The sequence below is a fragment of the Ranitomeya imitator genome, chromosome 7 (assembly GCF_032444005.1).
Source record: "Ranitomeya imitator isolate aRanImi1 chromosome 7, aRanImi1.pri, whole genome shotgun sequence".
NCBI classification, from domain to species: domain Eukaryota; kingdom Metazoa; phylum Chordata; class Amphibia; order Anura; family Dendrobatidae; genus Ranitomeya; species Ranitomeya imitator.
In genome coordinates, this window is record NC_091288.1 from 24,330,773 (window position 1) to 24,474,951 (window position 144,179).

A 144,179-nucleotide genomic window follows, 5' to 3' on the forward strand; every position below is an offset into this window, starting at 1 on the left:
CTAGCCCGACACTTACAGCCACAGAGCCCCCAGGTAAATATTATTAAGGAATGGCTTGAAGAACATGATAAATAGTTCAATGCCTTGACTTGGTCTTCATATTCCTTTGTTCTCAATATGATCAAGCATCTGTAGGAGGTACTGGAAAAAATCTAATTCATAGAATTCACAACTTTTAGGAATTAAAGCATCTGTTGCTAAAGTCTTACGGCAGATACCAAAGAGCACCTACGGAGGTCTTATAAAGTCCATATCTCAGGGCTCAAAATTGTTTGAGGGCCTAAGGACAAGGAAGACCTAAGTAAAGTAGGCAGGTGTTTTTAATATTATGATTGATTGAGTCAGTGAGGAAAGCTACTCTCAAAGATAACTCTCCATTAGGTTGACCCTGTTTGTACATGTTTTGTAAGGTTTTCCATCTATTTGAGTTTCTGTTTCAAAGGGAATGTATAACCAGCCTTAAACTTTTGTATGCAATTATGTTTCATTCATTGCAAAGTTAAGAATCTTTGTAACATAGCATATAATCCTATTTTGCTTTCTTGGTTCCCAAACTCTGTAGCATTTCAATGCCCAGTTCATTCTCCTTTATAAGCTCCTTCTAGCTGCTATTTTGGCAAACTCCTTAAAGGGAACCTGTCCTGTAAAATAACACTATTAACCTGCAGAAACGGTTTTAATCTGCAGGTTAATAGAGTTCTTTCACCATGCGGTGTCCACACTGAGGGCCCTGAGGAAATTAACTTTACTCCTCCGGGCAGGCTCGCTCTTATAGTCACAGTCATTAGGTGTGTTTAATTGCATTTTTTGAGCCAATAAATATTGATTATTTATAGGTGATCCCTATCTTTGGCATACTTCTTTTCTATGTTGCTCTTTAGATTATTTATGGTATGTTTGGAGACACGAGGCTCAGTGTGTGCTGTTGTCTGCTGTCTGTAGAAAGACCACATGGACCAGGACTCATCTAAGTGAACTCCTGCCCTCCTGCCCCATGTGGGCATAATACTACTCAGGCAATACAAGGTGAGAGTAAAACAGTTCAATATTTTATTGAACCCCGAACAGACAGTAACAAATAGTACAGTCTCAACAAGTACACAATATGATGCAAATGCCAGCCCGGAATTAGAACATCTGTGACTTCAGGGTTTCCAGGGCGAACTATCCAAACCAGTGTCACCCCACTCTGTGCAGACATCCACAGAGAGGGGGTTGCAGCAAGCTTAGGAACATGACAGTCCTTTGAAGTACGTAGCTAGGTGACCTAATTGCCCCAAACTAGCTGCTCTAAATGTTTCCATGGGGCCAGGTGGCCTGATTGTCCCAACCTGGATTCCCTGAATGTCTCCATGGGATCAGGTGATCGTGTTGTCCCAACATGGGTTTTCCAAATGTCTCCATGGGGCTAAGTGACCTGATTGCCCCAACCTGGCTTCTCCAAATGTCTCCATGGGTTCAGTGATGGTCAATGGATCAGATCTGTATTCCTCCAGCTGGGGCCTTGGTCCCTTAAGCTGAAATCCTGTAGAGTCAAATCTGTATTCCTCTAGTCATGGTGTCTTGGCTGCTGTCATGTGGAGTCTTAAATCTGCATTCCTTTGGTCGGAGCCATGGATCCCTCACTACTGATCTGTAGAGTCTCTCTGAAGAGGGATAGAGGTCCTTTTTATACCTACATCTGTTATTCAGGCCATCATCCACAGGTCAGGGGGAAGATGGGATGAGGTCAACTCTTACAGTTCGAGTAATCAATCAATTTGCATAGTTTGTCCTCATTGTTTGCAGGTCAATAAGTTGCATGGGCTGATACAATGGGTAATCAACATATTAGCCAATATTGATTGTTCAATGACCATTGGTCCTTGTCTTCCAGGGATAGCACCACACTAAGCCATAACAAACATAAATTCAAGAATCAATATTCAGGCTCATATGAACAATGACCTATGTCTCTTGACCTGCTGTAAAATACGTCTGGCATAATTAAGAATAAATGTTGCGTTGTCACAGTATGCTCTAGATTGATCCCTTTGATAGGGTGCTGCCCTCCTGTCTTTTTTTGGTCTCTTCCGGTCATACTGGAACGGTTTCGGTAACCACTCAGTGTACAGTGAACAGTGCCTGTCACCGCTCCTGTGGCATTGACTGACAGCAGGTTCAGCATTAGAGTTGACTATCAGTCAATGCCAGGCATGGAGCACCCACTGCATGGAGCCGCCACACAGAATGTTAACTGAAATTGTGAGGATGCCACCCCAGTGACTGAAAAAGCGAACCTGCTGGGGGGTAATAAAATTAATTTCCTTCTGGCAGCAGGGCTCTCAGTGCAGGCACTGCAAGGTGTCAGAATGCTATTAACCCGCAGGTTAACCCCATATCTTCAAGTTAATAATGTAGCTTTTACATGACAGATTCCCTTTAAACTATTTTTAAGCAATCAAAGCGCAGGAATTCCTCCTGTCTTAGTATGTGTAAGAATTCAGAGAAGCTAAGTCAGGGAAGGTCCACTACAAAGCTTCTTTTAATATAGTGTATGGATCTGGCTGAGCAGCAGATAAAAGGAATTTATAAAGGAACATAAACTGGGAATTGAAACAGCACTGCAGCTCATTGTTTGGAACAGAAGGAAGAAAAGTAAGGAAATGAAGAATATTAGAAGCACATAGCTTGTCAATGTTTGGAAGAAAATGAAATAAAATAAAGTTGAGTCACTCATCAACAGCTCACCCTACCTCCTCATCATAGATAATTGCCATTAGTTAGAAAAACAGGATCTACACTGATCAGTTGGTCGTTGGTCTTTCTATTGAAAAAAGGGACTGTCTTTACAATTTTTATCATATCAAGCCTAAAGATTGTTGGGCAATTATTCTATTCTATATAAAATGTTAATTAAATAAAAAAATAAAATAAAATACAACATTTAAAGGACTTTCTCTGTCCTAATATGACTCCTAAAGCATAAAAAATAATCATGCAACTCTCTTGAAATCTGGTGAAGGTCTGTTGTGTAGCTAAGGCAGAAAATAATTAAAAATAAAAACAGATATTCAACTATTTGGGATGAACTGAAAATCTGAAGAAATTGATATTTTCCGCCATGGCTGTATCACTCACTTTATGGGTCTGAAGACCGTTTTGCTTTTTAGCTAACTGTTCTCTTATCTTTTTAATTTACCCTATTCCCTTGTTCACTTTTGTACTTATTTTGGACTGATCTGATAACATATAATGGAAAACATGCTCGTGTCGGTCCACCCGGCCTTGTTGCATATTTCAAATGCTTAGAACAACAATTTTCAGTCACTTTCATTAAAGCTAATTTAAGAAAAAAAAAACCTACATTAAACACAAACAGTTTTCCCGCAAATAAAATGCAGTATGTACTTAGCAGAGTCCTGTATGTTATTTTTGATAAACTACCTCATATAAATGCAAATTTTGACTTTCTGCCAGAACCAGGTGGGACATGGAAAATATTTCTATTAAACAAATAACTGTGGGAATGAAAACTTCAAGCTGCAATATTACGTTACGAGAGTGTTTCTGGCCGGCTTTGATGTATGTTTTTTGCTTCGACCTTCAGTTTAACAAATTGAAAGTCAACAGTTGACATAAAAATCTAAAATATAAAATACTATCTGAGATTCTTCCATCTGTGGGATCAGCTTTGTTGTATGACTTTATATTGTAAAGTTACGTAACAAAGAAAAAAATACTGTGCTTTTTCTCCCAAAATGTTTTGTCTTTGAAAAATCTCCAAATCTCCAATTTGTACCTCTCAAGTTGCACCTCCTCAAATTTCCCTAATACCTCATGATAACTGCTATCATGCCTTGACTGCTGGGAAGATGGCTGCCGTAGATGAAACTGTTTAGGTTCCCAAGTCTACTCTGTATAATTGTGAGAGGATCAGGAAAAATTTTTCTTGGGAAATTAAATTTGCAAAAATGTTACTCTCTGCAAATTTAATGTTCCTTCTTATACCCTGGGGTCTGTCAAAACCCCAATGCATAATAAACATAATATGTAAAAAATAAAAAACCTCAGACTTAAGTCACCGCTTAACTTCCGGTCCCTCTGCTCCCCACTGTCGCCCGTCTGGTCATCGTTGCATCTTCTGACCCCATCCGCTCGTACTAAAATCTCCAAGACTTTTGGACCCGATGAGGCCCAGGAGGGTTCAAGTGCATGTAAGGTTAAAGTATCATAATGTCCTCATGTGCCTCATCAGAGCCAGAAGTCTCAGCTCAGTGTGAGAGACACGAAGATTTCAGAGCTCGCAGCGTGGATCAGAAGTTGCAGTGAGGACAAGAAGTTTGATGGTGAGGAGCAAAGGGGCTGGACACGTGAGCAGTGAGGTGAGTATCAGGATTTAGTTTTAATTTTTTTAACCTTCAGATGGCGCATTATTTCAGAAAAATGGCAGCCAGTGGATGTTATTTTGCGGAAACGAATTACAAAAAAATTCAAATTTTTGTAAAATTCAAGTAGGATTAATTTTAGCTTGATTCTATTTACTCCTCTCTAGAGAGAAGGAACTTCTCTTGTTTGATAATTCAATCTAAAATGATTTATCACAACCTCCTCCTCTGTGCCATCCTACACTGCGCAAAAAGGTAACAAAGCTTTTAACTTTTGACTTTCAGGCTTCGTATCTCACTATCCATTACTATTTCCAATGTGAGACTACTATCAATTTATAGACAATGCTCTTGCTTATCTCATACATACATTTGACTTGTAACTATTTAGCATATGATTAGTTATGCAGATTCTTGTCATGTCCCTGCATTGATTCTGTTTTGCTCCCTGTAGTGGAAAAAACATTTTTCTTCCTGTATACTACAAAATACAACCTGTTCTCACATTCCCTAATACAGTAGCTCAGTGTAGTGTTCGGTTGTTTCCCACCTGAAAGGTCACTGGTTCAAGTGGAGGAGCAGCCATGAAGGCGATTTCCCAAGAAAAGAGAAATAGCATCATAAAGCTTATCAATAGTGGTGTCTCGGCCAAGCAAATTGCCAAACTGCATCATATGAGTGCCATGACAGTTGCAAGAATATGAAATTAAGTCTTTCCATCCACTCAAAAGCCAAGAGGTGGACATCCAGGTAAAATATTGGGGTCAGCAATTCAGCTCATCGCAAGTTCTATCAGTTCTGGTGCGACAAACATGGCACTGTAAGTGGCTCATATGCTTAGATCACAGATGTCGATGCAAGCATCGTGCAAAGCACTTTACACACGTCTGGATTGGTGGCCTGAAAAAGGGGAAGAAGACTCAACTTTAATATCATCATAAGAAGCGTCAGCTTGAGTTTGCAAAAAAGTGGAAAGTAGAAGATTGGAAACAGGTGATTTGGAGCATTGAGATGAAAGTCAATAGACTAGATGGGTGCAACTGGATCTGGAAAAACAAGGGAAAAAGGGCTAACGATACTGAGAAATTGAAGTAACTGTGAAGTTCGGTGAAGGAAGCCTGATGATATGGGGTTGTTTCACAGCAAAAAGCATTAGATACTTGACCAGGATCTATGGTGGTCTCAATGTTGAGCTATATGTGAGTATCCTACAAGATGAGTTACTTTGTACACTCGAGTACTGTGGGTATGAAAAGGACAACATTGTGTTCCACAAGGACAGCGACCAAAGCTTCGATATTGGCAAAGAAATGGGTCCATGACAATGAAGTAGAGGTGCTGGATTGGCCCCCACAATCACCAGACCTCAACCGAATAAATCACTTGTGGGCAGAGTTGAAGAAAAAGCTTTATACTTACCCAAGTCAAGCGACCAGTATGCACCAACATGAGGAACGTGTAGAAGAGAACTGCGATCAGATTTCGGTCGAGACAAGCTTGAATCTGATCGAGAGCATGCCCTGAAGGATTCAGGCAGCGGTGAAAGCCAAGGTAGGATTTTCAAAATACAAAATAATACAAATTTAGATTTTAAGGAGCAAAACAGTAACAATGCAGTGACATGACGAGAATCTGAATAACTAATCATATGCTAAATAGTTGCAAGCCAAAGTTATGTGTGAAATAGCCAAGTGGATTGTCTATAAAATGAATGTAGTCACACGTTTGTAGCAGTAGTGGATGGCGAGATATAAAGCCTGAAAGTTGTTATCATTTTCCTCGTCAGTGTATTTTCTCCTCCAATACACCCCCAACTTCTCTGCCTAACCTCTCTATTAATCCCTTCACTGGCTACCCCAACTAACTAATTTCTTCCCCACCTTCTAAAATCCACTTCTTCGGAAAAAAATGTACACCCTGCAAGAACCCAGCTGCCACTGCAATGCCATATGAACATCTTGTGCCCTCATCTACTGCCTGATTCTGTCTTCTCTTCCTAACCACTTTGTCACTCCCTACATTATTTTTACGGAATGTATGTTTTGTAACATGTATTGATTATTATGTTGTGCACTGAAACCCACTTTTCATCTTTCTGATACATACCTCACTTACAGGAATTAAAGGGTTAAATAATAATACTAATGATAGCAAGAAGAAGAAGATAGATCAGTTACACAATGGGAATTCCAGTTTTGCTACATCTGTACGAACTCAATATACATCTTCCAAGTTGTTTGAAAGCAGAATGACTTCCCTGCTTAATACAATGCGTCTTCTTAGACATTACAGCATACTCATTCATCATGCATTCAATGTGTCAGGTAGGAGAATATTCTGGGGGAAAAAAAAGACAACCCATAAATATCTGCAGAGAAATAACTAGAGTTGAGCGACCTTGACCTTTTTAGAGTCGAGCCGGGTTTTGCGAAACCCGACTATGTCCAAAGTCGGGTCGAGTGAAATCGGCCGATTATGACGTAAAGTCGGGATCGACCGAAACACGAAACCCAATGCAAGTCAATGGGGCAGCATAGTCGGCAGTGAGTGGGGGCCAGGAAAACACCTAGAGTGGCCATTTTAATGTCAAAACCATCCATTCTTCTTAATGAAGCTTGTCAAGCGTAATTTACCTTATAATAATTGGAAGGCATTTGAAATTGGGGGTCATTTGGCTAAAGTTGTGGGGGGTAGGGCTGGTTCAAGTAATTAGTGGGCCCAGGAAATCTGGACCACGTCACGGCAGTGGAGCAGGGAGAGGTAAGTATTTCAACTTTGCAAGTGCTGTGAACCTGAGCAAGCAGGGGGGGCCCACTCGTTGGCATTGGCACTGGCACAGGGCCCCTCAAAGTACAGCGGTGTGTTTGCACGGCGGGGGCGCCTCCCACCGGCAGCAACACTTTTGCGTACTATGAGAGGCCCTGTGCCAGTGACGTCGCCAACTAGTATTCCTCCCCCCACCTGATGAAGGAACCTGCACTTTCATCTGCACCTTCCTCTTTGTCCCCGTGTAAGGTGGTATGGTATGCGGGAAGAGCAACCTGACTTTCAGCAGGGTCACAATGTTGTTGTGTAGCGTGCACGGGGAATGTTGCGTTATGGGTCAATGTACCAGCAGACTCATCTATCACTGGCTGGGCAATGGGCACGATGAAGTGGAAACACAGATATAGGCCCAAAGAAGAAAGTGGGCTAAATGCAGTTCAAAATTGGTAACACAGGAATAACCAGGGGGCATTGCAGTGGAGGACAACTGGAATGAGAGGCTGACACAGAGAGTAGGGCCAAATCAGTAAGTAGTCGAAATGCAGTTCAAAATTGGCAACCGTAGTAAACAGGCGGCACAGCTTTGTTCAGTGGAGGAGAACAGCAAGGAGTGGCAGACACCGATAGTAGGCCCCAAACCAACTAGTACGCCAAATGCAGTTGTTCCATTTAACCACAATTTAATGAGAGCCTGAAGATAGAAGCTCAGGAAAGGCAACCTGGGGAACACCTTGGAGTGTAACACACCATCTCTCTCCACCCCATACCCATTTTGTATGGCCTAATGCAGTGTACTTTTCTACAACTACTAAACGAGAGTCGGAAGACCGAAGCAATGGCAAGGAAACCTGGGGAACACCTTAGAGTGTAACACACCCTCTCTCTACACCCCATACCCAATTTGAAGGCCTAATGCAGTGTAGTTTCCAAGAACTACTAAACGAGAGCCGGAAGATCGAAGCTCAGGAAAGGCAACCTGGGGAACACCTTGGAGTGTAACACACCCTCTCGCTACACCCCATACCCAATTTGAAGGCCTAATGCAGCGTAGTTTCCAACAACTACTAAACGAGAGCCGGAAGATCGAAGCTCAGGAAAGGCAACCTGGGGAACACCTTGGAGTGTAACACACCCTCTCTCTACACCCCATACCCAATTTGAAGGCCTAATGCAGTGTAGTTTCCAAGAACTACTAAACGAGAGCCGGAAGATCGAAGCTCAGGAAAGGCAACCTGGGGAACACCTTGGAGTGTAACACACCCTCTCGCTACACCCCATACCCAATTTGAAGGCCTAATGCAGCGTAGTTTCCAACAACTACTAAACGAGAGCCGGAAGATCGAAGCTCAGGAAAGGCAACCTGGGGAACACCTTGGAGTGGAACACACCATCTCTCTACACCCCATACCCAATTTGAAGGCCTAATGCAGAGTAGTTTCCAAGAACTACTAAACGAGAGCCGGAAGATCGAAGCTCAGGAAAGGCAACCTGGGGAACACCTTGGAGTGTAACACAACGTCTCTCTACACGACGGAAGGGCTGATTCTTAGGAAGGAAGGCTGTTGGAAATAAGCATTGCGCGTCCGAGGGTGATTATATTCTTATTAGGTATATACTCACCCTCGGACGCGCCCTGCTTCTTTATTTGGAATGAATGTTTATTTGCAATGTGGTGTTGACTTTCTCTATTATTTTGGTAATTAATGATTTTATTATTTTCATTATTTTGCATCTTCTCGGCAATAATATAAAGAAGACGCGACAGGACAACACTCGGTGGATGCCATATGTGTGTTTTCAATTTAAAAAAACTTTCAGTTAACTACTTGCAGGAGAAAGTAATTGTAGCTGGTGGCCATTTTTAGTACTGTACCAGATTAGAGTTGTGTGTTTGTTTTTAATGTTAAAATGTCTGCATTTGATATCTCACCAGTATTTTCTTTTTTATAAGCAAAATACTTATTTTTATATTTTCTGATGTTGGTTCCAGGGGTACACGGCCAGCAGTGCCCTGGTCAGTGTAGTAGTAGTTGAAAGAATGGACCGCAGACAGGCATCGAAGGCCTAAAATAATAACACATGGCTGTAGGCAATTTTAAATTGGTTCCAGGGGTACACGGACAGCAGTGGTGTGGTCAGTGGAGGCCTAGTGGAAGGAGTGACCGCAGACAGGCATCGAAGGCCTAAAATAATAACACATGGCTGTAGGCAATTTTAAATTGGTTCCAGGGGTACACGGACAGCAGTGGTGTGGTCAGTGGAGGCCTAGTGGAAGGAGTGACCGCAGACAGGCATCGAAGGCCTAAAATAATAACACATGGCTGTAGGCAATTTTAAATTGGTTCCAGGGGTACACGGGCAGCAGTGACCTGGTCAGTGTAGTAGTAGTTGAAAGAATGGACCGCAGACAGGCATCGAAGGCCTAAAATAAAAAAATTGGGCTGGCTGTAGGCAATTTTAAATTGGTTCCAGGGGTACACGGGCAGCAGTGACCTGGTCAGTGTAGTAGTAGTTGAAAGAATGGACCGCAGACAGGCATCGAAGGCCTAAAATAAAAAAATTGGGCTGGCTGTAGGCAATTTTAAATTGGTTCCAGGGGTACACGGGCAGCAGTGGTGTGGTCAGTGGAGGCCTAGTGGAAGGAGTGACCGCAGACAGGCATCGAAGGCCTAAAATAATAACACATGGCTGTAGGCACTTTTAAATTGGTTCCAGGGGTACACGGGCAGCAGTGGTCTGGTCAGTGGAAGTCTAGTGGAAGGAGTGACCGCAGACAGGCATCGAAGGCCTAAAATAATAACACATGGCTGTAGGCAATTTTAAATTGGTTCCAGGGGTACACGGACAGCAGTGGTGTGGTCAGTGGAGGCCTAGTGGAAGGAGTGACCGCAGACAGGCATCGAAGGCCTAAAATAATAACACATGGCTGTAGGCAATTTTAAATTGGTTCCAGGGGTACACGGACAGCAGTGGTGTGGTCAGTGGAGGCCTAGTGGAAGGAGTGACCGCAGACAGGCATCGAAGGCCTAAAATAATAACACATGGCTGTAGGCAATTTTAAATTGGTTCCAGGGGTACACGGGCAGCAGTGACCTGGTCAGTGTAGTAGTAGTTGAAAGAATGGACCGCAGACAGGCATCGAAGGCCTAAAATAAAAAAATTGGGCTGGCTGTAGGCAATTTTAAATTGGTTCCAGGGGTACACGGGCAGCAGTGACCTGGTCAGTGTAGTAGTAGTTGAAAGAATGGACCGCAGACAGGCATCGAAGGCCTAAAATAAAAAAATTGGGCTGGCTGTAGGCAATTTTAAATTGGTTCCAGGGGTACACGGGCAGCAGTGGTGTGGTCAGTGGAGGCCTAGTGGAAGGAGTGACCGCAGACAGGCATCGAAGGCCTAACATAACAAACTTGGGCTGGCTGTAGGCACTTTTAAATTGGTTCCAGGGGTACACGGGCAGCAGTGGTCTGGTCAGTGGAAGTCTAGTGGAAGGAGTGACCGCAGACAGGCATCGAAGGCCTAAAATAATAACACATGGCTGTAGGCAATTTTAAATTGGTTCCAGGGGTACACGGACAGCAGTGGTGTGGTCAGTGGAGGCCTAGTGGAAGGAGTGACCGCAGACAGGCATCGAAGGCCTAAAATAATAACACATGGCTGTAGGCAATTTTAAATTGGTTCCAGGGGTACACGGACAGCAGTGGTGTGGTCAGTGGAGGCCTAGTGGAAGGAGTGACCGCAGACAGGCATCGAAGGCCTAAAATAATAACACATGGCTGTAGGCAATTTTAAATTGGTTCCAGGGGTACACGGGCAGCAGTGACCTGGTCAGTGTAGTAGTAGTTGAAAGAATGGACCGCAGACAGGCATCGAAGGCCTAAAATAAAAAAATTGGGCTGGCTGTAGGCAATTTTAAATTGGTTCCAGGGGTACACGGGCAGCAGTGACCTGGTCAGTGTAGTAGTAGTTGAAAGAATGGACCGCAGACAGGCATCGAAGGCCTAAAATAAAAAAATTGGGCTGGCTGTAGGCAATTTTAAATTGGTTCCAGGGGTACACGGGCAGCAGTGACCTGGTCAGTGTAGTAGTAGTTGAAAGAATGGACCGCAGACAGGCATCGAAGGCCTAAAATAAAAAAATTGGGCTGGCTGTAGGCAATTTTAAATTGGTTCCAGGGGTACACGGGCAGCAGTGACCTGGTCAGTGTAGTAGTAGTTGAAAGAATGGACCGCAGACAGGCATCGAAGGCCTAAAATAAAAAAATTGGGCTGGCTGTAGGCAATTTTAAATTGGTTCCAGGGGTACACGGGCAGCAGTGGTGTGATCAGTGGAGGCCTAGTGGAAGGAGTGACCGCAGACAGGCATCGAAGGCCTAACATAACAAACTTGGGCTGGCTGTAGGCACTTTTAAATTGGTTCCAGGGGTACACGGGCAGCAGTGGTCTGGTCAGTGGAAGTCTAGTGGAAGGAGTGACCGCAGACAGGCATCGAAGGCCTAAAATAATAACACATGGCTGTAGGCAATTTTAAATTGGTTCCAGGGGTACACGGACAGCAGTGGTGTGGTCAGTGGAGGCCTAGTGGAAGGAGTGACCGCAGACAGGCATCGAAGGCCTAAAATAATAACACATGGCTGTAGGCAATTTTAAATTGGTTCCAGGGGTACACGGACAGCAGTGGTGTGGTCAGTGGAGGCCTAGTGGAAGGAGTGACCGCAGACAGGCATCGAAGGCCTAAAATAATAACACATGGCTGTAGGCAATTTTAAATTGGTTCCAGGGGTACACGGGCAGCAGTGACCTGGTCAGTGTAGTAGTAGTTGAAAGAATGGACCGCAGACAGGCATCGAAGGCCTAAAATAAAAAAATTGGGCTGGCTGTAGGCAATTTTAAATTGGTTCCAGGGGTACACGGGCAGCAGTGACCTGGTCAGTGTAGTAGTAGTTGAAAGAATGGACCGCAGACAGGCATCGAAGGCCTAAAATAAAAAAATTGGGCTGGCTGTAGGCAATTTTAAATTGGTTCCAGGGGTACACGGGCAGCAGTGGTGTGGTCAGTGGAGGCCTAGTGGAAGGAGTGACCGCAGACAGGCATCGAAGGCCTAAAATAATAACACATGGCTGTAGGCACTTTTAAATTGGTTCCAGGGGTACACGGGCAGCAGTGGTCTGGTCAGTGGAAGTCTAGTGGAAGGAGTGACCGCAGACAGGCTTCGAAGGCCTAACATAACAAAATTGGGCTGGCTGTAGGCACTTTAAATTGGTTCCAGGGGTACATGGGCAGCAGTGTATGGTCAGTGGAAGTCTAGTGGAAGGAGTGACGGCAGACAGTCTTCGAAGGCCTAACATAACAAAATTGGGCTGACTGTAGGCACTTTTAAATTGGTTCCAGGGTAACACGGCCAGCAGTGGCCTGGTCAGTGTAGTAGTTGTAGAAAGAAGGGACCGCAGACAGGCTTCGAAGGCCTAACATAACAAAAATGTCAAAACAATGGTATTGTCAGTGCCAGGCATTGAAGGATGTCAGCGGCTAGACTACACATTGGTGAAGCTGTGAGAGATAATTTTGCTAGTGGTACAGCACTGTTTGAGCTGGGGGGGGGAACTGTCTTGTGGCCGGCGGTACAGGCACAGGGCCCCTCATATTACAACGGTGTGTCTGACGTTGGGTGCGCACCACCACCGCCAGAGACACTTTATTGTACTATGAGGGACCCAGTGGCAGTGCCGTCGACCAAAAGCGGCCACACCCACCTCTTCAGACAAACAGCACTCTCAAGGGTCCAAGCGCAAAGTGGCGATAGCACGGCCCCGTGTGGGGAGTTTGGCCATTTCGTGAGGTGGAAACATGTCGTATGCTGGACAATCAGGTGAAGAAAATTACGAGATTGGAAAAGTCATTCAGAATAGTCCACAGGCAAGACCTTTTCATAGGAAAGCTAGGTGTCAGCCGGGCAGGGTGGGGCAAAAGATTTTGAAATCCAGTTGTGGTTCATTTTAATGAAGGTTAGATCATCTACATTTTGGGTAGCCAGACGAGTCCTTTTTTCTGTTAGTATTGAACCTGCAGCACTGAATACTCTTTCTGATAGGACACTAGCTGCCGGGCAAGCAAGCTCCTGCAATGCATATTCTGCCAATTCTGGCCAGGTGTCTAATTTGGATGCCCAGTAATCAAATGGGAATGACGGTTGAGGGAGAACGTCGATAAGGGATGAAAAATAGTTTGTAACCATACTGGACAAATGTTGTCTCCTGTCACTTTGAATTGATGCTGCAGTACCTGTCCTGTCTGCGGTCATAGAAAAATCACTCCACAACCTGGTCAGAAAACCCCTCTGTCCAACGCCACTTCTGATTTCTGCCCCTCTAACACCTCTGGTCTGCTGGCCCCTGGAGCTCGTGTGAGAACGATCACGGGCGCTGTGTGCAGGGAATGCCAGAAGCAAACGGTCAACAAGAGTTGATTGTTTTGTTGCTAATATTAGTTCCAAGTTCTCATGTGGCATAATATTTTGCAATTTGCCTTTATAGCGAGGATCAAGGAGGCAGGCCAACCAGTAATCGTCATCGTTCATCATTTTTGTAATGCGTGTGTCCCTTTTGAGGATACGCAAGGCATAATCCGCCATGTGGGCCAAAGTTCCCGTTGTCAAATCTGCGGTTGTGCTTGGTTGAGGGGCAGTTGCAGGCAAATCTACGTCACTTGTGTCCCTCAAAAAACCAGAACCCGGCCTTGCCACGCCACCAATTTCCCGTGCCCCCGGGAAAGCTTCCTCATTAAAAATATACTCATCCCCATCATCCTCCTCATCCTCCACCTCCTCTTCGCCCGGTACCTCGTCATGTACACTGCCCTGACCAGACAATCGCTGACTGTCATCAAGGCTTTCCTCTTCCTCTGGTGCAGACGCCTGATCCTTTATGTGCGTCAAACTTTGCATCAGCAGACGCATTAGGGGGATGCTCATGCTTATTATGGCGTTGTCTGCACTAACCAGCCGTGTGCATTCCTCAAAACACTGAAGGACTTGACACATGTCTTGAATCTTCGACCACTGCACACCTGACAACTCCATGTCTGCCATCCTACTGCCTGCCCGTGTATGTGTATCCTCCCACAAAAACATAACAGCCCGCCTCTGTTCGCACAGTCTCTGAAGCATGTGCAGTGTTGAGTTCCACCTTGTTGCAACGTCTATGATTAGGCGATGCTGGGGAAGGTTCAAAGAACGCTGATAGGTCTGCATACGGCTGGAGTGTACAGGCGAACGGCGGATATGTGCGCAAAGTCCACGCACTTTGAGGAGCAGGTCGGATAACCCCGGATAACTTTTCAGGAAGCACTGCACCACCAGGTTTAAGGTGTGAGCCAGGCAAGGAATGTGTTTCAGTTGGGAAAGGGAGATGGCAGCCATGAAATTCCTTCCGTTATCACTCACTACCTTGCCTGCCTCAAGATCTACAGTGCCCAGCCACGACTGCGTTTCTTGCTGCAAGAACTCGGACAGAACTTCCGCGGTGTGTCTATTGTCGCCCAAACACTTCATAGCCAATACAGCCTGCTGACGTATGCCAGTAGCTGCCCCATAATGGGAGACCTGGTGTGCAACAGTGGCAGGTGCGGATGGAGTGTTTGTGCGACTGCGGTCTGTGGACGAGCTCTTGCTTCTGCAGGAGGACGAGGAGGAGGAGGAGGAGGGGGTGCGAACGGCTACAGACAACTGTTTACTAGACCGTGGGCTAGGCAGAACTGTCCCAAACTTGCTGTCCCCTGTGGACCCTGAATCCACCACATTTACCCAGTGTGCCGTGATGGACACGTAACGTCCCTGGCCATGCCTACTGGTCCATGCATCTGTTGTCAGGTGCACCTTTGTGCTCACAGATTGCCTGAGTGCATGGACGATGCGCTCTTTAACATGCTGGTGGAGGGCTGGGATGGCTTTTCTGGAAAAAAAGTGTCGACTGGGTAGCTCGTAGCGTGGTACAGCGTAGTCCATCAGGTCTTTGAAAGCTTCGCTTTCAACTAACCGGTAGGGCATCATCTCTAACGAGATTAGTCTAGCTATGTGGGCGTTCAAACCCTGTGTACGCGGATGCGAGGCTAAGTATTTCCTTTTTCTAACCATAGTCTCATGTAGGGTGAGCTGGACTGGAGAGCTGGAGATCGTGGAACTAGCGGGGGTGCCGGTGGACATGGCAGACTGAGAGACGGTGGGAGATGGTATTGTTGCCGCCGGTGCCCTAGATGCAGTGTTTCCTACTACGAAACTGGTGATTCCCTGACCCTGACTGCTTTGGCCTGGCAAAGATACCTGCACAGATACAGCAGGTGGTGCGCTAAATGGTGGTCCTACACTGCCGGAAGGGATGTTGCGTTGATGACTAGCTTCATTGGCCGAGGGTGCAACAACCTTAAGGGACGTTTGGTAGTTAGTCCAAGCTTTCAAATGCATGGTGGTTAAATGTCTATGCATGCAACTAGTATTGAGACTTTTCAGATTCTGACCTCTGCTTAAGGAAGTAGAACATTTTTGACAGATGACTTTGCGCTGATCAATTGGATGTTGTTTAAAAAAATGCCAGACTGCACTCTTTCTAGCATCGGATACCTTTTCAGGCATTGCAGACTGAGCTTTAACCGGATGGCCACGCTGTCCTCCACCAGGTTTTGGCTTTGCCACGCGTTTTGGGCAAGATACGGGCCCGGCAGATGGAACCTGTGGCGATGTTGATGCCTGCTGCGGCCCCTCCTCCTCCTCTGCTTCAGAACTGCTGCCGCCTGCACCCTGTTCCCCCAATGGCTGCCAATCGGGGTCAAGAACTGGGTCATCTAATAACTCTTCTTGTACCTCCTGCGCAACTTCGTCTGTGTCACCGTGTCGTTCGGTGGTATAGCGTTCGTGATGGGGCAACATAGTCTCATCAGGGTCTGATTCTTGATCAGCACCCTGCGAGGGCAATGTTGTGGTCTGAGTCAAAGGACCAGCATAGTAGTCTGGCTGTGGCTGTGCGTCAGTGCACTCCATGTCAGATTCAATTTGTAATGGGCATGGACTGTTAACTGCTTCACTTTCTAAGCCAGGGACGGTATGTGTAAAGAGCTCCATGGAGTAACCCGTTGTGTCGCCTGCTGCATTCTTCTCTGTTGTTGTTTTTGCTGAAGAGGACAAGGAAGTGACTTGTCCCTGACCGTGAACATCCACTAACGACGCGCTGCTTTTACTTTTACCAGTTTCACGAGATGAGGCAAAAGAGCTAGAGGCTGAGTCAGCAAGATAAGCCAAAACTTGCTCTTGCTGCTCCGGCTTTAAAAGCGGTTTTCCTAATCCCAGAAAAGGGAGCGTTCGAGGCCTTGTGTAGCCGGACGACGAACCTGGCTCCACAGCTCCAGACTTAGGTGCAATATTTTTTCCCCCACGACCACCTGATGCTCCACCACTACCACTACCCTCATTACCAGCTGACAATGAACGCCCCCGGCCACGACCTCTTCCACTAGACTTCCTCATTGTTTTAAAAACGTAACCAAACTAACGTTATTTGTTGCAGTCACACAACTTACACGGTGAGCTATAACTTCTGTATGATTTAGCTACCCCTTTACAGGTTGGTGAGACCACAGCGAAAATCAGGCCCAATGTTACACACTCTTTTTTTGGTGGCTGCAAATTAGAGAGATGCCCCACACGCAGGACTGTCACTGAAGCACAAATGTTAATATTAATGTCACACTATTATTTTTTTTTTATTTTTATTTTTTTCAGGAACACTTTAGAAACCCCCCAAAAAAAAAAAAATAGATTTTTGCAGGGAGAATTTAGAAAACAAATGTAACAAACTATATGCTTTCTATGGGCCACTGAGTGAGAGATGACGCACACAGGAATCAGGAGTGGCACACAAGCCCAGAGGCCAATATTTTTCTACCAATGATTGATGGAGTTATTTTCTCTGGTAGATTTTGGAACCCAAATCAAGGAAAAAAAATGTAGGCTTTCTATGGACCACAATTGGAGAGAGAGAGAGAGAGAGATGGCACACCCAGGAGTCAAGACTGGCACACAAGCAGAAAGGCCAATATTAATCTCCCACTGTTTTTTTTGGTTGTTTTTTTTTTTTTTTTTTTCAGGGAGACTTTAGAAAAAAAAATAATAAAAAAAATATGATTTTATCAGGAAGAATTTAGAAACCAAATAAAATAAAATGATTTTTTCAGGGAGAATTTATAAAACAAATAAAACCAAAAATAGGCGTTCTATGGCCCACTGACTGAGAGATGACGCACCCAGGAGTCAAGACTGGCACACAAGCAGAAAGGCCAATATTAATCTCCCACTGTTTTTTTTGGTTGTTTTTTTTTTTTTTTTTTTCAGGGAGACTTTAGAAAAAAAAATAATAAAAAAAATATGATTTTATCAGGAAGAATTTAGAAACCAAATAAAATAAAATGATTTTTTCAGGGAGAATTTAGAAAACAAATAAAACCAAAAATAGGCGTTCTATGGCCCACTGACTGAGAGATGACGCACCCAGGAGTCAAGACTGGCACACAAGCAGAAAGGCCAATATTAATCTCCCACTGTTTTTTTTGGTTGTTTTTTTTTTTTTTTTTTCAGGGAGACTTTAGAAAAAAAAATAATAAAAAAAATATGATTTTATCAGGAAGAATTTAGAAACCAAATAAAATAAAATGATTTTTTCAGGGAGAATTTATAAAACAAATAAAACCAAAAATAGGCGTTCTATGGCCCACTGACTGAGAGATGACGCACCCAGGAGTCAAGACTGGCACACAAGCAGAAAGGCCAATATTAATCTCCCACTGTTTTTTTTGGTTGTTTTTTTTTTTTTTTTTTTCAGGGAGACTTTAGAAAAAAAAATAATAAAAAAAATATGATTTTATCAGGAAGAATTTAGAAACCAAATAAAATAAAATGATTTTTTCAGGGAGAATTTAGAAAACAAATAAAACCAAAAATAGGCGTTCTATGGCCCACTGACTGAGAGATGACGCACCCAGGAGTCAAGACTGGCACACAAGCAGAAAGGCCAATATTAATCTCCCACTGTTTTTTTTGGTTGTTTTTTTTTTTTTTTTTTCAGGGAGACTTTAGAAAAAAAAATAATAAAAAAAATATGATTTTATCAGGAAGAATTTAGAAACCAAATAAAATAAAATGATTTTTTCAGGGAGAATTTAGAAAACAAATAAAACCAAAAATAGGCGTTCTATGGCCCACTGACTGAGAGATGACGCACCCAGGAGTCAAGACTGGCACACAAGCAGAAAGGCCAATATTAATCTCCCACTGTTTTTTTTTTTTTTTTTCAGGGAGACTTTAGAAAAAAAAATAATAAAAAAAATATGATTTTATCAGGAAGAATTTAGAAACCAAATAAAATAAAATAATTTTTTCAGGGAGAATTTAGAAAACAAATAAAACCAAAAATAGGCGTTCTATGGCCCACTGACTGAGAGATGACGCACACAGGAGTCAGGAGTGGCACACAAACCCAGAGGCCAATATTTTTCTACCAATGATTGATGTAGTTATTTTCTCTGGTAGATTTTAGAACCCAAATCAAGGAAAAAAAATATAGGCTTTCTATGGACCACAATTGGAGAGAGAGAGAGAGAGAGAGAGAGAGAGAGAGAGAGAGAGAGAGATGGCACACCCAGGAGTCAAGACTGGCACACAAGCAGAAAGGCCAATATTAATCTCCCACTGTTTTTTTGGTTGTTTTTTTTTTTTTTTTTTTTCAGGGAGACTTTAGAAATAAAAATAATAAAAAAAATATGATTTTATCAGGAAGAATTTAGAAACCAAATAAAATAAAATGATTTTTTCAGGGAGAATTTAGAAAACAAATAAAACCAAAAATATGCGTTCTATGGCCCACTGACTGAGAGAGAGAGAGAGATGGAACGCTTAGTACTGGCACACAAGCCCAAAGGGCAATATTAATCTCCCTTTTTTTTTCCAGGGAGAATTTCTGAAACCCAAAAAAAAAATAAAATAGGCTTTCTATGGCCCACTATTTGTGAGAGAGATGGGACGCTCAGGACTGGCACAGATGGCACGCTCACAACTGGCACACAAGCCCAGAGGCCAATATTAATCTCCCTTTTTTCAGGGAAAATTTATAAAACCAAAAAAAAAATTAAATAGGCTTTCTATGGCCCACTATTTGTGAGAGAGATGGGACGCTCAGGACTGGCACAGATGGCACGCTCAGGACTGGCACAGAAGCCCAGAGGCCAATATTAATCTCCCTTTTTTTCAGGGAGAATTTATAAAACCCAAAAAAAAATAAAATAGGCTTTCTATGGCCCACTATTTGTGAGAGAGATGGCACACTCAGGACTGGCACACAAGCCCAAAGGCCAATATTAATCTCCCACTGTATTTTTATCAGGGAGAATTTATACACCCCACAAAAAAAAATACAGAAAAATGAAAAGGCTTTCTATGGCCCACTATGTGAGAGAGATGGCACACACAGGGATGGCACTCTAGCAGAAATGCCAAATTGCCAATCTTAATCTCCCACCAAAAAAAAAAAAAAAAAAAAAACAGGGAATGTCCTACAATTACTATCTCCCTGCCTGCAGTAATCTCAGCCAGGTATGGCAGGCAGCTACTATCTCCCTGCCTGCAGTAATCTCAGCCAGGTATGGCAGGCAGCAATAAGGAGTGGACTGATGCACAAATGAAATAAAAAGTGTGGACAAACAAAAAAGATAGCTGTGCAGAAAGGAAGGAACAAGAGGATTTGTGCTTTGAAAAAAGCAGTTGGTTTGCACAGCGGCGTACACACAGCAATGCAGCTATCAGGGAGCCTTCTAGGGCAGCCCAATGAGCTACAGCGCTGAGGGGAAAAAAAAAAAAAAAAAAAATTCCACTGTCCCTGCACACCGAGGGTGGTGTTGGACAGTGCAAATCGCTGCAGCACAAGCGGTTTTGTGGTTAATGGACCCTGCCTAACGCTATCCCTGCTTCTGACAAAGCGGCAGCAACCTCTCCCTAAGCTCAGATCAGCAGCAGTAAGATGGCGGTCGGCGGGAACGCCTCTTTATAGCCCCTGTGACGTCGCAGACAGCAAGCCAATCACTGCAATGCCCTTCTCTAAGATGGTGGGGACCAGGACCTATGTCATCACGCTGCCCACACTCTGCGTTTACCTTCATTGGCTGAGAAATGGCGCTTTTCGCGTCATTGAAACGCGACTTTGGCGCGAAAGTCGCGTACCGCATGGCCGACCCCGCACAGGGGTCGGATCGGGTTTCATGAAACCCCGACTTAGCCAAAAGTCGGCGACTTTTGAAAATGTTCGACCCGTTTCGCTCAACCCTAGAAATAACAATTAAAGTAAAGTTATGCAGCCTGTTTGTGTTGGCTATATTTTGATCATGTAAGTGCTGCTATTTAAATGTAAATGACTTGTCTGCGTTCTGTAATGACACCCAATTCTAAGCAATTTCACTTACATGTATACAAACGCAATCTCCGCGCTTTACATGCTCGGCGGACTCAGAGGCGGAATTATATCTCTACTAAACAGTGACAGCAGAGAGAGAACCATATGGAAAACACATGACAACAACAATTTTACAATCAAAGGGTAATTCCCAATGTTAAAATTTTTTTTGTGGATTTGAGGGGTTTCAACAACTGGGACCCCGTCATTGTGAGAAAAGCCCCTTTGGAGTGTAGTGGTGGCCATACTTGTGCACCGCTGCTCAATTCATTCTCTATGGGGCTATCAGAAGGGATTGATTGGAGCCCCTGTTGGTCGGACTATCACCAATTCATGAGTTATCACTAGTGTTGAGCGATACCGTCCGATACTTGAAAGTATCGGTATCGGATAGTATCGGCCGATACCCGAAGAGTATCGGATATCGCCGATACCGATATCCGATACCAATACAAGTCAATGGGACACCAAGTATCGGAAGGTATCCTGATGGATCCCAGGGTCTGAAGGAGAGGAAACTCTCCTTCAGGCCCTGGGATCCATATTAATGTGTAAAATAAAGAATTAAAATAAAAAATATTGTTATATTCACCTCTCCGGCAGCCCCTGGAACATCACCGCGAGGAACCGGCGTCCGGCAGGCTTCTTTGTTCATAATGAGCGCCTTTAGGACCTGCGGAATGACGTCGCGGCTTCTGATTGGTCGCGTGCCGCCCATGTGACCGCCACGCGACCAATCAGAAGCCGCGACGTCATTCCACAGGTCCTAAAGGCGCTCATTCTAGGAATTTATCTGAGGAATGACGTCGCGGCTTCTGATTGGTCGCTTGGCGGTCACATGGGCGGCACGCAACCAATCAAAAGCCGCGACGTCATTCCTCAGGTCCTAAAGGCGCTCATTTTAAGCAAAGAAGCCTGCCGGACACCGGTGACTCGCGGTGATGTTCCAGGGGCCGCCGGAGAGGTGAATATAACAATATTTTTTATTTTAATTCTTTATTTTACACCTCCGATACCGATACCCGATACCACAAAAATATCGGATCTCGGTATCGGAATTCCGATACCGCAAGTATCGGCCGATACCCGATACTTGCGGTATCGGAATGCTCAACACTAGTTATCACCTATTCTTTGAATTAATGATAATGTTTAATGTAAAGATCCAACTGCTGAACCAACCTGCTGCATGACACGTTTACCCCGAAACTTCAAAATTTGTCATTACTATTATTACCCCCTCCAAAAAAATCCTACACAGATAGCGCCCCTGCTATAACGCCCCCAAACAGTATTAGTGTTCCTTTTTTACTCATACACAATAATAGTGCCCCATTTTGTATCCTGTAGACAGTAATTGTGACATCTGTGTCATATACAATTACAATAGTCCACTGTGGTCACAAGAAAGTAATAAAAGACCATGTGTACAGCCTAGAAGGTAAAAGTGCCCTCTTTTTGTCTCCGGACAGTAATAATTGCTCCTGTGAATTCTCTTAGTAATAATATCCCATGATGCACCCATAAAAAGTAATGATGCCCCATTAGTGCCAGTTTTAAATGTGATAATGCTAATTGGCCCTCAAAAAAAAAGTTCATACCTCATTTTAATGCCCCAATGATGACAGTGACCTAATCATCTTCTATCCTGCACAAATATGAGAGTTGGACAGTTGGTACATTCCCGTGACGTTGTAGCACTGTAGCCGCGGGCGAGACACTCATCTCCTTTTACGCCCCGTCAAGTGTGGGTCTTGGCTTTGTCTGTAGACTTGTTCTGTGAGAGCACCACATCCATACAGGCTGCAGATAACTGATGGTGTGGGCTGGCCAGGACTATAGGTTCCACATTTCAATGAAGAAGACAACCGTTCAAAAATAAAGTCTTTACTGAACGGTAACTCGTTCGGCAAAGGTTATATACGAGGGATAGTGTGCACAAAGTGTTATGGTCATTTCCGCTACAGTATGGAGCATTCTCCTTGACGTTCCTCTCTACTCTACTCCAGGGCTAGCGAGGCACACTGTTTGGCCCTACTTCTCCCCAACCCAGCTTCAACGCCACAGTCCTGATCAGTAAGTCTGCCTACTTGCTCAGCAATTCCGCTTCCTACTTCTTCTACTACTGGCACCCTGGATGTACCGCTTTGGATGCCCACTAGTACCACATACTCAGTCCTGCTTAAACCCGTTACCTTGAGTGTTACAAGTTCGGGAGTTTCGTAACTCAGCTTCCCCTTCACTGACTCTTCTCTAAAGGGCCTCTATGTCTCATCAGTCACTTCGCTTCTGGATCTTGCTATCCGTCACCTTTGGTCTTCTTTTTCTGTGGATCACCCTTTTAGCAGTACTGCTCACTTAGCACTCCAAATTCGTACTTCCTAACTAACAGGAAGCAGTCACTTGCTCTAACACTAGCCCCACTCCTGTGGGCTAGTCCCAAACATTAACTATATCTTACCCTAATGTCATTACCGATATTACAGTTAACTACCTCCCTAGTCTACCTATCTTATACAATATGTCTTACATTATCACATCCTACAGCATACATTACTTATACTACTACACACTGTATATTACAACACAATCCACATGGCACGATATATGCAAAGATGCATGACATAATACACATTACAATACAACACAAAGAGATTGGTGTCTTCAGAGGCAGGAATGCGACAACACAGTCCACCATCCTTACAACGTCAAATCGGTGACTGCGCCTGTACCAGAACACCGACATCTTGCAGACCATACATACACAGTAACCAGTAGCCTACAAGACGGAGGATGGTAGAGCATTGAAGAAATAACTTTCTCTTCTATCACAATGATCATATAGCATCAGTGTCATATGTCTGGTGGTACAGTTCAAAGTGTACAGATGTTCTGTACTTGCAACCCTACTGTCCTCAATTATATGACTGGTGAGCAGTGACGTAACTTGAAGCTTGTTGGCACCAATCTAAAATCTCCACTGGGACCCTCAACCAACACAGGTATTTAATAGTAAAAGTCATTTCATATGGGGCAAATGTACTTTTGGGGCGACCCTAGACTCCAGGGCCCTGGTGCAATTACAACTCCTGCACCGTTTATACTTACGCTCCTGCAGGTGAGTAAAGTTGTAAATTTAAGTATAAATCTGGGAATATCAGTGGTAAGAATGTGTTTCTTTGGCATCGATATCAGAATAGTGGAGGTCCTATCATTGGCACCTCCACTGGTCAATTGTTGCCAAGTTGCTTCAACGTTGGCCATTTACTTCCAAACAGCCACTACACAGTTTATGGATCTGTGTTGGTAGCTGGACTCAATAGCGGGGTGTAGTAACTCCACCGATTAATGTTGGTGACGTATCTAAAGGGTAGAGTTAGAATATTATATAGGGTTGTGTTCCGCAAAGAACAGGAAAGTACAGTACACAATGGTGCATATGGGAAGGTATGCACAATAGTAGAGAAGCGCAGGATGGCAAAGCAGAGTGTAATATGGTAAAGAAGGACATGACATGACATAGGTTACAATAGCAGATAAAAAAGAAGGGATTGGAGAATAAAAAAAGTACAAAAATATAAAACACATTATAGTAGTTAGTATGGGGTAAATTAAAGTCTAGCACACCTCTGTATATAGACTGTAGCACAGAGATTCCCCGAATTAATGTACCTACTGCAGTTTCTGGGATTTGCTAAACATGCCAGCGTTGTTGATGAATTAATGTCTCGATTAGTTCCACCGGGAACATTGGCACCTACATGCCAGAGCAGACGAGTTCCTCTTATTTTGAGCTTATCAATAAATTTGTTTTTAAAGTAATTATTCCAGACGGTGAAGAAGAAACAGTGGCTCCATTGCTTTGCGTTTCATTAGTATTTACAATCCCTCAGTTTTCCTACACACCAGCAGCTCCTGCGCTCGTATCACTCAAGTATGTCTTGTTATTTTGTAAGAGGACCCCTTGGCTTAGGAAGAAGACAAGGCTTAGCATAATTAAAGGTATAGCTATTCTTCCATAACTTCAAAGGGCATCAGATAAAGCACATACTTCCCATGCTAATTCTTGTGTTCCTCTCATTAACCCTTGCTACAATGTACGTGCGTCCGCACTGCTTACTATATGGGGATCTATGGGTGAGGCTATAATCTCCATATAAATGTATCTTATTCCTAAGTAGCTTTATAATTCTAGTTATTGTCATGTAGATACTTTAATATACTAAGGCAGATTCTAGCAATATTTACTATTCACTTATTTTAGTAAGTATATGAGAGCACTTTACAAATATAGACGACATATATGACCAAATTCCTAAATATGGAAATATTGCCATTCTCTGAGCACTACCAACAGGTGAACGTTTTCTGTACCTTAGTTTGAGCTGTGTTCACACGGAGCAAGGTCGGCAGTAATATTGTCTTGGTAGGCAGGAATACAAAGAAAAATAAAACTTTGTTTATGATGTTGGAGGCAGGCATGAATAGCTTACGCCAGAGGTATACTTTGGATATCCTGAGTTCTGTTGCGAAATCTATAACGGGACCTCTACTCTCGAAATGACGTTTATAAAACTGCTCTCCGCTTACAGGGCAGAGGGAAGCTGTGGGCCCCTTCAGGCAATAGGGCCCAGTGCTCCATACATCTAGAGCTTAGCTCAGCCCCATTACATTTCTCACCAAGCTTACATGGTGCACACTAAACCATGGTGCAATGTCTGAGGATTGGATCTTACTTGTTGGCTTCCCAGGTTGCAGTCCCCAGAATATCATTTAGAAGTAGAAGCCCTGAAGGAACTGTTGTATACGAATAAATATTTGGTTGCAGGGATCATCAAAAGGGAAGTGGTCAAGAAGTGACAGGATAGAAGGTGATTTTCAGTGGTGGAGAGGAGAATCAGCATACAGCCTTGGTCAGATCATATGACTGTTTCGTATACCGTATCATATGACTATGTTGGAAACTTATCAGATGTCTTTTCTTGGAGACTTGGGATTGCACCAAAAAAATTTATTTGGATAACTAGGCCATTCTTCCGACATGCCTCTTCCATGTCTGATCTTGCTCCTTTAATGTATTTCTGGACACCAGAATTGAATGGAGCAGCAGGGAACGTACAAGAGCTGCCTCTCCATTCGACCCTCCGGCCCACTATCTTGCAGCCAGAGGAGAACAAAAAAGAGCAAAATAAATACCCTATTCTGGTGATTTGTGTGGGTCCCAATAGTCAGACTCACAATAATCAATCAGTTGATACTAAAGATGAGCAAAAAGTTTTGCACTGCCCTAGTCCACTTACCAGGTACTCTGTGGCAGCTGGACCAGGGCAGTGGAAATTTTCACCATATTCCAATACCCTGGGTGCCTCTTGCAGCGACTGGGCTTTTCATCATGTCCTGATGTTACTAAGGCCTAGTAATCACAAGAAGAACCTGGATGCCTCTGTGACATCTCTATAGTTGCCTTATCCCTCTTTTTAAGCTGATGTTGCTCGGCCGCGTCACACCTCTGTCATAGGTGACACAGAGAGACAATGCAGTGATCTGGTGTAATTCTGGGATTTTTGTACCATCTTGAACAGGATCATGAGGGTTATTTTTTCTCTTGGATTCATGCTGTTAACACTGCTTTCTGAGTCTGTACCTGACTTGACCTTTTGATATCGACTCCATGTGATGATCCTTTTTTGTCTTCAACTTGCTCCAGCAGTCTACTTTGTGGCCTTAACCTTGGGCGCTCTATGTAATTTTAGATTCCAGTAGAGGGTTTAATGGGTGAAAACCAGGCAAACCCCCTTGAATCTGGCAGATGTAGTGGTTAGCGTTGAGCTAGTATGAGTAAGCCCTATTAAAAGCTTCTTGGCTCTCACAAACAGTGATTCCATGATGGCCAACATTCGAGAGGAGGAAGTTCCCACTCCCTTGGTCCAGCTACCATGGAGTACCAAAGTGGATACTTAACCAGAGTAGTGTGAATTTTTTCTCTAATCTCTGGTAGCCACTTATTCAGTGAGTAGGTGGAATACCTTTTAAAGAGTATAGCTCTTCCCGCCTTTCTTTGGGTTCTTTCAAGAAGTGATGTCATATCCTAACTTTAAGCCATCTTATCATCAGAATGCCACTTTAAAAAGCAACTGGAAGTTGCCCAATCTCATAAATTTACATTAATCCCAATTGCAATATTATGATTGAAATTGTACACGAGTGAAAAAAAAAAAACTCCCGTAAAAAAAACACGATGTTTAAATTCATGCCTGGCAACTGTTTTTTTTCTAAATTCCTCTCCAATAATGGCACCACACCCACGGCATCATAAAATGTTTAATACTCTTTTGTTTCTTGCTCTCTCCTTGCTTTGCTATTTTCTCTCCAGGGTTTTTATGGTAGAGGATACATAGCAAACCTCCTCCAGATGTTATGTGTATAGAGCAGGGATGTGTTTGTGGACAGAACAATGTTTATTTTAATGTGCTATTGCGCAAACCTTCACCGTCCGGACCCTCGTCGTCTCTGCTCTGGATGATGGCCGCGCATTGTTTTTAGATGATTATGCTTAAAGTGGATACTTACTAGTCACCGAGGGAGCTGAAAAAAATGCCGCACCTGGGCTTGGAGCGGGACACGAGATCTTCAGCCAACGTCCACGTGCTGTATCACAGAGCCCCGGCCAATCTCCGTACAAAAAGAAGTACGGTAACTCCTGGACCTCTTAGCAACCGTTGCAGCTTGCTGATACAAAGTGACGTTATAACAGTAAACAATCTCAGGGTGTTGGTAAAAATATTCCAGCTGCCTCACAAAATACATTGTAAAAGTTGCAGCGAAAGAATTAAAGTTTTAGATGGTTACCACAGCAAGCGCATTAGTTTTTGTTATGACTCCACTCAATAGAACATCATTTATTTCACATTAAAGACTTTATTTATTTACTTATTATTTTATATGGCGCCTGGTGGGTCAGTAAAATTTACAAATATTGAGGGTCCCTTGGGTAGGAGCATACTGAGTTTTTTCAAGGCAGTGAAAAATGTTGAGTTTTCTTAGTGTTTTGTTTTTGGGGACGTTTGTTCAATTCCTGAAGTGGTTTTGAAGAGTTTTTGAAGTCTTCAAGTGTTCTTTCCAGCCTTTTGATTGTACAACGCCTAATTTGGAGCTTTTTCCATCAGGAGATGCTTCAAAAAAGTATCAAAGACTGACCGTCAATTTAAAACAGAGAACAGGTGTGAACAGGTGCATACTAAATAAACACAAAACATAGCAACCTAAATTTACCATTACCATAAAGTATAATGTGTCCCGAAAAAACAATCTCAAAATCACTGGGATTTTTTGAAGCATTCCAGATCTATTACTACTTAAAGTGACACTGGTCAGATTTCATAAATTTGGCTCCGTCACTCCTTTCTCATGTGTCTTACGTCCCTGACAAGTGCTGGTTCATGTTATCTATCTATCTATCTATATCTATATATATATATCTATATACAGTATATATACAGTGGGGCAAAAAAGTATTTAGTCAGTCAGCAATAGTGCAAGTTCCACCATTTAAAAAGATGAGAGGCGTCTGTAATTTACATCATAGGTAGACCTCAACTATGGGAGACAAACTGAGAAAAAAAAATCCAGAAAATCACATTGTCTGTTTTTTTAACATTTTATTTGCATATTATGGTGGAAAATAAGTATTTGGTCAGAAACAAACAATCAAGATTTCTGGCTCTCACAGACCTGTAACTTCTTCTTTAAGAGTCTCCTCTTTCCTCCACTCATTACTTGTAGTAATGGCACCTGTTTAAACTTGTTATCAGTATAAAAAGACACCTGTGCACACCCTCAAGCAGTCTGACTCCAAACTCCATTATGGTGAAGACCAAAGAGCTGTCAAAGGACACCAGAAACAAAATTGTAGCCCTGCACCAGGCTGGGAAGACTGAATCTGCAATAGCCAACCAGCTTGGAGTGAAGAAATCAACAGTGGGAGCAATAATTAGAAAATGGAAGACATACAAGACCACTGATAATCTCCCTCGATCTGGGGCTCCACGCAAAATCCCACCCCGTGGGGTCAGAATGATCACAAGAATGGTGAGCAAAAATCCCAGAACCACACGGGGGGACCTAGTGAATGAACTGCAGAGAGCTGGGACCAATGTAACAAGGCCTACCATAAGTAACACACTACGCCACCATGGACTCAGATCCTGCAGTGCCAGACGTGTCCCACTGCTTAAGCCAGTACATGTCCGGGCCCGTCTGAAGTTTTCCAGAGAGCATTTGGATGATCCAGAGGAGTTTTGGGAGAATGTCCTATGGTCTGATGAAACCAAACTGGAACTGTTTGGTAGAAACAAAACTTGTCGTGTTTGGAGGAAAAAGAATACTGAGTTGCATCCATCAAACACCATACCTACTGTAAAGCATGGTGGTGAAAACATCATGCTTTGGGGCTGTTTCTCTGCAAAGGGGCCAGGATGACTGATCCGGGTACATGAAAGAATGAATGGGGCCATGTATCGTGAGATTTTGAGTGCAAACCTCCTTCCATCAGCAAGGGCATTGAAGATGAAACGTGGCTGGGTCTTTCAACGTGACAATGATCCAAAGCACACCGCCAGGGCAACGAAGGAGTGGCTTCGTAAGTAGCATTTCAAGGTCCTGGAGTGGCCTAGCCAGTCTCCAGATCTCAACCCTATAGAAAACCTTTGGAGGGAGTTGAAAGTCCGTGTTGCCAAGCGAAAAGCCAAAAACATCACTGCTCTAGAGGAGATCTGCATGGAGGAATGGGCCAACATATCAACAACAGTGTGTGGCAACCTTGTGAAGACTTACAGAAAACGTTTGACCTCTGTCATTGCCAACAAAGGATATATTACAAAGTATTGAGATGAAATTTTGTTTCTGACCAAATACTTATTTTCCATCATAATATGCAAATAAAATGTTAAAAAAACAGACAATGTGATTTTCTGGATTTTTTTTTCTCAGTTTGTCTCCCATAGTTGAGGTCTACCTATGATGTAAATTACAGACGCCTCTCATCTTTTTAAGTGGTGGAACTTGCACTATTGCTGACTGACTAAATACTTTTTTTCCCCACTGTATATATACATATATATATATATATATATATATATATATATATATATATGTATATATATATTTATTGAGTATGCTTTCTATTGTACAGATAGGGAAAGCATAGTATGTAGGTTAGCCACTAGAGGGGGGCATGTTAGAATACTATAGAGATAGGAATATAGAGTTAGGTACTAGTTAACATAGGAGGGGCCAACTGGGGTAAGCCAAGAGGATTTCCTGATTATAGTTAGTCAGTCCAGGGAGCCCAGGCAGGTCAGCTGGGCCTTGGAGCCCAGGCTGTACAGTGGGCCACGCAACGTTAAAGTGATAGCCCAGTCGTCCAGGGCCTATAGTGGCCAGAAGTGACAGCAGAAGTCACAGCAGAAGTCAAAGCAGCACAGGAATGCAGGTGGCTCTATCATGTGGCAGATTATGTCTGGTGCAAAGCGGACAGGGGAATCCTAAGAGTAGTGAAGCTGGACAGGAAGGATGCTGTAGTACCGGAGAAGACGGTACGATCCAGGAACGTGTTGAAGGACATGAAGGAGAGTACAGGGAATGTGAAGGATGGATACTGTGTGGAATCCTATGTTGATACACTAATGGATTTTGGATGTACTGAGAAAAGAAACCAGTAAAGCTACCTGTTTAAAGTTGGAACTGGACTCTGTTTCTATTTGTGTGCAATCCTTGGGAGTAAGCCTTCAACAGACCAGAGGTGACCCTGATGGTTCAGAGAATGGAGAGACAGGTACGCTGACTAAAAGACATTGCTTCATGTGTCGAGTGGCCAGGGTATGCTCCAGCAGCTGTCATTGCGGGTCACGACTCAGCCCTCGCATCCCTCACACATAAATCCAGGAAGAATCTTAATAACCTCTTCCCGACCTGTGACGCCACGTAGGCGTCATGAAAGTCGGTGCCAATCCAACCTGTGACGCCTATGTGGCGTCAAGGTGGGCTCACGTTCCTTCAGGTAGGGTGAAAGGGTTAACTGAAATTTCACCCGACCTACAGGTACAGGGGGACTTGTACTTGAGCCCGGGGGGTGGCTTTGCCCTCCTTGGCTACAATCGCTCTGGTGACCATTTTGTAACCACCCCCCAGATCTGATTGGAGCTAGAATCCATGTGACGCTAGCTCTCCATTCAGATGTGGAGGGGCGGAGTTGAGTTGCCTCGCTGTCCAGTTCCATGCAGTCTGTGGAAGCTGAACAACGAGGTGCCTGCTTGTTGCCCTGTCACATACTCAACGTGATCACCACTGCTGCTGCCATCAAGTAATCCGCTCTGCTTCCCTCCGCTCCCCGTCATCCGAATCCACGCCCCTGACCTTTGCTCCCTCCCCCAAAGATTACCCCCTCCCCCTGCCCCTGTGATCACCCCCTGATCACCCCTTCTGCTGCTGCTGCCGGCTTCATCTCCTCCATCTGCTGCTGCATCTCCTCAGCCCCCCTGCACCTGACAGCCCCCTCCTGCCCCTGGTGACCACCCCCCACCCTCCTGCCCCGGTGAGTTAAGATTAGGGCTAGTGTTAGGGTTGGGATTAGAGTTAGGGGTGTGTTGGGGTTAGGGATGGAGTTAGAATTGGGGGTTTCCACTGTTAGGCACATCAGGGGCTCTGCAAACATAACATGATGCCCGCAGACTATTCCATCAAAGTCTGCATTCCAAAACATCACTACTTCCCTTCCGAGCCCCGACGTGTGCCCAAACAATGGTTCCCCCCCACATATGGGATACCATCATACTCAAGACAAACTGGACTGCAACTTTTGGGGTCCAATTTCTCTTGTTACCCCTGTGAAAATAAAAAATTGCGGGTTAAAAAATCATTTATGAGGAAAAATAGATTTTTTTATTTTCACGGCTCTGCATTATAAACTTCTGTGAAGCACTTGGGCGTTTAAAGTGCTCACCACACATCTAGATTAGTTCCTTGGGAGTTCTAGATTCCAAAATGGGGTCACTTGTGGGGGAGCTCCAATGTTTAGGCACACAGGGGCTCCCAAACGCGACATGGTGTCCGCTAACGATTGGAGCTAATTTTCCATTTAAAAAGTCATATGGCGCTCCTTCCCTTTCAAGCCCTGCCGTGCGCTAAAACAGTGGTTTACCCCCCACATATGAGGTATCAGTGTACTCAGGAGAAATTGCCCAACAAATTTTAGGATCCATTTTATCCTGTTGCCCATGTGAAAATGAAAACATTGAGGCTAAAAAAATGTTTTTGCAAAATAAAGTACTTTTTCTTTATAATGGATAAATTTGTGAAGCACCTGGGGGTTCAAGGTGCTCACTATGCATCTGGATAAGTTCCTTGGGGGGTCTAGTTTCCAAAATGGGGTCATTTGTGGGGGAGCCGCAATGTTTAGGTGCACAGGGGCTCTCCAAACGCGACATGGTGTCCGCTAACGATTGGAGCTAATTTTCCATTCAAAAAGTCAAATGGCGCTCCTTCCCTTCCAAGCCCTGCCATGCACACAAACAGTGGTTTACCCCCACATATAAAGTTTCAGCGTACTCAGGACAAATTGGACAACAACTTTTGAGGTCCACTTTCTCCTTTTACCCTTGGGAAAATAAGAAAATTGTTGCTAAAAGATCATTTTTGTGACTAAAAACTTAAATGTTCAATTTTTCCTTCCATGTTGCTTTTGCTGCTGTGAAACACCTGAAGGGTTAATAAACTTCTTGAATGTGGTTTTGAGCACCCTAAGGGGTGCAGTTTTTAGAATGGTGTCACTTTTGGTTATTTTCAGCCATTAAGACTCCTCAAACTGACTTCAAATGTGAGGTGGTCCCTAAAAGAATGGTTTTGTAAATTTGTTGTAAAAATGATACATACATGCTAGCCACCTTAGGGAGAGACCCAAGTTGGGCTAAATGTAGCGGGACGAAAGAGACCGAAATGAGAAATCGCTGGTCAAATTTTAACCCTTATAACTTCCTAACAAAAAAAAATTGTTTCCAAAATTGTGCTGATACAAAGTAGACATGTAGTAAATGAAACTTGTTAACTATTTTGTGTCACATAACTCTCTGGTTTAACAGAATAAAAATTAAAATTGCGAAATTTTCAAAATGTTCGTCAAATTTCCAATTTTTTCACAAATAAACACAAAAATTATCGCCCTAAATTTACCACTAACATGAAGACCAATTTGTCTTGAAAAAACATTCCCAGAAATGCTAGGATCCATTGAAGCGTTCCTGAGTTATTATTATTATTATTATTATTTATTTATATAGCACCATTCATTCCATGGTGCTGTACATGTGAAAAGGGGTTACATACAGGGTTGTAGATATTGTTAACAGTAAACAAATTTACAGTGACAGACTGGTACAGAGGGGAGAGGACCCTGTCCTTGCGGACTTACATTCTTCTGTGTCATAAAGGGACACTGGTCAGAATTGAAAAAAATTGCCAGGTCACTAAGGTCAAAATAGGCTGCGTCATGAAGGGGTGAATGTTGATTTTGAGGTTCACAAGGTGATGCTGATGTGTAACATCACAGGACATAAAAGAGGAAAGTTTGCCAATGAAAGGAAAGATGGTGGATGGTTCTCATGTGTTGGTCAGTTAGAAAATTAGGAATGAGTCTCTCTCCATCTTCTAGAATTGCACTGCATTGGAAGCCATCAGTGATGAGTGAATGTGCTCGTTACTTGAGTTTTCCGAGCATGCTCGGGAGATCTCCGAGTATCTTTGGCGTGCTTGTATATTATGTTTGTGTCCCCGTAGCTGCATGATTTGCGGCTGTTAGACAACCTGAACACATGCAGGAATTGCCTGTTTGTTAGGGAATTCCCACATGTATTCAGGCTGTCTTGCAGCTGAAAATCATGCAGCTGCGGAGACTCAAACATAATCTACGAGCATGCCAAAAAAACTCGGAGAACACCCGAGCATGCTCGGAAAACTCGAGTAATGAGCACACTCACTCATCACTAGAAGCCATTACTGGTGAATTGTATACTGTGAGTAGCTTGCCCATTGGAGACATTGATAAAGGACAGGAAGCAGTGAGATGTGCAGCAGGAAGAGAGGTGCATGAGGGTTGAGGGTTGAACCAATGGAATTGGAATAATTGAGAAAATCCTTGCAAGGAGCAGGTTCTGTTGTTTTGCTGACAACTGACTTCATTCAAAGAAAAGTCCAGCAATACCTTTACATTATTGATATGAAAATAAGGTTGAAAACCTATGGTAGATCTGAAGCCTCTGTCACTTCAGCTCTATTCCCTGCCCAGCACTGCCTACTCCTGCTTGATTGACAGCCTCTATGCTGTGTGACTTCACGCAAAGAAGCCTTCAGTCATGCAGACTAAGTCAGTGCTGGGTGGAGAATAGAGCTGGAGTGGCAGAGGCTTCAGATCTACCATAGTCATTCAGGCTCATTTGCAAATTAATTCCATCGCAAATTTCTGGGTAAGGGAGGAACTTACTGGACATATAAAGGTATCACTGTACTTGTCTTTGAAACAGCTACATGTGCATATAAATAGTTTTGGGGGTGAAATCCTGCTGACAGATTCTCTTTGACTCCTAAATATATTATTCTTTGGCAGGAGATTGTAGCATTACATAATGTCCATTCTCAGAATGATATCTGGCCTTCTCCCCTTTATATAGCATTTCAAATTAATTGCTCAGATAGGAAACTTCATCAAAATATTCGAAATAGAACCTGAATTGTTCAAGCGATGTACCCATAAATACAACTGTTTTCATTACCACGTACCAAGGGCGACTTTGCTCAGTATTACATACAGTGTTTTCTTTCCATATCAGAAATAACTAAGATAATTGAAAAGAATTGAGGTGAGGACCAAGGCGGACCTGGTGAACAGATATAATTAAATGTCACATGATTTATGGGCTGGTGTCACTCAAGTCGTCAAGTCGCCTTAGTCCTTATAATATTTTAGTTTCATTTTTCTGAATTTTTGTACACTTGCTAAAAAGTAAATGTACAGTCCACAAATTCATAAACCCACTTTATGGATTTATGGAGACTTCTCCTGAGGAATCAGTTCACCAAATCATTACAAATACATTTCTCTCACTAAAAAAAAGTGTATTATTTATATCTGATTCATAGTTGGGAATGGTGAATTTATGCTGATAAGGCTGACGTTACATCACCCAAACTTTCAGAAAAACTTTCTCCAACTACCGTATTATCTGGGCTGAAAGACGCACTTTTTCCCAAAAAATTTTGGGAGAAAATGTGGGTGCATCTTATAGTCAGAATATACTTATAAAATACTGTGGCGGCGGTCCCGGTCCGATGCTAAAGGGCAATGCAGCCTCCCTTCCCAGGTTGGTGCGGCGGTTGTGCTCTGTGGTGCTCTGTGGTGCGGGGAGGCTCCGCTGGCACTTTATGAAAGCCCAGAGATCCATTGATGCGATGTGGTGGCCTCCGGGAAAATGGCAGCCGGGGGCGGAGTATGCTCAGATTCAGTTCTTGGCACCAAGATCTTGTCCCGAGGTCATTGCCGAGATCTGAATCTGAGCATGTGCCACCTCCAGCGGCCTTTTTCCCGGAGGCCACCGCATCACGGCAGATTGAGATCTTGGCAACGAGATCTCATCCTGAGATCTCGGAAATGATCTCGTCCTGAGATCTCGGGACGAGATCTCGCTGCCAAGATCTCAATCTGAGCATGCAGCGCCCCTTGCGGCCATTTTCCTGGAGGCCACCGCATCACAGCAATGGATCTGCAGGGCCTCCAGGCTTTTCAAAATGCCAGCGGAGCCCCGCTACACCACAAAGCACCACCACTGCACCTGTTGCAAAATACCGGCAGAACCACAGGCACCAGCCTGGGATGGGATTTACCGGAGGCCACCGCACCAGCCCGGACCACCAAACATTCCCTGTGACCACACTCCCATGTGACCACTCCTCTACCTGTGCCGATCCCCCGAGGAAGATGAATTTGGACTGTAAGGCGGACCCCCATTTGACACATTATTTTTTTTGCCCTACTTTCCTTCAGAAAATTTGGGGTGCGTTTTATGGTCCGGTGCATCTTATAGTCTAAAAAATGCGGTGCTCCTCTAATTTTGCCTATTAAAGAGATGGTCCGCTACAATCTTTATAGTGCACATCGATTTAAATAATTGAAATAATTGTTTTTCAAATATATTTTTTAATTTTTTATAACTGAACATTTATTGATTTTTCAATAGAAATTTACAGAATGGAATCACACCAAGATATAATACATGTAAACATTCAATGCAAATCAGTTAACAAATATAACAGAATCAAATAGGTTTGACAAGACAGTGAAACACAAGGAAAATATATTCTTTTCTCATATTTGTTTGTGAGCGAAGCTATTTCTACTCGCTTGGTGCCGATAGCGAGACCCCTAGCTGCAGACACCACTGATATTCGGTAATGTCATGTCAACTTCCGGACTCTGGTTGCATCACCGAGGCGTGACCAAGTCTCATGCAGACTGTGGCCACTTCCCCTGATTGACTGGGTGGTGGGCGATGTTTCAGCAAACGTCACATCCCAGTTTCGAGCGCGCGCTGTAGATTTTCCTCTCTTCTTCTATGCTTTCATTGCTTGTGGGGCTCTGCCAATGGGAGACCTCCAGATTTGGCAAATCTCCAAAGTTCGACAAAAGCTTACTTTGCCTTTCTCATTGCTGTGATACTGAGCCCCGGGGACCAGATCCACCTTCTAATGATAGTATTGGGGTGTTAACTAGGTGTGGCTTGCTTTGAAGGGGGGCATGGCTATGCAAAAAAATAAAACTTCCACCTCCTGGGAAATACTTTAGAAATTATGGCAAGTATGAATATGGCAAAAAGAGCAAAACCCAAAGGCCCAATTGACTATGACACAAATGTTTTAAAACATTCACTCACCTCTACTTTGTATATTTTTTGTAATAATATACGATTCATAAGAGTATAAAAAGTAGTCAGACTTCTATAATCCTGTAATATAGGAAATATTTACAATTGTTTCATTTTGCGAAATTCAGGAGACTGTCTGTAAGACAAACCAATCTACGGATCCTGATTATTGATCGCTATTTGAAATGGATATTGATCTCCTAGGTCCTGGCACATTTTAAAGTTCCAGTTCAATTAAGAGTGCAGTTAAATATTTTAAGGCAAGAAATCAGCCCCAGATGAGCACAAGTCCTGGTTCTGAGTCCAACATTCCCATTACTTGTGTCCCACGTGGATTCATGAAGCATTTATCAATGTGAAGTCATCTCATAGGTTCTACATGCGATTTACTGTGATATAAATATTTGCTGTATGCATGGGTTGTATTAAATATATTGTTCTAATGATTGGATCAATTATCATTTAGAGTTATATAATAAAAGTAATTAAAACTTTTAAAATGTTCCATTTTTTTTTTTAAAGAATTTAGGGCTTAAATTGAAAAAATCAAGAATCTTTCCTTGGAGATTTGATACGCCAAAGAGCTATGTTATTCTTGTTTATTTATTTTCACGTGCAAAACGAAGCAACTTATCATTAATCCTTATTAAAATCGTTTTACTATTTCACTGTTGTAGACTCTGTACAGTTGCTTTGCATAGCTGGCTGTGCAGCAATTTCTGACCTAGATCCCATAGCATTAGGCTACAACTGCTCTCGCTCTTAGTTGTGCCGCACTCTCAGAATAGCACAATGTTCAGATACAACCATGAAGGGGAAGAGATTATTCATAGCAAAGGAAGGGGCATTGAAGAAGGACGACCCCACAGTGGAGGATTTATCAAAAAGAGAAAAACAGCAGAGATGATAGAACGTTTCGAAACTCAAATTCGCCAGCTTCGTCGAATTATTAAAAAAAAAATTGATTTGCAGTGGATCGTTTTGCAGCATACAGGTCCTTCTCAAAAAATTAGCATATAGTGTTAAATTTCATTATTTACCATAATGTAATGATTACAATTAAACTTTCATATATTATAGATTCATTATCCACCAACTGAAATTTGTCAGGTCTTTTATTGTTTTAATACTGATGATTTTGGCATACAACTCCTGATAACCCAAAAAACCTGTCTCAATAAATTAGCATATCAAGAAAAGGTTCTCTAAACGACCTATTACCCTAATCTTCTGAATCAACTAATTAACTCTAAACACATGCAAAAGATACCTGAGGCTTTTATAAACTCCCTGCCTGGTTCATTACTCAAAACCCCCATCATGGGTAAGACTAGCGACCTGACAGATGTCAAGAAGGCCATCATTGACAGCCTCAAGCAAGAGGGTAAGACCCAGAAAGAAATTTCTCAACAAATAGGCTGTTCCCAGAGTGCTGTATCAAGGCACCTCAATGGTAAGTCTGTTGGAAGTAAACAATGTGGCAGAAAACGCTGTACAATGAGAAGAGGAGACCGGACCCTGAGGAAGATTGTGGAGAAGGACCGATTCCAGACCTTGGGGAACCTGAGGAAGCAGTGGACTGAGTCTGGTGTGGAAACATCCAGAGCCACCGTGCACAGGCGTGTGCAGGAAATGGGCTACAGGTGCTGCATTCCCCAGGTAAAGCCACTTTTGAACCATAAACAGCGGCAGAGGCGCCTGACCTGGGCTACAGAGAAGCAGCACTGGACTGTTGCTAAGTGGTCCCAAGTACTTTTTTCTGATGAAAGCAAATTTTGCATGTCATTCGGAAATCAAGGTGCCAGAGTCTGGAGGAAGACTGGGGAGAAGGAAATGCCAAAATGCCTGAAGTCCAGTGTCAAGTACCCACAGTCAGTGATGGTGTGGGGTGCCATGTCAGCTGCTGGTGTTGGTCCACTGTGTTTCATCAAGGGCAGGGTCAATGCAGCTAGCTATCAGGAGATTTTGGAGCACTTCATGCTTCCATCGGCTGAAATGCTTTATGGAGATGAAGATTTCATTTTTCAGCACGACCTGGCACCTGCTCACAGTGCCAAAACCACTGGTAAATGGTTTACTGACCATGGTATTACTGTGCTCAATTGGCCTGCCAACTCTCCTGACCTGAACCCCATAGAGAATCTGTGGGATATTGTGAAGAGAAAGTTGAGAGACGCAAGACCCAACACTCTGGATGAGCTTAAGGCCGCTATTGAAGCATCCTGGGCCTCCATAACATCTCAGCAGTGTCACAGGCTGATTGCCTCCATGCCACGCCGCATTGAAGCAGTCATTTCTGCCAAAGGATTACCGACCAAGTATTGAGTGCATAACTGAACATTCTTATTTGATGTTTTTTTTGTTTGTTATTAAAAAACACTTTTATTTGATTGGATGGGTGAAATATGCTAATTTATTGAGACAGGTTTTTTGGGTTATCAGGAGTTGTATGCCAAAATCATCAGTATTAAAACAATAAAAGACCTGACAAATTTCAGTTGGTGGATAATGAATCTATAATATATGAAAGTTTAATTGTAATCATTACATTATGGTAAATAATGAAATTTAACACTATATGCTAATTTTTTGAGAAGGACCTGTATTGTAGGTATTTCAAAGTCTGCAACTGCCCTAAAACAGCTGTGTAACACTCTGAGGTCTCCTATTCTCCATTTTTAAAGCTCTTTAATGCAAACACAGTCTTAGAAATGTCAAAGTGAACTCGGCATACATGACTTTGATTAAAGGGATGGTAAACATTCTTCACCTGTAAGCTTTCACACAGTGTCTGTAATGTTTATTCAGTGTTTTCTGGCTTTCTCTTCTTATCTCTCAAATTGATGCCCTATCTGTTCACCCATCCATTGATAGAGGGATATGCTTATTTTACTTTCTTTTTCTTATGATTAAACGGATAGTAACAATTCTTCACCTCTATGCTATCATACAGTGTCTGTAATGTTTATTCAGTGTTTTATGCCATTCTCTCCCTATCTCTATTGGTAAGGTGTGTCCTCACACGATTCATATTCATTACAAAATGGCTTCTGCATTCCCTGCCTCATCTTTTATACAGGCTTTGATAGTTCCTCCTGATTAGCTGTGTTATATCATGTGATGTAATAGCTGCAAGGCATTATGAGGAACACAGCTTGGCCATGCCTGAAGTCAGGAGAACCTTCTGTTGCTGTTGCAAATTACTGCAATTTGTGAAAGGGTGAATTTCTTTGCAGTTTCACGTGAATTGAATCGCAAAGTGTTTGAATTCTAAGAAAAGCTAATTTTACACGAACTCAATTTTTATCAAATCCATTCGCTCACCTCTGGAAATTATTCTAAGAATTAAGCTGTGTACATGAGAGCTGGTGAAGGTGTAGGATGATAGCAGGTGCCTAGGATTCAGTGACACACAGGAGGCAGAGCAAGGGTTAACAGGGATTTTTATGTAACACAACAATAGATCAAGCAGGGGGAATTATGATAAAGGTAACAACAGTTCAACTTACAGTCATGGCCAAAATTATTGACACCCCTGCAATTCTGTCAGATAATACTCATTTTCTTCCTGAAAATGATTGCAAACACAAATTATTTGGTATTATTATCTTCATTTAATTTGTCTTAAATGAAAAAAAACACAAAAAGAATTGTCCTAAAGCCAAATTGGATATAATTCCACACCAAACATAAAAAAGGGGGTGGACAAAAGTATTGGCACTGTTCAAAAAATCATGTGATTCTTCTCTAATTTGTGCAATTAACAGCACCTGTAACTTACCTGTGGCACCTAACAGGTGTTGGCAATAACTAAATCACACTTGCAGCCAGTTGATGTGGATTAAAGTTGACTCAACCGCTGTCCTGTGTTCTTGTGTGCACCACATTGAGCATGGAGAAAAGAAAGAAGACCAAAGAACTGTCTGAGGACTTGAGAAACCAGATTGTGAGGAAGCATGAGCAATCTCAAGGCTACAAGTCCATCTCCAAAGACCTGAATGTTCCTGTGTCTACCGTGCGCAGTGTTATCAAGAAGTGTTAAGCCCATGGCACTGTGGCTAACCTCCCTAGATGTGGACGGAAAAGAAAAATTGACAAGAGATTTCAACGCAAGATTGTGCGGATGTTGGATAAAGAACCTCGACTAACATCCAAACAAGTTCAAGCTGCCCTGCAGTCCGAGGGTACAACAGTGTCAACCCGTACTATCCGTCGGCATCTGAATGAAAAGGGACTGTATGGTAGGAGACCCAGGAAGACCCCACTTCTTACCCCGAGACATAAAAAAGCCAGGCTGGAGTTTGCCAAAACTTACCTGAAAAAGCCTAAAACGTTTTGGAAGAATGTTCTCTGGTCAGATGAGACAAAAGTAGAGCTTTTTGGGCAAAGGCATCAACATAGAGTTTACAGGAGAAAAAAAAGAGGCATTCAAAGAAAAGAACACGGTTCCTACAGTCAAACATGGCGGAGGTTCCCTGATGTTTTGGGGTTGCTTTGCTGCCTCTGGCACTGGACTGCTGGAACGTGTGCATGGCGTTATGAAGTCTGAAGACGACCAACAAATTTTGCAGCATAATGTAGGGCCCAGTGTGAGAAAGCTGGGTCTCCGTCAGAGGTCCTGGGTCTTCCAGCAGGACAATGACCCAAAACACACTTCAAAAAGCACTAGAAAATGGTTTGAGAGAAAGCACTGGAGACTTCTAAGGTGGCCAGCAATGAGTCCAGACCTGAATCCCATAGACACCTGTGGAGAGATCTAAAAATGGCAGTTTGGAGAAGGCACTCATCAAATATCAGGGACCTGGAGCAGTTTGCCAAAGAAGAATGGTCTAAAATTCCAGCAGAGCATTGTAAGAAACTCATTGATGGTTACCGGAAGCGGTTGGTCGCAGTTATTTTGGCTAAAGGTTGTGCAACCAAGTATTAGGCTTAGGCTGCCAATACTTTTGTCTGGCCCATTTTTGAAGTTTTGTGTGAAATGATCAATGTTTTGCTCTTTGCTTCATTCTCTTTTGTGTTTTTTCATTTAAGACAAATTAAATGAAGATAATAATACCAAAGAATTTGTGTTTGCAATCCTTTTCAGGAAGAAAATGAGTATTATCTGACAGAATTTCAGGGGTGTCAATACTTTTTGCCATGACTGTATCAGTCTCTGGGCCTTGGTAGGAGGTGGCTGGAAGATCCCTTGGTGGCACCGCAGGTGGCACGAGAAGTCTCCAATCCAGTCCCGCAGAAAGGCGATGCACTGTCTCCTTGCGGTGGTGATTGTTATGTTTGCTAATGACAGGTGTTATGAAGGCAATCCAGAAACACAGTGTGCTTAGCGATCAGAGCGCACACAGTGATCTGACAAATACCCAAAAATACAAGAACGAGCTCTGAGACGTGGAAACTCTGTAGACTGCACACCTGATCCTATCCTAAACACAACTAAAAGCGGCTGTGGATTGCGCCTAACAACTACCTAGGCAACTCGGCACAGCCTAAGAAACTAGCTAGCCTGAAGATAGAAAAATAGGCCTGACTTGCCCCAGAGAAATTCCCCAAAGGAAAAGGCAGCCCCCCACATATAATGACTGTGAGTAAGATGAAAAGACAAAACGTAGGGATGAAATAGATTCAGCAAAGTGGGGCCCGATATTCTAGGACAGAGCGAGGACAGTAAAGCGAACTTTGCAGTCTACAAAAAACCCTAAAGCAAAACCACGCAAAGGGGGCAAAAAAAAACCACCGTGCCGAACTAACGGCACGGCGGTACACCCTTTGCGTCTCAGAGCTTCCAGCAAAACAAAAGACAAGCTGGACAGAAAAAAAGAAACAAAAAAGCAAAAAGCACTTAGTTATACAGAGCAGCAGGTCACAGGAACAATCAGGAGAAGCTCAGATCCAACACTGAAACATTGACAAGGAGCAAGGATAGCAGCATCAGGCGGAGTTAAGTAATGAAGCAGTTAACGAGCTCACCAGAACACCTGAGGGAGGAAGCTCAGAAGCTGCAGTACCACTTGTGACCACAGGAGTGAATTCAGCCACAGAATTCACAACAGTACCCCCCCCTTGAGGAGGGGTCACCGAACCCTCACCAGAGCCCCCAGGCCGACCAGGATGAGCCGCATGAAAGGCACGAACAAGATCGGAAGCATGAACATCAGAGGCAAAAACCCAGGAATTATCTTCCTGAGCATAACCCTTCCATTTAACCAGATACTGGAGTTTCCGTCTAGAAACATGAGAATCCAAAATCTTCTCCACAATATACTCCAATTCCCCCTCCACCAAAACCGGGGCAGGAGGCTCAACAGATGGAACCATAGGTGCCACGTATCTCCGCAACAACGACCTATGGAATACATTATGTATGGAAAAGGAGTCTGGGAGGGTCAAACGAAAAGACACAGGATTGAGAACCTCAGAAATCCTATACGGACCAATAAAACGAGGTTTAAATTTAGGAGAGGAAACCTTCATAGGAATATGACGAGAAGATAACCAAACCAGATCCCCAACACGAAGTCGGGGACCCACACGGCGTCTGCGATTAGCGAAAAGTTGAGCTTTCTCCTGGGACAAGATCAAATTGTCCACTACCTGAGTCCAGATCTGCTGCAACCTATCCACCACAGAATCCACACCAGGACAGTCCGAAGACTCAACCTGTCCTGAAGAGAAACGAGGATGGAACCCAGAATTGCAAAAAAATGGAGAAACCAAGGTAGCCGAGCTGGCCCGATTATTAAGGGCGAACTCAGCCAACGGCAAAAAGGACACCCAATCATCCTGGTGTGCAGAAACAAAACATCTCAGATATGTTTCCAAGGTCTGATTGGTTCGTTCGGTCTGGCCATTAGTCTGAGGATGGAAAGCCGAGGAAAAGGATAGGTCAATGCCCATCCTACCACAAAAGGCTCGCCAAAACCTTGAAACAAACTGGGAACCTCTGTCAGAAACAATATTCTCAGGAATGCCATGCAACCGAACCACATGCTGAAAGAACAAAGGTACCAAATCAGAGGAGGAAGGCAATTTAGCCAAGGGCACCAGATGGACCATTTTAGAAAAGCGATCACAGACCACCCAAATGACTGACATCTTTTGAGAAACGGGAAGGTCAGAAATGAAATCCATCGAAATATGTGTCCAAGGCCTCTTTGGGACCGGCAAGGGCAAAAGCAACCCACTGGCACGAGAACAGCAGGGCTTAGCCCTAGCACAAATCCCACAGGACTGCACAAAAGTACGTACATCCCGTGACAGAGATGGCCACCAGAAGGATCTAGCCACTAACTCTCTGGTACCAAAGATTCCAGGATGACCAGCCAACACCGAACAATGAAGTTCAGAGATAAGTTTATTAGTCCACCTATCAGGGACGAACAGTTTCTCTGCTGGACAACGATCAGGTTTATTCGCCTGAAATTTTTGCAGCACCCGCCGCAAATCAGGGGAGATGGCAGACACAATGACTCCTTCCTTGAGGATACCCGCTGGCTCAGATAAACCCGGAGAGTCGGGCACAAAACTCCTAGACAGAGCATCCGCCTTCACATTTTTAGAGCCCGGAAGGTACGAAATCACAAAGTCGAAGCGGGCAAAAAATAACGACCAACGGGCCTGTCTAGGATTCAAGCGCTTGGCAGACTCGAGATAAGTCAAGTTCTTATGATCAGTCAATACCACCACGCGATGCTTAGCTCCTTCAAGCCAATGACGCCACTCCTCGAATGCCCACTTCATGGCCAGCAACTCTCGATTGCCCACATCATAATTACGCTCAGCAGGCGAAAACTTCCTGGAAAAGAAAGCACATGGTTTCATCACTGAGCAATCAGAACCTCTCTGTGACAAAACCGCCCCTGCTCCAATCTCAGAAGCATCAACCTCGACCTGGAACGGAAGAGAAACATCTGGCTGACACAACACAGGGGCAGAACAAAAACGACGCTTCAACTCCTGAAAAGCTTCCACAGCAGCAGAAGACCAATTAACCAAATCAGCACCTTTCTTGGTCAAATCGGTCAATGGTTTGGCAATGCTAGAAAAATTACAGATGAAGCGACGATAAAAATTAGCAAAGCCCAGGAACTTTTGCAGACTTTTCAGAGATGTCGGCTGAATCCAATCCTGGATGGCTTGGACCTTAACTGGATCCATCTCGATAGTAGAAGGGGTAAAGATGAACCCCAAAAATGAAACTTTCTGCACACCGAAGAGACACTTTGATCCCTTCACAAACAAAGAGTTAGCACGCAGGACCTGAAAAACCATTCTGACCTGCTTCACATGAGACTCCCAATCATCTGAGAAGATCAAAATGTCATCCAAGTAAACAATCAGGAATTTATCCAGATACTCACGGAAGATGTCATGCATAAAAGACTGAAACATAGATGGAGCATTGGCAAGTCCGAACGGCATCACTAGATACTCAAAATGACCATCGGGCGTATTGAATGCAGTTTTCCATTCATCTCCTTGCCTGATTCTCACCAGATTATACGCACCACGAAGATCTATCTTAGTGAACCAACTAGCCCCCTTAATCCGAGCAAACAAGTCAGATAACAATGGCAAGGGATACTGAAATTTAACAGTGATCTTATTAAGAAGGCGGTAATCAATACACGGTCTCAGCGAACCATCCTTCTTGGCTACAAAGAAGAACCCTGCTCCCAGTGGTGATGACGATGGGCGAATATGTCCCTTCTCCAGGGATTCCTTCACATAACTGCGCATAGCGGCGTGTTCGGGCACGGATAAATTAAATAATCGACCTTTAGGGAATTTACTACCAGGAATCAAATTGATAGCACAATCACAATCCCTATGCGGAGGTAGAGCATCGGACTTGGGCTCTTCAAATACATCCTGATAATCAGACAAGAACTCTGGGACCTCAGAAGGGGTGGATGACGAAATCGACAAAAATGGAACATCACCATGTACCCCCTGACAACTCCAGCTGGATACCGACATGGAATTCCAATCCAATACTGGATTATGGGTTTGTAGCCATGGCAACCCCAACACGACCACATCATGCAGATTATGCAACACCAGAAAGCGAATAACTTCCTGATGTGCAGGAGCCATGCACATGGTCAGCTGGGCCCAGTATTGAGGTTTATTCTTGGCCAAAGGTGTAGCATCAATTCCTCTCAATGGAATAGGACACCGCAAAGGCTCCAAGAAAAACCCACAACGTTTAGCATAATCCAAATCCATCAGATTCAGGGCAGCGCCCGAATCCACAAACGCCATGACAGAAAACGACGACAAAGAGCATATCAAGGTAATGGACAGAAGGAATTTGGACTGTACAGTACCAATGACGGCAGACCTAGCGGACCGCTTAGTGCGCTTAGGACAATCAGAAATAGCATGAGTGGAATCACCACAGTAGAAACACAGACCATTCAGACGTCTGTATTCCTGCCGTTCAACTCTAGTCATAGTCCTATCGCACTGCATAGGCTCAGGTTTAACCTCAGGCAGTACCGCCAAATGGTGCACAGATTTACGCTCGCGCAAGCGTCGACCGATCTGAATGGCCAAAGACAAAGACTCATTCAAACCAGCAGGCATAGGAAATCCCACCATGACATCCTTAAGAGCCTCAGAGAGACCCTTTCTGAACAAAGCTGCCAGCGCAGATTCATTCCACTGAGTGAGTACTGACCATTTCCTAAATTTCTGACAATATACTTCTATATCATCCTGACCCTGGCACAAAGCCAGCAAATTTTTCTCAGCCTGATCCACTGAATTAGGCTCATCGTACAGCAATCCGAGCGCCAGGAAAAACGCATCGACACTACTCAATGCAGGGTCTCCTGGCGCAAGAGAAAATGCCCAGTCTTGAGGGTCGCCGCGCAAAAAAGAAATAATAATCAAAACCTGTTGAATAGGATTACCAGAAGAATGAGGTTTCAAGGCCAGAAATAGCTTACAATTATTTTTGAAACTTAGAAACTTAGTTCTATCTCCAAAAAACAAATCAGGAATAGGAATTCTTGGTTCTAACATAGATTTCTGATCAATAGTATCTTGAATTTTTTGTACATTTATAACGAGATTATCCATTGAAGAGCACAGACCCTGAATATCCATGTCCTCACCTGTGTCCAGAATCACCCAAATGTCTAGGGGAAAAAAAAAAGTGAACACAGAGCAGAAAAAAAAAAAAAAAAATGATGTCAGAACTTTTTCTTTCCCTCTATTGAGAATCATTAGTTAGGCTCCTTGTACTGTTATGTTTGCTAATGACAGGTGTTATGAAGGCAATCCAGAAACACAGTGTGCTTAGCGATCAGAGCGCACACAGTGATCTGACAAATACCCCAAAATACAAGAACGAGCTCTGAGACGTGGAAACTCTGTAGACTGCACACCTGATCCTATCCTAAACACAACTAAAAGCGGCTGTGGATTGCGCCTAACAACTACCTAGGCAACTCGGCACAGCCTAAGAAACTAGCTAGCCTGAAGATAGAAAAATAGGCCTGACTTGCCCCAGAGAAATTCCCCAAAGGAAAAGGCAGCCCCCCACATATAATGACTGTGAGTAAGATGAAAAGACAAAACGTAGGGATGAAATAGATTCAGCAAAGTGGGGCCCGATATTCTAGGACAGAGCGAGGACAGTAAAGCGAACTTTGCAGTCTACAAAAAACCCTAAAGCAAAACCACGCAAAGGGGGCAAAAAAAACCCACCGTGCCGAACTAACGGCACGGCGGTACACCCTTTGCGTCTCAGAGCTTCCAGCAAAACAAAAGACAAGCTGGACAGAAAAAAAGAAACAAAAAGCAAAAAGCACTTAGCTATACAGAGCAGCAGGTCACAGGAACAATCAGGAGAAGCTCAGATCCAACACTGAAACATTGACAAGGAGCAAGGATAGCAGCATCAGGCGGAGTTAAGTAATGAAGCAGTTAACGAGCTCACCAGAACACCTGAGGGAGGAAGCTCAGAAGCTGCAGTACCACTTGTGACCACAGGAGTGAATTCAGCCACAGAATTCACAACAGGTGATGTCAGAGGCGTAGCTAGAGCTTTTGCCGCCCGGGGCTGTTCCCGAGTTTGGCGCCCCCCCCCCCCCCCGGCTCAATACACACAAAGGTTACCAAAAATGGTTTTCCTGTTTTGTAGAACTTAAACTGGGCCTAATGGTGTCACCCCCACATGCCAAACCTGTGACTTAATACCACCACACCATGACCAGACCACATAGTGACCGAATAATACTACATACAAGGGACAAATACCACAACACCATTTCCAGACCACATATTACCACCACATAGTGACTGAATACTACAATACTGATCAGTAATAAAAAAAAACACAATACTATCACCATAAGTGCCAGTATTCACAGGAGATCTGTACTTAGTATGCAGTGTCTGTGTAGAGGTAATACAGAGATCACTGGTGGTATTATACACAGGAACTCTGTATATAATGTATAGGTAATACAGTGATCCCTGGTGACATTGTACACAGGACCGCTGTATATAGTATACAGTGTATAGTGTCAGTGTATAGGTAACACTGACTCACCAGTGACGTCTCTAGGTGAAGTCCTTCATCTTTCATCCAGCACAGACCGCCATCATTCCTTCCAGCCAGGACTCATCTCTGCAGGAAATAACACAGTTATCTCGAGCTCCGCTTGCAGAACACATTACTTAATTTTTCACAACTTCTACATTACACCACATGAAGACAAAAAGGCGATATAGTGTCACTCTGCACAATAACAGTACCGCCCCCCCATTTAAAACAGTATACTCAAAAAATAAAATAAATACATCACTGCAGTAATAATATCCCTTAATTAGCCCCTATGGTAACACTATTCCCCACCCTGGCCCCGTTTATCTCATTCCTGGCTCCAGCCATATGTTCTCGTATCCTGCACTCATGACTATCCATTCTACCCCATATGATCTCCCCATCCTGCCCCACCAGCCTCCATCGTATCCGTCCTGCCCCATGATCCAATCCTGCCCCATGTCTCCAATCATGCCCCAAGTCCTGCCCCCAGTGTGTCCAGCAATCTGCCCCATGGTCTCCAGTATTGCCCCGTTGTGTCCAGCAATCTGCCCCATGGTCTCCAGTATTGCCCCAGTGTCCAGCAATCTGCCCCATGGTCTCCAGTATTGCCCCAGTGTGTCCAGCAATCTGCCCCATGGTCTCCAGTATTGCCCCAGTGTGTCCAGCAATCTGCCCCATGGTCTCCTGTATTGCCCCAGTGTGTCCAGCAATCTGCCCCATGGTCTCCTGTATTGCCCCAGTGTGTCCAGCATTCTGCCCCATGGTCTCCAGTATTGCCCCATTGTGTCCAGCATTCTGCCCCATGGTCTCCAGCATTGCCCCCAGAGTCAGACATAAAGAAAAAAAAAAAAAAAGTAAAATCCTCACCTCTCCCGTTCCTAGCGCAGGTCCGGTGCAGCCAGTCAGCGTCTCTCCGGCTCTGCGACGCTCAGGACAGAGAGGCAGAGCGGCGCGCACAGTAGTGACGTCATCGCGCCCTCTGCTCTGAGACGTCGCAGAGTCAGAGGACGCTGTAGCTGCCGGCGCCGCAGGAACCAGGAGAGGTGAGTATAGAGCGGGGGGCGGGGGCCCAGGGGCTGGGGGAGCCTGGTCGTGGCGGCGGACGGCGCCGCCCGAAGATTTAAAGGGGCGTCTTTTTTTTTTTTTTTTTTCTTTCTCCTGCAGCGCCGGCCGCCCCCCGCATTGTGCCGCCCGGGGCGGACCGCCCCCCCCGCACCCCCCTTCCTACGCCACTGGGTGATGTCATGGTTTGCCTGGGATGCTTAGGTTTGGAGTTGCTGGTGTTAATCTTGGGAGCCTCCCTTTGGTTTCAGCGAGGTTTTTTATAGCCTTTTTGTGGGTCTAGGCATCGTAGGTTATGTTCTGTCTGTTTGGTTTTGACAGAAGAGTCCTCTTCTGTCTGTTTGGTTTTGACCTGGTTTGTTCCCCATTGTGATTTTGCATACTGATTATGTACCTCATCTGCTTCTCTGGTTTCTGACTTCGGCTGTGTCTTAGGTTTTTGCTGCTTGTCTTCTGATTCGGTACTTCCTCGTCTGACCCGGCTTCCATGACCTCAGCCTGCCTTGACTATTCTTCCGTGGTGCCCTTCCTTCCCTGGTGTCCCGTGGTTACTGTTCCCCTCCAAACCACGGGATTCTGCTGTGCGCTCCGCTGTCTACTTTGGCAGCTTTTCTCTAAGCTCCGCCCCTTCTCTTGTGACCTGCGATCACGTGATCGCAGGTCCTATTCCTGCATAAAGCGGCACCACTGTCGCTGCCCTCAGTTCCTGGATAGAGTGGGTGCCGCCGTCCATCTTGGGGCATCTGTTACTCTGATCTCCTGCAGCTTGGACTGCACAGGCTCCTGGTTAGTGTTCGCCTGGCAGGTCCTGATAGGTGAATCCTCTAGGTCCATCGGCACATGGTCTCCTAGTACGGGCACGTGAGGTTGTAGGGGTGTAGGTCCATGGCACAGCGGACGTAGAAAACAGTTCAGCATACAAGGCCGCAGGAATAGTATGCAGTCCAGTGGTTATGGCCACAGGAGCAGGCCGGCACTCAGTAGGCACCGCAGGGATAGGACTCAGCGGTACCTCTGTGATGGTGAGCGGAACGATGCTCTGCAGTCCTTACGTGTCACTGTGCGGTGTGGCAATCTCTCTGGGATCTGTGTCGTCAGTCAGGAGAAGGCACGGATAGCTGGCATGGGTAAGTCGAGAGGGAGTCAACAGTCTCTGTGCTCTCATTCTGGTTCCCCGCCAAAAACCCTGTCTTCCCACGCACACCACTATTTAAGTCGGACCCACCCCATCAGTCAGGTGTCCTGAACTGCTCCGGTCAACAATCTCTTCCCCCCGGTATAATGGTGACATCCCCGACAGTTCCAGCCCAGACATGCAAGAGGGACCTGTGCCTGGCTCTCCTCCCTACACTGGCAGCAGCATTCAGGGACAACATATAGTATATTGCTGGGAGAGATATAATCAGAAGAGTGGAGTTTAATATAAAGAGCAGGTTTCAAACAGCATAATAACAAGGATCTGAAAATGAAATCCTGTGAAAAGGGTCCGTTCTAGTCTTTAGAGGGCACCTGGAACATGGGTCTTGGCTCTCAATGCCTTTGCACTCTGGAATATGTTATAATGAAAATCTGTCAATTCTTAAAGCACACACTACTGTAGTAGAGTTTTGGAATACCAAGAAAACATTGTACATAAAGTTATTTAATCTGAAATATCCTCCTGACATCTACTCATGTACACTTGAGACAATGTTGCATAATTTTATTTTATTACCACATAAATTGTTAATAGTGGTTTCAATGTAGTTCACAGTTTTTCTAGTATAAACTAATACATTTTCAATCATTTCTTGCTTTCATTTTTCCCTCTTAGGTGCTATAGCTGTGCTATATCTGTGCTCTCAGGAAGGGTTCTGTACGGAATTAGTCTCCTTCCCCTTCTGGCAGCTGTAAATATAATCCCATCTAACTCTGACTGCTGAAAGACTATGCCCTCTCAGCTCTATTGCAATATTAGCTGCTCTATAGCCACTATGCAGAAAACTGGTAGTTGTGAGAGTTACTAAGCACCGTCACTCTGATTATTAGATGGACATTCATTTTGCTAGACACTTTGAAAACAATATTAGGAGAGTTAGACTATGTGCACATGTTCAGGAATGTCTGCAGAATTTTCCTGAACAAAACCAGACTTTTTCTGCAGGAAATCCGCTCACATTTTTATTGTGTTTTTGTGCTTTTTTGGGGGGTTTTTGCGTTTTTTCCCGCAGCTTCCCAATGCAATAACATAGCGGCAAAATGCGAAAAATCCGCAAAATTAATGAACATGCTGCGTTTTTTACCGCGATGCATTTTTTTCTGCGGAAAAAAGAATGTGCACAATAATTGAGTAATGCATTAAAAGCTTAATGTAAGCTTTTTATAAGCGTTTTTTCCATAGAAAATGGCCGAAAAAAACGCGAAAAATCCTGAACGTGTGCACATCGCCTAAATGTCATAAATCTTCACTGGCTCAATATAGAAACTTCAGGCAGATGCTGCCATAGTCGAGTTCTAACACATGGTACCCTGTGCTGCAAGGCAACATTACTAGGCACTGGGCCACCATGCTTTCCATAGATTTCAATCAGAAGAAACATCTGCTGTGAGGTTGAAGAACCAGATGTTATTTTGTAACCTGGTTGCATTTTATTACAGTCACCTCAATAGCAGTTTACATGTTCAGTACAAATATATAACTCCATCCTACAGCGAAGAGCCCCGAGCTTGTAGAAATGGCCTGCCTATAAGTCATCACAGTCCACGGTAGCATATGCTCTTGGCATGCTGTCATTATCTTGTAGGTAAAACACTAATTCAAAGGTTATTCATAGAAGATTGCTAATTTAAAAAAAAATCAGTTACTGAAAGAAAAAAAATACATTGAAGCTAAAAAAAATTTTCTATAAATGTTTAGATGATTGCAGACAGATTTTATCATCATGATTTTTTTTTTGGCCAAAGTGCACATAGTGAGGTGGACAATTAAGTTATCAATTGATCATCTTCTTTTACGAAAAGGTGATGGCGCTTTTCTAAAAAATGGGGCATGGTAAAATTGCAAAGTGCCAGATTTACTATAATGTACACCAAAAAAGTGTCAATGATTATAGTTGAAATCTTGACCACGGTAACTGTATACTGCGATTTAAAGGGAACCTGTCACCCTGAAAATCGTGGGTGAGGTAAGCCCACCGGCATCAGGGGCTTATCTGCAGCATTCTGTAATGCTGTAGATAAGCCCCCGATGTTACATGAAAAGGAGAAAAAGACGTTAGATTATACTCACCCAGGGGCGGTCCCGCTGCTGGTCAGGTCGGATGGGTGTCTCTGGTCCGCTGCGGCGCCTCCCATCTTCATTACAAGACGTCCTCTTCTGATCTTCAGCCATGGCTCCGGCGCAGGCGTACTTTGCTCTGCCCTGTTGAGGGCAGACAAAGTACTGCAGTGCGCAGGCGCCGGGCCTCTGACCTTTCCGGCGTCTGCGCACTGCAGTACTATCCTCTGCCCTCAAGAGGGCAGAGCAAAGTACGCCTGTGCCGGAGCCGTGGCTGAAGATCAGAAGAGGACGTCTTGTAATGAAGATGGGAGGCGCCGCAGCGGACCAGAGACACCCATCCGACCTGACCAGCAGCGGGACCGCCCCTGGGTGAGTATAATATAACGTCTTTTTCTCCTCTTTCAGGTAACATCGGGGGCTTATCTACAGCATTACAGAATGCTGTAGATAAGCCCCTGATGCCGGTGGGCTTACCTCACCCGCGATTTTCGGGGTGACAGGTTCCCTTTAACATTTCTGCTCCTGCAATTCAGAAAGAAAGGACAGTAGTGGTTTATAGCTGGTTCTGTCTTCCCTTCTCCAGAGGACGCAGCTCTTAAGAGGAACCTGGCGCCACATTTTCCCATTACAAACTATGGCCATCAACTTTACCGCCTCTTTTACTGTAGTCTAACAACCTGTATATAACCACCCAACCCCTCTACATACATACATTTGTTTTGGCGCCTCCTCTCTGCCCGCAATTGCTGTCCTGCCCTGCTTCAAGTGGAAGACACATCCTACATCATCCACACGGTGCCCCCAATCTCACTCCTGCTTACTGCGCTCTGCCCTGCCGAGGATACAGCAGAGCACTGAAATGCGCCTGCACCAGGAGAGGACAGAAAAGTGTCGATGACTTGGAAGTACAACCGGCACATGCACATTAGAATACTTTCCTCTGTGGTGCAATATGTTAGCATTGCAGTCCCACTTTTAATATTTGCCCATGGCCACACTGTATGTAAAACTGATCATGTCAGTTGCTGCCTACACAGACCACATGAGAAACTCATCTCCACTGCTGTGCTCTGTATAAGCAGAGGCCGAGATAACAGAAGATTAAGAGCTAATTTATAATATAACCAAAGATGTGTCCTTCTGTCCGAAACCTCCAGCGTATGCGCAGTAGTAAGTGCATGTCAGGGCGGCGGTTGGAGCAGGGGCAACTTCACCAGCGGGGAAAAGGGGAGGAGAGAGGGGGTGGAGAGAGATTAAGGGGAGGGAAAGAGATAAGGGGAAGAGAGAGAGGTGGGAAGAGAGAGAGGTGGGAAGAGAGAGAGAGAGAGGAGGAGAGAGAGAGGGGGAGAAAGAGAGAAACGGAAAGAGAGAGAAAGGGAAGAGAGAGAGAGATGGGAAGAGAGAGAGAGAGGAGGAGAGAGAGAGGGGGGAGAAAGAGAGAGAGGGAGAAGAGAGAAACAGGGAAAGAGAAAATGAGAGATAGAGACAGAGAGGGGGAGAGAGGGTGGAGGGAGAGGGGGAGGGACAAAGGAGGAAGGAAGAGGAGAGAGATAGAGGAGGAGAGAGAGAGGGGAGAGAAAGAGAGAGGAGGAGAGAGAGAGGGGGAGAAAGAGAGAGAGGGAGAAGAGAGAAACAGGGAAAGAGAGAGAAGGGGAAGAGAAAATGAGAGACAGAGACAGAGAGGGGGAGAGAGGGTGGAGAGAGAGGGGGAGGGACAAAGGAGGAGTGAAGAGGAGATAGATAGAGGAGGAGAGAGAGAGGAAAGAGAGAGGAGGAGAGAGAGAGGGGGAGAAAGAGAGAGAGGGAGAAGAGAGAAACAGGGAAAGAGAGAGAAGGGGAAGAGAAAATGAGAGATAGAGACAGAGAGCGGGAGAGAGGGTGGAGAGAGAGGGGGAGGGACAAAGGAGGAGTGAAGAGGAGAGAGATAGAGGAGGAGAGAGAGAGAGGAAAGAAAGAGAGAGGAGAAGAGAGAGGGGGAGAGAGAGGGAGTAGAGAGAAACAGGGAAAGACAGAGAAGGGGAAGAGAAAATGAGAGATAGAGACAGAGAGGGGGTGAGAGGGTGGAGGGGGAGGGACAAAGGAGGAATGAAGAGGAGAGAGATAGAGGAGGAGAGAGAGAGGGGAGAAAGAAAGAGAAAGGGGAAAGAGAGAAACAGGGGAAAGAGATAGAGGGGAAGAGAGAACAAGAGATAGAGACAGAGAGGGGGATAGAGAAGGAGAGAGAGGAGGGGTGGAGAGAGAGGGGGAGGGAGAGAAACTTACTACCAAGGCGTAGAACGGGGTTCAATAGCTAGTAGCATTAAATAATGTCTGTCACACATCATCCAATGCTGTTTTCGTTCTTCCCAAGAGTTGATTTATATTTTTACACTTTTCTAACCTTAACCAGGGATATTGCTGGGATTAGGCTTAGTGCTAGGTCTTAGGGCTAGGGAAAGGTTTAAAGAAGTTGTCCACTACTTTATGATTGATGACCTATCCATGTCAGCAGGAGGCGGATGTGCAGTTTCCAGCCACAGCCACTTTCAGAAGACAGAGGAGCTTTGCAATTGAGCATTTCTGGCAGGCGGCTGCCACTGCTTACACCAAGAGCAGATGATTGGTGGGAATGTCAACTATCAGAGCTGGACCGTGACCAATCAGACATTGATGACCTATCCTAAGGATATCGTATCCTAAGGATTGGTCATCATTGATAAAGTAGCGGACAACTTATTTAAGGTTAGCATTAGGACTTGGATTAGGATAAGGACTACTGTAATTAAACAAAAAAATATAACATTGTATGTATATTTTGTTTTGGATTGTTGGACAGAAAAAAAAAAAAACCTTTAAAAGGTCAATGTGAAAACTATAACTACATGAGTATTTTCCTCAAATTCCAAAACATGTGCTGCTTAGAGATGAATTTATTTGAGCGTAATTGAATTTTTGAATTTTACAAAAATTCAGGAGAATACAGACTTTTTTCATTTACCTTTGTGGCCATTTCTCTGAAGCATAGATGACCAAGCAAAAGTTAAAAAAAAAAAAAAATAATAATAATATTCATTGCTGACAAGTGAGTATTCTTTTTTAATTTTTTTTACATCCTACATTTATTATTCTCTGTGATCTGGGAAGATTTGCTGCCATTCGAATTTTCATGTAAAATTTGCATGTTTTGCCAAATTTGATTCTCGACAGATTAGCTTATCTCTAGACGTACCGGGTGGATGAAGGGCTCAGTACTGAGGTGGTGGAAAGGAATCAGGGAGTGCTGAAAGTTCATCAGTTAGGAGTCGCAAAATGATTGCCTTGACTTTGGTGGTGGCAACCAACAATAAGTCACTGCCATACATGTATGGTGGGTAGGGGTTACTAGAGCCGAGCTGCAATATCAGAGATGGCGTATGGTTAGGAGTGGTACTGCTTTTTTTGGAAGAAAGTAGCCATGTTTTTATAAATTTGTACAAGACCATTAATTTTTTTCCAAAGCATTGGGATGCCGTGCACAGCAGAATTAGGTCTCTTGTGTATGAAGGTATGGTAATTTCTCAAGGATGGTTAAATCTTTTCTTTTTTTTTTTTTTTCAATTATAAAATGACTGATGTGTCTTTCATGTGTAATTCAATGAAGGAAAATACATTATCAAATTGAAGTGCCTTAAAGATATACATGGTTTTATTGCGGGATATATTAAAAGCACTTACAGCAAGTCTGCGGGGCTTACAACCTGCTCGCGGAAAGACTTTCAAAATAAAACTAAGATATTATAAGAACATGATGGAAATGTGTAAGAGATAATAATTACCAAGATTAACACATTAAAAAAAAGGGAAAGGGTTGTCTGAATATTCAGCACCTTCATCATTGATGTGAGTGCAAATCTTGTCTAATATTGGAGTAAAATAAGAATAATAAACGCCAGGAAATAGGTCCTTGATTTACCGCGATGTTTCAGGGCAAGCTGGGTGGTAAATGAAATCACTGCCATTAGAGGTCCCAAACGAGGATGCAGATGCATAATTGCCAACCAACTGTCCTGTTTTTTCAGATTCCGTCCTGGCAAATTGGGGGTGTCCTGGGCAGAAAGGGACAAGGTTAATCTAAGCCCAAAAATGGGTCTTCCAGGATACTCATGTTCCTGGCAATCCTGAGAGGGATGGTGGAGTTCTCAGGTGGGATTAAGGTTAGGACTTGAACATAGCAAAACCTGTAGAGAAATAAATGGGCATCTCGATATAGGAGCAAAACCACAAAGAAAAACAAAAAACCCCTAAAAATTTACTTTTATTGTTATATTAAAAGTACTCATTAAAAAAAGGGTACAAGGATCAACCAGGAACCACCCAATAAACAGTGTTCAGGTCAAAAAAGGTCTAGTAACCATTAAAATTAAATAGTATGGAAGGGGGACTAATCTTACCCTGTAAGACCATGAGAGAAGCCCTACCTACCAGCAGAGGTTGGCACCCTAATTGTAGAAGATACATATGTTCCCATAAGATGTAGGCTTCAGTCTAAGAGAGGATTGACATTAGGCCCTGGCAACGAGAATCGCCTTATCATGGCTGCCAGGTACACATGAATTGGCCAATTTATGCACTAAGTATTCTCAATTATTCATATTTGTAGTGCAGTGATGCAATTTAATTTTCATGTTTCATGTTTGCATGTTATAGCGCTACAGAGTGCTGTTTTATTTGTTTGATTGTATATGAGTTGGTGACTCTAGGTAAGCACCTGTTCAGACCTACTTTATGTTTGGATGTGAAGGTCAGTTTTTTTTCATATTACAAATGTCATTCCTTGCCTTGCTGGCTTTATTACTTAGCAGAATCACACTGTAGTCATAGAGGAGGGGTTTATATTTAGAGGTGGGGCTATATTACAAATGTCATTCCTTGTCTCATTGGCTGCATTATTTGGATGCGTCAAACTCTTCCTATGGGGGTACGGTCTATATTTGGGGGTGGGACTATTTTGCAAATGTCATTCCTTAGTGGCAGACCGGTTCCCATAACTTGACAGTCACCAATCACAATATCACTCAGTATTACAAGATTTATCCACCCATTAGTCACATTGGGTTCAGTTCTACTGTTATGCCATGCTAAAGGTTTTTTTTTTTGCAAGTAACATTACCTAATTTAATCTGTCAGTTTTCGGACACAGGAACCTTGAGAGCGGCTGGTGTTTTAATGAATGTCTTCCTTCTCCAGCCCTCTCTACCCTGCCAGTGATCTATGACTTACTCCTCTCTTAGTTTGCTGTTTCACGTGGATTTCTAAACATCAGCTTTAGTTGCCGAGCGTATAACTCAGAGGTTGTATGTGTCATATCCCTATTAGCAGTGATTTGTAAGCCAACTTTAATAGCAACTGGAATGAGACATTACATCCCGGCGTTGAATAACATAATAAACAAAATAAATAAACTTGGGTTTAAAAAAATGCTTATGTTTTTGAAAGCAATACGGATAGGCGACACTCACTACAATCCTCACTTAGAAACTCTTCGTATTCCCCGGCTTGTGCTGTGCTTTATTTTCTCTTGGACTATGTTAAACCACAAAAATAAACCTCCAAGTTACACCAAACCGCTTAACTTTTTCTGTTTGTTTTGTCTTTAATTTTATTCTACCATGACTCTGGACCGAGGTCCCACTTGGCAAACGAGAGCGCGACTCATGAGAGGAGCCTGTATTCTGCAATTTACCAAGACTTGGATCCTGCAGCTACTAAAAAAAATTAGGCCAGCATGGCTAAACATTTCTTAGGAAAGCAAACAGGGGCTTGGTTTAGCAGAAGAAAATACTCAGCCCTACCACAGCTTTTGTGGATAGACTTGTATACAAAAGTTACCGGGCACTTTCACTCGAAAATGAAAAATAGACAAAATTGAAAAATGTTAAAAAAAAGGAAAAATAAAATAAGTGGCTTTTCTGTATCCACATTAAACATAAATAAATGGTAATATGGAGTTGGTTCCCTTTTTGCAGCTTTAATAACTCTCACTCTTCTGGGATCTAAGGGGTATCGTTTCTCCTTATGGAGAGTGACATACCATCTCTGGCTTGTCAAGGTAAGGAGGCTTATTCGCCATGCAATGCTCCTCTGGGAAATATAACATGCAAATTGCCTCTTCTGAGAAAAAAGAGGACTTAAACTCTATAGCGCCACCTGTTGGAAGTAGTGATCCTACAAGTCACAATCAACTCTTCTGGGAAGAATTTCTACGAGATTTTGAAGGTGTAAGTGGGAATTTTTGGCCCTTCATCCAGAAGAGCATTTGTGAGGTCAGACACTTATATTCAAGAGAGGTCGGGCTCACAATCTCCATTCTAATTGGCCTCAAAGGTGTTGGATGTTTTTGAGGTTCGGGTTCTGTGTGGCCGGTCATGTTCTTCCCACCAAACTCCTCCATGTCTGTATAGAGCTTATGCACTGGGCACAGTCACGGGAAACAGGCAAGGGATGACTCCAAACAGTTCCACAAAGCTAGAAGCTACAACTGCACAATGCAGCCAGACGGGTAACGTTCTCCTGGCATCCACCAAACCCCGACTCCTCCATCAGATGCCAAATAGAGAAGTGCGATCCATCACTAAACGGAACACGTTTCCTCCAGACTTCAGTGGTGGTGGTGACTTTACACCACTCCATCCAATGCATGGCATGGTGATGTACAGCAATTAAGACTCCCAGAAAGGGGAGCAATCCTAGAATTCTGAAAGAGTCAACAAATCTCTTCAATGCCTCAAGTCCTCTGTAAATACTCAACATTTTTACTACTGTCATCCACTTCACATACAGACACTCCTACAGTGTCTAGTGCTGAAGTGAGAAAAGTCACCAAGTTCCTAGTCAAAGTTCTCACACAGCGAGTGGTGATGTCAGTGAGGTGACTGGGTTTTATCCTCTATGACCAAAGGTGACTTTTCTCACGTTAGTGCTAGACACTGCGGGAGTGTAATCACTCGCCTCTTTCAGTGTGTTCCAGGTGGCTTGATGAGCGGTCGCATCATGCCACCGCTCAAGAAAACACCAAAGCAAAGCTGTAGATCTTTGTGGGACAGCACCACATAGGGATTATCGGCTGACAGGTGAGGAATATGGTGGTTTATTATTTTTTATTATTTTTTACTTGTGCAGTAATAAATGGGAAAAAGAGGGTTGGGGAGTATGTATTTAAAATGAATGACTTGTTTGCTTCTGTCAACTAAAGAACTTTTTTCTGTGTGCGTCTTTATTACATTTTACACCTCTCCACTACTAACCTCTGGGATTGATGTCAGCTGACAATACAAAGCTGACATCAATCCCAATACTATTACCCCACTTGCCACTGCACCAGGGCAAGTGGAAAGAGTGGAGGATAAGCACCAGAATTTAAAGGATGCGCCATTTCTGGGGTGGCTGAGGCTGATGCTCTTTGTCTGGTAGGGGGGCAATATCTATGGCCCCTTCCTAGCCTATTGATATCATCGTGCAGCTGTCTGCCTAAGCTTTGTTGGTTATTAACCATTTATAGTTATGACCACGTCATTTGTGTTTTTTTGGGTTCACCATTTTAATAACCAGTGATGGCTAAGTAGACAGCTGTCACAGCTGTGAGCTATTGATAGCCTGGGAATGTTTATCACCCTGGCTATAAACATCAGCCCCCAGCTGTTGGCTTTACCTCAGCTGGTTATTAAAAGTTAAGGGGACACCACACCATTTTTTTTTATTCTATATATTTCTCTTCTATTGTATTCTGATGGTTCACACTGTGAATTTTCTATACTTGGGTTTCCAATGGGATGAGTTCACAAAAATCACATGACGCACACGTGGTCCATGTGCCCTGTGATTTTTTTCTCACACCCATTGATAGGCGAGTCTCTTCAGATATATGCTGCCATTCACAGTATGATGTGATTTTTTTTCTCAGTTCGAGTCTGAGCTGAGAAAAAAAATCGCAGATGAGTACTGAATTATTGAATAGCATTAGTCAAAATGCCATGTGATTTTTTTTTCAGATTTCACTGGTCCATTCTAAATGCAGGTAAGAATGAGCCCTAACAGGAACAGCACTTGACCCACACACGCAGTGCTTTTCTTTTCTTATGTTACTTTCTTAAAAATGGACAAATGAAGATATTAAAAGAGATGGGTACCATTCAGGAGTGAGAAAAAAATGGTGACAACAACATCTGTTTTGGTGGCCTTATTGGTTGTCTCGTAGCTTTTTCAGTAGCTTTATTAGCTCAACAGACGAGGACAACTCATGGACTTGTTTTCTCCTTTGATTTTTACTTGTAATGTTCTTGCTACATTGTAATACTCCTTACTTTTTGCTTTTATGTTTTTCCCCTTATGGCTTATTCGTTCTTGTTACCGGGGTTTTTCATTTTCTTTGCAATAACTCCAAGGCTAGGCCGCAAAGCCTGTTCAGTATGATAACTGTGAAGGATCCATTTGCGAACAGTGGTAGCTGGGTGCTAATGATTCTCAATCTCATGCATGTATAATTTATTGTAATACCCTAGTGCTTTCTATAAATTATTCACAGGAAAATTGATAGATAACATTTTTTATGAATGATTTAAGAAATATAAAAAAGAATTAGCGTGAGGGTTCATTTAAACCTGGCATGGATTATTTCCTATGGGCGTCTTAGACTTTTAATCTTTACTTCTTACAGTGAGCAGAGCTTTCTGTTGTGTGTTTCTAAAGTGTAAGGTGGGAGTTCACATCATTAACAGCGGGCACCTTGTGCGGCGACAGAAAGAGTATGTTCCCAGCTGGGCTAAGCAAACGTACAGAGTTGTAATCATGTGTGTAAACAGCCTTTCAAAATATGTTTGTCTTTCAATGATATACACAGAAATTCTTTATTTTTTTCATCTTCCTGAAGTGCAACTTTTCCCAAAAGATCTAAATGAGAATCTTATAAAAAGATCCGAATATGTTTTTTTTTTCCTTTGTAATATTCATTGAGACCTATAAAATAAGAGTTTTTCTTTTTTCTGCAAATGGATTTTGGGGACCCCAGGGGTTTCACCAAAGGATCTTAATAGCTTCTTAAAGAGTAGAAATCAAGCTTAGGGCATTGTGTAGAGCATCATATGATGATGGCTCAATAAATCATGTGGACTTAGTCCTGTTACAGAAGAAGTTTAAGTAGTCGCTGTTGGTTTAACAAACTTTGCTTAAATCGATAGCACAAGTGAGTAGAAGAAACTTTGCGATATATCTTATCATAGAATATTGCTTATTTTTACATTTATGAGACATTTCTCTTTAAAAAAAATGCTCAAGTCTGTCTGGCTCAAGACAAAATAGGTTGTTAGCTCACTGAGGGATCAGGTTACTGCTTCCTGTTTTAGTATAAGAAAAGGATGCGTAGAGAGGCGAAGGAGATTAAATTGATGTTTCTAGTAAGTGTTCATTTCACCATATTGATCAGCACTGCTATATAATGTACTTCATGTTGCTGCTATCTTTGAAGTTGTGCTACAGTGGCATGTAAAAGATTGGCCACCACTAGTGTTGAGCGATACCGTCCGATATTTGAAAGTATCGGTATCGGATGGTATCGGCCGATATCCGAAAAATATCGGATATCGCCGATACCGATATCCAATACCAATACAAGTCAATGGGACACAAATATCGGAAGGTATCCTGTAATGGATCCCAGGGTCTGAAGGAGAGGAAACTCTCCTTCAGGCCCTGGGATCCATATTCATGTGTAAAATAAAGAATAAAAATAAAAAATATTGATATACTTACGCTCTGACGGGCCCTGGTCATCACCGCTGCAACCGCCTTCCTTTCGTTCCGAAGAATGAGCGCGTAAAGGGCCTTAGATGACGTCTCGGATTGTGATTGGTCGCTGAGCGGTTATGTGACCGCTCACGCGACCAATCACAAGCCGCGACGTCATCGAAGGTCATTAACGCGACCATTCTTCGGAACGAAAGGAAGGCGGTTGCAGCGGTGATGACCAGGGCCCGTCAGAGCGTAAGTATATCAATATTTTTTATTTTTATTCTTTATTTTACACATTAATCTTATTCCCGATACCGATTCCCGATATCACAAAAATATCGGAACTCGGTATCGGAATTCCGATACCGCAAATATCGGCCGATACCCGATACACTAGCCACCACTGGTCAGAATTACTGTTACTGTGAACAGTTAGGTAAGTTGAAGATTAAATTATCTCTAAAAGGCCTAATGTAATTTGAAAGTATCATAGATTATAAACACTTTTTGTAACCAGCCAAGAGTCTTTTAATTCTTGTTTGAAGGATTTTCATTCATTCCTCCTTGAAAGATTCTTCCAGTCCTGTGAGATCCCTGGGTCATCTTGCATCCTCTGCTCTTTTGAGGTCCAGATTTTCAATGATGTTCAGATCAGTGGACTGTGAGGGCCATTGTAAAACCTTCAGCTTGCGCCTTTTGAGGTCATTTATTGTGGATTATGACGTGTGTTTAGGATCATTATCCATTTGCAGAAGCCATCCTCTTTTCAACTTCAGCTTTTTTGCGGATAGTGTTATGTCTGCATCAAGAATTTATTGAAATTTAATTGAATCCATTCTTCCCTCTACCCATAAAATGTTCCCAGTGCCATTAGCTGCAACATAGCCCCAATGCATGATTGATCCACGCCCATGGTTAACAGTTGTCGAGATGTTGTTTTCCTCATATTCTGTGCCTTTTTCCTCCACACATACCTTTGATCATTGTGGCGAAAGAATTCTATTTAATCTCATCGGTCCACAGGACTTGTTTCTAAAAAGCATCAGGCTTGTTTAGATGTTCTTTTGCAAACATCTGATGCTGAATTTTATGGTGAGGATGTAGGAAGGGTTTTCTTCTGATGACTCTTCCATGAAGGCCATGTTTGTGCAGGTGTCTCTGAACAATAGAACGAACGATGTAGCACAAATCCAGAGGCTGATAAATCTTTCTGAAAGTCTTTTGTAGTCAGGTGGGGGTTCAGATTTGCCTCTCTAGAAATCCTACTAGCAGCTATCACTGAAATTTTTCTTGGTCTTCCAGACCTTATCTTGATGTCCATTGCTCCTTGTAACTGCCATTTCTTAATTACATTTCAAACTGAGGAAAGGGAAACTTGAAAACACTTTGCTATCTTCTTATTGCCTTCTCCTTCTCTGTGAGCCTCCACCATTTTCATTTTCAGAGTGCTAAGCAGCTGCTTAGAAGAACCCATGGCTGCTGCTTTTTGGCATAAGATTAGAGGAGACTGGGTTTTTTTAAAGCTTGAAAATTTGCATCACCTGACCTTTCCTAATGATGATAGTGAACAAGCCATATCTTAACCGGCTAATTAAGGTCTGAAACCGTGGTCAAAGTTATCTGAGCACACTAATCTCCAAGGGTGCCCAAACCTTTGCATTGTCCCATTTTACTTTTTGTAATTTTTAAAATGTAAAAGATGACAAGATTAATATTTTTTTTGGCCGAAAATACAAAGTAAATGTATCATCTTTAACTTTAGGCCTTTTAGAGATCAGTTCATCTTCAACTTGCTTATCTATTCACAATAACAATAATTTTGATCAGGGGTTACACAAAATTTTACATGCCACTATACATAGAAACAGGAGAGTAGAAATCCCTTTTGTCTGTGTGCGTTGTGTATGGGAGACATGCTACGGCACATTTTAACATAAAAAAGATGTAAGCCCACTATTCCAAAAGGAGCCGTGCTTGTAATCTTCAGCCTATGTAGTGTACGGATAATTGAAATGATTCACAGGTTTATAACAAGCAAATAGGAAGCAGGTGGCCCATCACCGATTTGTCGATATAACATTTTGTGTTATTTTATTCTCATTAGAAAGAAGACAAAATAGGAATGCTCCATGGTGAAGGCTCATAAACAGGGAAAAATAGGTGGAATTGCACAGGTCAGATGTAGGGGGTTGGCCTCCGCTAAGAACTGAATTACATTGTGACTTTAAGAGACAATGCTCCTCTGATTTGTGAGCACTTGGTCTTGTTCTTTCTCCCCTGCAGCAAGCTGTGTGTTGGTTTTTGAACAAGACACAGGATGTGTGTCAGTTGAGGAACTGAAGAGATGGCCTCATGTGGGAGAAAGGCAGGACAATAAGTGGGTCCTAACAACCAGTAAATGAACAAACTGCTTCAAGGCAGAAGATAGTCTTCGGTTACTGCAGGATTGATCCCTAGGACTATGTTAAAAGGAAAGAGTCACATTGCATCGCATAGCCAGGGTAGTTCTACCAGAGCATCTGTAACCTGAGAGAGAAAACAATGCTAATGTTGTGCTGCTGCAGGGCAGTATAGCGCAACCTCCACCAGGGGGAGCTTGAGAGGGAAGTGAGACTGTGCACACAGAGTAGCACCACAGAACAGCAGCACAGGCGCCAAAAAAGTGGCAAGAGAGTGGTCAAAAAACAGTCAAAAGCAGAAGTACCAATGGTAGCAGCAGTACACATGGTCAGGAACAAGCCAGGGAGTTCAGCAATGGTCAGAAGCAGATAAGACAAAGACAGAAGGCAGAAGCGAGTCTGAATACAAGCCAAGTCAAAAACCAGAGAACCAAATCAACAAACAGGGAAACACTGGGAGAAGGGCAGACAGAGGGAGACAACAGACATGGGGAAAGTCAGGGACCACAGTAGTACAAATCAAGAGCTACCAGAGTCAGGCACACATGCCGAAGGCAGAACTGTTGTGAATTCTGTTGTCGAGCTCCCTCCTGTGGTCGTGAATGGTACTTCGGCGAGTTCTGTCTATGTTCTCCCTCTGGTGGCTATGAGTGAAGCTGCTGCTTCTGAGGTTCCTTACACATGTGACGTGGTTTATCCTTTGGTTGGCTGCTCTATTTAACTCCTCTCAGATCATTACTCCATGCCAGCTGTCAATGTTTTTTGCATTTCTTCAGTTCGCTCCTGGATCTCTCTGGTGACCTGCCTTCTCCTGCAGAAGCTAAGTTCCTGATAGTTATTATTTGTTCACTGTTTTCTTGTCCAGCTGGTTATCATGATTTTGTCTTGCTAGCTGGAAGCTCTGGGAAGCAGAGTGGCCCCTCCGCACCGTGAGTCGGTGCGGAGGTCCTTTTTGCACACTCTGCGTGGTCTTTTGTAGGTTTTTGTGCTGATCGCAAAGTTACCTTTCCTATCCTCTGTCTATTTAGTAAGTCTGGCCTCCCTTTGCTGAAACCTGTTTCATTCCTGCGTTTGTGACTTTCATCTTTACTCACAGTCAATATATGTGGGGGGCTTCCTTTACCTTTGGGGAATTTCTCTGAGGCAAGGTAGGCTTTATTTTCTATCTCTAGGGCTAGATAGTTCTTAGGCTGTGACGAGGCGCCTAGGTCTGGTCAGGAGCGCTCCACGGCTATTTCTAGTGTGTGTGATAGGATTAGGGCTTGTGGTCAGCAGAGCTCCCACATCCCAGAGCTCGTCCTGTATGAGGTTTATCTATCAGGTCATTCCGGGTGCTCCTAACCACCAGGTCATAACAGTACAGCTGGCCCAAAGTATTAATGCATCTCAATAGAGGGATAAGAGAACTTCTGAGACCATTTTTTTTTCTTTGCACTGTGTTTTGTCTTTCTTTTCCCCTAGACCTTTGGGTGGTTCAGGACACAGGTATAGATATGGACATTCAAGGTCTGTCCTCTTGTATGGATCATCTCACTGCAAGGGTACAAAACATTCAAGATTTTGTGGTTCAGAATCCGATATTAGAGCCTAGAATTCCTACTCCTGATTTATTTTCTGGGAATAGATCTAAGTTTCTGAATTTCAAAAATAATTGTAAACTGTTTCTAGCTTTGAAACCCCGCTCCTCTGGTGACCCCGCTCAACAAGTAAAAATCATTATTTCTTTGTTGCGTGGTGACCCTCAAGACTGGGCATTTTCCCTTGCGCCAGGAGATCCTGCATTGCGTGATGTTGATGCGTTTTTTCTGGCGCTTGGATTGCTTTATGATGAACCAAATTCAGTGGATCAGGCAGAGAAAATCTTGCTGGCTTTGTGTCAGGGTCAGGATGAAGCGGAGGTGTACTGTCAGAAGTTTAGAAAGTGGTCTGTGCTTACTCAGTGGAATGAATGTGCCCTGGCGGTAATTTTCAGAAAGGGTCTTTCTGAAGCCCTTAAGGATGTCATGGTGGGATTTCCCACACCTGCTGGTCTGAATGAGTCTATGTCTTTGGCCATTCAGATCGATCGGCGCATGCGTGAGCGCAAAGCTGTGCACCATTTGGCGGTATTCTCTGAGCATAGGCCTGAGCCTATGCAGTGTGATAGGACTTTGACCAGAGCTGAATGGCAAGAACACAGACGTCGGAACGGGCTGTGTTTTTACTGTGGTGAATCCACTCATGCTATCTCCGATTGTCCTAAGCGCACTAAGCGGTTCGCTAGGTCTGCCATCATTGGTACGGTACAGTCTAAATTTCTTTTGTCCGTTACTCTGATTTGTTCTCTGTCGTCCTATTCTGTTATGGCATTTGTGGATTCAGGCGCTGCCCTGAATTTGATGGACTTGGAGTTTGCCAGGCGCTGTGGTTTTTTCTTGGAGCCCTTGCAGTATCCTATTCCATTGAGAGGAATTGATGCTACGCCTTTGGCCAAGAATAAGCCTCAGTACTGGACTCAATTGACCATGTGCATGGCTCCTGCACATCAGGAGGATATTCGCTTTTTGGTGTTGCATAATCTGCATGATGTGGTCATTTTGGGGTTGCCATGGCTACAGGTCCATAATCCAGTATTGGATTGGAAATCTATGTCTGTGTCCAGCTGGGGTTGTCAGGGGGTACATGGTGATGTTCCATTGCTGTCAATTGCGCCTTCCACTCCTTCTGAAGTCCCTGAGTTCTTATCAGATTACCGGGATGTATTTGAAGAGCCCAAATCTGGTGCCCTACCTCCTCATAGGGATTGTGACTGTGCTATTAATTTGATTCCTGGTAGTAAGTTTCCTAAGGGCCGTCTGTTTAATTTATCTGTGCCAGAGCACACCGCTATGGGGAGTTATGTAAAGGAATCCTTGGAGAAGGGTCATATTCGTCCGTCGTCGTCACCATTGGGAGCAGGGTTCTTTTTTGTGGCCAAGAAGGATGGTTCTTTGAGACCTTGTATTGATTACCGCCTTCTTAATAAAATCACAGTCAAATTTCAGTATCCTTTGCCGCTGCTGTCTGATTTATTTGCTCGGATTAAGGGGGCTAGTTGGTTCACAAAGATAGATCTTCGTGGTGCGTATAATCTTGTGCGAATTAAACAGGGTGATGAATGGAAAACGGCATTTAATACGCCCGAGGGCCATTTTGAGTACCTGGTTATGCCATTCGGGCTTTCTAATGCTCCATCTGTGTTTCAGTCCTTTATGCATGACATCTTCCGAGAGTACCTAGATAGATTCATGATTGTATATTTGGATGACATTTTGGTCTTTTCGGATGATTGGGAGTCTCATGTGAAGCAGGTCAGAATGGTGTTCCAGGTCCTTCGTGCGAATTCCTTGTTTGTGAAGGGGTCAAAGTGTCTCTTTGGAGTTCAGAAGGTTTCATTTTTGGGTTTCATTTTTTCCCCTTCTACTATCGAGATGGACCCTGTTAAAGTTCAGGCCATTTACGATTGGACTCAGCCGACATCTGTGAAGAGCTTGCAGAAATTCCTGGGCTTTGCTAATTTTTATCGTCGCTTCATCGCTAATTTTTCCAGTATTGCTAAACCGTTGACTGATTTGACCAAGAAAGGTGCTGATGTGGTCAATTGGTCCTCTGCGGCTGTAGAGGCTTTTCAGGAGTTGAGGCGTCGTTTTGCTTCTGCCCCTGTGTTGTGCCAGCCAGATGTTTCGCTCCCTTTTCAAGTTGAGGTTGATGCTTCTGAGATTGGAGCAGGGGCTGTTTTGTCGCAAAGAAGTTCTGATGGCTCGGTGATGAAACCCTGTGCCTTCTTTTCTAGAAAATTCTCACCTGCTGAGCGCAATTATGATGTGGGCAATCGGGAGTTGTTGGCCATGAAGTGGGCATTTGAGGAGTGGCGACATTGGCTTGAAGGAGCTAAACATCGCGTGGTGGTCTTGACGGATCACAAGAATTTGACTTATCTCGAGTCTGCCATACGGTTGAATCCTAGACAGGCTTGATGGTCGCTCTTTTTCTCCCGTTTTGATTTTGTGGTTTCATACCTTCCGGGATCTAAGAATGTGAAGGTTGACGCCCTGTCGAGGAGTTTTGTGCCTGACTCTCCGGGTGTTCCGAAGCCGGCAGGTATTCTTAAAGAAGGGGTAATTTTGTCTGCCATTTCCCCTGATTTGCGGCGTGTGCTGCAAAAGTTTCAGGCTGATAGACCTGACCGTTGTCCTATGGAGAAACTGTTTGTCCCTGATAGATGGACTAGTAGAGTTATCTCTGAGATTCATTGTTCAGTGTTGGCTGGTCATCCTGGAATCTTTGGTACCAGAGATTTGGTGGCTAGATCCTTTTGGTGGCCTTCTTTGTCACGGAATGTGCGTTCTTTTGTGCAGTCCTGTGGGACTTGTGCTCGGGCTAAGCCCTGCTGTTCTCATGCCAGTGGGTTGCTTTTGCCCTTGCCGATCCCGAAGAGGCCCTGGACGCATATTTCCATGGATTTTATTTCCGATCTCCCTGTTTCTCAAAAGATGTCGGTCATTTGGGTGGTTTGTGATCGCTTCTCTAAGATGGTCCATTTGGTACCCTTATCTAAATTGCCTTCCTCCTCTGATTTGGTGCCTTTGTTTTTCCAGCAAGTGGTTCGTTTGCATGGCATTCCGGAGAACATCGTCTCGGACAGACGTTCCCAGTTTGTTTCGAGGTTTTGGCGGTCCTTTTGCGCTAAGATGGGCATTGATTTGTCTTTTTCTTCGGCTTTCCATCCTCAGACTAATGGCCAAACCGAACGAACTTATCAGACTTTGGAGACATATCTGAGATGCTTTGTTTCTGCTGATCAGGATGATTGGGTGTCCTTCTTGCCTTTGGCTGAGTTCGCCCTTAATAATCGGGCCAGCTCGGCTACTTTAGTTTCTCCGTTTTTCTGTAATTCTGGTTTCCATCCTCGTTTTTCTTCAGGGCAGGTTGAGCCTTCGGACTGTCCTGGTGTGGATGCGGTGGTGGACAGGTTGCAGCAGATTTGGACTCATGTGGTGGATAATTTGACATTGTCCCAGGAGGAGGCTCAACGTTTCGCTAACCGCCGGCGTTGTGTTGGTCCCCGACTTCGTGTTGGGGATTTGGTTTGGTTGTCATCTCGTCACGTTCCTATGAAGGTTTCCTCTCCTAAGTTTAAGCCTCGTTTCATTGGGCCATATAAGATTTCTGAAGTTCTTAATCCTGTGTCATTTCATTTGGACCTTCCAGCTTCTTTTGCCATCCATAATGTGTTCCATAGGTCGTTGTTGCGGAGATACGTGGCGCCTATGGTTCCCTCCGTTGATCCTCCTGCCCCGGTGTTGGTCGAGGGGGAGTTGGAGTATGTGGTGGAGAAGATTTTGGATTCTCGTGTTTCGAGATGGAAACTCCAGTGCCTGGTCAAGTGGAAGGGTTATGGTCAGGAAGATAATTCCTGGGTTTTTGCCTCTGATGTTCATGCTGCCGATCTTGTTCGTGCCTTTCATTTGGCTCATCCTGATCGGCCTGGAGGCTCTAGTGAGGGTTCGGTGACCCCTCCTCAAGGGGGGGGTACTGTTGTGAATTCTGTTGTCGAGCTCCCTCCTGTGGTCGTGAATGGTACTTCGGCGAGTTCTGTCTATGGGCTCCCTCTGGTGGCTATGAGTGAAGCTGCTGCTTCTGAGGTTCCTTACACAGGTGACGTGGTTTATCCTTTGGTTGGCTGCTCTATTTAACTCCTCTCAGATCGTTACTCCATGCCAGCTGTCAATGTTTTTTGCATTTCTTCAGTTCGCTCCTGGATCTCTCTGGTGACCTGCCTTCTCCTGCAGAAGCTAAGTTCCTAATAGTTATTATTTGTTCACTGTTTTCTTGTCCAGCTGGTTATCATGATTTTGTCTTGCTAGCTGGAAGCTCTGGGAAGCAGAGTGGCCCCTCCGCACCGTGAGTCGGTGCGGAGGTCCTTTTTGCACACTCTGCGTGGTCTTTTGTAGGTTTTTGTGCTGATCGCAAAGTTACCTTTCCTATCCTCTGTCTATTTAGTAAGTCTGGCCTCCCTTTGCTGAAACCTGTTTCATTCCTGCGTTTGTGACTTTCATCTTTACTCACAGTCAATAAATGTGGGGGGCTTCCTTTACCTTTGGGGAATTTCTCTGAGGCAAGGTAGGCTTTATTTTCTATCTCTAGGGCTAGATAGTTCTTAGGCTGTGACGAGGCGCCTAGGTCTGGTCAGGAGCGCTCCACGGCTATTTCTAGTGTGTGTGATAGGATTAGGGCTTGCGGTCAGCAGAGCTCCCACATCCCAGAGCTCGTCCTGTATGAGGTTTATCTATCAGGTCATTCCGGGTGCTCCTAACCACCAGGTCATAACACAGAACTACACCTGACACCACCAGCAGGATGCATCGGAGCTAAATAGCAAACCTGAACCCAGAACAAGGCAGAGCAAAGTTAACCCTTGACATGATCCACCCGGAAAAAGGGCAGACAGGACAAAAACCCCAGAACAGATCATGACAGTACCCTCCCCTCAAGGGAGGCCACTGGACCCCCAGGCTTCCCAGGATAACGTGCATAAAATGCCCAAACCAATCGACCAGCATGGACAGATCGCGTCAGACCCAAGATCTATCCTTAGGACCGTAAACCCTCCAAAAGGACCAAATACTGAAGTGATCTACGGACCATGCGAGAATCCACAATCCGTTCCACTTCATACTCCGTCTGAACATCCACAGAGACAGGAGGTGGAGGGGATGGAGGCCCAGCAGAGGATGGTACAAATGACTTAAGAAGGGACTTATGGAACACATTGGGGATTCGAAGCGACGGAGGAAGGCATAAGCGAAAGGCAACTGGATTGACCACCTCAATGATCTTGTGAGGACCAATAAACCAGGGACCTAGCTTAGACGAATGTTCTTGCTAGACAACCACACTTTATCTCCTACCAGGAATATCGCCCCTACAGACCGTCAATTACCTGCAAAATGTTTATTTTTGCAATAAGCCTCCCCAATATTCTTCTGGACCTCCCTCCACACTTCCCCCAATGGTTGCACTGCCATATCAGCCGCTGGACATCCTGAATCCAGCCTAGAAAATTCTCCAAAATGGGGGTGAAAACCATAGTTACAGAAGAATGGAGAGGTGCCAGTGGACTGGTTAATTCGATTCTTAAATGCAAACTCAACCATGGGCAACGAAGTACACCAATCATCCTGCTGAGATGTAGCATGACACCTCTAAATCTGTTCAAGCAACTGATTGGTCCTCCCTTCTGACCGTTGGTCTCAGGATGGTAAGCAGAGGAGAAGGTCAAGCAAATACCCAATCTTTTACAAAATGCCCTCCAAAATTTGGACACAAATTGTACCCCTCTATCAGAAACCACACTCAAAGGCACATTGGTGCGCCTGTTTGCTGAATCTGTCAACCACTACCCAGATAACAGTTTTGCCATTGGAAGGAGGGAGATCAGTGATAAAATCCATGGACAAATGAGTCCAACATCTATCCGGAATTGGCAATGGCACCAATTCCCCGGCCGGCCGGTTATGGGAGCTCTTAGCATGAGCACAGGTATCACAAGCAGACACAAGCACAGTGATATCAGAGGTCATGATAGGCCACCAAAACAACCTATTATTGGCTTTCCGGGTGGCTGAGATGCCCGGGTGTCCACTGAGAGCAGAATCTTGAAACTCTTGGAGAACCCTCAACTGGTACTGAACCGGGGCAAAGGGCTTATCATCAGGCAAAGAGGGGGGAGCAAGAGACGGATCCTTCCGAATCTCCTGCTCCAATTCAGAGGATACCCCTTCAACAACCACCCCGTGCTGAAGAATGGATGAAGGTGGTTCAGGGGGTGATATCGGATGAAAACTGCGAGATAAGGCATTCGCCTTGACATTCTTAGAACCAGGCCGAAAAGTGATTGGAAACTGAAAATGAGAAAAAAAAACGACGACCTAGCCTGTCTAGGAGTTAACCGTTTGGCAGATTCAATATATGACAAGTTCTTGTGGTCTGTAAACACCATGATCTGATGAACCACCCCCTCCAAAAATGCCTCCATTCCTCAAAAGCCAATTTAATGGCCAATTACTCCTGGTTACCAACATCATAGTTCCTCTCTGCAGAAGAAAACTTCTGGGAGAAAAGGGCACATGGTCTAAAATTGGTCAAAGTGATGGGTCCCTGAGACAACACCACCCCTACTCCCACCTCTGATGCATCCACCTCCACAATGAACGGTTCAGATGGATCGGGCTGAACCAATACAGGAGCTAACATAAAACTCTTCTTTAATGTAGAAAATGCTTCAACTGCCATGGGTGACCAAACTTTGAGATCAGCCCCTTTGCAAGTGAGATTGGCGAGTGGCTTGACCACCTGAGAAAACCCCTTGATGAATTTTTGGTAATAATTGGCAAAACCCAAAAAACGCTGCAGCTCCTTGAGGTCTCTGGGTTGTACCCAATCAACAATGGCATGCACCTTTCCGGGATCGATCCGAAATCCATTGGCAGAAAGGATGATCCCCAGAAATGAAAGCTCCTGGACACAAAACAAACATTTCTTGGGTTTAGCGAACAGAGAATATCCTCATAACCTGTGAAGAACAGCACGTAAATGACCAATGTGGAATTCCTTGTTGGGTGAGAAAACAAAGATATCATCTAGGTATACAACCATAAAGCGCCCGATAAAATCAGAAAAAACATCATTCATGAAGTTCTGAAACACTGCGGGCGCGTTCGTGAGACCAAAGGGCATGACCAAATTTTCAAACAGACCCTCGGAGGTGGGAAATGCTGTTTTCCACTGATCACCTTCCTGAATGCGGATAATGTTGTTTGCTCCCCTGAGATCAAGTTTAGAAAACCACTTAGCCCCAGATAATTGGTTATGAAGATCAGGAATGAGTCAGAGAGGTGTAGGTATTTCTCACAGTGATTTTATTTAGTTCCCGGAAATAGATGCTCGGGCGCTAACCACCATCTTTTTTCTTGACAAAAAAGAATCCTGTGGCCACAGGTGAGACAAAGGGATGGATGTGATCTTTGCGTAGACTATCAGAGAAATAGTTTTACATAGCGATATGTTCTGGGCCAGAAATATTGTACAAATGGGCTTTGGGCAATTTAGAACCTGGAATAAGATAAATGGTACAATCATAAGGACGATGTGGTGGCAAGACATCAGCCTCTTTTTCGGAGAGCACGACCCCAAAGTCCTTTAGGTACTCCGGAATACCCTCTGAACTAATGGCAGACACAAAAATAGCAGAAACACAACCATTGGAGCAAATAGGACCTCATTTAACAATATCACGAGATTCCCAGTCTATAACAGGATTATGCCTCTGTAACCAGGGGAACCCCAACACCAGTCCCGCAGGAAGATTATTCATAAGTAACACAATATGAAATTCGTTCCTAGTGCAAGGAGCCCACCTTGAGGAGAAACTCCTCAGAGACAAACTTAATGACATTTTGAACCAATGGTGTCTTATCAATGGCAACAATATGGATGGGAGTCTCTAGCCTAACTGTCACTAACTTTAACTTGGACACCAGACTAGAGTCAATGAAGTTCATGGAAGATCCACAGTGTACGAAAGCTGAAGTGGATGCAAATCCACCTCCATAACACAGTTTCACCTCTAACAAACCTTTTTGAAATGATGAAAATGGTACCTAAAAATCTGGATGACCTCCTAGTCAATCACCCAGACTCAGCAGCTTGTTACTCGATGGACAAGAGGGGCAGTCCTTCTTCCAATGTCCCGGATCTCCACAATAAAAACATAATTTCCCATCACGTTGTCACTTCCTGTCTTTCTCCTTGAAGTTGATGGCACCAACTTCCATAGTCTCCTTGAATGACATCACCTCAGACTTGGCAAGCAATACAGGAATCTCCCGCTGGATAATTCCTCTCTTTCATAACCTCCGGTCCATATGAATGGCCTGGGTCATGGCATCCTCCAGGGAACTTGGTGGCATATGGAGGGCCAGCGCGTCCTTGAGATGATCAGAAAGTCCTTTCTCGAACAGGCATCTCAAAGCAGAGAAATTCCAAGACACCTCAATAGACCACCATCTAAACTCAGAACAATACTGTTCAGTAGTGAGTTCATTCTGGGAGAGACCCATGATCATGTCCTCTGCTACCCTGACCTGGTCTGGCTCATCATAAATCAGTCTCAAAGCCTAAAATAATCTGTCCACAGATGCATGTTCAGGGGCAGAAGCAGGTAGAGAGAAAGCCCAGGACTGAGGTCCCTCCCACAGTAATGAAATGATTATCCCCACCCGCTGACTCTCATCTCCAGAAGATCGGGGCCTAAGATAGCTTTCAACTGTCCTTAAAATTATGGAATCCCTCCTTTTCCCCGAAGAAGGTATCTGGGAGCTTGACTGTAGGTTCAGGAGAGTGCAATGAGAAATAAACAGTGTTAGAGTGCTTACACTCAGTCTGCAACGATTTTACTGTGTCAGAAAGCTTCCTTTGCAGGTGGTTATGAGATGAGGCCAAGACCCTCTGTTCCACAAACAGGTCTTGTATCATTTGTATCAAACTATCCATTTGATCTGCCATGGCATGAAAACAGTAGCACCACACAGCAGCATCACAGGTGCCACCAAGTGGCTAGAGAGTGGTCAGACGAGCAGAGTCAAAAAACAGTCAAAATCAGAAGTGCCAAAGCTAGCAGCAGTCCACATGGTCAGGAACAAGCCAGGGGGCTCAGCAACGGTCAGAAGCGGATAAGACAAAGACAGAAGACAGAAGCGAGTTCTAATACAAGCCAAGTCAAAAACCAGAGAATCAAACCAACAAACAGGGAAACACTGGGAAAATGGCAGACAGAGGGAGTCAACAGACACAGAGAAAGTCAAGGATCACAGCAGGACAAATAAAAAGCTACCAGAGTCAGGTACTCACACCGAAGGCAGAACTATAGCTGACACCGCCAGCAGGATGCATCGGAGCTAAATAGCAAACGTGAACTCAGAACAAGGCAGAGCAAAGTTAACCCTTGACATGATCCACCCAGAAAAAGGGCAGACAGCACAAAACCCCGGAATGGATCATGACAGCTGTGCTGCCTGTAATCACTCAACATTGAAAGTGGGAATGAGACTTGCCCGGATCTGGAAGAAGACAGATCAGTTGACCTGAAGGAAGAACTCAATACAACAAACTTGGCTTTACCAAGCAGCAGCTACCAGACTTTTTTATAAGTGATACAGAACTGTGAGTGTGACACCGGTGTTGAACTGTTTTAGGGTGTAGAGCAGGGTTTTTTTTAGCTAGGGCGCTGTAGCAGTGCGACTTGATTATTGGAAGCCAGGTATAAAGTTATAAGAGAGTAATTTGTAGAAATTGCTTTATACTGTTTGTATTGAACTTTGCATTGCCAAAGCTGGAGTGCAGCTGGTATCTATTATTGCCGTTTATCCGTACAATAACTGTTAGTCTCATTTTTCAGCATATAATCCCCTGTCTTTCATTAAAGCCTGTGTATTGTTTCTGCCTCCTCGTTTACTGTACCATATTTGAGTCCTGCCCAGCAGTGTTGTTCAGGCACCGCTACACAGGCACAACTTTGATGAGAGTAGTAGTGTGGCACCCCTGAGGTCCGGTCGTCACAGAGGTACTTCACCTCATCCAGAGGTGTGGGACTCCGCTCTCAGGTAAGGAGGGGGCACTACCCAGGTACCACACACTTGCATCCAACATCACATCACTTTAGCCTGGCAAGTTGGGGAGACCCTAGGAAAAGGGATGGGATCTCACTCAGGCAAGAAGGGTGATGACAGTTGGAGGGAAGTGAGAAGAGAGAGTCTGTGGGGAAGAGGAGAACAGAGCACACGTGAGGATAGGAGCTTCCAGAGAGAGGGAGCTAGAGAAAGGTGAAGCTTCAGAAGGAAGAGAAAGAAGGGGTCCTAGGGGCACAGGTAGTGAGAAATCCACCCATGGGGCCCGCATCCACGCTGACCATCGCCAGGTGGAGAGACCAGGTCGCAGTGGGGGAACCGGCCCCTCAAGACTACTGGAGAACTACAAGGCTCAGCTAGCAAGCAGGAGGCTGTGATATCTGTATGTGCTACAGCCACATCCACACAAATTCGCTGAAAAGGCAGCCACATAGGACCCAGGGGACTAGAGAGACATCGCCTCACAAAATCTGAGGCTGCTGGCTTGGGACACTGTGTGTAAAGGCGCAGGGGAGGAGAGGTGGGAGCCAGTGCAGCGAGACGGCCAGGAAAGGAACATAAGAAAGGGGTCCTGGAAAAGTGCACCCAAATTACCTGAGAGCTGGCTGGACCACAGACCCGGACTACACAGCACCCCGACTGGGGACTGCATCTAAGAACTGTGAGCAAAGGTGTGGAAACTGCACCCTGCTGTGTCCTCTGAATTATTACTTCGTCACCTGCCCTGCCCAACAACACTCACCATCTTTAACAATATAATTGCCCTGGGGCCTAGCTCTACCCGTGGGGAGCTATACCAACTCTGCATCACCATCTGCCCCAGAGGACCAGAACTGCAGCGCTGGCCAACATCTCATTGCTTAATCACCCGGGCCACGGACCAGGTCACTGCTGCCGTGACATCTCCCCTTAAGAACCGATGGACCTTGCCCGAGTACCCTAGCGGGCACGCCAGTAGTAAAGTGGTTTCCTCATATAGACTGCTGCTCCACCTATTGAAGCCAACAAAACTGCTCATTAAAATAATTGCGAGGAAAAAAATAAGAAAAGAAATATTGTGGTGGGCACTGTCACTGTGAAGACAAGGATGAGAAGGTGTGGAAAAACAACGAACATTTATTAAAAGATAGCAACATGTTTCAAAATTAACAAGAATGGGATAAAACAGCATATTTGCAGGTAGTCCCCACCCACTAGTTCAGAGACAACTGATAATTAGAGATAAGAACTTGCACAGGGGAAAACTGGTAAAAGATGTAGGATACAAGTCATATATTGGCAGAAATAGTGTTGTTCTTCATGTACCTACACATGACACCTTGTTCTAAAAGGTTATGTAAAACTAAAGGTAATATTTAATTAACTTTATTCCAGGAGAGCCACAAATCTCTCCGTTTACAACAAGACTCGTAAGTTTTGGCGTTACGGTAATAGCTACACATGCTTGGCAGCTTCAGGGTAAACTTATGGTTAATAGCATTATTAACCCGCCTAACGCCCTCACTTAACTGAACACTGCGGGAAGAAAATTAACTTTTTTGCCTCCCCAGTAGCGTTCGGGTTTCAGTCATGGGGCGGCGCTGGTTTAGACACTGCTCTGAGAATACCCCGGCCCATTCTGACACTAGCTCTGCATTAGGGCCAGCTGTCAGTCAGGGTTGGGGGCACGTTTTACAGCCTACTCAGAGCGATGACTGTGCCCACACCGGTATTGCCCCTATTACTGAAACCCAAACACTGCCGGGGAAAATAAAGTTAATTTTCTCTCTGCAGCGTTTGGCTAAATACGGGCGCCAGGCAAGCTACTAACACTATTAGGGCTCATAATCACTTGCGCGAGACTCGGACGAGTCTCGCACAGCAATACCCGTGCACTGCACCTGGCACAGAGGAGCAGAGCGTGCGGCTGCATGTATTCCTCTGCGGCCGCACGCTCCAATCTGAGTGCCGGCAGCAGCACCCGGTATTGCCGTGCGAAACTCATCCGGGTCTGGCACAAGTGAGTATGAGCCCTTAATCCACAGATTGACCCAATATCGACAGGTTCATAGTGTTTTTTCTGGTGACCAGCTCCCTTTAAATACACGTATCTACACACACTTGTATCTAATGTATTGTCATAGAACTAAAGCATCAAATGTTTCATCAACTCCAACAAGAAAGCGAGAAACCACTGATGTGATTACAACCCAGCAATTTCTATTACACCTGTGGATACGGCAAGACAGATGCAGTAATTTGCATAGATGTGGGACGACATTATTATAAAGAGCCATTTGTATTTATTTTCATAAAAAGCCCCTTTAACGTTTCGCTGCTGACGTCTCCATCCCCGCACACTGGCTGCACCATTGTAATCCAGTTTGGAAAGAATAATGCTGTATGCTTATGACTTCTTGGCAAACGAGGCAGTAATTTGTTTTCCTAGGTGCACATTACCAGCGAGGGCTCAGGTGGTTAAACTGAGACATGAAAAATACATGCCGCATTTACCTTCCTAGATATAATCATATAATCGCATTTCCGGCCATCTTACCTATCTCACTTACACTTTCAGGGAGATTAATTCCTCGTTAGATCTTGCTCACATGATCACTTGCGAGTCCCATTTAGCTAAATTTGTCCTGACTAGAACCTGCGCGGCGCAGGGTTTAGCCCAAAGGACACATTTACTAGTCATTGCCGCCAGCCTTTTCCCTCTCATTAAAAGTTGATACTTCTCACAAATTACACTCCTGTTCGCCTGGATATTGCATTGTTTTACACTATTAAAAAATATTAAAACAAACATATAATAATTAGCGACTGCAGAAATGTATTTTTCATGCTGCCCACGTGCAAAACAACAAAAAAATATTTGGTTTATATCAGTTATTTATAGTGAAGGAGATATTGCGGACTATACCGATCAAGCTCTAAGAATTTATGTCACATTTAGACTCACATTTGTTCAGATTTCCATTTCATTTTCCGGCTCCATTGTTGGGAAAACACAAAAGTAATAAGTCGTCTGTTGCATCAATTGTGCAAATGGAAGCATCGGCACTCCATTGATTGTGATGGGATCCATTTTGTATCTGTCTTTTTAGAATAGAAAAGAAAGTGTCCTTCACGCAGAACTTTCTCTTCTGTTCTAAAACACTAAATCCAGATTATAAATGGAATCCCTCTGTTACTATAGTATTTGCATAAATGACACAGCCAATCACTTATTCCGTTTGATAGTTCCTTAAAATAATTTCCGAACCGATGTTAGAGATGAACCCAAGCAATCTATGAGGTTCAAATAAGATAAAAATCTAGTGGGAAGGGTCTTCTCTTGGTGAGTTTCGTTCTTGTTCACCCATCTTCCCATCCCTTGGAAATAAGCTTCTTGTGAACCGGTTATGAACTTACTCTTTTCACCATATGTGGGTGCCTTGGTCTCATACCCACCACCCACCATGATTAATGATGGACCAAGGCCCATCTCTCTTTTGCCACACATCAACTGTTTAGGCTTCTTGTACTGTTGACCCTCGATTACAGAAAATCTAACTGAGGCTTTTGCTTCACCACACTTATTATATTTCTGGGAAGGGTTTTAAAATATATCTTCACACATACTTTCCCATCTGCAAAAGGATATTTCATTGATGAAAAAATACATTTGAAATCTTTATGTAAATGAGCCTACAAGTGTATAGAGGGTGGGACGGTTCCTGACTTGTGTACCAATCGTTTGTATTGTTGCCCATCTAAAGTTACTCCATGTGCTTGACTGACATCTCAACCATAATTAACGTCAATCAACCACATAGGTTTGGCACTAGATGGGAAATAATGAAGAGGATCTGCCATATTCGGTAACATCAGACTGGAGAGCCATGATTTGCCCTTTATGATAACACCTGGTTGGAGATTCATGATCTTCCCTATGTGGTAACACCAGATTGGAGAGCCACGATCTGCCCTATATGATAACACCAGGTTGGAGAGCCACGATCGGCCCTATATGATAACACCAGGTTGGAGAGCCACGATCTGCCCTATATGATAACACCAGGTTGGAGAGCCACGATCTGCCCTATATGATACCACCAGGTTGGAGAGCCACAATCTGCCCTATATGATACCACCAGGTTGGAGAGCCACAATCTGCCCTATATGATAACACCAGATTGGAGAGCCACAATCTGCCCTATATGATAACACCAGGTTGGAGAGCCATGATCTTCCCTATATGATAACACCAGGTTGGAGAGCCACGATCTGCCCTATATGATACCACCAGGTTGGAGAGCCACAATCTTCCCTATATGATAACACCAGGTTGGAGAGCCACGATCTGCCCTATATGATACCACCAGGTTGGAGAGCCACAATCTGCCCTATATGATAACACCAGGTTGGAGAGCCATGATCTTCCCTATATGATAACACCAGGTTGGAGAGCCACGATCTGCCCTATATGATAACACCAGGTTGGAGAGCCACAATCTGCCCTATATGATAACACCAGGTTGGAGAGCCATGATCTTCCCTATATGATAACACCAGGTTGTAGAGCCACGATCTGCCCTATATGATAACACCAGGTTGGAGAGCCACAATCTGCCCTATATGATAACACCAGATTGGAGAGCCACAATCTTCCCTATATGATAACACCAGGTTGGAGAACCACGATCTGCCCTATATGATAACACCAGGTTGGAGAGCCACAATCTTCCCTTTATGATAACACCAGGTTGGAGAGCCACAATCTTCCCTATATGAAAACACCAGGTTGGAGAGCCACGATCTGCCCTATATGATAACACCAGGTTGGAGAACCACGATCTGCCCTATATGATAACACCAGGTTGGAGAGCCACAATCTGCCCTATATGATAACACCAGGTTGGAGAGCCACGATCTGCCCTATATGATAACACCACATTGGAGAGCCTGATTGAGTCTAGATAACGTTCATTTGAGTGTTGCCAATCATAATATGACAAATTGATCAACATGCAAATGGAGGTGGCGTCACCATACACTGAGCCCTTAGCCACACCCAGAGTGCACTGAATTCCTCTCATTTGCATACAAAATATATTAGCTTTTTATTTTTCTGGCAACTAGACCACTAGAATCTATAAAACAGATATGTTTTTATAGGGGCTAAGTCCCCTGCATACATGAATAAGTAGTTTAATTAGCATTTTGAGGGTGACTGACTCCCTGTAAAGGAAATCTGTCACTAGGTTTTTGCTATGTAATATGAGATATCCGGGACTTTTAAAAAAATCTGCCTTAACACTAACAGGCAGATAGTTGCTACCTACCTGAATTTTGTGCGCGGCACCATTCTCCGCCGCCAAAGAGCAGTCACAGACTTCCACTGACGTCGCTTCAACAGAGTGGCAGTTTCTCTTCCTGTTGACAGGTCGGGACTACTGATGTCATGATAATTGACAGACGACTTCTGTTGGCTAATTGTGGGAAGCCGGCTGTCAATCAGCATGACACCAGTAGTCCCATCCTGTGAATGGGAAGACAAACTGCTGCTCTGTTTACAGCAAGCAGCTGAATCTCTGGCAGGAGCGGTTAATAACTGGCGCCGGGTACAACAGGCAGGTATTTGCCTATGTTAGCAACTACATGCCTTTTAAAAAAAAAAAAAAAAAAAGTCCTGGATATCCCATTTAATTCTTCAAGAGGGGGGCTATTTTGCAAACTTTTCCCAGGGAGCATTGTCCCAAAGACATTCTATTAGCTGGATATCTCCACAAAGAATTTGTACAGTCTATTGACTTGGATTAAAGATTTTCTAGTATGATTTTTCCATGTGGAAAATATTCCAAAAATGTGATAATTCCGCTATGCCGTATGTGAACATGGCCTAGGTGGTAAAAAGACTGGTGTTATGGATGCCAGTGCCCCCAAATCTATAATATAAGGCTGGGAGCGTCACTCTGTCCGAAGCCTTTATAGACTGTGCAAGCGCAAGCGCCGGCGCAGTCTGGACCCCACAGAGTGACGCAGCCCAGGAGATCGCGGTATGCGTAAGCACTGAACGCACAACGCAATCTCCAACGGAGAGGCAGGGACGTGGCAGGAGGGTGAGTATAAGCTATATTCACCTGTCTGTCCCGTTCCAGCGCTGTGCGCTGCTCCATCTAACGGGTCCTCTGCCTGTGACGTTCACAGTTCAGAGGGCGCGATGACGCGCTTAAAGCGCGCCACCCTCTGACTGAACAGTCACAGCCAGAGGACCCGGAACAAGGAGCGGCATGCAGCGCTGGAATGGGACAGACAGGTGAATATAGCAAGTGTCGGGGGCCTGAGCTAGTGGCGATACTGGCACCTGACCCCAACAGCGTGCCGGTGTCCCCGCCTGCTCAGGCCCCCCAGCACTCGGCGCCCAGCGATGATAGGTGAGTATGTTATTTTTTTTTAATATATATCGCAGCAGCATACGGGGCGTATACTATGGAGCATCTTATGGGGGCCATCAACATTTATGGAGCAGTATACGGGGCATATAGTATGGAGCATCTTATGGGGGCCATGAACATTTATGGAGCAGTATACGGGGCATATAGTATGGAGCATCTTATGGGGGCCATAAACCTTTATGGAGCAGTGTACGGTGCATATACTATGGAGCATCTTATGGGGGCCATAAACCTTTATGGAGCAGCATACGGGGCATATACTATGTAGCATCTTATGGGGGCCATCAACCATAATGCAGCAGCATACGGGGCATATACTATAGAGCATCTTATGGGGGCCATCAACATTTATGGAGCAGTATACGGGGCATATAGTATGGAGCATCTTATGGGGGCCATGAACATTTATGGAGCAGTATACGGGGCATATAGTATGGAGCATCTTATGGGGGGCATCAACATTTATGGAGCAGTGTACGGGGCATATACTATGGAGCATCTTATGGGGGCCATAAACCCCTATGGAGCAGCATACGGGGCATATAGTATGGAGCATCTTATGGGGGCCATAAACCTTTATGGAGCAGTGTACGGTGCATATACTATGGAGCATCTTATGGGGGCCATCAACCATAATGCAGCAGCATACGGGGCATATACTATAGAGCATCTTATGGGGCCATCAACTTTTATGGAGCAGCATATGGGGCATATGGATGGGAGCAGCAAATTACAGAACGGTGGCGCAGGATGGGAGCAGCACATGACAGGATGGGGGCGCAGGATGGCAGCAGCAAATGACAGAATGGAGGCGCAGGATGGGTGCAGCACATGTCAGAATGGAGGCGCAGGATGGGTGCAGCACATGTCAGAATGGAGGCGCAGGATGGGTGCAGCACATGTGAGAATGGGGGTGCAGGATTGGTGCAGCACATGTCAGAATGGAGGCGCAGGATGGGTGCAGCACATGTCAGAATGGAGGCGCAGGATGGGTGCAGCACATGTCAGAATGGAGGCGCAGGATGGGTGCAGCACATGTGAGAATGGAGGCGCAGGATGGGTGCAGCACATGTCAGAATGGAGGCGCAGGATGGGTGCAGCACATGTGAGAATGGGGGTGCAGGATGGGTGCAGCACATGTCAGAATGGGGGCACAGGATGGGAGCAGCACATGACAGAATGGGGGCACAGGATGGGTGCAGCACATGACAGGATGGGGGCGCAGGATGGGTGCAGCACATGTGAGAATGGAGGCGCAGGATGGGTGCAGCACATGTGAGAATGGAGGCGCAGGATGGGTGCAGCACATGTCAGAATGGAGGCGCAGGATGGGTGCAGCACATGTGAGAATGGGGGTGCAGGATGGGTGCAGCACATGTCAGAATGGGGGCACAGGATGGGAGCAGCACATGACAGAATGGGGGCACAGGATGGGTGCAGCACATGACAGGATGGGGGCGCAGGATGGAGCAGCACATGACAGGATGAGGGCGCAGGATGGGAGCAGCACATGACAGAATGAGGGTACAGGATGGGTGCAGCACATGACAGGATGGGGGCGCAGGATGGAGCAGCACATGACAGGATGGGGGCGCAAGATGGAGCAGCTCATGACAGGATGGGGACACAGGATGGAGCAGCACATGACAGGATGGGGGCGCAGGATGGAGCAGCACATGACAGGATGGGGGCGCAGGATGGAGCAGCACATGACAGGATGGGGGCGCAGGATGGAGCAGCTCATGACAGGATAGGGACACAGGATGGAGCAGCACATACCAGGATGGAGACCATATACCAATATAAATGCTCGCCACCCGGGCATAGAACGGGTTCATGAGCTAGTATTAATATACCAGTGTAATGCGTTGATTATTTTTTACCTCCAGTGCTGCTTTTACATAGGATTTCTGAAAGCATCCCTTAGTACATGTATTTTCAGCTCAGTTTACTCAAGAAATAGGCCTATAACTTGAAATTGTGACATCCGAGATACCTGATGATCTGCAGGCAGACGGTGAGGCGTAAACCAGGGAGAGCTCTTTCTCAGACGCCTTGGTGAGTTGGCGTCACATAAATATGCTTTTATCAAGGTTACCAGGAATAGTGACAGCGGGTTTACAGATTTTAGCACCGCTGGCTCCTGGTGGAAACTGCATTTATTGCTGAAAAACACACCTTCAGCTTCATTACATCCACCGGCGCCGACAACTCACTGATCTCTTCCAGACTCTTAAACACGGAGTTTAAAGAAACCTAAGTACAGTTTTTAGTGATAACGGATAATAAAACACAAATCCTAGGAAATCATCCTCGAGTGCTGCAATTAAACTGGTGCTGATGATATCATATAACAATATTTGCATGGAGATATAGCGGGACAAGCTGGGTGGAAGTGAGTCGAAAATTACATTGAAGATCGTAGCATTAACTTCTGTAGGTTTAAATTAACTTTTCATTATTTGCTGAAAGTAATAGAGCAAAACCCTCAAAGGATCGCAACCAAATTTACCAGACCCCTGAATTCACAGAGGGCACAGAAAAGCTTCAATTCAAGAGGATGTGCAATGATACCCATGCTGCATAATTAGTATCGGGGTCCGCAACAACAGAACAAAACTCCACATGACTCGCCGCTCCTGGGTCCAGCTCCCATTTTTCTGCACCTCTGTGATATCAATCACTCAGGACATATAATAGTTAGCATTCATGTTGCTACTTTGGACTTTTTGCAACTTTGTTGTGCCTATTTTTGCCAATTAACTTTGTTGCAAACTTGGCTCTGCTACACTGCTTCCTCATCAGTAGCTCTGCTACATCGCTATCCAGTTCTGATGCATTGAACCTTATGTGCAGCTCAGCTTTACTACTCTGGTTCCTCATAACTAAGTTAGCTCTAAGTTAGTTATCAAGGCTTCAAGGCCTCAGTTTTGGGGGGTCAAAAATTGCCAACGTTTTTATACACCCTTTGAGCAAAAAATGTGCAACTTTTTGTTGTTTCATGCCACTATTGACTCTTTTGAAAGTAGGTGAGAAACTGCATGTGGACTGAGTGGCAATATATGCGCACAGAGTTTAAGCCTTATTTATGAAATACTAGCTGAAGAGCCCGGCGTTGCCTGGGCATAGTAAATATCTGTGGTTAGTTATAGCACCTCACTTCTCTTATTTTCCCATCATGCCTCTCATTTTCCCCCTCACATCTCTCATTTTCTCCCTTACACCTCTCATTTTCCCCCTCACTCCTCTTATTTTCCCTCACTCCTCTCATTTTGCACTCACACCTTTTCCTTTTCACCTCACACCCCTCATTTTCACCTCACACCTCTCATTTTCCCCTCAGTATATACATGTTTGTCATCTCCCTTATATATAGTATACACCTGTATGTTATCTCCACTGTATATAGTATATACCTGTATGTCATCTCCCCTGTAAATAGTATATACCTGCTGTATGTCATCTCCTCCTGTATATTGTATATACCTATGTGTCATCTCCTCCTGTATATAGTATATACCTGTATGTCATCTCTTCTGTATATACTATATACCTGTATGTCATCTCCTCCTAAATATAGTATATACTTGTATGTCATCTCCTGTATATAGTATATACCTGTATGTCATCTCCCCTGTGTATAGTATATACCTGCTGTATGTCATCTCCTCTATATACCTATGTGTCATCTCCTCTTTTATATAGTATATACCTGTAAGTCATCTCCTCCTGTATATAGTATATACCTGTGTGTCATCTGCTCCTGTATATAGTATATACCTGTGTGTCATCTCCTCCTGTATATAGTATATACCTGTGTGTGTCATCTCCCCTGTGTATAGCATATACCTGTGTGTCATCTGCTCCTGTATATATATATATGTGTGTGTCATCTCCTCCTGTATATAGTATATACCAGTATGTCATCTCCTCCTGTATATAGTATATACCTGTGTCATCTCCCCTGTATATAGTATATATGTGTGTGTCATCTCCCTGTATATAGTATATACCTGTGTGTCATCTCCTCCTGTATATAGTATATATCTGTGTGTCATTTCCTCCTCTATTAGATCTCATTTACACGTTATTTGGTCAGTATTTTTACCTCAGTATTTGTAAGCTAAATTGGCAGCCTGATAAATCCCCAGCCAACAGGAAGCCCTCCCCCCTGGCAGTATATATTAGCTCACACATACACATAATAGACAGGTCATGTGACTGACAGCTGCCATATTTCCTATATGGTACATTTGTTGCTCTTGTAGTTTGCTTATTCATCAGATTTTTATTTTTGAAGGATAATTCCAGACTTGTGTGTGTTTTAGGGTGAGTTTCATGTGTCAAGTTGTGTGTGTTGAGTTGCGTGTGGCGACATGCATGTAGCGACTTTTGTGACATGAGTTTTGTGTGGCGACATGCGTGTAGCAACTTTTTGTGTCGAGTTGCATGTGACAGGTTAGTGTAGCAAGTTGTGTGCAGCAAGTTTTGCGCGTGGCGAGTTTTATGTGTGGTGCGTTTTGAGTATGTGCAAGTTTTGTGTGAGGCAACTTTTGCATGTGTTGCAACTTTTGTGCATGTGGCAATTTTTCCGCATGTGGCGAGATTTCCATGAGGTGAGTTTTGCACGTGTGGCGAGTTTTGCGAGAGCCTAGTTTTGCACGTGGCGTGTTTTGCGCGTGGCGAGTTTTGAGCAGCGACTTTTGAGTTTCGACTTTTATGTGGCGAGGTTGGTGTATGTGTGGTGAAATGTGTGCTGAGGGTGGTATATGTGTTCAAGCACGTGGTAGTGTGTGGCGCATTTTGTGTGTGTGTTCATATCCCCGTGTGTGGTGAGTATCCCATGTCGGGGCCCCACCTTAGCAACTGTACGGTATATACTCTTTGGCGCCATCGCTCTCACTCTTTAAGTCCCCCTTGTTCACATCTGGCAGCTGTCAATTTGCCTCCAACACTTTTCCTTTCACTTTTTCCCCAATATGTAGATAGGGGCAAAATTGTTTGGTGAATTGGAACGCGCGGGGTTAAAATTTTGCCTCACAACATAGCCTATGACGCTCTCGGGGTCCAGACGTGTGACTTTGCAAAATTTTGTGGCTGTTGCTGTGACGGTGCAGATGCCAATCCCGGACATACACACACACATACATACACACACATTCAACTTTATATATTAGATTAGCTAACTTTTTAAAGTGTCACAAAAAAGCTACAATTCTCAATCCAGGATGGTAGTGACAGTATTATATCTAAAGATGCACAATATTTTTAAACACCTTCATCTCCTGTATATAGTATATACCTGTGTGTCATCTGCTCCTGTATATAGTATATACCTGTGTGTCATCTCCTCCTGTATATAGTATATACCTGTGTGTGTCATCTCCCCTGTGTATAGCATATACCTGTGTGTCATCTGCTCCTGTATATATATATATGTGTGTGTCATCTCCTCCTGTATATAGTATATACCAGTATGTCATCTCCTCCTGTATATAGTATATACCTGTGTCATCTCCCCTGTATATAGTATATATGTGTGTGTCATCTCCCTGTATATAGTATATACCTGTGTGTCATCTCCTCCTGTATATAGTATATATCTGTGTGTCATTTCCTCCTCTATTAGATCTCATTTACACGTTATTTGGTCAGTATTTTTACCTCAGTATTTGTAAGCTAAATTGGCAGCCTGATAAATCCCCAGCCAACAGGAAGCCCTCCCCCCTGGCAGTATATATTAGCTCACACATACACATAATAGACAGGTCATGTGACTGACAGCTGCCATATTTCCTATATGGTACATTTGTTGCTCTTGTAGTTTGCTTATTCATCAGATTTTTATTTTTGAAGGATAATTCCAGACTTGTGTGTGTTTTAGGGTGAGTTTCATGTGTCAAGTTGTGTGTGTTGAGTTGCGTGTGGCGACATGCATGTAGCGACTTTTGTGACATGAGTTTTGTGTGGCGACATGCGTGTAGCAACTTTTTGTGTCGAGTTGCATGTGACAGGTTAGTGTAGCAAGTTGTGTGCAGCAAGTTTTGCGCGTGGCGAGTTTTATGTGTGGTGCGTTTTGAGTATGTGCAAGTTTTGTGTGAGGCAACTTTTGCATGTGTTGCAACTTTTGTGCATGTGGCAATTTTTCCGCATGTGGCGAGATTTCCATGAGGTGAGTTTTGCACGTGTGGCGAGTTTTGCGAGAGCCTAGTTTTGCACGTGGCGTGTTTTGCGCGTGGCGAGTTTTGAGCAGCGACTTTTGAGTTTCGACTTTTATGTGGCGAGGTTGGTGTATGTGTGGTGAAATGTGTGCTGAGGGTGGTATATGTGTTCAAGCACGTGGTAGTGTGTGGCGCATTTTGTGTGTGTGTTCATATCCCCGTGTGTGGTGAGTATCCCATGTCGGGGCCCCACCTTAGCAACTGTACGGTATATACTCTTTGGCGCCATCGCTCTCACTCTTTAAGTCCCCCTTGTTCACATCTGGCAGCTGTCAATTTGCCTCCAACACTTTTCCTTTCACTTTTTCCCCAATATGTAGATAGGGGCAAAATTGTTTGGTGAATTGGAACGCGCGGGGTTAAAATTTTGCCTCACAACATAGCCTATGACGCTCTCGGGGTCCAGACGTGTGACTTTGCAAAATTTTGTGGCTGTTGCTGTGACGGTGCAGATGCCAATCCCGGACATACACACACACATACATACACACACATTCAACTTTATATATTAGATTAGCTAACTTTTTAAAGTGTCACAAAAAAGCTACAATTCTCAATCCAGGAGGGTAGTGACAGTATTATATCTAAAGATGCACAATATTTTTAAACACCTTCATCTGGTGTAGATAAAGGCAACGCAACCTCAAGAAAAACTGACCTAAAAATTCCACTCATGATAAGTCCATCCTTATAACCTCCTTATAAAATTGCAATTATATAAAAGATGCATTAAGGACCATCGTAAGGGGGCTCATAAGATAAGCAGCTAGTTCTTCAGGACATCATATCTCCTCTGTGGCATCACTTTCTACTTTCCCTCTTACAGCGCTTCACCTATGAATAGGTCATTTGATTTATTCACAGTCTTATTTCCTTCCTGAAACACTGACAGTCTTCTGTCTCTCCTTCCCGGAAATGTCACATCACCTGGGATGGTTGTCTATCTGGATAAAGGTGGACAAGTTTGACGTGGGAGCACAGAGCGGCTTATCCAGGGGATACTCATACTGATAATGAGGCCATTGTAAGATTTTGTGATCTCAATTAATTTTGGTTCAATTTCACTTTGCGATTAAAATATTATTGACGAACTTAAAGACTTAATTCCCACATATTTTGATATTAAAGCAGAATCTGGGTTATAAATGATACACCATGATATGTCTAGTGCCTGACCTGGTAGCCGGTCAAGGCAAAGGGATTCACTTTTAAGCGTTCTTTGAATCCCAGTGTTATGCGTCACCTCTCTGGCCTTATATTAACCTTTATCTCATCGGAGAAGATTAGTAGAAAGTAGGTAACGACAGTGATGGGACTAGTTGAACATCTAAAGTAAAAATAACATAACAACCACCTGCCTAACATTGAAGAGCTTCTCTTTGTACCAACAAACAGCTCTGACTTGTGGAGACATGGACTTCAAAAGGCTTCTAAAGGTGTCCTGGGATAGTTGGCACCCATGACATTAGACTCAGGTTCTGTATGTTTTTGATGTAGCCTCCATGGATTGGACTTGTTTTTGCAGGTGATTGATCAAACTAAGATCTATGAACTTGGAGACAAGTCATGACATTGATTTTTTTGTCATGTTCCTCGCACCATTACTGACTGACCATTGTCCTGCTAAAAGACACCACTGCCATTAGGAAATACTGATGACATGAATGGGAAGGTACATGGTCTTAACAAGGTTGGCGGTATGCGTCCCATCTTCAGCAATTCCAGGAACCAAGATATTGAAGCTAACCATTCCCTAAAGTATCTCATTGCCTCCAGCAGCCGTACTTCTTACCATATCGGTGATACATCTTTCCAAAGTTAAAGAGGTACAAGCACTCGGAATCCACATAATAGAAATAAAAATGTGATTCTTCACACTAGGCCTCCTCTTACTCTTTCTTAAAGTCCAAGCACTGGTCCGTTTGGCCAAGTATTTATTCAGAACCTACTGTATATAATTTTATTCATTTTGATTTTTCTCATTTTCATACAGAGTTGACCACCCTGATCTGAAATCTCTTGGTATTTTCTGAAAGATCCTCCATATGCCAGAGAAGCTCAGATTTCTAAGCACTTGAAATTATCAAGGAAATACTGAACCGCGTTGTCTTCCTTCTGCTAATTAGGACAGAGATAATAATAGAAGTATGTGCTAATTAGAAAACTCTTGAAAACCTGGCCTCGCCATAACCCCGAATCTTGATCCACGCTGCCCTGCGTTACAGTGCAAGGAGTGCGGCAGTTCATTCACGTAATCAGTCATCAAGAAGGACGTATGTGGGATTCAGCAATGGTCCTCATCACCTTGATATAGCCTGAAAGATGCCACAATGAAGGGCACATCTCCACCTGGAAGGACTGCGCTCAGCACTTGTTCGGTAAAGGTCTATACCGCAATGATGTGAGAGACGTCAGAAAATGTTGTATCACCTTGTGACAGACGGAAGGTGAAGAAAGGTAAAGAAAAGGATTGGTAAATGTTATTTATATTCCCGCAAAGGTTTTTTCAAGCATTTCCCTTTAAGTAAATTAAATCTACCTTAATAATAAATCAGTACATTTATTTTTCTGAGACGGCAATTCTGATTTCCATTAACAAAACTGTTGAAATTTGAGTTTGGCAATTTGATCACATTTGGGTCCAAAAATGTATTTGCCCAAACTGGGCCTTCGGTGACTCCTGTTGTAAAGGTAGAGGCCTGGTCGGTGTTGGAAGCCCTGATGTTGCGTGAATATGGCAGAATAGGAGGTTATTTTGTAGTTTAGAACTGGAAAAGCAAATGGGTTATTCTGTGCCGTCGTGGAGAAAAAATGAAGGCTGCCAATCCAATTTCAGGTGGTTTTATTCGTCAACGCGTTTCGAAGTATATATTTTCTTCATCAGGACAAACCACCAGGTTTGGTGCAGACACCTGGAGGAAAAGCGCAGAAAAAAAAACATACGTAAAAATTAAAAAAAAGTTATGACTGCTAAAACTATGAATGAATAAACAAAAAAATAAATCCATGAGTCCCAACCATCCCCAATACAGCAGGACAGTCTTGGACTTGGTTCTATTCCCCCGCTGTCCCTGTTGGTCTGCTGAATGTCTTCTTAAAGACTGCTTAAAGGGTTATTCTCAATTTAGCAAGGGAATAACCCTTTAAAGGTGCTAGAATGTGACATTTACTGCTTAGTGTCTTATTATAGGGGTTAAATACTCCTTCATCGCTCTCCTATTACCATTCACTCTGTACAAATACCTTATGTAGAACTCATTTGGCATGTTCTCACATCCTTATAATGTACACTCCACTCCGATCTCTGCATATATAATACATTGGTGATGTTAATAATTGTATCAGCTGTAACGTAAAAGCTTACACTTGTATATGGGCGCCGTACTCCTCTGTGACTTTTAATGTTCTTAGCATTTCCAGCGGGGAAGACTCACCCTCGTTGACTGACATCCTTGTTCGGTACAACTTGCTCTTTCGCGAGAAACTGCAAATTTGTTTTTAAGTAGCACAAAGAACAGTGATCCCATTATAAGCCTCATACAAAGCCTTTAGTGCGTGGCACCGGGACCTGAGCGATATCTCCGGCTGATGTATGGCCAGCTATTACACAGATGTACGGCGAAGGCGAAAACCAGTAACGCGGAATATAAACTGCATATGGAATACATATTGCACACTTAAATAGTAATTATATGGCTGAGAACAGTGTCGGCACACCTGTACATTTAAGGCATGCATACCCAAGACATCTGTCTACATCCACCTGCCAGACACCTGTTCTGCTATTTCAATGTCATTTGATTACTTGAGATGTAGAGCCTCTCGTAGGGTAATGAGTGATTTTACATTCTACATGATTGAAAACAGGTGTTCTGAGGCTGTGCAATTTTAGGCATGAATAATTCAGCTTCTATAGAATATGTCGTTCCAACATGGCAGCGTTTTCCTGCAGACATGACCGGGCACATGTACTACAAGCTTGGGTGAAAGTGAAGCAAAGTTTGTAGACCGTGAATCACATGCGTACTTCTCTTACAGATGTGAGTGTGAACCGAAAACGAACACTACAAATGGGAGCCTGGTATTGTAAGAAAACCTGCCACCCGCGCTGTACACAATGCGGTGCCGACGGGATATTTAGTATCATATCGTAACACAGGTTTCAGTTCTGCATATTTTTATACAAGACATTCAGCCTGTAAGTTTGGCACTAGGACTATATTTTGCCACATATTCACCTTACGGCACTAGGACTATATTTTACCATACACTCATCTTATGGCATTAGGTCCATATTTTACCATACACTCATCTTACGGTACTAGGAAGATACTTTGCCATACACTCATCTTATGGCACTAGGACTATATTTTACCACGCACTCATCTTATGGCATTAGGTCCATATTTTACCATACACTCATCTTACGGCACTAGGAAGATACTTTGCCATACACTCATCTTATGGCACTAGGACTATATTTTACCACGCACTCATCTTATGGCATTAGGTCCATATTTTACCATACACTCATCTTACGGCACTAGGACTATATTTTGTCATACACTCATCTTATGGCACTAGGACTATATTTTGTCATACACTCATCTTACGGCACTAGGACTATATTTTGTCATACACTCATCTTATGGCACTAGGACTATATTTTACCATACACTCATCTTATGGCATTAGGTCCATATTTTACCATACACTCACCTTATGGCACTAGGACTATATTTTACCATACACTCATCTTACGGTACTAGGAAGATACTTTGCCATACACTCATCTTATGGCACTAGGACTATATTTTACCACGCACTCACCTTATGGCACTAGGACTATATTTTACCATACACTCATCTTATGGCCCTAGGACTATATTTTACCAGACACTCACCTTATGGCACTAGGACTATATTTTGCCATACACTCACCTTATGGCACTAGGACTATATTTTACCATACACTCATCTTACGGTACTAGGAAGATACTTTGCCATACACTCACCTTATGGCACTAGGACTATATTTTGCCACACACTCATCTTATGGCATTGGGTCCATGTTTTACCACACACTCATCTTACGGCACTAGGACTATATTTTGCCACATATTCACCTTACAGCACTAGGACTATATTTTGCCACACACTCACCTTATGGCATTGGGTCCATGTTTTACCACACACTCATCTTACGGCACTAGGACTATATTTTGTCACATATTCACCTTACGGCACTAGGACTATATTTTGCCACACACTCATCTTATGGCATTAGGACTATATGTTACCACACACTCATCTTACGGCACTAGGACTATATTTTGCCACACACTCACCTTATGGCACTAGGACTATATTTTGCCACACACTCACCTTATGGCACTAGGACTATATTTTGTCACATATTCACCTTACGGCACTAGGACTATATTTTACCATACACTCATCTTATGGCATTAGGTCCATATTTTACCACACACTCACCTTATGGCACTAGGACTATATATTACCATACACTCATCTTATGGCACTAGGACTATATTTTACCATACACTCACCTTACGGAACTAGGAAGATACTTTGCCATACACTCACCTTATGGCACTAGGACTATATTTTGCCATACACTCACCTTATGGCACTAGGACTATATTTTACCATACACTCACCTTATGGCACTAGGACTATATTTTGCCATACACTCACCTTATGGCACTAGGACTATATTTTGCCGCACACTCACCTTATGGCACTAGGACTACATTTTGCCATACACTCATCTTACAGCACTAGGACTTTATTTTGCCATACACTCATCTTACGACACTAGGGCAATATTTTGCCATACTCTCATCTTACAGCACTAGGACTTTATTTTGCCATACTCTCCTCTTATGGCACTAGGACTATATTTTGCCATACACTCATTTTAAGGCACGAGGACAATATTTTGACATATACTCCTCTTACGGCACTAGGACTATATTTTGTATAGTCAGTGTAAGTTAGGCACAAATTATATATACTTTGTTATATATCTATCCATATAATTTTCAACCCTGTATATTCCCATTAATACAACATTACGTGATGCAGATGATCACCACATAAAGATGACGTCCGTTGTCCCCCACGTGACCACATTGGGTCAAGTCAATGGCATCGCCAAAAGAAAGAAAGTTCTCAGAAAGAAAAAAACGCCCAACCAGAGTCGATCAGATGACTGGGTGGTGGTGGGACAGGTATAGGGAGGGCCAAGAAGAAGTGACTATAAAAAATGATTTATTTTTATTTATTTTTTCTGAAATCAGCAAATTGATTGATATGCAATTTACTAGATAATCGAAACCCCACAAATTTGGATTTTGGCAAAACTGAATTGTTTGGGAAGTTTTTAATAACTTTGATTAATAAATTGATTCACTCATCTGGACTGTAGAACATCTGTGACACAGGTATCAGAAAACCCTATATTGGCACTCTGATAGCAAGCAGAAGTCTTTAGGACAGAAACCTGTTCATTCTTAGGAAGCACTTTGGAGATACGTGAATCTGTGCAGATACCTAGGAGACACATCTCCTACATGAGGCTAGAACCTGCCCCAGGGCCGGTTCAGGTACCACCATGTTCCTCTTGGTGTATGTTATATATATATATAACACAGATCCTGGCTGAGGTTGCAGTCTGCTCACCCCTGAACAATTCCAGTTATTCACCGGCCTTGTAGGATGGTATGTCTGCTATTAACATATTTGTTTTCTGATACATTCTTGTAGTGCCACAACGACCCACAATCCCAAACAAAAAGATTCCTCAGACATGAAATATTTCTTAAGAGCTGCGGTGGAAACGAGAAGCCATCACTGTGCACGTTACTACCAGCTCAAGGATTTTCTTCCTGAAGTGGAACCGGGGAAAGAGGCAATTTTCTTGTGTTGAAGGACAAGTGTAAACATTCAGATGAAGTATGCAACTTTAATTATGGTTTACCCAAGAACAAATTTAAGGGGAATCTGCCATTAAAACAAGCACGATTCAAATTACCTCTACTGAAAGCTTTGAGCGCCGCGCTCAGCGCCTCGAATCGATGCCAGCTCGCATACAAATACATGCTATGATTGCTACATTATTGATACAAAGCGCCATCTTGCAACTTACTCCTATTCTCGGTGCCAAATTGTTTTGCAGCATTGTCATAAAGCATGGAGAAGAGAAGAAAGGTGATCATATCAATGATTGGCTGCAGCGGTCACACGTTAAAAGACCTAGAGCAGGAATTAGAGAGTGGCAGGGGTTTGGTTACGTTACTGCCTCATTTCATATTGTTATTTTTTGTTGATCTAGATAGAGAAAATTGTTTCAAAGAAAACACATTTTGCTTTGAATTTTACCCCAAAAAATGAAATTGGCAATTTTGGGGGGGAATTTGTTTTTCTCAAATACGGCAAAATGGTAGCTTCTTGGATGCTGGACTCTTTTTAGAGCTTCGAAGGGGTTACAAATTTTTTATAAAATATTATACTATGATGTGCGTCTCACCCCAAGTAACTATCGCACGTTGTAGATGTCAGCGTGAGATATTAAAGATGCCGAGGAGTCAGTGCCGGAAGATCGGAGGGAACAAATGGAGGAACAAGTCAGGGAACTGCAGCAGTACAACAGGTGAGAGGCCGGGTGGTTATAACATTTTATAATTTTTTTTTTACCCCTTTACCAACCTTGTTAGGAAAATCACAAGTGCAATCTCCGCACTTATGATTGACATCGAATAAATTGGATGAAAAATCGAGTTTTCAGAGAAAATTTCCCAAATTTGAATTTCTGGAAACTCACTAATGGCTACCTTTAAAGGGGACTGAGACCGTTCGAAACTCGTAAACATTTCCTTAGTTTACAATGTGACATGTTAACATGAAGATGGAATCAACTACATTTTAATTTTTTCTTAAGACGCTTCAAAAAACTATGTCTCGAATTGCTTCTCACGGAAGCTCGTGAGTTGACTCTCACTTTGAATATACGCGGTGGGCTATGATTAATATTCATTGGAGTAAACTCTCATTTTTATGTGCTACTGATAATAACAAGGGATAAGATAAGATAGTTAGTAAGGCCGAAAAAAGACATTTGTCCATCCAGTTCAGCCTATATTCCATCATAATAAATCCCCAGATCTACGTCCTTCTACAGAACCTAATAATTGTATGATACAATATTGTTCTGCTCCAGGAAGACATCCAGGCCTCTCTTGAACCCCTTGACTGAGTTCGCCATCACCAACTCCTCAGGCAAGCAATTCCAGATTCTCACTGCCCTAACAGTAAAGAATCCTCTTCTATGTTGGTGGAAAAACCTTCTCTCCTCCAGACGCAAAGAATGCCCCCTTGTGCCCGTCACCTTCCTTGGTATAAACAGATCCTCAGTGAGATATTTGTATTGTCCCCTTATATACTTATACATGGTTATTAGATCGCCCCTCAGTCGTCTTTTTTCTAGACTAAATAATCCTAATTTTGCTAATCTATCTGGGTATTGTAGTTCTCCCATCCCCTTTATTAATTTTGTTGCCCTCCTTTGTACTCTCTCTAGTTCCATTATATCCTTCCTGAGCACCGGTGCCCAAAACTGGACACAGTACTCCATGTGCGGTCTAACTAGGGATTTGTACAGAGGCAGTATAATGCTCTCATCATGTGTATCCAGACCTCTTTTAATGCACCCCATGATCCTGTTTGCCTTGGCAGCTGCTGCCTGGCACTGGCTGCTCCAGGTAAGTTTATCATTAACTAGGATCCCCAAGTCCTTCTCCCTGTCAGATTTACCCAGTGGTTTCCCGTTCAGTGTGTCATGGTGATATTGATTCCTTCTTCCCATGTGTATAACCTTACATTTATCATTGTTAAACCTCATCTGCCACCTTTCAGCCCAAGTTTCCAACTTATCCAGATCCATCTGTAGCAGAATACTATCTTCTCTTGTATTAACTGCTTTACATAGTTTTGTATCATCTGCAAATATCGATATTTTACTGTGTAAACCTACCAGATCATTAATGAATATGTTGAAGAGAACAGGTCCCAATACTGACCCCTGCGGTACCCCACTGGTCACAGCGACCCAGTTAGAGACTATACCATTTATAACCACCCTCTGCTTTCTATCACTAAGCCAGTTACTAACCCATTTACACACATTTTCCCCCAGACCAAGCAAGGGAGGTGGATGACTGTGATTTTATATTTTAAAGGGGATATGTGAGCTACGTAATCTGATAGTGGCATGATGTAGGGATGCAGAGCCTGATTCCAGTGATGTATCACTTTGTTTACTGTGTGCAGCAGTTGTGATACCGTCTATCAGAGCTCGGAATGTTGAACTGTGTTTAACCCCGCCCACACTATTGATTGGCTAATCAGTGGTGGGGGTGTGGTTGGACTAGGAGACACAAGACATTTAGTCCTACAGTGATAATCTCCTGCTGATAAAACACTGATTGCATTGAAATAGCAAAACACAGCCCAGTGAGTGATACATTGCCGGAATCAGGGTCTCTGCTACTACACCCTGTTGTTCTCTGATTACATAGCAAAAACTTAGTGACAAATTAGCTATAACACCAACATTGATCCATTTTAAAAATAAAATAACATATATGGAAAGTAACTATGGAAGGAAGTTTCCGAACCACCAAATTAGATTTGCCCCCCCCCCTAATGTGTTGTTTATTGACCGACATGCTTTCTATGGACCGTCTTGTAAGACAGAAGTCTTGTAACGCTGCAAGAATCAATGTTCAAACCCCAGTGTCACTGTATGAATAACGGAGCCTCCTGCCAACACGTTTTCTACTCGTTCAGATGGCAATCTGGTATGTTCTTATGTGATCTGGGAGGCTCAGTGGCCGATGAAAGACGGGAATCAAAACAATGTTTAAAATGACCAGGACTGCATCGTGTCAATCACCCACACACATTTGTCTGCGCTGTTATCCATAAAGAAGCCAGAACTGTAATACATACAGATGTTAGCAATGTCATCTATATGTAGAGTGCAACCGAAGCCTCTAACAGATGGGAAATCTCCGGCCAAGAGGAGTAAAAAAAAAAGGAGAAAACAGCTCTATTAGCCGACTGTAGGTCCAGACATTTACATAAGGGGAAACGTACAGAAGAACAAGTCCACCCTCTACTGAAAGTCCGTGGAGATCCTGCAGGGGAAATCTCCCCCAGTGGTTATAGATTTCCCGTGTGTTCACTTGTAGGTGAGATTTCTTTAGTTTGACCCCCGAAACCATCAACAAGTAGGCGATCTGTCGTTGGCATTATGAATTGAACCAACAACCTCTGCAACGATGCCAATGGAAACATAGATGCCAAATATTCCACAAAACATGATTGGCAGAAATAATTTCTACCACTGGCACTGATTAAGAGTTAATAATCAGCGGAAAATGAAGGCGTTCCTAACTTTATATAATCTTGTTTGGATAGAAAATAACTTTCAAAAATAATCAGATCTGATCATCGGTGTCCAGATCATAAGACCCCCAGCGATCAGCTGAGTTCTTCGAAGAACTTGAAAGCAATTACTTACGGTATGTTTCGTTATATCACAGGGTCACCATTGAAATTTAGTGGACGGTGTTATTTTTTTTTTATTACCAGGAAGGGTCGTCTGGAGAGAGCCATGGGTAGAGACTGAAAGGGTTAAAAGGATCTATTACTTAGTTTTTCTCATACTTTTAAGTGTGAGTTAGTTATTCATTTACTGTGACATTACTGTGTGCCATGCAAAAGTATAGTTGGTCAGCACATCCGGATAAATTGAAATAAATGCACACATATCTATGATGACTGCAGTAGAATGCTGTGTGCATTATCCTTCAACTGAGACATCACTGTGTGCATTATCCTTCAACTGAGACATCACTGTGTGCAATATCCTTCAACTGAGACATCGCTGTGTGCATTATCCTTCAACTGAGACATCACTGTGTGCAATATCCTTCAACTGAGACATCACTCAAGATAGTATTCTGCTACAGATGGATCTGGATAAGTTGGAAACTTGGGCTGAAAGGTGGCAGATGAGGTTTAACAATGATAAATGTAAGGTTATACACATGGGAAGAAGGAATCAATATCACCATTACACACTGAATGGGAAACCACTGGGTAAATCTGACAGGCAGAAGGACTTGGGGATCCTAGTTAATGATAAACTTACCTGGAGCAGCCAGTGCCAGGCAGCAGCTGCCAAGGCAAACAGGATCATGGGGTGCATTAAAAGAGGTCTGGATACACATGATGAGAGCATTATACTGCCTCTGTACAAATCCCTAGTTAGACCGCACATGGAGTACTGTGTCCAGTTTTGGGCACCGGTGCTCAGGAAGGATATAATGGAACTAGAGAGAGTACAAAGGAGGGCAACAAAATTAATAAAGGGGATGGGAGAACTACAATACCCAGATAGATTAGCGAAATTAGGATTATTTAGTCTAGAAAAAAGACGACTGAGGGGCGCTCTAATAACCATGTATAAGTATATAAGGGGACAATACAAATATCTCGCTGAGGATCTGTTTATACCAAGGAAGGTGACGGGCACAAGGGGGCATTCTTTGCGTCTGGAGGAGAGAAGGTTTTTCCACCAACATAGAAGAGGATTCTTTACTGTTAGGGCAGTGAGAATCTGGAATTGCTTGCCTGAGGAGGTGGTGATGGCGAACTCAGTTGAGGGGTTCAAGAGAGGCCTGGATGTCTTCCTGGAGCAGAACAATATTGTATCATACAATTAGGTTCTGTAGAAGGACGTAGATCTGGGGATTTATTATGATAGAATATAGGCTGAACTGGATGGACAAATGTCTTTTTTCGGCCTTACTAACTATGTTACTATGTTACTATGTTACTATGTGCAATATCCTTCAACTGAGACATCACTGTGTGCAATATCCTTCAACTGAGACATCACTGTGTGCATTATCCTTCAACTGAGACATCACTGTGTGCAATATCATTCAACTGAGACATCACTGTGTGCAATATCCTTCAACTGAGACATCACTGTGTGCAATATCCTTCAACTGAGACATCACTGTGTGCATTATCCTTCAACTGAGACATCACTGTGTGCATTATCCTTCAACTGAGACATCACTGTGTGCATTATACTTCAACTGAGACATCAGTGTGTGCAATATCCTTCAACTGAGACATCACTGTGTGCAATATCCTTCAACTGAGACATCACTGTGTGCATTATACTTCAACTGAGACATCAGTGTGTGCAATATCCATCAACTGAGACATCACTGTGTGCAATATCCTTCAACTGAGACATCACTGTGTGCAATATCCTTCAACTGAGACTTCACTGTGAGCATTATCCTTCAACTGAAACATCACTGTGTGCAATATCCTTCAACTGAGACATCACTGTGAGCATTTTCCTTCAACTGTGACATCACTATGTGGATTAAGCCTGGGGGTTAAAAAACGACGCATGATTAAAAGTGGATATAACTTTATGCTGAAGGTTGTCATGATGGAATTGGGACAGGAACATACGTAGGGGTGCAGATGAAAAGGTGCCTTAGATCCTCTCCCACATAAGATGGCAGTGTTACACATGGTAAGTGAGTATCCTTGATACATACTAAAACTAGAACAGGGGCCATAGTGTTTTAAATTACGTCTTCTTTCCGAGTTTTCTTGTTGGCCCCTCTGTTACTTGCTGTGTCTTTGAGAAGAAATATTGGGCACTATAATCAAACTTTATACTGGAGTTCATAGTTTTACATATTTCCAGCTTGCAAACATGGTGAAGCACACTGGAGCGTGTTATTACCAAACTGTAATGCAAATCGCACCTGTTTTAGTCATTTTCTCCGACTATGACAGCTTATGACAATATAAATGACTTTTCCCATAGGGAGAGCTGCCTCCCACAGACTGCATTACACAGATCTTCTCCTCATTTATTGCAGCGTTAATGGGTTGTTTCTCTAAATCTCCAGAATATTTTGATTTCCTACCTTATTTCTGTATCAGAGCACGGTCTTAACAGCTGTTCTGCTCATTTATGATCATCTTACATCCAGAGTCACAATCCTAAATGAGATTCTCCCTTGTTTCTTTCCCCTCTGCTTTATACATCATGACCGCGTATCGCCAAAACAGGGTCTTTCCCGTACTCAATCTTCCTGACCCCCACCCCATCCCCAGGGGGCCATTCTCCCCTTCTCCTGTAAATTTAAATTAAACACCAACACGTAAATTTCTTTGGATAATTTTGGCCACAGCGGCCATTTTATTAAACAAACAATAACATAAATAACAACATATATACCATATGTAAAAACCTGGAGGGGAGGGTTCTTGGGGGTAAGAAATCTGGCTCAAAAATAGGCATAAAGCCACCACCAACTTTAAAACCAAACACTTCTTTACCCTCAGCCGTGACCACCAGCTCAAGGGCACCATGTAACCCATTTCGGGCAAACCAAAACCCCAAAGCTCCCGAGGTAAATTCCCCGTCCAGAGCCCGTAAACAAAAGCCAGATCAACCCCGTAAAAACGTCATCACCACCTCCAAGAACCCCACCCCCCGCCAAAACTGCCACTGTGACAATGATAACGAAAACTCCCCTCTGGCAATAACTGATTAAAAAACCGAGATGAGAAAAAACCCAACTCCCCGGCTACCCCTCCATCAAACTGTTCACTTAAACTAATCCACAATAAAGGGAGGGAGGGTGGGCTTCTCTCCTGATGATTCACCTCACAAGTGATCCTTCCCGCACTTCTCCAGCCCCTGCCTCCTTTCCCCACTAGGTCCACCCCTTATTCAAAAATTTCCACCAATCACCTATAAGATCCCTTTTTTTATTCAAAACTCTAAAACTCCCTTCTTGGCAACGCAGTCATGTGGGGGCTTTCATCCAGCTGGGCCCATTACAGCCCCCCTTCATGACCGCGTATCGCCAAAACAGGGTCTTTCCCGTACTCAATCTTCCTGACCCCCACCCCATCCCCAGGGGGCCATTCTCCCCTTCTCCTGTAAATTTAAATTAAACACCAACACGTAAATTTCTTTGGATAATTTTGGCCACAGCGGCCATTTTATTAAACAAACAATAACATAAATAACAACATATATACCATATGTAAAAACCTGGAGGGGAGGGTTCTTGGGGGTAAGAAATCTGGCTCAAAAATAGGCATAAAGCCACCACCAACTTTAAAACCAAACACTTCTTTACCCTCAGCCGTGACCACCAGCTCAAGGGCACCATGTAACCCATTTCGGGCAAACCAAAACCCCAAAGCTCCCGAGGTAAATTCCCCGTCCAGAGCCCGTAAACAAAAGCCAGATCAACCCCGTAAAAACGTCATCACCACCTCCAAGAACCCCACCCCCCGCCACACACGAACAGCCCTGACCACCTCAGGCTCGTGAGTGCCCCACCGCCACCAAAGCTCTCTCGACTCCTTCCTGTAGCCCGAGTGCCCATAAATCCATACCAACATCATTAAGATGCACTCCATCATCCCTCCAATAATTGCCAATCCCATCCTCCAGCTCCAAATGTCTAACGGCAATACCCCCGTTCCGAGACACAAATCCTGCCACCGCCCTATTCAGCTTCACCCGGGCTCTATTGATCCCTCTATGGGACCGTACATCACGCCACTTCCGCCTTGGTACAATGTCCGACCACACCGTCACAACACCCGGGAAAGATACCCACAACCGTAAAAAATCAAAACGAATGTCTCTGATCAACTCCCTCACTGGCCTAACTCCCAAATCATTTCCTCCAAAGTGAACCACCAAAATGTCCGGGGGTCGATCCAATCTAGCGGCGTTGGCAACTGCCGGCAACAAACTCCGCCATAACATACCCCGAAATCCCAACCATCTAATAACCACCGAATCCCTTACAAAGCCTAATTGCCTACCATTTCGCCTGACCTCCGCACGAAGCGCACCCCAATGAACAAATGAATGTCCGATAATCCATGCCAGGAGGGAGGTTCGACCTGAAAAAACACAACAATGATTAACACCATAACAAGGCTCTCTCCCCCACAGACCTAATTCCTAATATAAGACAGATATCGATCCGAACTCCATCTGCCTATTCTTTTGATAACATCAACGCCTAGGCCCAGACCATCCGCCTCGGACGCAGCACCAATTCGAAATGAATGCGACCCGAAATTCTTCGGGTCAACACCCAACGATCCCAAACCCCTCTTCAACAGCGCCGTAAATTGGTAGCGCAACAAAAATTCCCCGTTCTGATGTCGTAACAAAGGGCCTGCCCTCAGTGCCGACAGACGCCAATAAGATTCCAAACAGTGCTGCGGGCACATCCCGCTACCGTCAACTCTCCCCAGCACCACTCGCCTACCCCTACCAAGCTGATCAGTCTTAGAACGCCTGATCCAAAATACAATACCTCCTGCCCAAAAGTCAACATCTTCCGCTAACAGACCACCCACCTTATTTTTATTTGGGGACACCAGCTCCCCCAGGCGCAAAGCGCCAAAGAACGCTAAAGAGAAGGCTAACCTAAACAATACAACCTCAAACTGCGAACTACAAATACCGCCCAAAGCCTCCCCAAGCCGTTCCAGCATACCAAAAGAAATCGGCCTACGCTTATCAAAAGACACATTGCCCTTCCGAAAACCCTTCAAAGCCTGCCTTATCAAAAAATCTTTTGTCAGATCAGCTGAACCTTGCAACCGAAAACCAAAGGCCAGACCCGCAACAACTTTGTTTAACCTCGAAACGGACCATCCCCATTCGGCCGCCTTACCCATCAAAGCCAGCAGAGCCATAATCTTATCGCCGTCGGATTCCACTGGGCCGCATTGGACCAACCAACCTTCCCACATCTCCCACGCCGCTGCATAATCCGACCATGTCCTGCTCGACAGTGAGGCCTGTATCAAGCGACCTCCCCTTCCGCAACAATCTGCCACAGATGCGAAGGACATCCCGCTCCTGTAGGTTCCGAATCTGGCGCCAGTTCCCGGAATCGGTCCCACTGAAAACGAGATAAAGCATCAGCTATATTGTTTTGGACACCTGGTACATGCACCGCCGAAATCCACGAATTCAATTCCAAACACCTCAACACCAATTCCCTAACCAACCTAATCACGGGGGGAGAAGAGGAAGATAAACTGTTGATAACTGACACGACACTCAAGTTATCACAATGGAATCGTACCCGACGATCCTTAAAATTCTCGCCCCAAATAAACGCTGCCACTACAATTGGGAACAACTCCAACAATGCCAAATTTTTTGGTTAGCCCGTTTTGCCGCCATTCTTCCGGCCACACTCCGACACTCCATTTGCCTGCACAGTAGGCGCCATAACCGGCTCCCCCTGCTGCGTCCGTATAAATTTCACAATCAAAGGCGTTCAAATCCTCCTGCTGAATCAATGATCTGCCATTATAATTTTCCAAGAAACGCTGCCAAACCAACAGATCGTCCTTGTGCTCCCGGCTCAAACGTATGAAATGATGAGCTGCACGGACTCCCGCCGTAGCTCTGGACAACCTTCGGCAAAAAATCCGGCCCATAGGCATGATCCGGCACGCAAAATTTAAGCGCCCTAGCAACGACTGTAACTCCTTCAACGTCACTTTCCTCAATTTTCCGATTCTGGACACCTCCTGCTTCAGCAACAACAATTTGTCGTCGGGCAACCTGCATTCCATCTTTCTAGAATCGATAAGAATCCCGAGAAAACTTAAGACCGTACAGGGACCCTCTGTTTTCTCCTGCGCCAAAGGGACCCCGAAATGCCCGGACACCCATTCCATGGTGGCCAATAAATTACCGCAAACCGCAGAGTCCGGGGGGCCCACAAACATGAAGTCATCCAAATAATGAATGACCGAAGCAACATCAGAAACGTCTCTAACAACCCATTCCAAAAAAGTACTGAAAGTTTCAAACAACGAGCAAGAAATGGAACAGCCCATCGGCAAACACCTGTCTAAATAAAATTCTCCATTCCAAAAACAACCTAGTAACGGAATGCTCTCCGGATGTACCGGCAGAAGCCGAAAGGCAGACTCGATGTCTGTCTTCGCCATCAAGGCCCCCGCTCCGTACATACGAACCCATTGCACTGCCGCATCGAACGACGTGTATACAACCGAGCATAATTCCTCCGCAATGCCATCGTTAACAGAACAACCTTTTGGGTACGATAGGTGCTGGATTAAACGAAACTTATTTGGCTCCTTCTTGGGCACCACCCCCAATGGAGAAACGATCACCCCTTCCATAGGCAGCGAACTAAACGGGCCCGCCATTCTTCCTAACTCCACCTCTTTTGCTAACTTACTCGAAACAACATCCGCATGTAAACTTGCTGACCTCAGATTTTTTGTAGAAAAGGGGACCGTATGATTCGGGTGAGGAATCCTAAAACCTTCAGCAAAACCGTCCCTAATCACCACCGCCTTCAACCGGTCCGGATATCTACTTAGATAAGGGGCCATCTTTTGAAGCCTCACCGGCGTCACCCCCATGACCGCTACCCCCTGCTGGCTTGCCCCTTGCTTTTCTGAAACATTTTGAAGCCCCGTGTGAAGCTCCGCTACAATGGGAACACACGTGCTTAAACCTGCAGGTATTGCCATACTTGCACTGGCCGTCGTTGAACTGCCAGCACGTTCCCGTTTTTTCCTTCGCCCCTTGATACCCCTGTCCTCCTCCTCCCCCTTGTCCTGATTGCTGACTACTACTCCCCGCGCCCCCTTGAAAGGACTGCCCGTACCTCACAGGGGCCATCACCTTCAGCCACAATCCAATGTCCTTATGCTCCCATTTTATCTCAGGCCTAACCGCCTTCCGCTGCCTGAATTGTTCATCGTAACGCTGCCAAGCCTGGCCCCCATACGTACGATGTGCCTCACCAATAGAATCAAAGTAACAGAAAAGACCCGAGCAATTTTCCGGGAATTTTTCTCCTATCACACTGGCCAAGATAGCAAAAGCCTGTTGCCAATTAACAAACGTTTGCGGAATCAGGCGCCAACGCCTTTTTTCCTCCTCTTCCTTTTTGCTATCATCTTTTTTCCCTTTGTCCAGATTAAATTTTTCCAAAGGGAGGAGGGAGAAAATCTCGACAAATTCATCCTTCCAGATCTTCTCCTTCACCTCCTTCTTTAAATGGGCACCGAGGGGACCCTCAAAGCACACAAAGACCTCCCCTTTTGCCCGATCATCCAACTTTATCTCATCCTTCTTACCCGTCTCCGTTTGAACCGACACTGACACCCCAGCTGCCTGGGCCGACGCGGCCGCCCCAGACCTCACTAATTCACCGGAGCCCCCTCCCCCGGCTGTACTAACAGGATCCACCAACCAAGCCCCAGCAGGTGACCCTCCCATATTACTTGCTGGCCCCGCGTCCAATCGCCTCAAAATATGCGACATACCTGCCAAAAGCTCTCTAACGCCAGGAAGCCCAGAACCAGCGTCCCCTACCCCCTCCACTAACCCCACCGTACCCGGCACCGAAATAGGAATAGACATGTACTCACGAGGCTGCGCAGGTGCTGTGTCCCCACCAGCCGTGTCTCCGGAATCCCGCTGTTCGCCATCTTCTGGATGTTCGCTCTCAGATCCGGGGTCGTCGCTGCCGCTGAATTGCCCCAGGCCCGCGCCCCTGGCCTCCACGTCACCAGGGGGGACCGAGACTGGCGATACACTCCTGTCGCTGGACCTCCTGGCGGATCTTGACCTGACGGCTGTTTGCAATCCACCTCGGCCTCCTGGCCTACTTGCCCGACCGGCACCTGCCCCACGACCAACGCGTCCCGGGCCCAGCTGAACCACCGATGCCAGCCTGCCCGTCGCCCTACTCTGTCGTCTCGTGCCGCTGCCAGGCCCACCTAGGGGAGGTGAGCCCGCCGCTGTCACCGCTGCTCCATAGCTCCCCCTCACTGCTGCCGTCGCTGGACTCCTGGCTCCTCCTGTTGTCGCCGCCGCTAACTGTGCTGTAAGTCTGCTGTTCCTGGCGCCGCTGGGGGGCGCCGCACTTCCCCTCGATCCCGGACTAGGCCGCACTACCTGTGCGGCCCTCACCGCTGACGTCGCTGTGCTCCCTTCTCCTCCTGACTCTGCCGCCGCTGCCCGCGCTGTGCTCCGGCTGCTTCTGGCACCGCTAGAGGGCGCCGCACCGCCGCTCGCTCCCGGACTAGGCCGCACTTCCGTTGCGGCCCTGGCTTCCGCTGCGGCCCTGGCATCGGGCCGTGCCTGGCTGGTCGCCGCTCCACGTCGCCGCCTCGCGCCGGCAGAGCCGCCGGGTGGATTCCTGCCGGAGGGGGGGACGGGCAGGATGGTCGCGCCGCGTCCCGCAGCCCCCGCAGGGTCCCCGGAGGGGCTCCGCGGCCTGCGCCTGCCGCGCGGTGACATGTCGGGGGACAATCTTTCTGGGGGCCGGGTTCTCCTGGTCCTGCTGCCCCGGCTCCCGCAGTCGCCCAGCAGCCTGGTGAGCTGCTCTTCCAGCCATCCATCGCTCCTGGACCTGGATTCCCTGCGCAGCTGCTCCACGAGGCTGTCTATGGAGGCCATGGTGAGTAGCTGCACACTTCTTCTCTCCTGATGATTCACCTCACAAGTGATCCTTCCCGCACTTCTCCAGCCCCTGCCTCCTTTCCCCACTAGGTCCACCCCTTATTCAAAAATTTCCACCAATCACCTATAAGATCCCTTTTTTTATTCAAAACTCTAAAACTCCCTTCTTGGCAACGCAGTCATGTGGGGGCTTTCATCCAGCTGCGCCCATTACAGCCCCCCTTCTATACAGGTAGAACGATTTGCATCAGCTAAAATGCAAAATACAACACTAAAGACGGCAAAAAAGGTGTAGTGAGTCAAACAAAATCTCCTTCATTGTGATTCACAGCGTTCACAGACAGGAGCACCAAATTATCACAAAGAATGGAATAATGAACATTCAAAGTATATGAAAGTTCACCAATGGGCCCCCGGCGAAAGAGTCTCTTTGACCCCTTTAACACATACCATGATGAATGATGCACAGATATGTCAGAGAAATATAGGTATAGTACAATACCAAAGACTTCACTTCTTACATTACATGAGTGATACAGTATCTATTGAAAATTCTGCAACAGCCCAGAAACCGGGCAGTATAGTTCTCCACACAGTATTATGGGCACCACATAGTGCTCCATACAGAATAATGAGCCCCATATATTCCTCCATACAGAATAATGAGCCCCATAAATTGCTCCATACAGTATTATGGGCACTACATAGCGCTCCATACAAAATGATGAGCCTCATATATTCCTCCATACAGAATAACGAGCCCCATATATTCTTCCATACAGAATAATGAGCCCCATATATTGCTCATTACAGTATTATGGGCACTACATAGCACTCAATACAAAATAATGAGCCCCATATATTCCTCCATACAGAATAATGAGCCCCATATATTCCTCCATACAGAATAATGAGCCCCATAAATTGCTCCATACAGTATAATGAGCCCCATGTATTGCTCCATACAGAATAATGAGCCCCATATATTGTTCCATACAGTATAATGAGCCCCATATATTGCTCCATACAGTATAATGGGCCCCATGTATTGCTCCATACAGAATAATGAGCCCCATATATTGCTCCATAGAGTGTAATGAGCCCCATATATTCCTCCATACAGAATAATGAGCCCCATATATTGCTCCATACAGTATAATGAGCCCCATATATTGCTCCATATAGAATAATGGACCCTATATAATGTTCCATACAGAATGTGCACCATACATAAAAATAAATAGTCAAATACTTGCCTTTCCTCGTTTCTCGCTGGCTTCAGCTTCGATCTCCTCAGCTCCAGTGTCCTCAGCCTATTGTGGCTCTTTGCATTGCTCAGCAGAGTGTGGGCTGTAGTGGTGTCATTGCGTCCTCTGCCTTGAGATGTCAAAGAGTCAGAAGACACGGAAGAGACTGGACCTACGACCAGGGCCGGCGTCAGCACCCGGCACACCGGGCAAATGCCGGGGCCCTGGGGAGAGAGGGGGGCCCACTCATGCTGTCATAGATACAGCTGGGAGAGTAGAGCAGGAGATAACATGCTCTCTCGCCCCACAAAGTCACTGCTGGCTGCGTTCTCTTAACCCCTATGTGCCAGCTCTGACACAAGCATCTTCTCACTCAGTCAGTGCAGCCAGGCAGGCACACATAGGGGTTAACAGAAGGCAGCCAGTGTGACATTGTGGGCGGAGAGAGCACGTTCTCTGCTCTACCCCCTGGGTGGCTGCAGACAGTGCTGAAGTTTATCAGGCAGATTCCGAGGAGCTCCGTCCTACCAGTGCCTGAGTGAGTGCAAAGCTATCCAGCAGTGGTTGCAGTTGTGCCTCAGTCTGCTGCTGTCTGTCTCCGCTGCCTAAAAATGTGGGTGATGTCTGGAGGTGCAGCCTGTAGCCGCCCAGCTCACCCAGAATACATGCATGCTGCACCAAACCTGCACCAGTGGGGTAGGAAGAAGCTTAACCCCTTCCCATCTGTATGAAGGTTATTGCTGAACCTTAAAGATAACAATCCGACCCGCATAAATGGGGTTAACCAGATGCCAGGAGGAAGGGGAGCTGCTGCTATGGATAAATCTGAGCTGTGGGCTGTAGGTTTGGGCCCCGTGGCCCCAGGCTGGTGACTGGAGGGACTCTGCCCAGTGCTGGCATGTGGGTGATTTCTGCTCTGGAGTCTCAGCTTCTCTCCTCCAGGTCACACTGTGCAGTCACAGCAACATTGGTTGTGTCTGTCCAGGTCCCAGCAGCTGCCACTGCTCCCACCAAGGACATGGCATCACTTAACCCTTCCCCTGCAGCCACCGGCAACAAATCCACATTATTCCTTGATTAAATCAGGTTCCAACCCAATAGAGGAGCAGACATTTCCTGCTGCCATTAGGGTCCAGGAGGGGGTGACATTGGCTGCCCTGCTACTCTGTAGTGGGGGGTGACAAGTGTAACATGGGGTAACGGTGACGGAGAAATGCACAGGATAATAGTGAGCGCGACAGAGGGCAGTGTATGGTATGGAGCATTCAGGGGGTGGGCTACAGGATCCCCCCATACTGTACATGACTACTCAGGACAGGGAGGTGTTTAATGAGGTTCTAATGACGGGGCACTAATTGGGTCATTAGGGTTTGTGGAAAGGATTCAGCATCAGGTCCCTCATTAATGCCCGAGCCGCCTGTTACTTTGTAGCACAGATCTGTTGGGGCCGCAAAACCAAACAACGTTGTTTATGTAGAAAAGTCTTTGTTTCATAGAAAAACTCAAAACAGAAAAGCACCTCTCCTGTATATATACACTGCACAGCACCTTTCCTCCTGTATATATACACTGCACAGCACCTCTCTTGTATATATACACTGCACAGCACCTCTCTTGTATATATACACTGCACAGCACCTTTCCTCCTGTATATATACACTACAAAATCTACAATAGCTGTCACTCATGTAAGAAGTGAAATCTGGCAGTGTACTATACATTTCTCTGCCGTATCTGTGCATCATAAATCGGGGTATGTGTTAAAGGGGGGGGGGGGCCCACTGAGACTCTTTCGCCCGGGGCCCTCGAAAACCTGGAGCCGGCCCTACCTACGACCAATGGGGTACGAGGAGAGGTGACAATTTCAAACAGTTTAGAGCAATGGGTGGCCCAGTGCCAGCACATGGGCCCCATACCATGCCGGTGTCCCTGATGTTAAAAGGGCCCCGCCACTTGCTCAGGTCCTCTCCATTTTCCTGGTTGCGCCGGGTAGTGATGCCAGCCCTGGCTGGTTTATATCCTGATGATCTCTTTCCATTCCAGTTTCAATTCCAGTCCTGATCTTTTTGTCCTTCTGGAGATAGAGAAGAGGGGAGAAGCTCCTGCTGCAGCCAGTTGTCTTTGGCTACGTTCACATGTTGCTGTTCTGCTGCGTTTTGTTTTCTGCAGCCAAAACCTGCTCTATGGGCAGTAAAAAAAAAAACTGCCTACAAAAAGCAGATTTGATTGCATTTTTGCTGATTTAATTTTTTTTTTGCTGCAGTTTAGGTGTATATTATATGTGTCATTTGCCTACAGAAACATGTTTCATAAACTAGTTTCATTAACCAAAAAAAAAACAGCAAAAATGAAAGGTTGCTTTTTTTGCAGCATTTTTGCACTTTTTTTATTGACTTCTATATTGAAAAGCTGAAAGAAGTGACACGCTGCAGTTTTCTATAAAGCAGCAGTTTTCCAATTCAGCCAGGAAATAAAAAACAATCATGTGCATAAGATTTCTGGAACCTCAAAGCTTTTGCTGGTACTCTAAAAATTTGCATTGAAAAAAAAAACTCTGCAAAAATGCAACGTGTGATCATACCCTTAGAGTAAAGGTACCTTCACACTGAATGAAATCGCTAGCGATCCGTGACGTTGCAGCGTCCTGGCTAGCGATATCGTTCAGTTTGAATGGCAGCAGAGATCAGGCCCCTGCTGTGCTGTCGCTGGTCGGAGCAGAAAGTCCAGAACTTTATTTCGTCGCTGGACTCCCTGCAGACATCGCTGAATCGGGGTGTGACACCGATTCAGCGATGTCTTCACTGGTAACCAGGGTAAACATCGGGTTACTAAGCGCAGGGCCGTGCTTAGTAACCCGATGTTTACCCTGGTTACCAGCGTAAAAGTAAAAAAAACAAAAACTACATACTTACCTTCCGCTGTCTGTCCCCGGCGCTGTGCTTCTCTGCACTGGCTGTGAGCGCCGGCCAGCCGGAAAGAACAGCGGTGATGTCACCACTCTGCTTTCCGGCCGCTGTGCTCACAGTCAGTGCAGAGAAGCAGAGCGCCGGGGACAGATAGCGGAAGGTAAGTATGTAGTGTTTGTTTTTTTTACTTTTACGCTGGTAACCAGGGTAAACATCGGGTTACTAAGCACGGCCCTGCGCTTAGTAACCCGATGTTTACCCTGGTTACCGGCATCGTTGGTCGCTGGAGAGCTGTCTGTGTGACAGCTCTCCAGCGACCAAACAGCGACGCTGCAGCGATCCAGATCGTTGCCGGTATCGCTGCAGTGTCACTGAGTGTGAAGGTACCTTAAGAAACAGAGATTATACAGAGAATATCTACATGTCGCTTTTCATTGAGGTATGAGAAAAAAATAAGAATGAAGTGAAAAAATGGTATTTTATTTTTATATTCAAATTTTGTGTTTCTTTATATCATTTTGTTTTATGAACATAGTTTTTATTTTTTTTTGTCAATCCACAAAATAAAAAGAATATATTGTACTATTCCAGTTTTCACATTGATTGTTTTCAGTAACTCACATGTCAGCTTTGTCTAAAAAAACAAACAATCCCTGTATGTGTTGCAGCTGTCGAAGAGCCGCGAGACATGTAGCCGGGAAGACTTGAACATATTATTTGAGCGCACCGAAGACACTCAATTAACACAAGAGCATGCTCGGATAACACCTTACCTGAGCACGTTCGCTCATCACTAGTCCTGAGCAATGTAGCTGTGAATCCAGCTCTTGGGTAAAACAAAATATTACTAGAAAGCAGCAACACGATCTAGCTGTGTCTCTCTTTCATTAACTTCAATAGGCAGCTGTAATCTGATCCCTCAGTAACCTTTCAGTCTATCCTGTTGTAACCATTAAGGACTTTAGCTGTATTTCTTTGTGAATGTTGAATTCAGGAGAGTTGAAGAAAACAAGTGGATCATAAGTGGGGGAAAGAAGCATATTTCTCTGCTAAGATATATTACAAAGACTCTCATGTTTGCGTGTACTAGAGACATTTGAAAAGTTTGTTAAAGGAGCAGTGACCATTTAGAAATGAGACATTCCCTTTAAGAAAAATAGGTCTTTTTTTTCAACCTGAGTGACAACAGGAACCCATAGACCAAGAGGAGCATGTAGAAGGAGAGGGGTCTCTACAGGTCCGTAATTATAATAAATGGTGGCGGTGGTGGAAAACTGTGATGTCTACACACGAAATGATCTCCATATATCCATATATCCAGCTTATTTTTATTTTCTTTTTTTTTTTTCATCTCCAGTCAAAGAGCAGCTCGGTGCTAATTACAATTTAATTCAGTTTAGCATTTTTCTGTCACTCTTGGCTAGCCATGTAAAAGATAGGCAATGGTGCAGCAGTGATTACACAGTAATGTGATGTTGATAGAACGATCAAACCATGCAACCATATTATCATCGGCAGCATCTTCACAGAGAACTGATGAAAAAGAAAAGGATTCGGATGAAGCACTTGGAGGATGATGCTAAATTCTGTACAATATGACAGAACAAAGGGCTCCTGTTCACAAGAAAGGCTTCTGTGTTTGTGCAAGAAACGCGTCCCTCAGGCTGTTAACGCAGGAATTCCTCCTTGATGAATCCGTACTGGAAGAAGTTCTGGAGAAAGAGAGATTTTTCTATTTTTTAAAGTCTTATAATTATTCTTCGCTCTTTTAATCTTTTTTTTTCTTCTTTAAATGAGATACACATGTTACACGGACGATTACATTACAGTTTTACAAAGGTAAGTTGCTCTCTAGCATATAAGAGTCCCACACACGCGATGCCTTGTGCCTTTATGCTAAGGAGCTGTCAGTGCAAAAGGAAAATTTCTATCACAAGATACTTTAGGTATAGGTGAACTAATTTAAGGTGATTCAAATTTGTGTAACAGTTTAAGAAAAAAAAATCGGATTTGCTAGAATGTAATTTTTTTGGGGGGGCAATTCAGTTGGGTAAATCCACCAAAATGGTGGCTGGCTGGTCTCCATTTTGCTGGATTTTAGAGAGCCTAGAAAGGGTTAAAAAAAGGCTTATACTCATCTCTCTCGGGCACTCCTGTACCTATCCCTCCACCAACAGTCTTCAGATCGGTCCTTCTGCCAATGGTCTTCAGATCGGTCCCTCTGCCAATGGTCTTCAGATTGGTCACTCTGCCAATGGTCTTCAGATCGGTCCTTCTGCCAATGGTTTTCAGATTGGTCACTCTGCCGATGGTCTTCAGATCGGTCCCTCTGCTAATGGTCTTCAGATCAGTCCCTCTGCTGATGGTTTTCAGAATGGTCCCTCTGCCAATGGTCTTGAGATCGGTCCCTCTACCAATGGTCTTCAGATCCGTCCCTCTGCCGATGGTCTTCAGAATGGTCCCTCTGCCAATGGTCTTCAGATCGGTCCCTCTGCTGATGGTCTTCAGAATGGTCCCTGTGCCAATGGTCTTCAGATCGGTCCCTCTACCAATGGTCTTCAGAGCCATCCCTCTGTCAATGGTCTTCAGATCTGTCCCTCTGCTGATGGTCTTCAGATTGGTCACTCTGCCAATGGTCTTCAGATTGGTCCCTCTGCCAATGGTCTTCAGATCGGTCCCACTGCCGATGGTCTTCAGATCAGCTCTATTGTTCTCTGTCTTCATTATGAGCCTCCAGCCACTTCCATCCAGGTCTTCCATTCTTTAGCCTCCACACCATCACGTTGGAGTGCAACTCTTGTCAATAACTTGCATCTCGTCCCACCAACAACAACTTGAGCTCTAGTGAATAGAAGACCCAACCTGGAAGCCCATAACATAAAAGAAAGAACAGCATATCTAAGGATCATCGGTAGTGGGACAGGTAGTGGGAGGGCTGAGAAGACGTAAGTAAATGAAGGTCCTTTTAACCCCTTCCTGACCAATTTAATTAGCATCGAATCTCCCCAACCCCCTGAATTGAGAGAATTTGCCTGAATTTTGAATATTATAACTAACATTTTTGAGTGCACAGTGTCTGTACGGTGCAGTGCAAGCACCTAAGAATAACATTTGCTATGTGTTGGTATCTACATTTAAGATAATACTTCTAAGAGAGAATGTGCTCATAATTTGACATCAAGTGAAACATACCACATTGTGTTTGTCATGTTTTCAATATGCAAATATTACTGTACTAATTGCGAGAAAGAATCTCAAAACATTGCTGTCTACAGGTGAAGCTATTTTTGGATGTGGCTAAAGTTTGGCTTATAAGAGCTATTTTTCATACTTTTTTTTCTCCATGGAGTATTGCCTTTAAATAAGTCTCCATATAAAATTGGGATCCTTCAATAAGGATCAGTATCAGAGGTAAAGAACTGCAGCTACATCCCCCCTCTACCCCTTCAAACCAGTCTATGGATATTTTGATGTCAGATCGAAGTTGTGAAACACTTGCCGAAATCTCACAATCAAGGGAAGGTAAGAAATATGTTTCCTATATTCACCTGTTTGACTAAAGTGTAGAGAAAAAAAAGGACCATTATACAGACCATACTAATACGATCGTATTAATAGTGGGCAAGAACCTCAAAGCATTGCTCCCTACCGATGGGTCTCTCTTCCTTTTGGAGGTTTCCATAGTTTGGCTCATAAAAGCAATTTTTCCTACTTTTATTTCCCACGTGGTGCATTGTCTTAAAATAAGTCTCCATACAGAATTGAGTCTCTGTATTGAGGGTCAGTATCAGAGGTAGAGACATGCAGCTGCATCCCCCTCCTCCCCTTCCAACCAGTCTATCTACATTTTGGTTTCTGATGGAAGTTTTCAAACACTTACAGAAATCTCACAATCAAAGTAAGGTAAAGAAGATATCACTTTCCCCTAAGAAGATATATTACAAAGTTTCCTATATTCACATGTGCGACTATAGTGTAGAAAAAAAAACAAGCTTCATCATCATATACAGACCATATAAAATACAAATAAACAAAATAAACTATTGAATTCCATCAGACAATTCAAGGCCCAGGAATGAATAGTGTAAAACATCTCACAGAAGAAAAAGATTCATTTTTTGGCCCAAGAAGAAAGTGTTTTTAATCCATCCATTCCAGAGCGGCAGGCACTGGAGCGCCGCAGCTTTACCTCTTGGTGCGATTTAATCAGTAACACATGGCACGATGTTAAAGATGCAGACTTCCTGTTCCGATGACACTTTTCGTGAACCGATCGTGCCGACGGTTTTGATGTGACTGACGTATGTTAGGGTTTGTATATATATCAATGGCTCTAATAGCGCGCACACACCTAGTCCAACCTTGAAAAGTTTCCAAATGCTCTTTAGATTTTTTTTTTTATATTTCTTTTAGACTTTGTTGCCAACCTAAACAAACCATAATCAATGACGATCAAAGGATCCCCGGCTGTCTCACCCCCTCGGAGTACGATGTATTTGCATAGTAATGCACAAATTCCTGTACATTCCATGGAGCTAATAGGATCATTTCAATTCTTGTGCAGCATCTCAATAGTTACACCGTCACCATCTGTGTTTTTGTTAACCTGAATCACATATGAATTCTGTTATTGCAAGGTAGAGAAACTTGTTTAATGATTACTAATCTCTTCTTTAATTAAATCATGCAGCCAACCTGAAAAAATCTATCTTAATGCAAATTAGAAGCATTTTTTGGCATTCATGTACAGTAATGCACTAATAAGGTTAATTAATGGAGGGTTCTATCCAGTTTATACAGATATTTATGCCACATGCATTTGAGAGCGCGTTATTTACCCCATGATACCGTACCTTTTAGAGTTGTAAACATATCACGGTGTGCATAATTGAGCAGATGTGCCCCTATTCTGTATTATATGTGCGTTACTCCTGAGAATTAGATTCCTTTGGCACAGTTTTTAGGTTATTTACGGCCACTTGTGCCCCCTTTTCAAAATGTGTGGGGTTTCCTTCGGATCAAGCGAATTCTTAGATGGTTCTTCACAAATGCTTCAATGACAAATATCCCTCTAAAGCGGCCTTTAAAGTTCAAGGATATGTTTTGATATAGTTTTTTAGTGACTTTTTTTGAAACCTTAGTCAGAACCTTGACTTTAAGAAGTTTCCTTGTGGATTTCTGAGAGTAAGGAGTCTACATTAAAAGCGTTACATTTTTGAAACTTGATAAAGTGTATTTCACTTTAAACATACGGACAGTGATTGAAATAAGCAAATAAGTAAATGACTAGATGATGGGGTTTTGGTTTCCTCAGATTAGTCAACCCATTGCTGCGTATCCATAGTGGGGTCCCGGTTCTGCTTGGCCCTTATTCACATTAAGTATGGGGGTGAGTCTGTAAGTGGATGGCATGACACACACACAATGGGATCGAAATGGGGAGAGGAAGGCCCTACCAATAGGGAATGATGGACGGGACACTCCTGAGCTCCAACCTGAGCCTGTCCCTGCACTCCCCTAAAGCCCTAAGCGGGTCCTTCCCCCCACCGCCATCACTAACCTCAGCCCTCGCTGTCACCTCGCACTGCCCTGTCTGGAGCACTGGCCGGCAAGGGCGCTAGCTTCACCACTGCAGATGGTACAACACAGGGAACAGTGACAAACATGAGACAGAAGAGGTAAAAACACCAAACTTAGCTTAATAGCTTTCTTTGTTGCAAAGCACCGCACAGCAGAAGAAAGGCACCCAGACCATGAACACCACGAAACCAGCAGATTCACCGCTGCCACTAGAGAGCTCCTTGCTCCAGGCTTGGTCAACATCGATTGCTCTATCACCGACAGTCAGCTAATGCATCAGGTGACTATTTAAAGGATGGTGGGAGTGGTGACCACCCACATCAGCTGACCTAGCAACTCTGCAATTGCAGTACACAGCCAGCAAGGGAAACTGACATTAGCCCCTGCTGGCCTGAAAGGAAAACAGCTACATTTAAATCATAGTGGACTAGGAGTTGCCACGAATCCAAAAATGGATTGTGACATTAAGGTCATTTTTAACACATGGTAAAGTTTTAATATTAGAGGTTAGGACTGTCCCAACTGGGTACACCTTTGTCATGGTCGAATGGCTTTTGCTAATCAAAAACACTGTTTACTAAGTACCCTCTCCCTCTGTTATTTATATGCACTATTGCTTTTTACTTACTTACAGCACTGTGTATGTTCATTTTGTTTCTTTTCTATGTTTTACCCCATTAGTTTGGTCAACTTTACAATGTTTATGGAGGCATCGGCTGATTGATATTTGGAATAGATGTGGATCATGCCTGTCGAATTTCAGAGTGCCAATCACATTTTTCTCCCAGAAATAACTCGTCAGCCAACATGTTATTCGGCAGCTTTATCACAGAGAACACAGAGGCGCTTGGCCAAACAAGTATATGGGACAGTCGGCTAAGGAGGATGACCGTCAAATTATCAGCCAAAGCATCATTCGTGCAACAGCCATCTAATCTGTATGGCTGACTTTACATTACTTCAAAATACTTGAATGGAATGGCCCTGTCGCTATTTAATTTTAAGGCCTCACCTTTGAATTAGTCCATGACAGCCCCCTGTTGTTAAGGTCGGCCCCTGGTATGGCCAGTATGATGGGTATGGCTAGATAGCTAGACGGCACAAATCTCAACTTTTCTGGTTTTGTAAAGTCAAGTCACAACAGTATTTATCTAGGTTTCCTGTTCTTTTGACAGAGAAGGGATATTGCATTAGGATGAAAGCAATGTGTTGATGATTGTTGTTAATATTAATAAGGTGATGAATCCTTTACTTCTAAATGCATCTAAGACAAAGTATCATTCACTTCTACTATTTTGTAATAGAGCTTTGTATAATGTTCCGTGGACCCAATTTTATTCTTATGGTTCTCCACGTGGACTCAGTTCAAGTTGGAGATTCAGAGCAAATTTTCCTTTTGGAGACTCCATCACTTATTATATGTCTTCATGGAGGTCTCATCTTTCTTCCAGAGCATTGACTAAATCCAAAAATCTACTGTTCTCACACAGATGGAACACACAAGTAATTTAAAGGGAAGGGAACTTTGGTTGATTCAATCTAAACACCTTAAGACCGAGTTTGAATTTCATTTAGTTTATAGGTAGCCATTTCCCGAAAAACATCATTTAAGAAGATGTCCAAATGGTTGATGTGAACATGAATTTTATTAGCCTTCCTTTGTGTCTATGTATTTTAGTATTAATTAGAGAGGAAACTATTTCAGATGATATGCATATGCATGCATATGCATCTGTCCCGGATCTGCGCTTTGCTTCCCTCACCCCGGTCCGCTAAACTCTGTTGTGATCCACATCGGGCTTTGCAGTTGACCTGGCATGCTCCCATGTGATCAAATGAGATCATCTGCCTAGGCCTATATAATGCCCACCAAGGCACACATCTGTGTCTTAGTATTATGACTTTTAGTTTGTCTGTGCACATTATATATTTGTAGTCTCCAGGACATTGCCTGCAGCTTCCAGTATTTCAGCTACCTTTCTGCTTCCAGCTTCCAGTACCTCAGCTGTTGGCTTTCAGCTTCCAGCTATCTGTGTCCTGCATGCCTTGCCCATCTGCTGTACTGATGTCCGTGGCCTGTGTGCCCACTCAGACCTTGGGTTTACCAGGTGAGCCTAACAGGGATGGATTCTTTATAAAGTTTCTTTTACTATGAGTTTATATGATTAGGCAGAGGAGGACCTATCATAACCAATGGGTGGCCACTAGGGTTGAGCGAAATGGGTCGGCCATTTTCAGAAGTCACCGACTTTTGGCAAAGTCGGGTTTCATGAAACCCGACCCGACCCCTGTGTGGGGTCAGCCATGAAGTCGGCGATCTTCTGAATCTGGTATCGGAATTCCGATCCCGAGTTCCGATATGTTTGCAATATCGGAAATCGGTATCGGAATCCATATTTAAGTGTAAAATAAAGAATTAAAATAAAAAATATCGCTATACTCACCCTCTGACGCGCCCTGGTACTAACCGGCAGCCTTTTTTCCTTCGAATCAGCGCTTGCAGGACCTTGCGGTGACGTCGCGGCTTCTGATTGGTCGCGCGACCGCCCATGTGACCGCTCGCGTGACCAATCACAAGCCGCAACGTCACCACAAGGTCCTGCAAGCGCTGATTCTTAGGAAGGAAGGCTGCCGGAAAGAAGCAGGGCGCGTCCGAGGGTGAGTATATACCTAATGACCACATTATCTGGATTCAATTACGCATCCATGCAGTATTACGTTTTCTGTGGTACATTTTGGCAGTATTTAACACTCAAAAAAAGCCTAGTAAATTGTTTCTGGATTCAATTACTCATCTATACAGTACTACGTGCTTTGTGGTACATTTCTGTGTTATATAATGCTCAAAAAAGGTGTTGAAAAAGTTGTCTGGATTCAATTAGTCATCCATACATTATTAGATGCTGTCTGTTACATTTTGGTGGTATATAACACTCCAAAACAGCATTAAAAAATTTGTCCCAATTCAATTAGTTATCCATACAGTGTTAGGTGCTTTCAGTTATATTTCACTGGTATATAAGTCCATATGGTCATATGGGGGGACATGCATGATATTGACGTCAATTACATTCATCGCCCCATATAACTGTATAAGCCACAATGCCTAAATAAACAAAGACCCATGCAATGACCCCTGGTGCTGCTACATAATCTGTTCTGGTGGAGCTCTAGGACAGGGTTTTTTGCTCGTATTGTTTCTTGCAGGTTTTGTATGCTTTTTGGCCAATGTGAACATGCATTTATGTATACCAACTTAAACCAAGCTCAATTTTTGTGTTTTTTTCTTTGTCTTTTTGCATTCTGTGCAGGCCAGGGTGTGGCCTCCCTCTCCTGAGCTGGAAATTACATTTAAAGGCTTCCCCAGACTGGTGTCCAAAAGGTCGGGACCCGGTCCTTTTGCCTGCCCTTATTCACACACTGAGGTCAACTCTGACACATAGTAAGGTTTTTAATATTAAACAGTGTAGGACCGTCCCGATCAGAGTTACCTTGTCGTGGTGGGATGGCTTTTGTGCTATTTTTAATCAAAAACAGTATTACTAAGAACCCTGTGTTATTTAAATGCACTTTTGATTTTTACTTATTTAGTTACAGCAGGGGTTTGATCATTTTGTTTCTTGCAGGTTTTGTAGGGAAGGGACATACGTAGAATGGCTAGTAGGAACTAGATAGCAAAAATGTGTTTAATCTCAATGCGTAACAGGGGGCCGGATCCGATGGCACCAGGTGGCCTTCAAACCTTATAGGTGCATTAGAAGGTCATGGGGACGGGACATCAATTTTAATGGTGTATGGCAAAAAAGGATAGACACGTCTTAAGATGACACTGAATGAGACTGGGGGTTGATCCCTTCTGGCCAGGGGACCTCGAGGGATGTTCTAATGTCAAAATGTTTCATTTTGTAACGTGAAGACTGGAGATGTGAATGTTATTCTTCTGCAACCACAAAGTTTGGGTGTAGATGGGTTTAAGGGCGCAGCAGACATACATCAAGTTTGCTTTTCCTTTAAGCCACGTTTATTTTGCACTCACGAGTTGATGCGCAGAAAGTAGTAAACAGAAGTAATTAACTTCCCGTCAATTTATAAAGTATCAGCCCATCATATTCATTACTTAGTAAGTACTACACATCAGCGCCGGAGACTTCGCAGGTCACTTGTTAGAAGTCCCTATAAAAATAGATTCATTTTATGATGCTGAAAATGAACAATCTGCAATTAAGACGCCTTTAAAGTTAAGTAATAAAAAGAGATTTTTTTCCGAGCATCAGAATGACACAGTTGAGACTTTAGATGCAAAAAAAAATTGCAAACCCCATTTGCTTGATAACATTCTGATGAATTATTAATCTGATCGGAGCTAAAATGACAGCTGATATTAGAACATTAAATTATTAATTTCTGAAGTGCTGGAGAAAGATAACAATAAACATGAAACAGGATGCTTAAGGGGGTGACAGATTTAATATGGAAAAGCAACTAAATAACACAAACCATATAGAAATGTAGCAGAGCTGAAGTTTTGCATGTAATGCAGCTGGTTATAAAGCTAGAATGCGTGGACTGAAGGTGAAATGATTGCATATTTAATCTAATTATCTAATATCTATCATCTGCCTATTTATCAATCTATCAGCTATCTATTATCTATCTATCTATCTATCTATCTATCTATCTATCTATCTATCTATCTATCTATCAATCATCTATCTATCATCTATCTATCATCTATTATCTATATATCTCCTATCTATTATCTATCTATCAATCTATCTATCTATCTATCTATCTATTATCCATCCATCTATCTATCTAATATATAAAGCTGAGTGTGTGTGTGTGTATGTCCGGGATTGGCATCTGCACCATCGCAGCTACAGCCACAAAATTTTGCACAGTCACACGTCTGGACCCCAAGAGCGTCATAGGCTATGTTGTGAGGCAAAATTTTAACCCCGCGCGTTCCAATTCACCAAAACAATTTTGTCCCTATCTACATAAAGGGGAAAAAGTGAAAGGAAAAATGTTGGAGGCAAATTGACAGCTGCCAGATGTGAACAACTGGGACTTAAAGAATGAGAGCGATGGCGCCAAAGAGTATATACCGTACAGTTGCTAAGGTGGGGCCCCGACATGGGATACTCACCACACACGGGATATGAACACACACGCAAAATGCGCCACACACTACCACGTGCTTGAACACATATTACCCTCAGCACACATTTCACCACACATACACCAACCTCGCCACATAAAAGTCGAAACACAAAAGTCGCCGCTCAAAACTCGCCACGCGCAAAACCCGCCACATGCAAAACTAGGCTCACGCAAAACTCGCCACACGTGCAAAACTCACCTCGTGGAAAACTCACCACATGCAAAACTTACACTCGCGGAAAAATTGCCACATGCACAAAAGTTGCAACACATGCAAAAGTTGCCTCACACAAAACTTGCACCTACTCAAAACGCACCACACATAAAACTCGCCACGCGCAAAACTCGCCATGCGCAAAACCTGCTGCACACAACTTGCTACACTAACCTGTCACATGCAACTCGACACACAAAAAATTGCTACACGCATGCCGTCACACAAAACTCATCTCACAAAAGTCGCTACATGCATGTCGCCACACGCAACTCAACACACACAACCTGACACTTGAAACTCGCCCTAAAACACACACAAGTCTGGTATTATCCTTCAAAAATAAAAATCTGATTAATAAGCAGACAAACTACAAGAGCAACAACTGTACCATATAGAAAATACGGCAGCTGTCAGTCACATGACCTGTCTATTATGTGTATGTGTGCGCTAATATATACTGCCAGGGGGGAGGGCTTCCTGTTGGCTGGCAATTTATCAGGCTGCCAATTTAGCTTACAAATACTGAGGTAAAAATACTGACCAAATAACGTGTGAATGAGGTCTAATACAGGAGGAGATGACACACAGATATATATACTATATACAGGAGGAGATGACACACAGATATATACTATATACAGGGGAGATGACACACAGGTATATACTATATACAGGAAAGATGACACACAGGTATATACTATATACAGGGGAGATGACACACAAATATATACTATATACAGGGGAGATGACACACAGGTATATACTATATACAAGGGAGATGACACACAGGTGTATATACTATATACAGGAGGAGATGACACTGGTGTATACTATATACAGGGGAGATGACATAAAGGTACATACTATATACAGGAGGAGATGACACACAGGTATATACTATATACAGGAGGAGATGCCACACAGGTATATACTATATACAGGGGAGATGACACACACATATATACTATATACATGGGAGATGACACACAGGCACATACTATATACAGGAGAGATGACACACAGGTATATACTATATACAGGAGGAGATGACATACAGGTACATACTATATACAGGGGAGATGACACACAGATATATACTATATACAGGAGGAGATGACACACAGGTATATACTATATACAGGAGGAGATGACACATGTATATACTATATACAGGAGGAGATGACACAAAGATATATACTATATACAGGAGGAGATGATGTACAGGTACATACTATATACAGGAGGAGTTGACACACAGGTATATACTATATACAGGAGCAGATGACACACAGGTATATACTATATACAGGAGGAGATGACTTACAGGTATATACTGTATACAGGAGGAGATGACACACATATATACTATATACAGGAGGAGATGACATACAGGTATATACTATATAAAAGAGGAGATGACACATAGGTATATAGAGGAGGAAATGAAATACAGCAGGTATATACTATATACAGGGGAGATGACATACAGGTATATACTATATACAGGAGATGACATACAGGTATATAGTATATATAGGAGGAGATGACATACAGGTATATAGTATATACAGAAGAGATGACATACAGGTATATACTATATACAGGAGGAGATGACATACAGCAGGTATATACTATTTACAGTAGAGATGACATACAGGTATATACTATATACAGGAGATGACATACAGGTGTATACTATATATAAGGGAGATGACAAACATGTATACACTGAGGGGAAAATGAGAGGTGTGAGGTGAAAATGAGGGGTGTGAGGTGAAAATGAAAAGGTGTGAGTGCAAAATGAGAGGAGTGAGGGAAAATAGTGGAGTGATCGGAAAATGACAGATGTGAGGTTGAAGTGACAAGTGTTAGGGGGGAATGAGAGGAGTAAGGGGGGAATGAGAGGAGTGAGGGGGAAAATAAGAGGAATGAGGGTGAAAAAGAGAGGTGTAAGGGCGAAAATGAGAGGCGTGATGGGAAAATAAGAGAAGTGAGGTGCTATAACTAACCACAGATATTTACTATGCCCAGGCAACGCCGGGCTCTTCAGCTAGTCATCTATATATCTAAAATCTATTATCTATCTATCTATCTATCATTTATCTATCGCATATCTATCTATCTATCCATCTTCTATCTATCTATCTATCTATCATCTATCTATATCTATCTATTATCTATCTATCTCTCTATCATCTACTTTAAAATACTTTAGTAACATTGCAATTATCTTCCTGCACTTTTACCGAATGTTACCGACTTTTTCCAATTTTAAGAAAATGCTTGTGTTACCGATCACGAATCCGAATGTACCATATTTGTGTCGAATTTATGTTTGGTAATCGTTTGCCGAACATATTCGCTCATCTCTAGTCATGGGTCATAGTGAATCAGTCAGAAGTGGCCGGAGGACTGTAACGAAAAGAGCAAAATAAAGATAAAAGACAGAAAACATAAGACAGAAGAGCCGATAGGAGGATTCATGACATCGAGAAAAGTAAGTGGCGGGCCAGGGAGAAGTGGAAGATGTCATTTTGCTGGATTTATCAGCAGTGAAACACCAGAAAAAATCCAGTTTTTTTTTAAACCTTGAGGTTACTTTCAAATCATTTTGCTCATCTTTAATAGCCTGGAATCTATTTATTTATTTATTACTATTATAATAATAATTATTAGTAGTAGTAATAGTAGTAGTATTTTTTTATATTTCTATATATTTACATTTTATTTATTTTGTCTTTTATTTCAATTTTGTGTTTGAAATGAGACATTTCTATATAGTTTACCTGTAATATATATATATATATATATATACAGTGGGGCAAAAAAGTATTTAGTCAGTCAGCAATAGTGCAAGTTCCACCACTTAAAAAGTTGAGAGGCGTCTGTAATTTACATCATAGGTAGACCTCAACTATGGGAGACAAACTGAGAAAAAAAATCCAGAAAATCACATTGTCTGTTTTTTTAACATTTTATTTGCATATTATGGTGGAAAATAAGTATTTGGTCAGAAACAAAATTTCATCTCAAAACTTTGTAATATATCCTTTGTTGGCAATGACAGAGGTCAAACATTTTCTGTAAGTCTTCACAAGGTTGCCACACACTGTTGTTGGTATGTTGGCCCATTCCTCCATGCAGATCTCCTCTAGAGCAGTGATGTTTTTGGCTTTTCGCTTGGCAACACGGACTTTCAACTCCCTCCAAAGGTTTTCTATAGGGTTGAGATCTGGAGACTGGCTAGGCCACTCCAGGACCTTGAAATGCTTCTTACGAAGCCACTCCTTCGTTGCCCTGGCGGTGTGCTTTGGATCATTGTCATGTTGAAAGACCCAGCCACGTTTCATCTTCAATGCCCTTGCTGATGGAAGGAGGTTTGCACTCAAAATCTCACGATACATGGCCCCATTCATTCTTTCATGTACCCGGATCAGTCGTCCTGGCCCCTTTGCAGAGAAACAGCCCCAAAGCATGATGTTTCCACCACCATGCTTTACAGTAGGTATGGTGTTTGATGGATGCAACTCAGTATTCTTTTTCCTCCAAACACGACAAGTTGTGTTTCTACCAAACAGTTCCAGTTTGGTTTCATCAGACCATAGGACATTCTCCCAAAACTCCTCTGGATCATCCAAATGCTCTCTAGCAAACTTCAGACGGGCCCGGACATGTACTGGCTTAAGCAGTGGGACACGTCTGGCACTGCAGGATCTGAGTCCATGGTGGCATAGTGTGTTACTTATGGTAGGCCTTGTTACATTGGTCCCAGCTCTCTGCAGTTCATTCACTAGGTCCCCCCGCGTGGTTCTGGGATTTCTGCTCACCGTTCTTGTGATCATTCTGACCCCACGGGGTGGGATTTTGCGTGGAGCCCCAGATCGAGGGAGATTATCAGTGGTCTTGTATGTCTTCCATTTTCTAATTATTGCTCCCACTGTTGATTTCTTCACTCCAAGCTGGTTGGCTATTGCAGATTCAGTCTTCCCAGCCTGGTGCAGGGCTACAATTTTGTTTCTGGTGTCCTTTGACAGCTCTTTGGTCTTCACCATAGTGGAGTTTGGAGTCAGACTGTTTGAGGGTGTGCACAGGTGTCTTTTTATACTGATAACAAGTTTAAACAGGTGCCATTACTACAGGTAATGAGTGGAGGAAAGAGGAGACTCTTAAAGAAGAAGTTACAGGTCTGTGAGAGCCAGAAATCTTGATTGTTTGTTTCTGACCAAATACTTATTTTCCACCATAATATGCAAATAAAATGTTAAAAAAACAGACAATGTGATTTTCTGGATTTTTTTTTCTCAGTTTGTCTCCCAAAGTTGAGGTCTACCTATGATGTAAATTACAGACGCCTCTCATCTTTTTAAGTGGTGGAACTTGCACTATTGCTGACTGACTAAATAGTTTTTTGCCCCACTGTATATACACATATATGTGTTAAATGAGAAAATAAAACATAAAATAATGAATCACATAATGGTCGTGATGCCACATTCAGCCATTTACATCTTTCCGCCATCATATAGATTAGACTCTGTCATTTCATATTTAATGCATTAAATCCATTATAAAATAAGACGGATATTAGTTATATCAGAAACCTTATTCCTACCTACACCTTGGTGACAAGATAAATTCCTGTGGCGTTCCGTAATAGAATTATTAGCAGTGTAATAACAGTTTAGCTAACAGAACCTCTAGCTGAATTGAAATGAAAGAGCAAATTTACATGTTTGACTGGTAAATGTACAGTAAAGCCACAAACCCGATATGCAATTATAGAGCAAAAAAAAATAAAAAATAAAATCTTCATTTTAATCTCTTCCCATTGCAGGGCCTCGTTCTCATACATGGAATAATGCATTGACCATTTGGTGTGAAATTCTGCATAAGGTTTCAAATATGTATGTACAGCTTTGTGTGTGGCTTCTATTTTTCCAAAAATTATAACAAATTTCTATATATACTATATATCTGTATACACTAGAGATGTAGAAAATAGAAATTTTTTGACATTCGAATACCCCAGCTTCGTCAAATTTTTCCCAAAAATTCACTTTGCAAATACTTTTATTCTTCTGAAAAAAGTGTGTATAATATTCTGAGGTCTCCTGGGACCTCATGGCGGGTCCGCAGCTTATATGCGAAAAAGTAGGTGACAGATTCCCTTTAAGGAGCTTAAAAGGGGTTGGATACAGATGCACACAGCCTTATTAACGACAAAGTGACCTTATCATACAGTACAGTGCAAACGTATTATAACTGAGTGGAAAAATTGCTGCAAAAGTAGATTTCAAAAATATAAATGTTAAGAATTTATCTTTAGAAGTTAGAAAATGCAAAGTAAATGAACAAAAGAGAAATCTGTTATGGCCGGCAATCAGGCAACACAGCGTGCAGTAATCAGCGCACATACAGAGATCTGGCAATAACCAAAAACAATAGGACGAGCTCTGAGACGTGGAATCTCTGTAGACTGCAGTACCTGATCTATCCTCACACAACTATAAGCAGCAGTGGATTGCGCCTATCACTACCTATGCAACTCGGCACTGCCTGAGGAGCTGACTAGCCTGAAGATAAAAATACAAGCCTGACTTACCTCAGAGAAATACCCCAAAGGAATAGGCAGCCCCCCACATATAATGACTGTTAGCAAGATGAAAAGACAAACGTAGGAATGAAATAGATTCAGCAAAGTGAGGCCCGATATTCTAGACAGAGCGAGGATAGCAAAGAGAACTATGCAGTCTACAAAAAACCCTAAAACGAAAACCACGCAAAGGGGCAAAAAGACCCACCGTGCCGAACTAACAGCACGGCGGTGCACCCCTTTGCTTCTCAGAGCTTCCAGCAAAAGTTAATAGCAAGCTGGACAGAAAAAACAGAAAACAAACTAGAAGCACTTATCTAGCAGAGCAGCAGGCCCAAGGAAAGATGCAGTAGCTCAGATCCAACACTGGAACATTGACAAGGAGCAAGGAAGACAGACTCAGGTGGAGCTAAATAGCAAGGCAGCCAACGAGCTCACCAAAACACCTGAGGGAGGAAGCCCAGAGACTGCAATACCACTTGTGACCACAGAAGTGAACTCAGCCACAGAATTCACAACAGAAATCTAAATCCCATCAATGTTTAATGGCCGCCCTTTGCTTTCATAAATTCTTTTAAGTCACATTGTCACTTGTCCACCGGTTTTGAAGGATATCGATTGGGAGGTTGTTCCAAACATCTTGGAGAACTGACCCCAGATTTTCTGTGGATGTTGTGCGGATCCTTCTGTCTCTTCCTGTGATCCCAGACAGACTGGATTATGTGAGATCAGGGCTCTGCGGGGGCCGGATCATCTCTTCCAGGACTTCTTGTCCTTCTTTACGCTGATGATAATTGTTAGTGACATTGGCTGGATGTCTGGGGTCATTATCCTGCTACAGAATAAATTCGGAGTCAATAAGACGCTTCACTGATGATATTACCTGATGGATAAGTATCTGCCTGTATTTGTCAGTAGAGGACATCATTAATCCTGACCAAATCCACAACTGCATTTTGCTGAAATGCAGCCCCAAACTTGCAGGACCCTCTCCTGCAGACCCTTCAGAAAACCAACTGTTTCCTATGGATGTAGCTGATGTGGGATGGGGCATAGTAAAGCCGGCCTGAGAAATTCATCATAATTTATGCTGCAAAATGACATATATTATGTCTGATCTTTTCACCAGCTCCTTGTGAGAGGAACATTTTTGGTGGTGACAATCAGCATCTGCAATATAGACCAAATTCATCAAGAGGAGCATTTTTCTCCAGCGCTGTCTTCATTAACACTGACCTACAAAGCACCAGACTTACAGTAAATAAGGGGAGCCTTGGTGTCTGGCTTACTGGGGGACCCAGCAAGAGGACGATTTGCATTAATTTCTTCAATTGAATTTGCACTTATTGCTAGTGGACCTATAATATTTGAGTTTTCTTTAATGGTGACATTAAGGCATTTTTCAGATGTTCTATTCAAATCCGTTAAAACAAAAAAGCAAAAAAAACTGTATCAATTAAATAAAATAATACACCACAAACCTAAATGTCTTCTATGTAGACATTATTATATTTTAACTAAATTTTCATCAGTTGCTTTGCAATGCTGGAATCCTGAATTCGAATCCAAACTATGGTCAGCATCAACCTGGAGTTTTTATGGTTTTCCCTTGTTCTCCTGGGTTTCTTCAAGATGGGCTATGGTGACATAACCTTTTTCTCTCTATTTATGCGATAAAAAGGGTTTGATTATGCTAAGCAGACTCCGATCAGAGTTTGATCAGAGGGTGATCAGAGTGGGATCCATTTTTCTCGGGGGTGCAAAGAAAAAATAGTTTTTCCACCTTCTCCATTATGTCAGTCCGTGAAAATCGAACCACACTCGGACTTGATCTTAGTGCAGTCTGATTTTTATCACTTACTCATAGACTTGATTGTGCAAGTGCCATTCAATTCTTGGAGGTAAATTGTGCGTGCTGCGATTTTGGATATATACAGAGCCCCATAGAATAACATGGGTACTGTTATACCCCCATGGGAAGGGCTCAGCTCTGCAGGGGTAGGGTAGCGGCCCTCACTAGGGTTCTAGAATGACAATGTATCAATTTTCACCGGATTTGGTTGTGCGACATGCCACTAATTCTTAACAACATTTCTCACTTGTCACATAAAGAATTTAAAGAAAATTTTGAGTTGCGTCTATTGTACGAGGCTTCACGCTGAGCCATTTTGCATAAATACGTCGTCAGTCTTATGCCACTGGCACAATCAGATACGCGGTACAGAAAGCCAGGCAGCGAGACTCAGGGTTTTATACGAGGTAACAGCTGCTTTGGTCAGACAGTTAATTAAATGTATTTGATTTCCATGTAACCAACAGTAGGGACAAGAGATGGAATGAGGATTTTTATGATTTTTTTGGTTCCCCTCGTGTGCTGGGGACATTGGACTGAACGCACGTTGCCATTTCTAACCGTAGAAAAAGTCACTTTGGAACGGACCTTTACCGGAGCTGCCCATTTTAGTTCTGCGATACGAGCCGGCTTGTGCCAGCTGTTCATGCTCTAGTCTGGTCGGCTGTCATGTTTCTTTAATCAATAAATATAATGTCTGCTTGTTATAATATCACAGGCTCCATATTGCTGGAACAGCATTGTGTCATATCAATGATTAGGATATAAATCCGTTTTGTGATCTTTGGAAACCAAAAATGGTTGTTGCCGGTCTTTTTTGTTTTTCACAGATTTTGCATTGTGTGTATGAGAAATAGATGAAAATGTACAAAGGTCAGACACATCAACCAGATGAGGGGTCGGATGTCTTAAGACCTACTTTGCAGGGTGGGGTCCTAGTCTTATTTGCAAATTAGCTCCCTCCCAGAAGGAAAGATAACTTTTTAGTGCCACCTACTGGCAACTAACTAACAAGCTTTGAATACATGTAAGCATTAGAGAAGAACAAAGTTACTTAAAAAGAATGAAATTCTCCTTCAATTTTACAATAATTTGTATTCTCAAGAGCACAACCATATACATAAAAAATCCTGCAGGGGCAAACCCTCCTCTGGATATTACCCTTCTCAACAGGTCGATACAACTTAGCTTTTATTGTATTATATAACATTAGTTAATTTAGTAGGGTAATGGGTTAAATGATCCATACTTTACATTAATAATAAATTCATTATATATTCAGTAGCAATTGCATATCTCAGTGTATATATAACGATGAGGCAATTATTGGAAGTGAAACATTCCAACAAACAACAATTGCCTCCAACATGTTTCGCCGGACAATCGGCATCATCAGGGGATGGGACATTAGAGTGAACCCAGTCTTGAGATTTGGGTTGGTTCTTTTTGATCCAGGAACACCTCTGAAGCATTAGACACTTATTTCTTTCTGTAAATTTGCATAAAGCACACCTTGCAGAGTTCTAGTCCAAAATTTGCAAGACTTGACAAGTGTGTAACTTGTTTCTATTGGTAGGTGAGCAATTTCCATACATTATTTCATGAATGTAACTGCAGGGCTTCATGCATGGAATGATGATGGGGGTAACAGGTGTGGATATTTATGCACCAGTCCTCATAAGTCTAAATAGACAAAATTAAATGCAAATATCAAACCAGTCATTTGTTCAGTTCCATACAATGACAAATGCAGGGAAAATTGTTCATTTCAGTTTGACAGAAAATCTAAATGTCACCAACATTAAACAATTAGAAAGACTTCCTGCAAAGGAGAGGAAGGAGAAAATGGAAATATTGATGACATGAAAATCTCTTAGTAATTCTCCAATAGTTTTTCTCGTGACGGATTTTGAAAACATTCAGCTTCATCAATCATAAAATGTGTTATGGAAACTATGAACTTGTGGTCCCTTATCATCACCACCTACCTACATCCAGAGAGAATTTTTGTTTGGCCCTCTTTTTCCTTTCATTGGAATAATAGACAAACATTGTAATCGCTAGTGCTGGATTTTTCTTACTTTTCTCGTAAAGGGAATCTGTCATCACAATTGGTCAGCAAATCTGACAAAATTCAAATTCTGCAGAGTTGCTCATATTTAACCAGAAAATTCTACTTACTTGATGAGAATTAAATGTACCTTATTATACTCTGAAGCTTCTCTAGATTCTAGCTCATAATAAGCAGATATAAAAAAATTTAAAAAAATGTACTCGTCTCTCCTGCCATACAGCCCCACCTGGTAAGGTCATCTTCTTCAGCCCCTTCACGGATGCAGTCTTCATTGGGCCATTTTCAATTTCTATTGCAGGATAGCCAGTGTAGGAGGTATAAAAGATTTGTAGTTCTGGAAGACACCAAAGATGGCCCAATGAAGACTACACAAGTGACCGGACAAAGGAAGACAGCTGAGGGTTGAAGAAGTATTGTTTTCTTTTAAATTAGGCGATTTGAGTGCCCTCCAAGGGATGATTGTCCTGCTCTGAGGTCTCCAGACCCCAAAACATAATTAATCACAGTCAGGAAGGGGGTGAAAAATATTAGAAGATTCTACTCAATTGTCTGCCGCCCATCATCTCTGTTTGTCCTGCTGCCTCAGTTCCCCACGTGGTCATTATCTTGCCCCATCCGGTCTTTGGATTTGTTATTTCCTTTTTCCAATGCTGACTAAGCCTCGCATGGGGAGTCATGTCCATCAATGATGATAATAATGTATATCAAACCCAACATGATTCTATAAGGTCAGCACTGGAAGAATTGAAATCTGATCTGAAGACCAGACGGAATGAGACGAGTACCGGGCGTGGAGATACAATGGCAGGAAAGTGAGGGTTGGGCTTAGGGTAGATGAGCATAATCTTTTAATATTTTATAACCCGTATTGAATTCTTAAAAGAACTCCGATATTTTGCTGGATTCTGGCAAATCAATGCCAAAAATTTGGGAATCAAACTTTTAAAAAAATTTTTTTAACAAATTTGATTTGTAAGAAATTGATTTGCTCATCTTTACTGCAGAGCGCCAATGCCACCAATGAGCCACTTTGCTTTGTACAGCCAAGCACTCGGATAACAAAGTGAACAATTGCCCTGAGTGATGGAAAGCTTAAAAATGGCATGGAGGAAGGAAAAGTCAATTTTTGGCAAAAATTTTAACTCTTGTGAATGCTTTTAAAATTCAGGACCCTCAAGTCTTTCAACTTTTACAAATTTTGACTTGAATGGGTCTTGCACTTAAACTATGAATATTTTTCTCTGCCCCCTCTCTTGTAAAGTGCTGACTTATCTTAGCACAATTAGTGCCAACTGGGTAACATCTGGTCTAAAGGTACAGTCACATTAAGCGACGCTGCAGCGATATAGACAACGATGTTGATTGCTGCAGCGTTGCTGTTTCGTCGTTGTGTGGTCGCTGGAGAGCTGTCACACAGACAGCTCTCCAGTGACCAACGATGCCAAAGTCCCCTGGTAACCAGGGTAAACATCGGGTTACTAAGCGCAGGGCCGCGTTTAGTAACCCAATGTTTTCCCTGGTTACAATTGTAAAAGTTAAAAAAACAAACACTACATACTTACATTCCGGTGTCTGTCCCCCGGCCTCAGCTTCCCTGCACTGTGTCAGCGCCAGCCGGCCGTAAAGCAGAGCAGAGTGGTGATGTCACTGCTGTGCTCTGCTTTACGGCCGGCCGGCGCTGACACAGTGCAGGGAAGCTGAGGCCAGGGGACAGACACCGGAATGTAAGTATGTAGTGTTTGTTTTTTTAACTTTTACAATGGTAACCAGGATAAATAGCGGGTTACTAAGCGCGGCCCTGCGAAAACATCGCTGAATCGGCGTCACACACGCCGATTCAGCGATGTCAGCGGGTGATCCAGCGACAAAATAAAGTTCTGGCCTTCTAGCTCCGACCAGCGATCTCACAGCAGGATCCTGATCGCTGCTGCGTGTCAAACACAACGATATCACTATCCAGGACACTGCAATGTCACGGATCGCTATCGTTATCATTCTAAAGTCGCTCAGTGTGAAGGTACCTTAAGGTACGAAAACTGACTTGTCCTTTGTCAGCGTGGAATAACTTTACTGACTCATTTTGTATTCCAGACTGAGACAAATATCAAAAAAATTCTTTTAAAAGTTTATCATTTCTCATGGGAAAAACACAACACACAATTACTTATTCTCATACGAAAATAAGACCATATTTTTCTATCAACTTTTGCCTGTTGGAAGAACAAAACTTGTTGCATTTTTTCTCCATGATTTTGCTTGGCCCAAGGGAGATGTGATTATACCATAATTTACTCTCAGCTTGTGTTCGTAAATCATTGTGTTATTCCCATCTCACCGTACAAAAAAAAAAAAAATCACATTTTCCATAGAAATGACATTTCTTTCTTCTACAGAAAAAGCTAAACGTTAGCTAAAGGTACTTCATTAAAATTCCTTCTGCTTAATTAAAAAAAAAAGTCACCCGAAAAGTTTGCAAAATGTAACTTTTAATAAATGATACAATTTGTTAGAGCATGATTTGGACATGAGTGGATCATTAAAATGTATTAAATTGATGATGTACATATTGAGAATATTTAAAAAAAAAAAAACAGTAATTTTTTTTTTATGGGAGCGGAATCATCTCACCATTATTTATATAATTACAGAATGTTCATCACTGGTATTCTATTCCAAAGATAAATTAATTTCTACATTGGTTATACAGATGGGGAGATGCTCAAAATATTGAAAATACTGCAGCTAGATTGTTTTTTAATTAATTTTTTAACTTCATGTCAAAGACTTGTGAGCTGGTTGTATCACATGAGTTTAATGATATATCCAGTGCTAAGTGACTGTTTGAATTTGACCAGGAAATTCGATTTGCATTGACTTTATTCGCAGCAAATAAAACGTTCCTTCTTAAGCCTTGCGATCTCTCCGGACCTCAGACGATAATAAACAAGGTCCCCGATTCATTAAGACTGGCATTTCGTAACTAGTCATAGAAATAAAATGCACCAAATTAATTGAGAGTCGCACACCACCTATCAGTGGTCGTGCGCCTTGCCAGTCAAAGACTAGAGTAACATTTCTGCAAATTGTACTTTTGATGAATCGATAGAGTGGGTGTTGCTGTGTCTCCTGCCACCCGGACCTGCTCCCTAGCTCTGCTCATTTTGGGAAAGCTGGCCTAAGGTAGCATAAAAAAGTTCAATCTTTCCCTGCCTAGGCTTTTATACTGGCTACAATAGTCCCTGATGATTGGCTGTGCTATACTATGTAATGTGATAGCTGCAATGCATTATGGGAAAGCCTGTGAAACTGCAACTGAGACTACGTGGGCCCTCCCAGACTAATGCATTCATCAGCTTTGTGTAAAATGGCGTTAGGCATTTTTTAGCTATTAGTCAAATTGCAAATTAGAGTTTTCCACATCCAGTCATTTTACTAAAATTTGGCGCAAATTCAACTTGTATCAATTCGATTCATTCAACTCTAGCCACCAAACATCATGCATCTTATGATTACTAAACAAAGGCTTGCTCGTCAATATTAGGTGACCGGAGCTTTCAGTGCCTATTTTTCTGAGCAATTATGTACATTATCTGCAAAATCTATTGGCAACCAGGTTATTCAATGGTGCAGTGCAGAAGAACAATTTTTTTTCACTGGCCAAATCGTCATATGAAAAAAATTACAGCATGCACAAAAAATTTCGTCCGTAAATAGAAGGAGACTCACTCATTCAAATCTATGTATGCGTGAAAAAAATCAGGTGCCGTACGGAACCTCAGTATAACATCAGATTTCTACAGCTACATTCTAATTTCTATAATATGGGAAACTGTACATGGTTTGGGATGTTATTCTAGATTATCTCAATGAGAATAACTGTTTAACTCCATATCAGCATGGGTTTATGAGAAATCGCTCCTGTCAAACCAATCTAATCAGTTTTTATGAAGAGGTAAGCTATAGGCTGGACAACGGTGAGTCATTGGACGTGGTATATCTCGATTTTTCCAAAGCGTTTGATACCGTGCCGCACAAGAGGTTGGTACACAAAATGAGAGTGCTTGGTCTGGGGGAAAATGTGTGTAAATGGGTTAGTAACTGGCTTAGTGATAGAAAGCAGAGGGTGGTTATAAATGGTATAGTCTCTAACTGGGTCGCTGTGACCAGTGGGGTACCGCAGGGGTCGGTGTTGGGACCTCTTCTCTTCAACACATTTATTAAATATCTGGTAGAAGGTTTACACAGTAAAATATCGATATTTGCAGACGATACAAAACTATGTAAAGCAGTTAATACAAGAGAAGATAGTATTCTGCTACAGATGGATCTGGGTAAGTTGGAAACTTGGGCCAAAAGGTGGCAGATGCGGTTTAACAATGATAAATGTAGGGTTAGGCTAGGTTCACATTGCGTTAATGGCAGTACGCTAACGGGATCCGTTACACAGTGCCTCTAACGCAATGTAACGGGTCCGTTAGCGCTGCCATTGACGGCAATATAACGAACATATCGCTAACGTATGCCATTTTTGGCATGCGTTAGCGATGTCCCGTTAGTTTCGGACGGACCTGCAAGCAGCGTTCGAGGTCCGTTCCTCGCTAGCGCAGATCGGGCATCTGCGCTAGCGGGATCGCTATATGCGATCCCTTTTGGGACATTGCGTTAGCGCAGTCCGTTAGCGTATGCGTTAAACGGATTGCCCTAATGCAATGTGAACCTAGCCTTATATACAAGGGAAGAAGGAATCAATAGCAACATTACACACTGAATGGGAAACCACTGGGTAAATCTGACAGGGAAAAGGACTTGGGGATCCTAGTTATTGATAAACTTAACTGGAGCAGCCAGTGTCAGGTAGCGGCCACCAAGGCAGACAGGATCATGGGGTGCATTAAAAGAGGTCTGGATACACATGATGAGATCATTATACTGCCTCTGTACAAATCTCTGGTTAGACCGCACATGGAGTACTGTGTACAGTTTTGGGCACCGGTGCTCAGGAAGGATATAATGGAAGTAGAGCGAGTACAAAGGAGGGCAACAAAATTAATAAAGGGGATGGGGGAACTATAATACCCAGAGAGATTAGCAAAATTAGGATTATTTAGTCTAGAAAAAAGACGACTGAGGGGCGATCTAATAACCATGTATAAGTATATAAGGGGACGATGCAAATATCTCTCTGAGGATCTGTTTATACCAAGGAAGGTGACGGTCACAAGGGGGCATTCTCTGCATCTGGAGGAGAGAAGGTTTTTCCACCAACATAGAAGAGGATTCTTTACTGTTAGGGCAGTGAGAATCTGGAATTGCTTGCCTGAGGAGGTGGTGATGGCGAACTCAGTCGAGGGGTTCAAGAGAGGCCTGGATGTCTTCCTGGAGCGTAAAAATATTGTATCTTACAGTTATTAGGTTCTTTAGAAGGACGTAGATCTGGGGATTTATTCTGGTGAAATACAGGCTGAACTGGATGGACAAATGTTTTTTTCGGCCTTACTAACTATGTTACTATGTCCTGTGAATTACTAATAGCTGCTGCTGTAAAAAACGAATTTCACACGGATGACGAGGGTGAAAAAAATTGTCCTTTTCTGGATGAAACTCTGAAAGATTTTTTATCTGCTTGTGTGAACCTACCCTTACAACAGATGCAATCGATGCAAAGACTAAATTTTTCATGATGCATAAAGGATAGAATATCTCTAGAAATACAGTAGAGGAGAATGGTACAGTGACTGGAGATGAGCGAATAGCTTTGAGACAGTTCGGAGTTGACTCAAATTTCACCAAAAATTCTGATTTATCTAAAATCAATTGTTTTGAATTTGGCAAATAGTTGACCGGCCATTTTGCTGGGTTCGATATGGTGGGGGAGGGGTTTAAAAAATGCCTGCCACTCGTATGTCCCCTTGTACAGCTTTGCTCTGGTCCGGTCATCTTCGGCTTCGATGCATTCTTCACTGGGTCTTCTTTGACTTCTTCCAGCGTCTGACATCTTTAGCATGCTCCAGTGAGCAATTTTATTTGTTTTATTTATATTTTTTCTTTTTTTTTTAGGATGTTTTATCTTACTCTGGAGTCTCGAGAGACCTCAAAACATAATATGTAATGCACGTTTGAATAAAATCAAATAAATTCGATGTAGACAAAATTTCCTGACTAAAATCGATTTAACTGCGTAGTTGTAATTTCAGAAAATTCCCCCATCGCGATCAGCGACACATGGAAGCCATGCAGTACCAAAACAAGAATTCTGTCATACAAGCCATTAAATAAAACTTTTTGAGGTATTACAAAACTTTTTTTTTGTTTTTTCTTTTAGTTTTTTTTTTTACATTTTAGACAACAAAAAAAACGCATTTTGCTTGAAATACAAAACTGAATATTTACATATTTTATTTTATTTTGACAGCAGTTTTTTTGTAGAAGTGTTACCAGTGAGTAGTCACATTTGTTAACCCTTTTTTTTTTATTTCTGGAAATAAATGTTACCAACATTAAAAAAAAAAAAAGACTCCGGTAATTTGTAAGTCACTTGTCAAACTTTTTCTCTACGGAAGCAATTTCCCTACAAGTTTTGGCTTTGCTTCCCTAAGGATAAGTTGGTCGAAATGGAATTTCAGTATGCCTCGCGGAGAGGAAAGCTACAATTTCTGATTAATGAAAATAATTATAGGCAGATAAGATAAGGAAAGAAGACATCATCATTTTATTTAAACAACAAAGAGAATTTTATCCTAAATATACAGTATATTGGCACCGCAATGCAAAGTGGTCATGCAAAATTAATTTTTAATGTGTTCAATTTATATTAAAAATTTCTGCTAGTGTGTGATTTTCTTTCTCTTAGACTAGAGTGCTACTTCATTTAGAATATTCCCCGGAGGAACAAAGGAAAAGAAAGAGGTCTCTTAAACCGGAGTCATTTTAAGGCTTTATGGAGACATTATGCCCATTTCTATATGCACGTTAGTCGTTAAGTACAAGATAGCGTACGATGTAACGCTCTTTAAGTGATGGAACGAGGGATGAATGCCCTGTGCTAGCATTGAATCTGCCAAGACAAGATTGCTTAAAGTAAAAATTTCTAGCGGACATATTTTTCTAACATGACGTTCCTGTCCTTTCGCATAGAATATATAGAAGGCACGGTCTTTGTACCCCAATCCCCTACAATCAGGTTAAACTACTTTTGATACCAGTCCAGTTTACTATGTCCAGAAACTATCCCCAATTTCATGCTCTGCAGCTTGCCACCCTGTGTTTTTTTAAAAAAGCTTCTTCTAGATCAGCATTCTGCCATTATTATAGGTACTGGGACTACCTTTCTCACATTTCCCAGTATGCACTGCAAATGTCATTTTACAAAGGCTTACCTGATCTGAACTGAAAACCTGTTATTCTGTTTTGACTGTGTGCAGATTTACAGACAAGAAGTCCTGCCACCAGAATTTTCTATAATAGTTTGCGGACTCCATGTACAGAGCCCCTAAGTGCTAGAAGAGCAGAATTTCCCCTCAAGTGACACCATTTTGGAAATTATACCTCTTTGGGAGTTTATCTACAGATGTCATGGCGATTTTGACTCCATGGGTGTTTTCCAGAAACAAGCAGCAGTGGATGTTGCTGAGTGAAAATTGCAATCTGTCGTTGTAGTGACCAGTATGCTGTGCCCAGCTCACGCACCTGTAAATGCAGAAATGCCAAACATGTAGACGCTAAATGTGGATTAGGCACACTGGGGTTCAGAAGGGAGAGAGCATTTGGATTTGGGAGCAAAGAATTTGCACTATGCTGAGCACTTACATCAGGGTTTTCCTTTAAATCTTCAAGTGATGTAATTCAGATGAAACCCCCGAGGGATCCATTCACTATAATGAGGCAGCAGAGTTACTCTGGACTCTGTCTGGCCTCTGTTCAGTGATGTATTTTTTTTTAAGAAGTGCAGAAAACTGTGGCCACCGACACTTTTATGCACTCATAATAAAAAGATGGACACCCCCGGATTACAATTAATGTGAGAAGCTTTAGCACAACCGAAGGATGGTGTGTAAAAGGCAGGAACAGGGCCATAGTCGTGGCTGAGGGTAACTGGTTACGCGTGCCCTGGCCTCCAGTTACATACAAACAATTTCCCTTCTGCAGCATACCTTTCGCTTCACCCTCTGCACCATCTGGGTACCATCGGGCTGACTGAAGTTCCACTGCTTCCGTTGTACAACAAGAGACAGAGTCCTTTTCAAACTTAAAATGATGAACTTTACTATTTGCTTGTCGCAGCACATTCTTGTCAGTTACATCGTCAGCATTAGGTTCCATACAGTTCACGTTCTCCTCTCTCCCTACGCTTTCTCCTACGTCCTGCAGTACAGTACGGGGTTGTAGCACCTCTTGCGATAACACAGCGTTCACCCTGTGCAAGCTCATTACGCCTGAGGTTCTCTCGGCCGCTTAATTCCAGTATGGAGACCGTCAGCCCAAGCAATGATCTGCCACAAGGTGAGCGACCTGTGTCCCTGTGTCGAGGACCACTTCTCAAGCTCCTGTCCCCATCTGCGGTAACTCTGCTGCCTCAGCTGTACTTCTATCCAGACTCTGAAGGACTGGGTATCAAGCTTAATGTTGCGGACACCCAACACGGGTGCTAGGCCTCTACTGCCTACAACCAGGAAGACACTTTACTCTTGAGACAGACAGCCCCTCCTACATATCTATGTATAATGTGGTGCCCCATCTAGTGTCCGATGTAGGGTCCTGCACTTACCCTATCACTACTGAAATAAACATATATGCAGATCTAACACGTAGCAACATACTTATTGTGGTGCGGTGACCCATGTTACAGTCAGGGGGTGCTGTGTGTGTGCTTCAGGATGCGCCTGGAGGCATAATAATTGTGAATTAGTGACCGGCAGAGTTGTAAATGGCCGGTATGTGTGTCACAGAGGAAGATACTCTGCACTGTCAGCCTGAAGTAAAGATGTTCTGGGACCTGTAGTCCCACAAGTAAATGTGTTGCTTGTATAATTGTAAAGGGAGGCTGTTAGGTCTTGTTATGAGAGATGGGTGGGTCAAACTAGCCACACACACACACAACTCTCAACTATGGGAGTGGTTACAGCCATATAATGTGACTGAGGTCTAGTCACATGGATCAGAGTGTATGGATCTGTGTGGTCCATGTGCAAGGTCAGGTCTGTGTTGGAGTCTCCTGGGATCGGAGATGTCCTGGAAGCACTTAGAAAGACTGTGGACCTGAATGCTCAGGGTGTTGGATTGTCCTGGGATGGACTTGAGTTCTGCAAGCACCTGGTGAGAGTGTGAGTCCTGATGGTCTGTGTTGGAAGCTCCTGTGAGTGGAGTCTTCCAGGAAGCACCTGAGAGACCGTGGACCTGGTGGTCTGTGTTGGAAGCTCCAGTGAGTGGAGTCTTCCTGGAAGCACCTGAGAGCCTGGGACCAGTAATGACAGCGACTTAGAGGGGCATCGCGCAGGGACGGGGTCTCCCTGCACTCTCCCACTGGAACAACGTGATGCGATCGCGTTGTTCTGGCTTTCTGGAAGGAGTCCCCAGATGCAAAATGACCACAGGGCTCCTTCCGGGTCCTGAGGTGGCTTGCCGGTGCAGGCTCAGAGCAGGCGCCGGAAAGCCTCCTGCACTGCCTGTCAGATCGCTGATCTGACCCAGTGCTATGCAAAGTGTCAGATCAGCGATCTGATGAAATATAATGATGTCCCAAAATAGAATCTATAAAAAAAATCCCCAAATAAAGAAAAAAATAAATAAATATTTTCCAATAAATTCATTTAACTATCCCACTAGTTAACCCCTTCAATGAACACCGCAAAATAATAAATAAAACCCCTTTCTGCCATTGGACGTACTATTCCGTCCATGTGGAGTGGGCCCTACTTCCCAAGGACGGAATAGTACGTCCAGCACAATCAGCCGCGCTCACGGGGGGAGCGCGGCCGTTCGCGGCTGACATTTGGCACTATGTGCCAGGAGTGGTCACGGACCGCCCCCGGCACATTAACCCTGACACACTGCGATCAATCATGATTGCAGTGTTCCGGCGGTATAGGGAAGCATCGCGCAGGGAGGGGGCTCCCTGTGGGCTTCCCTGAGGTCTCTTACCTCCATCTTCCTGCAGCAGGCCCGGAACCAAAATGGCCGCTGCATCCAGGTCCTGCAGGGAGGTGGCTTCACAGCAACGGCTCAGAGCAGGGGCCGGGAAGCCTCCCTGATGTGCACGTCTGATCACTGATCTGACACAGTGCACAGCAAAGTGTCAGATCAGTGATCTATCACTTTACTGTGATGTCCCCCCTGGGGCAAAGTAAAAAAGTAAATAAAATTTTTTTTTACATATGTAAAAAAAAAAAATTCCTAAATAAATAATATGAAAAAAAATATACTGATCCAATAAACACATTCCGTTATCTAAAAAAACTAAAAATAAAAGTACACATATTTAGTATCACCGCATCCGTAACGACCCGACCTATAAAACTTAACCACTAGTTAACCCCTTCAGTGAACACCGTAAAAAAAAACGAGGCAAAAAACAACACTTTATTATCATACAGCCAAACAAAAAGTGGAATAACACGCGATCATAAAGACAGATATAAATAACCATGGTACTACTGAAAACGTCATCTTGTCCCGCAAACAACGAGCCACCACACAGCATCATCAGCAGAAAAGTAAAAAAGTTATAGCTCTCATAATAAAGCAATGCAAAAACAATTATTTTTTATATAAAATAGTTTTTATTGCGTAAAAGCGCCAAAACATAAAAATATTGTATAAATGAGGTATCGCTGTAATCATACTAACCCGAAGAATAAAGCTGCTTTATTAATTTTACCACATGCGGAACGGTATAAACGCCCCCCCCCCCCTAAAAGAAATTCAGGAATTGCTGTTTTTTTCTTCATTCTGCCTTCCAAAAATCAGAATAA